Source organism: Pleurodeles waltl, chromosome 1_2 (assembly GCF_031143425.1).
Source record: "Pleurodeles waltl isolate 20211129_DDA chromosome 1_2, aPleWal1.hap1.20221129, whole genome shotgun sequence".
NCBI classification, from domain to species: Eukaryota; Metazoa; Chordata; class Amphibia; order Caudata; family Salamandridae; genus Pleurodeles; species Pleurodeles waltl.
Genome location: NC_090437.1, coordinates 1,111,642,974 through 1,111,787,152, shown reverse-complemented (window position 1 = coordinate 1,111,787,152; position 144,179 = coordinate 1,111,642,974).

Below are 144,179 nucleotides of genomic sequence, written 5' to 3'. Positions count from 1 at the left end.
TAAAAGTGTGTAGCCATGCCCCTGTCCTTATCAGCATGTGTGTTTTACACTTGTGATGTGTTCACAATTACAACATTTTTTTGCTTGGCTTTCTGAAATGTTTGCAACACAGCCATTTGGCCAAATAGTGGATGTGTAAACTTTTGATTTATCTCTTGAATCCATACAGGAAAATACCCATCAGAAGAAGTGAATTTAGAGAGCCATTCCCCGGAAGGTGCGGACTCTGGGGGTCCATAGCCAGCAGAGTGCCCACTGTCGGAAGAGGTGGGAAAATCACAGAGGACCAGCTAGGGCTATCCTGCCAATGTGAACGGGCACATATATCGGAGCCTGACTCCCCTAATTCTGACATTCTGTTGGTGGCCTACCATGAGCTTGATGGGCATTTGAGAGGAGCACAACAGCTACAAGTGGGTGAGTCCTGTGCATATTCCTGCCTGCTACATTGGCAAGCTGATGTGTTAGAGTCTGTTGTGTCCCCTTGAAGATCGGAGATGGGCCATGTGTGACATACAAGATGAGTAATTGTTTGTGCAGGTGTCGTAACTGGTGCATGCTGATGTCCCTTGGCTATTGGCCCAGTGATTCAGGACACAAGAGAGCATGGTCCACAACCAATTAAGTCTCCAGGGCCAACAAATGGCTGAGTACTGTGATCAATCAGGTCATGCTGTTTGTTGTTGGGGGAGTCATTTGTACCCAACAGTCCATTTGTCCTCACTGTGTCACCCCAAATAGCATGAAGCAATTTATCACTGTACTCAGCCATGTGTTTGCTCAATTGAACATATTGTTATCTGTCCCCCACAGGCCACTTGTCTTCAGTGTGTCACAAGTGCTGGTGTCTTACTACTGAATGGCATGTGAAGGTGGACATAATACATGTGACAGAGCATGCATTGCCCTTTTGGTGCAATCATAGATCAATACTTGGTAAGTAGTGAATGTCCAGTGACATGATTTTGGTGACATCACTGTTGCCATGCTTCCTGGTACCTACATGTTAGCATGTGAACCTTTCACTTTTGACATATCTTTTTCACTGCTATTTCATGCATGGCCTATCTTTCTTCATGGGATAATATCTGATTCCCTTACATATGTGTGCATGCCAACATGTGTTTTGAATTGCACATATGTGATCAGACTACAGTTCATGTGGTGACACAGACAGGAGTGTGTCACCATTGATTGGTGGCTCGCATATACCCTTACCCATCCTTCCATATAATTTGGCATGTACAGTTACAGAAGCAACGAAGGACATGACAGGTAGGACTACAGTTATTTCTCTCAATGTGCATTTCCATGCCACTGATGTAAAATCATTTAGCAAAGTGCTTAGCACATGTGAAATGGTGAAGGTTCATTGCTTAACCGTTGACATGCATCAGGGAGTGATTTGCAGTAATGTGGGACTCATTTGTGGTTGTGTACAACCGTTCATCCAAGGGGATCTGTGTTTCAGTGACGAAAAGGGACACTGATGTGTCTTCCCATTGAGCAACATGTTTAGGGCCTTCTACAGGTACTTGGTTATCCCTGGGCTTCTACAGCATTCAAAGGACTATTGTATTTTACTTATGCAATCTGAGTAGAGAATTCTCAGGAGTACCAATCAACAGCTGTGGTTTCACTGGGGATAGCTGATTCATTGTGGTGTGGGAATTTGTAGACAAATCTTTCTGTGCAAGATGTGTAATCTATCTGAGCAACATTATTACAACCTCCACAAATCTATTAAGACAATGTACATATAGTGAAGTGACAATTAGGGATTTTTTCCAATGTGACATAGGTGTTTCCATGTCACCTTCTTCCAATGGCGGGATTATTTGGCCATCATTTCATCCTGATGTGATATTGGGTATATGAAGATTAGCTGGATGCATGAACTTGTGTGAGATCTGTGAGATTGAACTTTGCATTTCCATGCTATTTACAACAGGTTGCTACACAGGGCAAACCATTCAAGGTGATAAGGTCTCGTCCCTACTCCATGGGTATTGTGATTGCACAACTTCATCCATGCAATTGGAGTGGTCTGTGATTCGGAAGTTCCTGTGGGCAACTGTTCATAGTTCATGTAGCAGGCATGCATATGGTGTTGCAAATTTTGGAACCACTTTGCTGGAGCTTGTGGCTGGGGCTACTGTGCATTATGGTACTGTTTGCTAATCACAGCTGTTGTTCAATTGTGATCAGACACATGCAGTGACCCGATTTGTCTTTGTAGTTTAAGCATCAGCACAGGCAAGTGGAGAAGACAGGGCCAAACCAAGTAGGGAAGCAGCTGGCTATGGTACCTCCAGTCATGAGACATCTGACACAGAGAGACCCAGTGGCCCGGAGGGTGAGAGGAATTTCACGGAAGACACAGGATCCACATCATCATCTTCAGATTCTTCCTCCAGTGGCCACTCCTTGGGTGCAAGACCCATCAGGACCTGCTCCGTTTCCATCATTGTCTATCACCCCCAGTTCTATCTCCACTTTCCTTGTCGCTCCCCACCCAGTTGGCCGTGCCTGCTCACCCAAGAGGGAGGACCTCTCCTTCACCCCAGGCACCTTAACCCCTGCCCCTGTTACCCCTGCTGCCTTGAGTAAGCTATTGAGCTCCTGAGGAATATCTCTGTGGGTCAGACTGCCATTCTGAATGCCATCGAGGTGGAGGGCAGCCAGCTCCAGCATATGGTTGCATACCTGGAAGGCATTCATAGTGCCATGTCTGGCCTACAGAGATCTTTTCAGGCTCTGTCCTCCTCACTGATGGCAGTCTTCCACGGGCTACAATCCTCCCTCCCACCACCTACCTCTTCCCCATCCAATTTCTCTATTACCCTGCCTGTCCAAAGCACACAGACATATCCGCACACACCCACCTCAACACACACAAGCAGCATACATAAACACAAGCACCATGAGACACACCAGCATGTAAGCACTCAATAGTCACACCACAACACCCACCATTGCCACAGGTACAACTCCCACCAGACCCATCCTAACCACAGATACCACCCCAATACACTCAGACCCACACACCACAGACACCATATCCCAGACACCACCGCAATACCCACAGACACAGCCACCACACCCACCATATCACCAGGCCACCACCCCAACACCCATAAACATGCATACTACAGACACCATACCCCAGACCCCATTGCAATGCCCGTAGACACAGCAACAACACACACCATACCCCCAAGCACTGCCTAAAAATGCACTACCACAGCCACCACTCCATTACCCAGCACCTCCACCTCACAATCGCCAAGAAACAGAAATGCCCACACTCACACATGCAACAGACACCACCCAAACCCAAACATGCCTCAGACATGCACACACCAGCAGCATCTACATACACAGCCAACACAACCTCTTCTGCAACCTCCCAACCCCTAACCCCTTCTGAAGTCTCTACCCAGTTTACCTAAGAAAGCTTCCTTTTTGAGTTTGCCCTCACCCCTATGTTCCCCACCCCCTCCCAAAACCAAAGGGCCCCACCCACATTCCTTGCACATCCAAGTCCTCCCCTGTCACACCTGCCCTGTTGCACCAGCCATATCTCTCTCACCCTGAAGAAGAAGCCCACCCCTCCAAAAGTTAAGCCCACCCCTCCCAATGTTAAGTCCACCCTTCCTAAAGTAAAGCCCACCATTCCCAAACCCACCCATTCCAAATCCGACCCTACTCCACCCAAGGATGATCCTGCATGCCCACTTGATGCCCTTTTCTGTGGAGGTTATTTGGCAGTGCCAGAAATGGGGTCTCTAGTTGGCAGTCGGTTTACACCCTGTTCAAGTAGGGACCCTCCCTTTAGTCAGGATAAGGGAGCTACCCGTTCAGATAACTCCTGCTCAACCCCTTGGTAGCTTGACACGAACAGTCAGGCTTATCTCAGAAGCAATGTGTAAAGCATTTGCACATAACATTCAGTAATACAAATAGTCAATATTATCTGTGTAAAACAAGACAAAACAAGGGAAATCCAACATACAGTAATAAAGATATGAATTTTGCAAGAATTATTTAAAAATACAGTTCCTTGAAGTCAATAGCTCCATCTGGGGCTATCACGGCGCCATGAAGAACAAATCCAACAGTTCAGGCCGGCTACGATATCGCAGGCCAGCTACGTGTCGGGAAGACCCATAAACAGTACCTTGGAAATGCAGGGTGTTGGGATCCTCATGATGAGTTTGGAGTGTTGCATCACTGGAGTTGTAGACGTCAATCCCGGAGGTCGGTGCGGGGTTCATTGGGCCCTTGAAGTCACACTCATTGCAGAACAAACTCCGGGCTGATGATGAAGTCAGAAGCGCTGGCGTGGATGAGTCGGGCTGCAGTGACTAACAGAGTAAAACACAAGAATAGTCCTACCATACTGTCGCTAAGAGTGATATATATATATATGTATATATATTTATCATACCTTCACTAAGTTTAAGCACAGCGTAAAAAGCCTAATCCTCCCTTCGGGTTCCCCCCTGGGGGTACATCATCCCTCATGCCTGGAGAAAGAAGCCTGTGGTCTAGAGAGACGCCATCCTTATGTGGATCAGGGGTCCGGCCGTCTAGGCAAGTAGCTACAGCAAAGCAATCAGCGATCAGCATACAGTCGTGGTCATCTGGCTGGAATCTCCCTCTACTGTGTCTGGGACAAAGGAGTGCTTTTATAATAAAACAGCTGACATTCTAAGAAATGATCCCCACATTTGAGTGTATGTGTTTCTGTGAATGTTGAAGACAAGGCATACCACGTTTGTCAGCAACCCTATCTGACTGTAGCCTTGGAGAAAGCACAAAGTGGAATAAATATCTTACTAAGAAAGTGATGCTTTACGAAAGTACAATGAGATAAAGAGAATAAAACAGCATCACAAATGTAGCTATTGCTAGAAAAATAAAGCAATGATGAATAAAATGTTACAGGGTTAAAGTGCACAGCAGCAGGCCTTGTTAACTTAAAACAACATGTCCAAAGCATGGCAAAAATAGCTACATAACACTATCAGCAGCAGCAGTAGCAGAACAAGAAGGATTGGCTCCATGACAGCACAACTTACAGGTGAGTTCTTGCCTTTTATGCCACCATTTCTGCCAGCTGGGACGTGGTGGTTGGACCTTCACAGTCATGTCATTGGAAGACAATGTAATCTTCTTGACAGTGGAAGCACTGGCTCCAACTGCCTCACTGGCCTGCCTCAGGATCAAGGCAGTCTGCACTGCCTGGCAGTGCAGGTAGGACTGCAGTGGTCTTTGGTCTATAGAATTGTATGCATCATAATACGGTGGTCCTACCACCAACCTGAGAAGCGGCCGGACTGCAGCCAAGGCAGTCCACGAACTGCAAACACCTAATCAGGCCCTTTGTCTGAAGATAAAAATCTTTACCACAACTTCGTCCAGCAGCTCCCTGATGACAATACCTCTCCCTTGGACACTGTCTGCTACATTGCCCTACTGAGCTCTAGGTTCTCAGAAACCTTTCTGCAAAAACCCTTCTAAGTTCTAAGGTAAGCTAAGACTGGGTCCAATTCACCCCTTGTATCTGGCTCATGCTGCTTTGCGGTTATGTGACCAAATACCTGAGGTTAGTGCTTTGATCTTTTGGGAACTATTTTACATAAAAATCTTTAAAATTCATAACTCAGATTCTACAGGTTGAATTTAGTTAATTTTGGTGTAATTTAGTTTAATAAATGTTACTCTATTTTTCTAAATTGATCTTTTGTTTGTGGTATGTTTTCACTTTATTATTTTTGTGTGCCTCATAAATACTTTACACATGTCCAGAGGGTTAAGCACAGGTTAATTTAACTACTTTTGTGTTTGACCCTGACAAGGACTGTGGCTTTTGCCTGAGCTTAACTTCCATCCCCCAACCAGAAAACTCCAATTTCTTACAGGTGTATATGCTGAAACTGCTGCACATTTATAATGATGTGGTTCCTGGATTCAGAGAATACATTTAACCTTGATGAAATAGCAATATTTATAGGAATTTTCTCATTGCTGATTGTGATACTTATTAAATGTCTATCCCAAGCTATTGCTAGAAGTATAATTATAAAGGATACTCAAATATACCTGCTGCTATCAAGATTTCAGATTTTACTCAATGTAAATGATGTTGTATTTTTCTTACTCCAGAGCATGGAAAGTTGTGCAAAATAAATCAAAATAAGGCTGAAGGAATTTTAGTCCCTGAATGTTTCCAAAGTACAGTAAGAACACATGAGGTTTGATCACTTAGCATCATGGCCAAAGGATAAGACTCAAGAATTTACAAACTAAATTATGAATCTATGTGATGGAAGATATTCTTGTCTCTTTTCACCTCATCACCCAGACCTTACACTTTTGTTTTGACCTGCATGGTTTTATCCGTCATCTTTGTTTTTTAGCCATTGCATGGTTCCACTGGCTCATCTTGTACAATCTTTGGGGTTCAATCTTATCTTGTATGCTGACAACACCCACATACTAGTTGAAATTATCAGTGATGGTCATCTCACTGCATGTCAACTTTTTGTCTGCCTTTCCAAAGTATTTCTTTCCATGAATTACAACCATTCGAAGTTAAACAATATAAAATGTAGATTCTCATCCTTGTGCACCTTCACTGCTTTGGGAAACTCTGTTTTGGCTGTAAAGAACTTAGGCATAAAACCTTTTATTGTTTGGTCTTGTCAATTTGATCATGAAGGACTGTTTTTTCCATCTTCACTCTTTGAGGAGCTTTCTCAAGTCTCAGAGACTGCAGATACTAAATGTTTTTTCTCCTCTCATCTGGACTACTAGAATGGTATCCATCTTTTACTAGTGTTGTTGGAAATGGGGTCTTTGGTTGGCAGTCAGGTCACCCCCTGTCCAAGCAAGGATCATCACTCTACTCAGGGTAAGTCACACATAATCCAAATTATCCTGTGCCCACCCTCTGGTAGCTTGGCACTGAGCAGTCAGGCTTAACTTAGAAGGCAATGTGTAAAGTATTTGTGAAATAAATTATACAATAACACCATATAGTACCACAAAAATAGAACACACATGGCCTCATTACAACATTGGCGGGCGGCAACCACCGCCTGGCAAGTTATAACCGCCATGCGGCCGCCAATGCGGCCGCACTTCTGCGGTGCCCATTTTGACATCCCCGCTGGGGCGGCGGGCGGAAACCGAGTTTCCACCCGCCGGCCCAGCGGGGATGTGGGCCGCAACATGGGAGCCAGCTCAAAATGGAGCCAGCGGTGTTGCGGCCGTGCGTTGGGTGCAGTTGCACCCGTCGCGCTTTTCACTGTCTGCATAGCAGACAGTGAAAAGCTGCATGGGGCCCTGTCAGGCGGCCCCTGCAGTGCCCATGCCAGTGGCATGGGCAGTGCAGGGTCCCCTAGGGGCCCCGCGACTCCCCATACCGCCAGCATTTTCCTGGCAGTTAAAACCGCCAGGAAAAGGCTGGTGGTCGGGGACTCGTAATCCCCTGGGCAGCGCTGCTAGCAGCGCTGCCCATGCGGATTTTCACTACCGGGGCAAATGTGGCGGAAAACCGCCGGCCCCGGCGGTGCGACAGTGGCGCTTCCGCCGCGGTCGTGATGACCCTGGAAGCACCGCCAGCCTGTTGGCGGTGCTTCTGTCATTTCAGTCCTGGTGGTCCTGTACCGCCAGGGTTGAAATGACCCCCACAGTGTTTAGAAAAATATATAATATTAATCTGATAAGATGCAGGTCAAAACGATTAAAATTCAATAAGTAGATGTTGAGATATCACTGTAAAAGTGATATAAAGTGTCTTAAGTCTTTGCAAAACAAGTAAATGTCCCTTAAAAACAATAAAGGTCTCTTGCAAGCACAAAGTACCTGGTTTGCATTCAAAATCTCTGCAAAGAACTGCAGAGGAAGCGATGCATGGAAACAGGGAGGTATGCGTCGGTTTCCCCCATTTGCACACCGACTTGCATCGTATTTTCCATGCAGGGGAAGGCTTTGCGTCAATTTCCGGTGTGCAGACATGGTTCCTCTCCGGGTTGTGGGGTTTTCTGGCTCCCCGGGGACTGTGCGTGGAATCCTGGGCTTGCTGAGTGAAGTCACAAGCGATGCGTCGATCCAGTGGGCATTGCGTGAAAATTTCTCCTGCACGGCAGGAGCTGCGTCAATTCCTCTCTGGAAGTTGGGCTGCGTCGTCCCGGGTCAGCTGTGCGTTGATCCGGTGGGCCGTGCGTCAAAGTTCTGGTCGCAACACAGGCACTGCGTCGATCTTCTCCTTGCGAAGTGACTCTGCGTCATTCCGATTTGGCGTGCAGTGAATTTCTCACCGCGGGGCAGGCTGTGCGTCGTGTTTAGCAGGCTGTGCGTCAAAATTTTACCGCACAAGGAGTCCAGTTGCAGCAGTGAAGTCTTTTTGGTCCTGAGAATTCAGGGAACAGGAGGCAAGCTCTATCCAAGCCCTTGGAGAGCACTTCTTAGCAGCAGTCCTTGTCAGAAAAGCAGTCCCAGTGAGTCCTTTGGGCATCCAGGCAGTTCCTCTTGGCAGGGATTCTTCACCAGCTGGTTTCTTGTCCAGAAGTGCCTGTGAGGTAGAGTGTCTACCCCAAGAAGTGTCTAAGTTTGGTAGGGTCAGACCCTGCTTAAATACTCAAATGTGCCTTTGAAGTGGGGGAGACTTCAAAGAGTGGCTTAGAAGTGCACAAGGTCCCCTTTCAGTTCCATCCTGTCTGCCAGGGTCCCAGTAGGGGATGTGGCAGTTCTTTGTGTGAGGGCAGGCTACTGTCCTTTGACATGCAAGTGTCGAGCCCTCCACCCTCCCAGCCCAGGAACACCCATTCAAAATGCAGATGTCTGCAAGTGAGGCTGAGTATCCTGTGTTTGGGGTGTTTCAACTAAACCCAGTCAGACGTGGATTGTAACGCACAGAAGAATTTAATTGCAAAGAAATGCCCTCTTTCTAAAAGTGGCATTTCTAAAACAGTAATATTAAATCAGTCAACAGGATTTTGTATCACCATTCTGGCCATACTAAATATGACCTTTCTACTCCTTCCAGATCAGCAGCTACCACTCAAAGTATGAGGGCATCCCTAATGTTAGCCTATGAATGGAGCAGGCCTTTCAGCAGTGTAAAAACAAATTTAGGGGTTTTACACTACCAGGACATGTAAACTACACAGGTACATGTCATGCCTTTTGCCTACACAGAACCCTGCCCTATGGGTTACCTAGGGTGTACCTTAGGGGTGACTTATATGTAGAAAAATTTGAGTTTTGGGCTTGGCAAGTACTTTTAAATGCCAAGTGGAATTGGCAGTGAAACTGCACACACAGGCCTTTCAGAGGCAGGCCTGAGACATGGTTAGGGTGCTACTTATGTGGGTGGCACAACCAGTGCTGCATACCACTAGTAAAAGTTAATTTACAGGCCCTGGGCACATGTAGTGCACTTTACAAGAGACGTACAAGTAAATTAAATTAGCCAATTGGGTATGAACCAATGTCACCATGTTTTAAGAAGAGAGCGTATACACTTTAGTACTGATTAGTAGTGGTAAAGTGCGCAGAGCCCTAAAGCCAGCAAAAATGAGGTCAGAAAAAGAGAAGGAGGAAGGTAAAAAGTATGGGGATGACCCTGCAGAAAGGCCATTTCCAACAACCATCCTTTCAGATCCATAGGTTGAGGGTAGTCCAGAACCTTGCAGTCAGGATCTTTAGGACTTTGATCCCAAGATCAAATCTCTTAAGGCTACTGCTTTTTGTACTGGCTCCAGGTTAAACAGCACATCTTCTGTACCATAAAGCTGTTTACTCCCCTATTGACTCTTCTTTGTGCATCAGATTGAATTGGCACTGCCCCACTCAGCTCCTAAGGTCTGCCAATACAATACTGTTCTTGGTTCCTATGTTTTGTTGTACACTACTACGTGCTAGGGTCTTTTCCATTGCTGCAGCTTACAATTGGAAATTCCAACCTACTTAGACCCTCTAATGAAGGGAAGACTCCAGTCTTCATAAGTTTTGGAAGTTCCTAAAATATTGGTTGTTCCGTTCTACTCGGTGTGGCTATCGCATGTTTGTGTTCTCTACGGGCTCTCTGTGTTGTAGTTTGAGAATTTTTGAGGATTTTCCAGTGCCAAGATACCCGGTCTAGGTGAAATTTTTACCTTATATCTCCCAAAATAAATTATTAAATCGGATTGAAAAACACTTTGAAACCTGACAAAAGATCCTACTTTCTCTAGTAGGCAAAGCAAATGTAGTTAAAATGATACCTTTATCTCAGTGGCTATTTCGCTTCCAATGTTGGCCATTCTCTCTGGAACAATCTTTTCTTAGCAGGCTAAACAGATTATTAACCTCATTTGTATGGTCTGATAAAAAGCCCCAACTCATGCATCTTAAAGTATGTTCCTTCCTGTCAGTATTTTTGGAAAATTGTGTTTCCAAGCATCAAATGCCAATTTTATCTAAATATGAAAAAGCTAATATTGAACGAGTTGGCAACTCTAGGATACATGTTGAAGTTTGATTGTCTGAAGTTCTTAAAATATGCACTGTTTAGAAGTACTGCTAAAATTCTATTCACAATCCTGCGTGTGGAGGTCTCCATGTCTGTGTGTGAAGAGGCCCCCACCCAACTGCAGAGATCTCTGCACATATGTTTCTTTTTTTAGTAGTAAATGTTGGAGGTATAGGTTAGAGTGGCTGCAAAATGGAGAATACTTACTACTAAATGGCAGGGGTTAACGGAAGAGTGTTGAGGGGATAAAGGAGAGTTAAGGGGGGCATAGGGAGAACATGCACCCACCCACAAAAGAGTAAACCCAGCAAAACTGCCCTTCTCTAGTTATTTCAGCTAAGAAATCCAGCAACACATATGGCTAACCATTGGTACTGCAACACCCTACAGCAGATAAGAACAAAGTTAGGGACTTAAAATAAAACCCCATAGAAACTAATGCTAACATACATACATGTGATTAAACTATTCAATTTTATTTTAAAATATGTTAATAACATTTTTTTAAAGAAAAAATTATTGTAGTATGAATATTCATTAAAAAATAATCATATTATGTCCATTACTTTTAAACATCAATTTTAATATTTTTAATGCATAACTAAAAAATAATTTAGGTGGGAATATGTCTTACTGTAAAGTTCAGACAAATATTTATAATTTGTATTTAAACTTATGTTATTAATGATGTAACACATTGTATACCATTGTGCATGTAAAAAAATATATAAAACTAATTAACAATAGTATTTAACAAAAAACTATTTTTTCAATTTTTTTAAAACGTTTCACACATTTTGCATTTTCCAGTATACTTTACCATAGTGCGATCTCTGCCTCAATTGCTTAGGTCACCGCTTGGTGTGCTGAGTGTCAAATATGGTTGTAAGTCATTATTGGTAGGAACTTCACTGTCATAATTGATGTTTTTACTGACTCCACCCCCTACTTTAGGGGTGGGAACAGTGTTCACTTTACTCAAAAATACAAGAATAAATTTACTTGCAGTAAATCTAAACATGTAGCTTTACGTTTGTGACTTTGTCCCCTAAGAACTTTAAAACACAAAGGGCCTCATTTTGAGTTTGGCGGACGGAATAGCCCGTCCATCAAACTCCCAACAGGGTAGCTGCCGCAGTACTGGTGACCACCCTGCTGGACCTATTGGGTGTTTTCTGCTAGACAGATGGACGGAAACCGAGGTTTTAGCTCATCAGCCTAGCGGATAAAAGGCAGAAGCATTGTTTCCAGCTCGAAATTGAGCTGGAAGCAATGCTGTCACTTGCAGGGTGCACCAGCACCTTAACAATGTTTACTTTTCTGCACAGCAGACAGTGAACATTGCGAGGGTGCTGGGTGGAACCGCCATGAAAGGCTGGCGGAGAACGAGGTCGCAATACGCTGCGATGCCCTGGCGGATTGTGACCTCCACCCACTGTCAACCCGTCGGGATCAGCGATCATGGCGGAGGCGGCGGAACCCTGACGGTCTGACTGCCAGGGTCTTAATATGGCGGTCGGACCGTCACAGCAGCGGCGGTCATGACCGCCACTACGAGGCTGGCAGTCTTGAGACCGCCAGCCTTGTAATGAGGCCCAAAGTATATCTCCACAGTAAAACCCAAAGCTGGTGGAGGATCTTCTCCTAAGGAAAGCTCATGAAAGGGCTATGTGAGTTTGATCAAATGCTTGATAGAAGTGGTGAAATCCCCAGTTCAGGAATCAAACAGATATGTTGTGACCTATTGACAAAGGTTAATCATTTTGAGGTATATTAAGTAGTACTATTGTAGAAGTGCTAAATATCCTACAAGAATAAGTTTGTGGCTGGGCCTCAGAGTGTGAGAGACAGAGGGGGATTTTTTAAATATATGCCATTACAAAGTTATTTTTCAACAAATTTCCAAGGAGGTTTCAAACAATTTAAACTATATTTTGTTACTCTCTTGGTAGGGACATCATAGGTCAAACTTAGCAATATTTACTAGAAAGTATAAAACCACACTCTACAAAAGTGTGTGATAAGTGGACAGAAGTGGATGAAAGATCTATTCATTTGGGTTTCACATGAAGTATGGAATAAGAGGAATTGGGCAATGCATTACGTTGTGATTAGTTTATAGAGGATATATTTATTTTTCAAAATCTATGATATTATGCCACTGCAGTTTATATGAAATATTCCCAGAAAACAGCACTAGATGCAAAACCACTGTAAGAACTAGAATGTAATGCAGCTGGGAACTAATCTTTAAATAGTCAGAAAACGTATATGGTTTGGACATGAACGACAACCAAGTAGTGGCTTTTGCAAGGAGATAAAGATGCTAGGGCAACAAATGCTCTACAGAGAATTTTATTTTCATTAGCTTTGTAGTGACAAGAGCATTAATGGCTCAAAAATGAAGGGTTACTAAGCCACTCATTTTAATTGAGAATGAAGAAAATCACATACTTTGGAGGAGCTTTGTTATCTCTGAAAAGGACTACCACTGAAATCCCAGACGACGTGGACATTTCAAGCACAAGGATAATTACTTTACATTAACTTGGACCACAGTATTTCTGATGAAGATCAAATAAGTAAGCGTTTAAGCTAAGATCAAAGTTGGATTGGAAAATCGATTCAAATTACATTTATGTCCTTGAACATTCTGTAAAATAGAATTTGTGTTGTAATGAATTCTCCCTACACCTTCCAAAAATATAAAAAAGACATGTGAATACCCACACATTTCCAAGCTTATTGGACGTCCCTGGAATGAACAAACCCACTTATAGACACCCAATTTGCTGAATACAGCCATATGCGATGAATTTTATTATTTGTAAATCCTATGTGCATGGGTAAAGTTCAGTTACTGCTGAATCTGTGAATAAGGATTGAAATTATGCTGGTTTATTTGCTCACCTAAAATGAAAATATCACTGTGAAGACCTTTGTCATTGATGCCCCAAAACACAATCGCTAGCCCTAATTATTACCCTGGTCTATTTTTACACTACTACGAGGGAGGCATAGCAGTGAAGCAACTTTTCAAATTCTGCACGTTTCTAACCTTTAACGTGTTGTCTACTGTACAGCACAGAGAGTGGGAAAATTATTAAAATATGTCTAAGTCTGCCGTTCCAGTACAAAACCTATAATTGACAGAACGCACATTTACTGCCCTGGCATGCCAGCCTAAAATGCCAGGGGAGAGAAAACACATGTGTTAGTAGATATCATATTGTTGTTTCATCTTCCTTTGACCATTCACGGCTCGTGCAATGCTGGAGGGGCGGGGCGATGCGTGGGGGGAGGGAGGATTAACGAGGGGGTGGAGGGGAGATTAAATTAAAAATAAAAACGTACCTTTGCCGTCGCCGCCACCATGCGCTGCTCCTCTCCTCTTTCCTGTCTGCAGGCACAGGCTCCCAGCCTGCCCAGCGACAATCCTGATGCTGTGAGCAGCGTCAGGATTGGCAGGGAGCGCCCTGCCAGGGCACTCCCAGACAGACTGGGAGCCTGTGCAGGCTCTCTCCAGCCCAACTGTGTTGCTGCGCTTGAGAGAACCCTGTGCGCATGTGTTTGGCCTGCCTGAGATGGCCGGCCAAACATACATGCACAGTGACTCAGTGCACGTCACTCCGTGTCCCCGCCCTTTTTTGCCAAAAAAGAAAATAAACAAAGTTTATCATTTTTGTGGAAAAACTCTGCAGCTGCTGGCGGTGGGGGTGACGCTCCTCCACCCTTATGGAGGAGCCGGCTCTGCCTTTGACACAACACAGTACAGCAAGCTTGGTTGCTACTCTGCAATGGACTAAAGGATAGTAAAATTGGCCCTTGGACTGCAAAATAAAGTAATATGAGATTCCCAGGTCTAGAAACATTACCAATCACCTAAAACTGACCAGATTCATAGATAATATGGCGAACTGTATTTACCAGTGAAAGCTAATGGGGGGAAGTCAATGTTTTTTTCATTAATATAGATAACTCAAAACCCCAAACTTCAGCAAATATGATCCAAAAATGGATACAATCTTAAACTGCAAAGCCAGAATTAAAATGATTTCAGATGTACAGCTTTTCATTTTGCGCTGGGCACTGTATTATACCAGCATTCGTTCATAGGCCTCCATGGTGGGCTCAGGCATAACAATTAGTAAAACATTTCAGAGCAAATCTTAAAGCGATACAGCCTAACTGGTTTCGAATATCAGATAATGAAAAAATAGATTACATTTCATGAAAAACAGATTTGGCAGGAATGCATGAGTGCCTAGTTAAACAAGCATGCTGGGACTTAGGGGCACTTCGACTCAAGTTGTTATTTGTCAAGTGTAATTGTTCCTTAATTGGCCTCCAAAAACGATAACTTGCTGGAATCTGAAATCAATATGCCCATATGCTCTTTGAAAAACCATAGCTTAACCACAGCACTGGCATTCTACATTTTATATTTTGCTAAAATTAACACGCGCCGTATTCCAGTGACAGCAAAAAATTAGTTTTATTCTGTAAACAAAGGATGTGCTTCTATTGCAATATCCGTCTGGAAAATTGTACATTACGTTAGGGAAAAGTCTACTTGAATGTAATGGTACTTTTTTTGCCAAATTAAAAGAAACAACTCCATCTCCATTCAAGTTTAGGGTAAGTGCCAAAACTCTGCTACTGCTAACCATGGATTATAAGGTGTTTAATAAATATTTTTGTTGACACAAACGTTGGTGTAATAATTGCGAAAAAAATATATTTTGCCATTATATAATTTAAAATTGTCCAAAGCTCCCAGCAACCCCTTGCTGTCTCTTATTAGTTTAACAGATACTTTTCTTCCTCGATCATTTATTTCTCATGTTTCTTTTCATAGTCATTCCACCGGTACTGTAGACATTACAGCCAGATTTGAAATATAACGTCTAGATTTAAATATTGGATGTAAAAGCTCAATCTCTCATTCGTGTCAATGTATGTATGCTTATGAGCGGCAGCTTGTGAATTTTTTTAGTCGTGTGGTACTAAATCATGCCTTGAATTAAATTAAGTAAATTTGAATTTCAACATTTTGAAAAAATCCAAAACCTAAATTGTGTAATTTACTATTTACTGTAATTTTCACGTCAATTAACTACAATTCCAGAGTTCTATGAGGAACAAAAATGACAATTCCATATAATTTTGTGATGTGCCAAACAATCCTTTTCCTTCCTAAAAGGTGCTGTGGCTCATACTCCCCACGGATATGTTAGATACTACAGCAACTTCAAACAAGCATTTGCAATGCAATCAGTGTCGCATTTGTGAAAGTTAGAGCTATTGGCGTTGAAAACTGAGGCACTCACAGCATTGGAGAAAGAGTGCATTAGCTTGGAGGGGTGGTGCAACTTTTATCTATAAATCCCAGCGAAGCCACATTACAGTATTATGCCTATGACAGCAACATGGCTCTAGTTAATCATCTATTAGAAACACGGCGACAGAAAGAAAGCGTTTATCTAGGCTAGTAATCCCAATGAGCAGAGAAGCCCACGATTTTAATATACAAGCACTAAGGAGAAAAATGTTCAGCTCGTGTAATTTTTTTTGCAGGTCAAACAAAATGCTGGGGCATTAACGCATTTCCTCTTTTCACACTTTATATAGCATAGTGGGTACGAGCAAGGAGTATGTGCAGCTCAGCTCCTCGCACTCTGTCTTAAAATATAAAAATAACTTCGATATAACGAGGACATCTCGACATAGAAGCCGGGCAAGGAAACAATCAATGCTAATGTTTTTTTATTCAGTTACATACTAAGAGGAATTCTATAGTTTGATTAAATTGGGGGTTGCTTTAAATCCATTTCAGTATATCATATTTATTTGTTGTGAGGTTGGAATCAATAACATAACGTGTGTTCACACTTCAAGGGCTCTGGTATTACGATTCGTCATATAAAATAAGGAATCTGTATGCAAACTACTAAATTGCCTGGTGAAAAATGAATGTCTAATCCTTTATCCACAATGTTTGTATGCTATCATGATGCATTACTATGTGAATTTACCCGTAACTACATCAAAGCAGCGGTTACTGCTCAGAAGAGATTCACACAGAGGCCTGTGGAAGCTAGGGGTCCGTGTTTCTGCACAAATACTCAAAACCCCAATCTTTCTGGGCCAGATGTACGAAGCTTTTTGCATGGTGCAAACAGTGAAATACGCTGTTTGCACCATGCAAAAAGCATATTGCGATGCTCATTCCCATTTTGCGAGTCCGTAACCTGGTTACCGACTCGCAAAATGGGAATGCGACTCGCAAATAGGAAGGGGTGTTCCCCTTCCTATTTGCGATTCGCATTGCGATGTAGAATTGCTTTGTGACCGCGAATGCGGTCGCAAAGCAATTCGCAGTTAGACCCATTTCAAATGGGTGCCTACCCATTCGCAAAAGGAAAGGGGTCCCCATGAGACCCCGTCCCCTTTGTGAATGGCCCTGAAAACAGAGCACTGCCTGCTCTGAAAAAAATGAAACACAAACGTTTCATTTTTTCGTTTGTGTTGCAACTCGTTTTCCTTTAAGGAAAACGAGCTGCAATACAAAAAAAACAAACTGCTTTATTGAAAAGCAGTCACAGACATGGTAGTCTGCTGTCTCCAGCAGGCCACCATCCCTGTGAGTGCTGCGAATTGGAAGGGGGTCGCAAATTGCGACCCACCTCATTAATATTAATGAGGTGGGTCTTTGCGACTCCCTTGAGATTCGCAGATGTCCGGGTTTGCGTATTGCAAATTGCGAGTCGCTCAGACTCGCAATTTGCAAGTCGCAAAATCGGGATTTCCTACATCTAGCCCTCTGTTCGGTATATTCATGCAATAATTAGTTTTAGCATCCATGGCCTGTGGTAGGATTTGTTTGTAAACTTGATGAATTCCTGACTAGTAGGTTCTTAATAAAGTGTTAATCAATGCGCATTTTTCTAACCCTAAGAAAACAGTGCTGCTTGTCAAACAGTAATTCCATCTTTTAAGTTCCTGTGAAGACGGTGTATCTGCCTGGAAACAGGATGTGTACCTAGCGTGTAGCGTGAGAGAAATCCACAAACTGGTACGTCGTGGGAGAGGAGGTGTTAGTGCCTAGACCTGGCCCGAGCACCGGGCCGGGTCCAGAAGCACGATTCTGCTAAGCACAATGGAAAACAGGCACTTAAAGAGAAGACTGAGGCCATGTTTACCACCATTTGCAGATTTCATGAGGCGGCCACAGATATCACAAGCTGCGAGAGGAGCGAGTGCCACCACCCTGCTCCGGCCTTGCTGGCTGCTCTCTGTGCAGCCACAACACAGGACTGCTGCTCACTATACTAGTGCCGTCTCCCATGCATGAAATAAAGATAACATTTCAGTTCACACAGCATTAAAAATCCAGGGCTGTCAAGAGGTATGGCAAGGTGGGGGCGGCAGGGGTCTGCAATATGGAGAAATGGTGGTTGGGAGGGGATTTAAAAAATAGTAACAGGGAGGAGAGGATATGGCGTCAAGAGGTGTAAAGGCCAAAGCTGCTGGCTTTGGCTCGAAGGAGCCAGGTTTGAGTCTCCGCGTCGACTACAAGTTGAGTTCGCGCTACAAGTACCTGCAAAAACCAAAGTCTTGCCGGCGACCAGATTTTAAGATAAAACGCATCCTGCCACGCTGCAACAATTAAAAAAATAAGAGTTTGCCCCAAAAACAGATAAAGAATACAAGTGGAAGGAAACTGTGGTTAAGGGGTGCTCCTCTGCAAAAACCAAAAGTGAGGTATTGCTGTGTGAACCACTTAGGAGGCAGCAAACAAGAGTGACACTGGACTAAACCAATAGTAGCAGTAAGTGGGAGCAAAGTCCTTCATTCAATACAACGGGTCTTCCATACAGGGCATGTACCTTGCAAAGCTCGACCTAAAAATGTAGTTTATGAGTTACACACATTATATCAAGTTGACCTTTAATTTTTCAAACTGTTTACATCATTATTCTCAATACGGTACAAAGTATTGCCTCGTTAAAGCAGATTTTTAGTCATATGTTATGACTGGCTATCTACTTGGAAGAGAAAGGTATCTCACAAAACACGGAGCTTACAGCAGATGGGATAGACAAGCCTTTGTTGCTTCAATCCACAGGACTGATATTGTACAAACGTTTTCACTGTAGGAACCAAGGAACCACAATCAGCCACTGGCCTCCCAAACTCAACATGACTTACGTCTGAAAAATCAGCTTTAAGTAGAATCCTGGAGTACAATAATTTTGTCCTAGAAATCAGCTTTCCATTTTCCTGAAAAGGCTGACTCTCACCTTCAAAATGCAATGCAAATAATTTATTTAAGGATAAATAAGCTTAGTTTCACCAAACTAAATCAGTCATTTCATAACAAAATGCCCTATTAATTGTTAATAAATACAGGTCATATTCTCAAACATCAGATTGCCATTTTCACCAAACCCACACACATACTACTATCAGACATGGACAGATACTGCCTGCCAAGCTTGCTCATGAACATCTTCGCACACAAGGGCTTTCTATTATAAGGCAGGGAGTTTCATCAGCATTGTGCGAGTGACAGCCACAGTTATCTTAAGAATGTCACAGTAACTATATGCTATATTTGAAAATATTGGATTTACGATTACTTTTGTTAATACTATATGAAACTTATATTAAAAATCTGGAGCTATTATAATACAGGTACAAATTGGTAAAATACGAGTGTCACGCAGCACTAGGCAGGGGCGCCTAATGTCACCAATTTGACTTGCATTGTGCATTCATTTCCTAACTGAAGCGATTCAAATTGATAAGAAAATAAGGCCACCGATTCAACTCAAATATCAAAGCTTAAACTATGTGCTGATAACATTGTTTTCTCTTAGAAAGGATCAAATAGCAATATTGCTTACACTTTTACTATTAATTAAATTACTGAAAGAACAGGCTATAAAGAAAATCATGTTAAAACAGAATCAGCACAACCAATTCATTACCTCAGAGTATTAGACACAATTATGAAGAAATAAGATAATTCAATATCTAGGTATTAGGATATCACTGGGACATGATGATGTATTCAAATTAAAATAGCTAGCATTATTATATCAAACCAAAAATCCCTTAGAAATATGGAAAAATTACCCTTTCCGATCATTGGTGGAAATGCCTTAATTAAAATGTCTATTTTGCTCTATTTATTGTTTTGGTTCACAACGCTACCTGCAATATAGAAACGAAATATTTCAAACAAACTAAAAAACACTTTCAGATTTTTAAATGGATAAACAGAACGCCACTAATAAAGCTAACCAGGCTACAAATTCACCAAGAGAACGCTGAGCTTTCTATGCTAAATCTAAGGCTGTACTACTTTGCAGTTTTTGCTAATCTAAATAAATAGTTATTTTCTGAAACTCTATCAACAAATTAAATAACACTATCTTAAAACTGACGTCTAAAGAACCTGTTATGAATCTCCCTACTCTTTTCAGAAATCCAAAATGCCCTAAAAAAGAAAAGGTTATTCAAGTTTTAAGTTATGGGAAAGAGGAATTCTTTACTTATTTTTCCTCGCTACCCCATGTTCATACATTACTGAGTAACTGTACATAGGTTGATCTTAATTTAGAAAGTCACAAAATAAAAATAAATGGACAAAATTAGGGACCTGATTTAGAATTTGATGGAAGGGTTACTCCGTCACAAATGTGACCAATATCCCATCCACTGTATCACAAGTGCATTATATTCAATGACATTTGTAATACAGCAGATGGGATATCTGCCACATATGTGATAGAGAAACCCATCCACTGAACTGTAAATAGGTCCCTGCGTTTTAAATAGATCAAAGTTCTTTTTTAAAGGGCACAGATTAGGGTGAGATATTTAAATTACACAACATGGTATTGGTTATCTTTCCAGAAGATTCAGACTTTTTTTAATAATGCATCCATATCTCCTAGAAATCAAACAGCAAGAGATGATGTATATAAATTTGGTCTTGCGTGTTTTGACGATGTGAAAAAAGCACGTTTTACACAGAAGTTTATTTAGGCTATTTTTTGGGGTGACTTGTAAGTGGGTGATTCACTTGCATGTACAGCGTGGTTTGATATTCTGCTGCCTTTTAGTGTTGTTTAGCGTTTTATTAATGTGGATTATTTATCGTGTTGTAGAGCAACAATTATTGTGATTTAATCCACTTTGACACATTGTCCTGAGGACGGTCTCATGAGCGGTTTGAGCCTTGGGAGAACGAAACGTCGACCTTATACTCTCCATGACGCGATTCTTCGCATGAGCTGCTGGAGTCCCTTAGGAGTGATTTCTGGTGACTGCATATAGGACTCAAACCTTTTGTGGTTGGAGAGTCAGGATGGTTGGTGCTCTTCTTCTGTCCCTTGGATGTAAAGGGTGTGTGGTCTAGAGGGGTCACCAGTGCACTTGTGTAAAAACTCAAATAAATCTATTTGTAGCTTTGTTATATTGATGGATATATTATTAGTGAATGTTGGAAAATGGGTTATTGGTAGGGCAGGTAGGTACCTACACCTAGCAACAAGCCACAAACCTCCACATAAGTACAGTTAGGTCTCAGTAAATTAATCCCAGCTCTACCCTTGGTAGCTTGGCATCGAGCGTCAAGGCTTAACTTAGGAGACAAAGTGTAAAGCATTCAAATATTACAAAACAGTAATTAAATAAAACACAGGAAACAGTTTAAAAATCCAAAACCAATTTATAAAAATAGCTTATATTTTTATCTTTAAAATGACACAAAAACGATTAAAATCGGTTCAGGGGAACCGGAGATATGAATTTTTAAAGTATTATTATTTTCTAGCGCTTAGAAACAAAAAGCGCCAATCGGGTCATCTGGTTGCACCAGGACCGGGGCAAAGTCAAACTTTCAGGCCGACCGCGATGGAGCCCTGCTCGGCTACAAGTCGCTGGAGGCCTCGGTTAAAAAGTTACCTTCTGACTTAGTCTCTCTTTTGATGTTTTTCTTCCCCGGGACGAACCTGCCAGTTGGATCCGACCTCCTGGAGCCCTTGTCCGGATACGCGAAGTCGGTTTCCTCGGTGGTGATTTTTACCTTCGGACTTAGTCGTTTTTTCGAGATGAAAATCCTTCGACCGGGGTAAACCTGGATCTTGATCCGACGTCCGTGGAGCCCTTCTCGGATACGATGGCTGGAAGGTCCCGGTCAACTTTTTACGTTCGGACTTAGTCTCTTTTTTGGATGTTTTTCTTTACCGGGACGAACCACGAAGTCGGGTCGGTCACTTTATGGAGCTTTTTTTCAAAAATTCTCCAATCTTTTCCAAACTTCTGGGGCTTCACCCAGATGTTCTTTTAAGGTTCTTTTGGGGTCCACAGCTCACCCCAAGGGTCCAGAAGTTCTGTGATGGTCCTTGGGAAGTGCGGACTTCAACTCCCAGAATACACCTGGCGCAAACTCCTTTTTGGCCACTGGACAGTGGTCAGCTGGTCACTTTTTCAGGAGTTGGTGCAGGGGACTCTGGATAGCAATTTTTCACCTGTAGCAAACAGGGAGTCCCTCCTTGAACCAGTGGAAGCCAGGCAAAGTCCTTCTTGTGGTGAAGCCCAAGTGTGTAGCTGGTGCAGTCTTTCTGAGTGCAGGGTCCAGGTGCAGGCCAGGGGTCCAGCAGGGCAGTCCTTCTTCTCCTTGTAGTTCCTTCTTCTTGAAATTTGGTGGGGATCTGAGGCGTGGGTGCAGGTCTGCCAGTTTTATCCTTGCTCCTGGGTGAAAAGCAGGGGGTCCCTGGTTCTCCAATCAGGGACAGGGTCGTCCCCCTGTGATGACCACTTCCTGGGAAGTGTGGCAAAAATCCATCCCAGAAGGCAACAGTCTCTAAAAATCCAAAATGGATGAATCTGATTTTTGGAGGAGAGATCTGGCTGAGCCCACCCACTGGTGTGGCTAAAAATCATAAACACACCCCTCTCCTGCCCTCTCCTAATCTAATCAAGGGGGCACCTAGCTGTCTGGGGTTGCAGGATGTGGGGGTGTTGCTGGGTGCTCCAGATGTCCTTCTCTGCCTTTGAAGACCAGTTTGGCAGCCCTCCCCCTTCCTGCCTCACCATCTGCTGAGGGGAGATTCTCTCCCCCAAGCACATTCCTTTGTGTGAAGCCAGGCCACTTCACACCTCATTAAAGTAGCCTGGCAGAAGCTGCTGCAGGCTGGCCAATCAGAGCACAGCAGCAAAAACAATGCAGAGCTGAAATTGGCAACTTTTTAGGTAAAGTCTAAACTTTTTACCTGCACTAGTTATATTAAATCCAACAACTGGAAGTTGTGGGATTTATTATAACAATCAATTTGATACCAAATTCTTGGTATGTAACATTTAAGGAGACTTTAAAATTTAAAATAAAGTCTGCCCATTCTAGCCTATGAAGGCCATTTACTTTAATGAGGGAAAAACGAATTTGGCTGTTTTTACCTCACCAGGGCTTATAAATCTATTTTTATAAAGTCCCTGCTTATAGTTACATGGCACCCAGCCCTAGGGGCACATAGGGCACACCTTAGGGGTGACTTATATGTAAAAATAAGGTAGTTTAAGACTTTGGAAGTACCTTTAATTCCAAAGTCGAATTTGCATATAACTTTAATTTAAAAGCAGCCAGCAAGGCAGGCTTGCTTTTAAAATGACACTGGGCACCTCAGCAATGCACCTAGGTGTGCACCACCTATGCTGTGGTCCCTAAACCTACATGCCCTACCTTATACTAGGGACTTATAGGTAGGTTAACTTAGCCAATTATAATTAGCCTAATTTGCATATCCATTTTACACAGAGCACTGGCCCTGGGACTGGTAAGCAGTACCCAGGGCACAGCCAAGAGTCAGTAACCACCAGTACCTATCCAGAAAGAGTGGGGGTGATCAGGCAAAAAAAAAGGACTTTCCTACACTGCCCCCCCCCAGATGAAAGGTGATGGGTACTAACCTACACCCTGGTAGTCCTCATCAGCTAAGTGGAAAAACCTGGAAAGGCCATCTGCATTGGCATGGGCAGTCCCAGGTCTGTGCTCCACTGTGAAGTCCATCCCCTGTAGGGAAATGGACCACCTTAACAGTTTTGGGTTCTCCCCCCTCATCTGCATCAACCATCTGAGAGGTCTGTGGTCAGTTTGTACACGGAAGTGAGTGCCAAACAAGTAAGGCCTCAACTTCTTCAGGGACCAAACCACAGCAAAGGCCTCCCTCTCAATGGCACTCCATTTTTTCTCTCTGGGGAGTAGTCCCCTGCTGATGAAGGCAACTGGGTGATCATGGCCCTCTTCATTAACTTGTGCTAACACTGCCCCAATCCCTTCCTCTGAAGCTTCTGTTTGCACTACAAACTCCTTGCTATAGTCATGGGCCAGTAACACTGGTGCTGAACACATAGCCTGTTTTAGGGTGTCAAAAGCTTTTTGACACTCTGGGGTCCAAATGACCTTCTTGGGTTGTTTCTTGGAGGTAAGCTCAGTCAGAGGGGCCACTATGGTCCCAAAATTTTGAACAAACCTCCTGTAATACCCAGTCAGGCCAAGAAAGGCCCTGACCTGAGTCTGGGTTTTTGGAGCCTCCCAATCCAGGATAGTCTGGATCTTGGGCTGGAGAGGTTGTACATGGCCTCCACCAACAAGGTGGCCCAGGTACACAACAGAACTTTGCCCTATCTGGCACTTGCTTGCCTTGATAGTCAGGCCTGCTTGAAGCAGGGCCTGAAGCACTTCCTTCAGGTGGACCAGGTGGTCCCTCCAGGTGGAACTAAATACAGCTATATCATCCAGATAAGCTGCACTAAAAGATTCCAACCCAGACAGGACTCTATTCACCAACCGTTGGAAGGTGGCAGGAGCATTTTTCATCCCGAAGGGCATCACCTTGAACTGAAAGTGGCCCTCTGGTGTGGAAAATGCTGACCTCTCCTTAGCTCTTGGACTTAAGGCAATCTGCCAATATCCTGAGGTCAGATCAAATGTGCTCAGGAATTTGGCAGCCCCCAACCTGTCAATGAGCTCATCAGCTCTAGGTATGGGGTGAGCATCAGTCCTAGTGACTGCATTTAGACCTCTGTAGTCCACACAGAATCTTAATTCTTTCTTCCCACCTTGGGGATTAGCTTTGGGCACCAGTACCACTGGACTGGACCAAGGACTATCAGAGGGCTCAATTACCTTCAGGTCCAACATCTTAGCCACTTCAGCTTTGATGTTGGCCTTGACCTGGTCAGACAGCCTGTACAGCTTGTTCTTGACAGGCAAGCTGTCACCAGTGTCAACATCATGGATACACCAATTGGTGAGTCCAGGGGTCAGGGAGAACAGACTAGCAAACTGTCCCAAGACTTGCTTACAGTCTTGTTGTTGCTGATCTGTCAATTTGGGAGAGAGTACCACTCCCTCCACTGACCCATCTTTTGCCTTTGAGGACAGGAGGTCTGGCAGAGGTTCACCCTCCTCCTCCTTCCCTTCATCAGTGACCATCAGCATGGTCATGTCTGCCCTGTCCTGGTGGGGTTTCATCCTGTTTACATGTAGGATCCTGTGAGGATTCCTGGGGGTGCCAAGGTCCACCAAGTAGGTGACCTCACCTTTTTTCTCTAGGATTGGATAGGGCCCAGTCCATTTGGCCTGTAGTGCCCTAGGAGCCATGGGCTCCAAAACCCACACCAGCTGTCCTGGGTGATACTCAGGCATGGTAGCCTTTTGATCATGCCAGAGCTTCATGAGCTCCTGACTGGCCTCCAGGTTTCTGCTTGCCTTCTTCATATACTCAGCCATGCGAAACCACAGGCTTAGTACATAATCCAGCACATTCTCCTTGGATTCCTTGAGAGGCTTTTCCCAAGAATCTCTCACCAAGCACAATGGGCCTCTTACAGGGTGCCCAAACAGTAACTCAAAGGGTCTGAATCCAACCCCCTTCTGTGGCACCTCCCTGTAGGCAAACAGCAGGCATGGGAGGAGGACATCCCATCTCCTCCTGAGTTTGTCAGACAAACCCATGATCATGCCCTTCAGGGTCTTATTGAATCTTTCCACCAGACCATTGGTCTGTGGATGGTAGGGTGTGCTGAACTTATAAGTAACACCACACTCCTCCCACATGGCTTTCAGATAGGCTGACATAAAGTTTGTGCCCCTATCTGAGACCACCTCCTTTGGGAATCCCACTCTGGTGAACAAACCAAGTAGGGCCCTAGCCACTGTGGGAGCAGTGACTGTCCGGAGGGGTATTGCCTCAGGGTACCTGGTGGCATGGTCCACTACCACCACAATGTACCTGTTACCTGAAGCAGTTGGTGGGTCTAGGGGACCAACAATGTCAATCCCCACCCTCTCAAAGGGAGTCCCAACCACTGGCAGTGGAATCAAGGGAGCCTTTGGTTTGCCCCCTGTCTTGCCACTGGCTTGACAGGTGACACAGGAGCTGCAAAACTCCCTGACTTTTTCTGACATTTCGGGCCAATAAAAATGGTTGACCAGCCTGCTCCAGGTCTTGGTCTGTCCCAAATGACCAGCTAAGGGGATATCATGGCTTAAGGTAAGGAGGAATTCTCTATACTTTTGGGGGACCACTACTCTCCTAGTAGCCCCTTCTTTAAAGGCCCTTGCCTCAGTGTAGAGAACTCCATCCTCCCAGTAAACCTTGTGAGTACCACTGGTATCCCCTTGTTCTTGCCTGGCAGCAGTCTGCCTCAGGCCCTCAAGAGTGGGACACTCTCTTTGTCCCTGGCACAAATCTTCTCTGGTGGGCCCACCTGCCCCTTGCAGTTCTGCCAAGTCAGGCAGAGTTTGCAGGGAAGGTGTCCCTCCCTCAGAGTTCAGATCCTCCCCCCCAGGGTTGGATTCTTCCTGACCCTCTGTACTTGTTGGGGCTGGCAAGCCAGACCCAGTGCCTTTTCTCTTTTTCTTGGAGGCTTGGCCCATTGTTCCAGGGTCCAAGTGTCCAGCATTCCCCTGTTGTGCCGCCTGTGACCTGGTCACAGCACACACCCATTCAGGGAGGTCCAGCATCTGTGCATGGACCCTTCTTTCCACTTCTGACCATTCAGATGCTTCAAGATCATTCCCCAGTAGACACTCTACTGGGAGGGCAGGAGCTACAGCTACTTTTTTAGGGCCAGTCACACCTCCCCATTCCAGACTCACCATAGCCATGGGATGGAGTTTGGTTCTGGTATCTGCATAAGTCACCTGGTGGAAGACACCAGGTAAGACCTGCTCTGGAGAAACCAGCTTTTCTGCGACCATTGTCACACTGGCTCCTGTATCCCGTCGCTGCTTCCAATTATGTTGGAAAATGGGTTATTGGTAGGGCAGGTAGGTACCTACACCTAGCAACAAGCCACAAACCTCCACATAAGTACAGTTAGGTCTCAGTAAATTAATCCCAGCTCTTACCTTGGTAGCTTGGCATCGAGCGTCAAGGCTTAACTTAGGAGACAAAGTGTAAAGCATTCAAATATCACAAAACAGTAATTAAATAAAACACAGGAAACTGTTTAAAAATCCAAAACCAATTTATGAAAATAGCTTATATTTTTATCTTTAAAATGACACAAAAACGATTAAAATCGGTTCAGGGGAACCGGAGATATGAATTTTTAAAGTATTATTATTTTCTAGCGCTTAGAAACAAAAAGCGCCAATCGGGTCATCTGGTTGCACCAGGACCGGGGCAAAGTCAAACTTTCAGGCCGACCGCGATGGAGCCCTGCTCGGCTACAAGTCGCGGGAGGCCTCGGTTAAAAAGTTACCTTCTGACTTAGTCTCTTTTTTGATGTTTTTCTTCCCCGGGACGAACCTGCCAGTTGGATCCGACCTCCTGGAGCCCTTGTCCGGATACGCGAAGTCGGTTTCCTCGGTGGTGATTTTTACCTTCGGACTTAGTCGTTTTTTCGAGATGAAAATCCTTCGACCGTGGTAAACCTGGATCTTGATCCGACGTCCGTGGAGCCCTTCTCGGATACGATGGCTGGAAGGTCCCGGTCAACTTTTTACGTTCGGACTTAGTCTCTTTTTTGGATGTTTTTCTTTACCGGGACGAACCACGAAGTCAGGCCGGGTCGCGGTTGAGGCAAGCCGGCTAGAATTTCCGCGTCGGGTCGGTCACTTTATGGAGCTTTTTTTCAAAAATTCTCCAATCTTTTCCAAACTTCTGGGGCTTCACCCAGATGTTCTTTTAAGGTTCTTTTGGGGTCCACAGCTCACCCCAAGGGTCCAGAAGTTCTGTGATGGTCCTTGGGAAGTGCGGACTTCAACTCCCAGAATACACCTGGCGCAAACTCCTTTTTGGCCACTGGACAGTGGTCAGCTGGTCACTTTTTCAGGAGTTGGTGCAGGGGACTCTGGATAGCAATTTTTCACCTGTACCAAACAGGGAGTCCCTCCTTGAACCAGTGGAAGCCAGGCAAAGTCCTTCTTGTGGTGAAGCCCAAGTGTGCAGCTGGTGCAGTCTTTCTGAGTGCAGGGTCCAGGTGCAGGCCAGGGGTCCAGCAGGGCAGTCCTTCTTCTCCTTGTAGTTCCTTCTTCTTGAAATTTGGTGGGGATCTGAGGCGTGGGTGCAGGTCTGCCAGTTTTATCCTTGCTCCTGGGTGAAAAGCAGGGGGGCCCTGGTTCTCCAATCAGGGACAGGGTCGTCCCCCTGTGATGACCACTTCCTGGGAAGTGTGGCAAAAATCCATCCCAGAAGGCAACAGTCTCTAAAAATCCAAAATGGATGAATCTGATTTTTGGAGGAGAGATCTGGCTGAGCCCACCCACTGGTGTGGCTAAAAATCATAAACACACCCCTCTCCAGCCCTCTCCTAATCTAATCAAGGGGGCACCTAGCTGTCTGGGGTTGCAGGATGTGGGGGTGTTGCTGGGTGCTCCAGATGTCCTTCTCTGCCTTTGAAGACCAGTTTGGCAGCCCTCCCCCTTCCTGCCTCACCATCTGCTGAGGGGAGATTCTCTCCCCCAAGCACATTCCTTTGTGTGAAGCCAGGCCACTTCACACCTCATTAAAGTAGCCTGGCAGAAGCTGCTGCAGGCTGGCCAATCAGAGCACAGCAGCAAAAACAATGCAGAGCTGAAATTGGCAACTTTTTAGGTAAGGTCTAAACTTTTTACCTGCACTAGTTATATTAAATCCAACAACTGGAAGTTGTGGGATTTATTATAACAATCAATTTGATACCAAATTCTTGGTATGTAACATTTAAGGAGACTTTAAAATTTAAAATAAAGTCTGCCCATTCTAGCCTATGAAGGCCATTTACTTCAATGAGGGAAAAACGAATTTGGCTGTTTTTACCTCACCAGGGCTTATAAATCTATTTTTATAAAGTCCCTGCTTATAGTTACATGGCACCCAGCCCTAGGGGCACATAGGGCACACCTTAGGGGTGACTTATATGTAAAAATAAGGTAGTTTAAGACTTTGGAAGTACCTTTAATTCCAAAGTCGAATTTGCATATAACTTTAATTTAAAAGCAGCCAGCAAGGCAGGCTTGCTTTTAAAATGACACTGGGCACCTCAGCAATGCACCTAGGTGTGCACCACCTATGCTGTGGTCCCTAAACCTACATGCCCTACCTTATACTAGGGACTTATAGGTAGGTTAACTTAGCCAATTATAATTAGCCTAATTTGCATATCCATTTTACACAGAGCACTGGCCCTGGGACTGGTAAGCAGTACCCAGGGCACAGCCAAGAGTCAGTAACCACCAGTACCTATCCAGAAAGAGTGGGGGTGATCAGGCAAAAAAAAAGGACTTTCCTACAGTGAATATATAAAAATTCTTGATTTTCCCAGAAAAGAATTACACTGTGTTTGAATATTTATTAATTTATGGAATTTGATCTATGGTTAATGACAACATTAATAGTATTTAATATTGTTGAAATATGTGTATGCAAATGATTCCTACGTGACTTTTTAGAAAGTTGGCATTTACTTAACTTAGCTATTTGGCGCCTGCAGCTTGTCTCTGGGTCACAGGATTGGGTATGGGTGACAGTGGGCTTTGTGTATTCCTCTTAGACAATCACCCACAACGGGAGCTTAGCTCTGACATGATTGGCGATCAGTGGCAGGATGGGAGGAAGGAGCTAGGCACAGCCACAGCTACACTTGAATAGGCTGTGTCCTGACTCCACACAAAGGGCTGCATAACATCTGGTTAGTCTAGAGTCAGGGCAGGGTAGGCAGGGAATCTGTGCACTTCAAAGGCACAACTTTGCATGAAAGAAGGGCCTCAGACATCAACTCTTCAGTACACTTCTGGACATGAGGATACTCTGACAGTAAGAGGGACTGCTGTGCTTCTTCAAGAACTGCTACTCTGCTGGACTGCTGCTCTAAAGGAACAGTTGTCCTGCTGTACTGAAGTGCCTCCTGCTGCCCTCTAGCCTGTGAAGAAGAACTGGACCTACAACTTCATCTTTAACTCAGGACCCCAGAGTGACTCATAGGGCTAGACTGCTAGCCTTCTGATCTGAACCTCAGGGACATAAAAGACTGCCCAGGATCTCCTTGACCATAATCAATGAGTTCCTGACCCCCTTAGGTTATGCCTGTCAGGTTCTAGATCATTAGAGTGGCTCTCGAGTCCATAAAGTGAAGCTTTTGGGCTCTTCACAACAGTAAACAGGTCTGTTCTCACCAGAACTCTACAGCTCGGTCTGAAAACTAGTGCAAGCCACTGCCACCCCATCTCTTTGTACAACAGCATTGACAGCAAACGGGGAAGCTCCATCGCACCAGTCCACAACGCCTAGCCTGCTTTTCGCACCATGCCAACTGCTGGCCGCAATGCTCCACTGCGGGACTCTTGTCACAAAACTTGAGAAGGTATAACTTCAGCTGGACTAATCTGGGCTGTATCCAACCCATGCTCCATTGCGGTTAGCCTTACTTTGACCTAGTCCAGTGTGACCAGAAAGCCATTGGTTAGCGATTTATGCTTTTAGGCACTATGTTGCAGTTTATTCTTTATATATTCATAACCCTGGATCTACTAATTAGATTTTTGTTGTTTTGGTTTTCCTTTATTTATTAAATGTAGTTCTGTTTTTTCTAACCTGGTGAGGGATCTTTTTGTTTTAATGTATCAAGTGTAATTTTCACATTGCCTCTAAGTTAAGCCTGACTGCTCTGTGCCAACCTCCGAGGGGTTTGAATACAGACTAATTTGAAGTTTATTTGTGTCTTCCCCTGACTAGGATTGTGATCCTGCTTGACTAGGGTTCACACCCCAGTCAACCAGTAACCCATTTTCTTGCATTGGTGATCAGCTGTGAAGATAGGAATTTTGTTTGTACTGTGTCACACAGAGATTTGGTATACAATTCCATCCCACATCTAAGACCAAGTTGAGTTTTAAATCCTCCCTGATTGGCCTTTTTGTTTTTAAGTTCATTCCTACTCTACCTGACTGTTGTGCCTGTGGCCCCTCCTGCAAGGATGGAGTTTGAGCTTGCCAAGCTGGAGATCTACCTGTGGTTGAACTCAAGGAGTTTTGCCAGGAGAAGGTGTTTCTAGCCAAAAGGAGCACCAGGAAGGTGAAGCTCCAGAAGGCCTTAAGAGCAAGGGCAGAGTCCCACCAGTCGCCAACGGAAGATAAGAAGGGATAGGATGATGAGCGAGGATCAGAGCAGGTCACACAGGAGGGACTTGGAAGGCAGCCTGTTGAGGAGGGGGTAATCTACTCAAAGGATCAGAAATCCCTCCTTGTGCAGGGAGCAGTATGTTTTCCAGGGGCCACACCCTAGAGGAGTTGGAGGACAGGGGGGGAGAAAGCACAAGCTAGAGCTGGCTAGATTAGAATTGGAGAAGGAGGCAAAGAAACTGGTCTATGAAGGAGAGAATTTCTTTGGAGCATTTGGCTCATTAGAGGAGCCTCAAAGAGCTTGACATGGAGTCCAGCAGTGATGGAGGAAGCATTTCTTTAGTACCCCTAGGAGACAGGAGAGTCCATATTTCTAAAGGTCTCATGCCTGACTTTGTTGCAGGAGACAATATTGGCAAGTGGTTTAAGGCTTATGAGATTGGCTTACAGATAAACAAGATCCCTGAGGGAAACTGGAGGGCTTATCTCTGGAGGCATATCCCTCATGGGGAAGGAAACCCTACTATCCCTAGAGAAGGGGGGCAGAATGAAATATCCCCCCATGAAGTAAGTCATTGTCAGGAAGTATGGCCTTACCCCAGAGATAGACAGGCAGATGTTCAGGGACAGCCAGTAGCTGCCCTAGCATTCCTGAGTGGATCCTGTGGTTTCCTTTTGCAAAGCAATGGATGGTTGAGTTAAAGGCAATGAGGTAAACAATTACAAAGGGCTGAATGATCTGTTTGCAAGAGGGCACATGTTCAGTAATTTTTTTCCACAGCTGTGTTAACACTTGATTGATAGCACGCTCACTGATCCCAGGGTGCTTGCTAAGGAGGAAGTCAATGGGATTGGCTAGTGTGACACTTGAGGAAGAGATTGTCCTAGTTGGTGGGGAGGGCAGTGCAGAGATCATCCTAGTGTCCTTGGGTGATGAAGAGATGGTACAGAGAACTCACATGCCTAGTAACACTAGGAAATACAGGAAGTAGATCACCATCAATGAGAGGAGGGTGAAGGCTGTGAGGAACACTGGAGCGAATATGACAACTAGTAGATGTCATTTGGTGACCTCAGAGTAAGTAGCCCCTAATGCATTCCACCACGTTTTTGCAGAGGACAAACATGAGAGTCACTATCCAGTGGCTCTGGTTCACTTTGAGAGTGGGGCAGGAGTCTCAGGTTCCTTAAGGTTAGCTGTGAGTCTGTCTATGCCTATGGACTGCCTGCCTGGCAGTGACCTGGAGCACTCCATCTGGAAAGAGTTGGAGCTCAGGTCCCACTTGGAGATGTTAGGGTTGCTTGAATGAGTGTGTCTTAGAAATTGGGATGTTTTTTGACTGGGGTGTGAGCCTTAGTCAAACAGCAACCATGATCCAGGCAAAACCTAAATTAACCTTTGCCTATCCTCTGGTAGCTTAGCACAGAGCAGTCAGGCTTACCTTAAAGGCAGTGTATAAAGTATTTGTGCAACAATTCAAAAAGCAGTGAAAACACAACACAAAATGATTACACATCAGGTTAGAAAAATAAATCTGATTATTTTTAATATATAAAACAAGACCAAAACAACAAAAATCTAATAAGTAGAACTTAATTTTTTGAAGTTTTAAAGATTAAACTGCAAAATAGCACTTCGAAGCAATAATCACAGCTCAGAGATATCTGGTCATGCCGGACTGGAACAAAGTCAAAGGTTCAGGTTGACTGTGAAGAAGCACTGGCCAGCTACAGGGACCCAGTTAGGCCCATCTAACAAATGTACCTTAATCCTGGTGGCAGAGCGCTGCGCCGTTTATTAACCATGCAGTAAAGGTGATGCATCAGAATTCTCCATGTAGTAGAGGTGATGATTTTCTCCATGCAGCAGTAGTGATGTAATGGTTCTGAAATACTGCGGGGTTTGGGTGCAAGTTCCTGCTGCATCAACATTGAGGATGCAGGCGCCAGGACTTGCAATGAGAAGACCAGGGTCAAATGTACGTTGTGCAGTGAAGGCATTGTGTCAGTTCTGATAAGAGCAGAGGCTGCAATGCAGACTGTTGGTATTGAGGCTGCCATTGATGGGGATGTGAGGAATTTGTGCCGGGAAAAGAGTCACAGGGGTGGTTTCAAAAGCAATGCGTGGGTTCTGTCCCACGTAACAGCAGCAATGCATTGATTCAGCTCCCGCAGCAGAGGATGAGTAGATTTCACGGGAGCAGACACCTTTGGCTCACTACCAAGGGTCTATGACTGGGGTGGCACCACTTGGCAGAGCAGACTCACTGTTGGCAGGGTCCAGGTGCAGGAGAATTGTAGTTGGAAGTCTTTTATGTATCTGAGACTTTGGATTAGAAGTCCAGTCAACTAGCACTTGGAGTCAATCTGGGCTCAAGTGATGCCTGTCCAGTCTGTCTCACCCAGGCAGGAGAACAGCAGGAAGCAGAGCAGCACAGCAGGGCATGAGTCCAGCAAAGCAGCAGTCCAGCATATTGGCAGCCCTTCACCAGCACAACAGTCCTTCTTCCTAGCTGAATGTTCACAGGTCCACAGGTGTACTGAGTTGGTGGTGTCAGAGCTCCAGTATGTATTCTCAGGCCTTTGAAGTGTGGAAGGAAGACTTCAAAGACAGGCCTCCGAAGTATACAGAGGTCCTGCTATTCCTGCCCTGGCTCCAGACTCACAACAGGAGGTTACACTTCCCTTTGTGTGAGGACAGCACACAATTCATGTGTAAGTGAGGCTGTATCCTCCTTCCCATCCTGCCAGGATGACCCATCAAAGCCCATCAAGTCACATCTAAGCTCAAACTGTGTGTGGCTGTCGAGGTGGAATACATGATCCCCAGCTGTCACCCACCCTGGACAAGTTATCAGAGACAGACAGCAGGCACCAAATGACTTTCAGAAAAGTCAGAAAATGCCAACTTTCTAAACAATGGAGTAAACCCAGATCTGTGACTGGGGGTAAATGTTTGAAAAGTTTTATCACTCCATCCATCATCCTTTTGTGTTGCTAAAGTAGCCCTAAGTGGCCAAGGTATGCCCAGATGTGGTTCCCTTGCTAACTGTGACACTGTCCATCATCCTTTTGTGTTGCTATCTATTTAAAAGTGTCATTTTAAGAAGAGCAGTATAAAATCCGACTTAACCATAAGTTGTGGTTTTAAAATGTGATTCCAGAGACACCAAACTAAAAACATTTATCAATCAATCAATGTATTAGTCAAGGATTTATAATGTGCAGCAAATCACCCGTGAGTGTCTGAAGGTACTGGAGTTGCTAACTACTTTGTGGTTATCTGTTTATTCAAACAGCCAGGTCTTGAGTGCGTTCCTCAAATGAGGGAGTGATGAGCAGGTCCTGTGTTACAGGGGAAGGTCATTCCAAACTTTGGCTGCCAGGAGTGAGAAGGAGCATCCTCCGCTGTTGCTTTGGCAGATCAGGGGTGTCTGAAAGAAGGAGGGAGGTGGATTGTTGGTGCCTGGTCAGTTGGCGAAACGTCTTGCATTTGTTTATGTATGCTTATCTTTCATTGTGCAGGGCTTTGTGTGTGTTGGTCAACATCTTGTACTGGCAGCTCTTCTGGATTGGGAGCCAGTGTAGCTTCCTGAGGTGGGGTTTGACGTGGGTCCTTCTGGGGAAGTCGAGGGTGAGCCTTGCCACTGAGTTTGTATAGTCTGAAGTCTCTTCAGAAGGCATGCAGTGATTTTTATGTAGAGTATGTGTTTCCGTAGACCAGCCTGCTGGTGATGAGGGCCTGTGTGACAGTCCTTCTGGTGTTGTCAGCGTGTCAACTGAAGATCTCGCAGAGCATGCACAGAGTGTGGAAGCAGGTTAGTGAGACTGTATTTACCTCTTCTTTCATAGATAGCTTGCTGTACAAGATGATGCTGGGTTACTGATGAGACAGATTCTCAGAATTCTTAAGATGAGGTATGAGGCAATCCATTTGAGGGTGTCTCCCTGGAATCCAATGTAGTGGAGTCTATTGATCAAGATGTGATTCGAGACAGTGTCGAAGGCGGCCGTGAATGAGGGAGGCCATTTTGCAGTGGTCGAGGAGGGTAATGATGTCATCGGTGGCTGCGATCGGGCCGTCTTAGTGCAGTGGTTGGCCTAGGATACAGATTGAGAGGGGTCCAAGAGGTTGTCGCATTCTAGGTTTTCAGCAAGTTGCTGGTTGATTACCTCCTCTATACTCTTCGCTGGAAAGGGAAGCATGGAGACGAGCCGGCAGTTCTTTGCGTCTGCTGGCACAGCGGATGGTTTCTTCAGGAGAGGCCTTACTTCCACATGTTTCCAGTCCTCAGGGAAGGAGACCGAGTTGATTGAGGCATTCAGGACTTTCTTGAGCTTGCCACCAATTTTCTTGCTCTGGAAGTTGAAGACATGGTGGGGACAGGGGTCAATCGGTGCTCCCAAGTGCACAGAGTTCATGATGGAGATTGTACCTTGAGTTGTGAGAGGGTCCCAAAGGGTGAGCAGGGGTCTGTCTTCCAGGGTATAAGCAGGTTGATGCTGTCAGGTGTGAGGGTTGTGGTTTAAAGTTTGTTGTAGATGACTGAGATCTTGCCGTGGCTGATCCCAAAGCCACTGTCAACAAATACAAAGGCACAATGCTCATGCTACTGGATCCTTCCTCTGTCTTTGATATGCTACATCTGCTCACAGTACTACAGAGACCAGGCAGCATTGGATTTCAAAGCATCATCCTGGACAAGATTTCTTTCCTCCTTTGTGAACGGCTAACATTAACTCCCTTTTATCTTTCTTTTCTACAGCTTACACTTCTATTATAGCCATTCCTAAAGGCTCCAGCACCTCTGCTCTCCTTTTCAAAGTTTACATCAATCGTATCACAGACTTTAAAAAATCCTTCTCCACCTTGCTACAACTACCCAGATGACAAACCGCATTGTCCTAATGCTTGAAACTGTGTTTACTGTTCCCTAACCTACTGGATGCTTCTCAATCACTTCAAGCTCAGGTCATCAAAAATAGGATCGGTATGTATCAGCCCTGTTAAAAATATCACCCCAACTCCACCTTGCCCCAGCAACATGGACACTAAAAAGCCACATTACCTGAAGCCAAGGACTTTCAAATAATCATCTCCAAAGTGTTCCAGATGCCACACATAAATCAAACATCCAAAGCTGCCTTCTACAACATGGAAACCTAATGCCACATCTTCTAATATCTAGCATTCAGACAGAGAGTATAGGCCACCATCAACTTGGACTTGCCATGCATAGATTAGGCCAACAGTCTGTACATTGGCACTCTTAGGGCCAGATGTACAAAAATGCAATTTAAAATTTCTTAAATAGCGCCTTCACAGAAATCGCTATTTAGGAAATGCAAAATGATATGTACAGAGATGCATAATAGCGATTCCTAAGAACGAGGAATCGCTATCAGGATATGGGTATTAAGAAACTCCATTGCATTTTAGTCAATGGGCCGGTTTTGCATTTCCTAAATAGCGATTTCTTACTAAGAAATCACTATTTAGTAGATGCAAAACCAGGAATGGAAAAGGGCAAAAGGCCCCCCGGGGTGCACCCCAAAAATATGGGTGCACATGCAGAGCACACATATGCCTAGGGGCATGTGTGTGCTCTATTGCAATTTTAAAACAACAACCTTGGGGTGCTTTTGTTTAGGGTCGAGCCTGCGTCGCATGCGCTTGCGCATGCGTATCGCTTGCAAGATGCTTTTAGGAATTAGAAAAGGGCTCAGTGCCCCGTCCACGTCAAGTCAGTGTCTTTCATTGGATCGTGTGCTTGCCAGTTAAAATCGTTGTGGTTTCATTAGTGGAAGGCACGCATACGTCATGCTTTTTCCGGTGGTTAGCCCTCCTCGAGCGCAGTGACCAAGTACAAAAAACATGTAAGGCTGGCTGTTTCCCGTCAGGTTTGTGAACTACTTTTTCTCTATTTTCGCAGCGTGATCTCGCTTGGAAGAAGTCGAGCGCTTTGCATAATATCGACCCTGTTACATAGTTAATTGCACTTTTGCAAGTTACGTACATAATTGCACTTTTGCCGATAGGTTTCATTAAGAGTGAACTGTAGCAGCGCTGTTTTTTCTTTCAACGTGGCAAAAAAAATCAGTTTGGGAGTTTACAACTGGTAATACCTGTAACTCGTTTTAGTTGTTCCATTTTATTTTATTACTAGCATGTTTCATTTAGTACTTGCTACCACACTTTTACCATTTAATGCTATCACCCAACTAATTGACCCTGTCACCAGGCAGGTCGCTCCCCCCATCTGCCACGCAGCCCCCTGTGGGTTGAACCTCCGTTGCCATTTTTGCCGCCTGACTACTCGCTCCCTTTTTTCTGTACCCCTGCGCTTGGCTTTTGTGCCACTTCGTTTTGCTTTCTGTACCCCTGTGATCTGTTGTCTCTCTCCCACCGTCTTTTCCCGCCATTTTTTCCCCAGGTTTCTCCCTTGCTGCTGAGCCCCTGCTGCCCCGCCCCCTTCAATCCCATTGGCCGCCCCGCTCCCACCTCCCAGCTGCTCCTCCCTCCCTCTGCCATCATTTGGAGGCCGCGAAGCGGGCGCACAGCGGGCGCGCCGCTGGCACGCCTAAGGGAAGCCCGTCTGCGCCCGTCCGCGCCTGGACCGCACCCAGCACCAGAACCCCTGGAACCCGCACCCCCTGCAACGCCAGACTGCACTACGACGCAAGTACCCTCCACGCACTCAACACCAGACGAGACCACCCCTGCTACTGGGCCACCCTGAAACGCACCCAGGGGCCTTTCACCTGCCTGAACTGCAGATTCACCAGCATCCAACCCTCCACACCACCAGCCAGAGAACCCAACCACCTCCGCTGCATCCTCAACACCCGCTCCGCTCGCAAGCACGCCATCGAACTTTTGGACCTCCTAGACTCCACCGCCCCCGACGTTGCCTTCCTGACGGAGACCTGGCTGAACGCCACCTCAGCACCAGACATCGCCGTAGCCATCCCACAGGGCCACAAGATCTCCCGCAGAGACCGCACCAACGCACCAACGGAGTGGGAGGAGGAATCGGCATCATCCACAAAGACTCCATCAAAATCTCAACTAACACCGATGACACCCTCACCACTGCCAAGCACATGCACTTCCAGATCCACACCGAACCAAACACCACCCTCAGAGGAACTCTCATCTACAGACCTCCCGGACCCCCCCACCCACAGTTCAGTGACACCATTGCCGACCTCATCAGCACCCACGCCCTCGTTTCCACGGACTACATCCTCCTCGGGGACCTGAACTTCCACCTCGAGAACAACAACAACGCCAACTCCACTGCCCTGATTGACAACCTCGCCAACCTCGGACTCAAACATCTCGTAACGACACCCACTCAAGCCGCTGGACACACGCTCGACCCCATCTTCTCCGCACCCAACAGCTACCACGCCGCTGCTGGGTCAAGGTCACTGAGGACCAACTGACTACTGCCCTCGCCCTGAGACCACCCACCGACCCCACCGACCCAGACACTGCCACGACCAACCTCACACATTGGATCAACGGCTGCGCCAACACCCTCGCCCCTCTCAAGACCTTTACAACCAACCACACCAACAAGAAAGCCGCCTGGTTCACCGAGGACCTCCGGATCTCCAAGCACACATGTCGGAAGCTGGAGAAGAAATGGCTCCACGACCGAACACCAGACAACCACACAGCCCTCAAGAGTGCCACCCGCAGACATCACCAACTCATCAGGACCACCAAGAAGACCGCCTTCAAGGACCGCCTAGACAACAACGCACACAACACCAAAAAGCTCCTCAGCATCGTGAAAGAACTCTCCAACCCCAGCCCCATCACCAACGCCATCCCGCCATCTCAAGACCTATGAGACTCCCTGGCCACCTTCTTCCACCGCAAGATCACCGACATCCACGACAGCTTCAACCCCGACCCCCCCGCACCTACCACCGAGTCCACCACCCCTGCGACTACCACTCGCACCAGTCGCCTGACCGGCTGGTCCAGCATCAGCGATGAAGACACCATCAAAACCATGAACTCCATCCACTCTGGATCCCCATCGGACCCCTGCCCTCACCACGTCTTCAACAAAGCCAGCGCAGCCATCGCGCCCCACCTCCGGAAAACAATCAACTGTTCCTTCGAGACAGCAACCTTCCCAGAAAGCTGGAAGCACGCCAAGATCAACGCCCTTCTGAAGAAGCCCAAGGCGGACCCCAAGGACCTCAAGAACTTCCGGCCCATCTCCCTGCTCCCTTTCCCCGCAAAAGTGACTGAGAAGATTGTCAACAAACAGCTGACCCGCTACCTCGAAGTCAACAACATCCTGGACCCTTCCCAATCCGGTTTTCGCAGCAACCACAGCACCGAGACTGCCCTCATCGCCGCAACTGACGACATCCGGACCCTGATGGACAAATTTGAAACAGCCGTCCTCATCCTCCTGGACCTATCACCAGCCTTTGACACGGTCAGCCACCACACCCTATCAGCACGCCTCCATGACGCCAGTATCCAAGAGAAGGCCCTGGCCTGGACCACATCCTTCCTCTCCGGCAGAACCCAGAGCGTCCGCCTCCCACACTTCCGCTCCAAAACCACCGAGATCATCTGCGGCGTCCCACAGGGATTCTCCCTCAGCCCGACACTGTTCAATATCTACATGGCCCCCCTCGCCCATGTCGCACGACAACACAACCTCAACATAATCTCCTATGCCGGCGACACCCAGCTGATCATATCCCTCACCGAAGATCCCCACACCGCCAAAGCTAACCTCCACCGAGGAATGAAGGCCGTAGCCGACTGGATGAAGGACAGCAGACTGAAGCTGAACTCAGACAAGTCGGAGGTCCTCATTCTCGGACCCACCCCATCAGCCTGGGATGACTCTTGGTGGCGCACGTCACTAGGCACAGCCCCGGAACCCACGGACCATGCACGCAACCTGGGTGTCATCCTCGACTCCACTCTCTCCATGACCAGGCAAGTCAACGCCGTCTCCGCGTCCTGCTTCAACACCCTCCGTATGCTCCACAGGATCTTCAAATGGATCCCCCTTGACACGAGAAAAAACGTTACCCAGGCCCTCATCACCAACAGACTCGACTACGGGAACGCCCTCTACTCAGGAATTACAAACAAGCTCCTGAGACGACTCCAACGCATCCAGAACGCCTCGGCCCGACTCATCCTCGATGTCCCCCGCCGCAGCTACATCACACTCCACCTGAGAGGCCTGCACTGGCTCCCCGTTAACAAAAGGATCACCTTCAAGCTCCTGATCCACGCACACAAAGCACTGCACAACACCGGACCCACCTACCTCAACAACCGACTCAGCTTCCACACCCCCACTCGAAGCCTCCGCTCAGCCAACCTCGCCCTCGCCACAGTCCCCCGCATCTGAAAAACCACTGCCGGCGGCAGATCCTTCTCCTACCTCACCGCCAAGACCTGGAACACTCTCTCCACCATCCTACGACAGACCCAGGACCTGCTGGCCTTCAGAAGACTCCTCAAGACCTGGCTCTTCGACCAGTAGCACCCCCCCTCCCCAGCGCCTTGAGACCCTCGCGGGTATGTGCACTTTACAAATGATTGATTGATTGATACTTAATTGCAGTGGCGGCCCGTCCTTTAGGACGGAGGGGCCATGCCCCTCCACCCCATGAAGAGTGTCTCCCAGGCTGAACAAAGGTCAGCCTGACAGACACTCTTCATGCTCAGGTCAGGCAGCCAGGAGCAGACATGCGCGATTAGCGCAGACTCCTGGCTGCCAGAGCTGAACTTTGCTGGGCTGAGGAGATCACAGCTCCTATGGGCGTGACCTCCTCGGCCCAGCAAAGGTGCCTCAAGGCCCTCCCCTGGGGGGCGAGGAAAGCGTCACCAATTGACACTCTCCCTGGGCGCTTCAGTTTAAGCCCTGAAGCGCCCAGGGCGAGTGTCAATCAGTGACACTTTGTCACAGAGTGGGGTGGGGTCAGCAGTCTCACTGACCCCATCCCACTCTGTGACGAGGCTGGGACTGCATCAATCCCAACCCTCCTGGGACCTGGAGGCTAAGGGTAAGTGTGTGTATGTATGTGTGTTATGTTTTACATTGAATGTTTGGTGCGCGCGTGCATGTTTGAGTGTTATGAGTGTTCTTAATGGATGTGCGTGTGTGTCTGTGTGAAAGAATGAATGTGTGTGATCTTATAAAATGAATGTTTGGTGCATGCGTGCATGTTTGAATGGAATGAGTGTTGTTAATGGATGAGCGTGCATGCGTGCGTGCATGTCTGTGTGTGAAAGAATGAGTGTGTGTGTGTGTTTGTGTGTATGTGTGTGTGTGCCCCGCCCGCCCCCCTCCCAAAGCTGCCGGCCGCCACTGCTTAATTGTCCTCAAAGGGATGTCACACCGAGTCAGCCTCTTCGTTCAAACCTGTATCAAAGTCTTCACAATTCTCGTGCTTTAATGTTGCCATTTGTAGCCCATTTGCTGCAAGGAGGGCCAAGCGGGCCCAGCCACCACCTTCCCGTCAGTCTACTCTAGAGGCACACTCCTAGGAGCTTTCAAACACTTGACGCTGCTCTCTGGTCTAATGCACTCATCGCACATCTGAGAGGGAAGGGTCAGCAACCTGCGCTTAGATTTGATCCATTACTAAGATGTACAGAAATAGTGTTTGCACTTCAGCTTTGCCAAAGCTGATTGTGATTAACACCCCACCACCCCGCTCCCGACACGCACTCCCGGAGCCCGATAACGTGGACACTTTTGTAATTAATATATATTTTGCAGTGTTAATTGCTATTCCATGGTATATACTTAATTACTGCTTAGGCGTGTCCGTGTGAAAGCCAACACCTTTACAATATGCATTCCTTAAAGTAAATGGAAATGTGGTTTATGGCCAAGTTTGGTGAGGGGGGATAGTAAAGCGGAGGCAGGTCTTTGAGATGTAGTGTTATTTGTGGGGAGGTGACATGTTGAGTGGGTGAATTGCTAACCTCTTAATGATTGCACACCTAGTCTAATTCAACAATAGTACTTGGTTCTGGGTTTATCACTTTGTCCGGGGTGTTAGTGTGAAAATAGATGAAATATTAAAACCGTCAGCACAGCATTGTTTAGTTCGACCCAAACCCATCACACTCTAGTTACAGTCATCCGGCCTCAACAGCGCCCTACCACCAAACGGACCACCCCGCACAATGCTACTGTACAGCATCTTATGCTCACACTGCTCCTGTCGTGATATAACCATTCTGTTAAGCACCTGGTGAGGTTGCGCCATCCGGCACTAAGTCTGTGTGCTCTTTCAAACACCTACGTAAGGTTCTATTGTTTCTTGGTGCCCAGAGCATAGTTGTTGTGTTTGCCCACCTCACCTTAGCTAATTTTACCGACCTCGGAAAGGTGAAAAGCAGAGACGTCCATTTTAGGATTCGAAAAACAACGTTTGCTTTTTTGATTATTTTTGCCAGGTGTTTCAAGTCGTGAACTTAATATTTCTTCTAATTACATAATTATTTACAGTAGTACCGAAGCTATAACATTGACAAATGGAAGTAAAACGTATTCACATTTTTTAAACATAGAATGAAACGCATTCTGATGTTGAAATAGTTATCTATTGTGAACTTATAAGATTTAGCTAGCGCTATTAGCGTATTGGCCTTTGTTAGGCGTTTTACATTTTATTCAATTACTATTATGCTATAGCAATTTTGTACCAATAAAGCATGCATAATCCAGTGCTTAATTTGTGCTTATTGTTTCTGATGCTGAGCACCAGCACTTTTTTTTGAGGGCCGACGCTTATTCTTCTGCCTCTAGCATTTTCTGCGAGCAAAAGACACATATGGAGAAGACAAAGAAAGCAAAAAACGAACAAGCGTCACAAAGGTAGAAAGCAGGAAGCTGCAAGAGTGAGCTGAAGGAGCAGGGAGTGGCTGTAAATGGATTGAAGAGGCCCGTGATGGCTTCAGGAAACGCTGCTGCAGTATTCCATGCTCGCACATTTAAATGCAGCAGCCGCATCTTTAAGAGGAGGGCTTTTGGCACCGGCACATTTTTATTTACAAATTAAGCACTGATGCACACATTCCTGCCCCGTCGGTCACATATACAGATGGACGCAAAATTCTCATAACTGAACTCTCCAAGTCATCTGCCACCCATAAAACCATAAAAAATGAGTCATTGATATGATTTATCATAAGCTTAGTTATCATGTTTTAAAACAGACATTTTATTATTGGTGTCTCAGAGCACTTGCCTTCATTGCATGTTTAGGCTCTATCTCTGACACACACACACACCCTCGATCAATGCTGCGATTAATGACCCACAGAACACTTGTTACAGATGAACACGCCATGCACTGTTCAACGCAAAATATGACTTTTTAGGGTCAAGCGAAAAGCGCTCCGTTGTTATCTCTCTACAGGCTTGTAACCACGCCCATGTCTTGCCTATCAGTTTGGTTGTTTCGTCGGCTTGCCTTTTACAATTCACTTTATTTCATTAATGAAAGGCATGCATAGGTCATGCCTATTCAGGTGTTTAGCCTGCCTCGAGCGCACCGGGCAACTACTGAAAACATACGAGGCTCCATGTTTTCCGTATGGTTTCTGGACTACTTCTTCTCTTTAGTTCATCGACAGCACGATCTCATTGGGCGGTAGTAGAGCGCTTTGCATGACGCCGGCTTCGTTACATGGATAATTGTACTTTTGACGATTACATTGATAATTGTACTTTTGCCGATACGTTTCACTGCGAGCAAACTTATGTTTCCTTTTGTGTGTTTTATTTGCACTAATAGCGGCCGTCAGCTCGCTTATGTGAAACTGTTTTACTTTTCAGTTTATGTGACAAGAAAAGTCTGGTTAGGAGTCTACAACGCAAATAGCTTTAACTCGAGTTAACACGAGACCCATTGCATTGCAAATGCTTGTTTAAATTGCACCTGGTAATTGCATCTCATAAATGCCCAAGTCACATTTACAAAATGCTTTGTACATCAGAATAGGAATCGCACTCCCTGCCCTGAAAAAATACCGAAACTAAAGGTTTCGTTTTTTTTTTAAGTGCAGCTCGTTTTCCTGTAAAGAAAACGGGCTACACTTAAAAAAAAAAAACTGCTTTATTGGCAAGCAGTCACGAACATGGAGGTCTGCTGACGACAGCAGGCCTCTATGTTTGCGAGTGCCTATACACGCTATGGGGCCGCAAATTGCGACCCACCTCATGAATATTCATGAGGTGGGTCATTGCGACCCCATAGCGAGTCGCAGTCGGTGTCTGAGACACCGTACTGCATTGCAAATTGCGACTTGCAATTTGCGAGTCGGATGGACTCGCAAATTGCAAGTCGCAATTTGCAAACTTGCTACATCTGGCCCATACTGTTTATGTGTTACATTTATTACTCAGCTGAGTTTGATGAGGCCCTCGGGATTTTTGTATGAATTTCATTGATTCAACAACACTTCGCTCCATTTTTGGCTGATTACACCAGAGAAAGTGCATCCAAGTTAACCCATCGAACAGCTCTGGACTTACGCCCAGAATATGTATAGAGAACAATGCAATTTAAAGGGTGTTTTCTGGACCCCCTCGTGTTATTATCTATAGCTAATCTGCTTAATATTTTGATCTCCCTTATAGGTATGCTCGGAAGGTTGTCCAGAAAAAGATCAGCCACATAGCATGTGTGGTTGATTTGATTATCCTCAGCTTGACTCAAGCAGGACTCCAAAGACAATTAATTAAATATTAACATCAATGGATTAACAATCAATTTATCAGAAATTAAATTATGTTTTTCTTGTCCTGAAAAATGGGGTTGATTGGGTGACTGGAACTTCTTCAATTTATCAACTTTCCAACTACTCATATCTCATGGTAACCATTGACAATAATTAAAAAAGAAAATACATTTCTTGATGTTAGATACCAAATGTATGGGTGTCACTAACACTTAAACATGCTTTTTGAGAGAAAGTAAAGCAGGCAAGCGATAGGCCACACCATCAATGCTGCCAACGTGAAATCAGTCCCTTTTAGGCCATGAGCCAGGACCTCAAATTTAGGCCATTGGTACCACTTGGGGGGATGGGTCCTAACATGATTTTTTTGCAAGGTATGGATGCCTACAGATGAAAAATATGTGATAGGAAGTAATTACTGTTTGCCTTTTGTTTGATTTTATTGGACCATAAAAAATAATTGTTTCATATTTTTGATAAATAGCATAAAAATTCATCATAATATGTGGAAAAACAAATCTAATTCCATAAGAATGGTTAAATTCAATATAAATTAAAAATAATTATGATTATTAATTGTAATAATAATAATATAGACCTTAAAATAATAACAATAAAACTTCATTTTTAATCCTCATAGATTGATATAGATTATATGCATAATTTTCAATTACAATTTTAAATAATAATAGTTATCACATCTTACATAGACAATGCATGTCATGAGTGAACATAAACACAATATTATCATTCACATTCGTCGTCATCATCTTCTTCTGAATAGGTGTCATTGTTCTCTGCATGTGTTTGATTTTCACAGGCGGGAAGTTTGCACTTGAGGTTATTTAGACAGCAGACACATCTTAACAGTTTGCAGTCCCTAATTCATTTGCAAGCTAGTAGATCTAATACAGCCTGAGGTGCTTGCTACCCCTCCATCCAGTCCACTACCAGTTGCTCTGCTCCCTCGTGTTTTTCCAGCTTCCACCCTCTCCCAATTGGTCTAGGTGTCTTTGGATCATTCAGAAGACATCTCTTGCTTGCAGTGGCTTGATAATTTGCATGTTCAGCATGTTTCTTCACACAGTCCCTACAAAGTGGAAGGTGATGACTGTCTATCTCTCCTTTCTTTGTGAAGAATAGGTGATATCTCAAGTCATTCACATGATGAACCGAAGATTTTGGTGCAAACAGCAAACAATAGAATTGCTTCAATTTGTCCATCAGTTTTTCAGAGAGATGCCATTCCTCTAGAAGCTGCGAAAATGTTTCCTGTGTATGTCTGCTGGCAGACAGGATTTTGCATGCACTTACTTTTCCTTCCCGCAAATGCACTAACCATGTCACATCTGGTAAACATATGGAGACCTATCATAGCTCGTCAATCATTTTCCCAATGTCAAGGACTTGCATGCGTATTCCCAATGTCAAGGACTTGCATGCGTACTATGGCTAAATTTCATAAACAATTTAGCATAATTCTGTCATAGAACCCTAAACACATAGGTGTCATCTAAGCTTATCATTACTTCCTCATAACCCTCATTAACAGCGAGTGTAGCATGCAGCAACAAACGACCATAGCTTTTTCATGTGTACTGTTGAGATCCAACACTTCATGGCTCTCTTCAGATGTGATTTTGTAGCATTTATCTTCACAGTTCGCGAACATTATTTTATTTGACAAAATACTCTGGTTTCCTCTATTTGTTAATAAGAAATGCGATGGGAGTTGTTTTGTTTCTTATGTGGCTTAGGAATTTCCTCTACTGTCTGGCAAACAGGTATGGTGAGATGCTCTGTAACTAGTTCTTCCCATGTTGTTGTCCTTTCACTGTTTTTAATAGAATTCTCATTGTACGTATCAAACACAACATTGATTCTTTGACTCCTATTTCCTCCCACCAAAGCCATGTACAAGACAGACATAACAACCTCACCAAAGAGGATTCCTCTTCATTTACTCTCTGAACAAGAACCATACCATCGATTACTATAGCTGAATTTCCAGGTATTTCTTCAGCAGAGGTAGAGTTTTTCTACAAGTGAGTTGTTAAAGCAGCTTTCTTTGTCTTTCACAACAGACCTTCTGGAGTTGCTAAAGCACATAGTAAAAGTCCTAAGGGATGAGAGAGTACATCTGTCATTTGAAGGTTCTGTTTCTGTGCTGTCACAATGATTCGCCAAATAGTGCTTTGTCTGTTTTCATGATGATTGTCCTGCTACTGCTGTTCACTGCCGTCTTCTTGGACATGTTAGTGAAGAATTCAAATGTGTTCATTTTCATTAGGTCATTAAACTTTTTAATAGATGGATTATTCTTAAGTCTGGATAGCACTGCTCACCTATTTCATTTATTATCTCCTATACTATTTCTTGAGATGCCTTTTATGCTGTGGAGAGACTGATTAGATCATGTGGCCCAGAAAATGAGTTTATCCAGTTTTGAATCAGACTAACAGGATCTTTGTTCTTTGAATTTGTGACTTATGTAGGTCTGCGTGAGTAAGATCTGATCTGTTGTTGCAAACCATTTCCCTTATTTGTCCCAAAAAGATGCTTCTGTGTTCAGCCATTGTTTATTATCTTTCCACAGCACCCGCCTTGAGGTTGAACCTTGTTGATCCCCATGAGTCTGTGTGCATTTGTTGACTGTTACCGCTATCACTTGATCAACACAAATTTGTCCAAACATATTAACATCTGACTGTTGAACTGAAAAGCATCCATTGATGAAGTTGTGGTGTACCTCTGGATGTTTCACTGCAAGTATTGTGATTTCGGCATAGTATACATGAAGATATCTAGCGTAAATCATCCTGTCATACACAAAACACCATAGGATCATAGATCATATGGCGGTAAGATATAAATGTCAATTTCCTTCACGATCAACACGCAGCAAAGTCAGCAAGGCAATTTAAACAATCAACACATACAACATCCAAAATACAGAGAGATCTCTATTGTCATGATGAAGATGTTCCCGGAATACACCCCAAAGCTTTTTTACTTGGGCAAAGGCAGCATTCCGCAAAGGGTTGTCTAATCTCTGTTGGCATAGGTCTTTTGCAAAGTCTTTAACATCCTCAATGAAGGTGCAGACCACCTGAATGTTCTCTTCGTAATTCTTCTCCGCCCAGGGGAAAAATTCTAAACAAGCCAGTCTCAACATAACTCATCATACACGCACTTATATACTCGAACTGCACAATTGTATATACAATCTTTTACTACTGATGATATTGATCCTTTTGTTATCATGTCTGTTTCAATATAAAGGTTGTGAAGGTCAGTGTCTTGAAAGCATTTTCCAAGAATGGACATGACATTGCAAATGTTGTGAAAGGTGCCCATTCAAAGAATGATTCTGTTGTAAATTGCTTTACGCTTCCACGCGATCTCAGTTGCTTTTGCATAGAAAGCTTGATCCATGACCTCTAGAATTGTCTCCAAATGCAGTGATTCCCTTATTGCAGGGGCATTAATGGTGGGCAAGTAGCCAATTAAATCCTGTGATACATTAACTAGGTATCATGTCCAACTTGTTATTATTTGTGCGAGGCTTGCTTCTTGTCTTGTTACAACCCCGATTATGTTCTTATTTGTACAAGCTTTAATTGGACAACACATTCCGTCATGACTTTGGCACTTGTCATCAATGGCTGAGGCCCAACTCCTACACCAGAAACATATATGAACAATTATTCAGTATTTGTGGTAATAAATGTTCTTTGCTTTTGTTTCTCTATGCTTGAGAGAGGAGCTTTAACCTCTTAGCTGCTGGGCTCCCCCCCCACCCAGTGCTGAGCCCTTTTTTTGGCTATTTGGGGTAGTTCGTGCTTTTGCCTTCATAACTTTTTGTCCACATAAGCTATCCACACCAAGTTTGCATCCTTTTTTTCCAACATCCTAGGAGACGAAGAACTTAGCCAAAATACAGCGAAAATTTTGTTTTTTCAAAAGAAATGGGGAAAAAGGGCTGCCGAAGAAGGCTTGTGGTTTTTGTCCCTGAAAATAGCATCAACAAGGATTTCAGGAACAGGTAGACTTGAATCAGAAAACCGCATTTTTCAACACAATTTTGGCATTTTACTGGGACATACCCCATTTTTATAATTTTTTTTGGCTTTTAGCCTTATTCCAGTTAGTGAGAAGAATGAGTGGGAAACCAAGGCTGGATCCCGGAAAGCGAAACATTTCTGAAAAGTAGACAACATTCTGTATCCAGCAAGGGGTCATTTGTGTAGATCCTATAAGGTTTCCCTACAGAAAATAACAGCTGAATTAAAAAAATATTGAAATTGAGCTAGAAAAAACAGCCTTTTTTCTCCACTGTTTACTCTGTAACTCTTTCCTGCAAAGTCAGATATTTTAAGGAAATATACCGTTATGTCTGCTGTACTCTTCTGGTTGTGGGGATATATAGGGCTTGTAGATTCATCAAGATCCCTAGGCACCCAGAGCCAATAAATGAGCTGCACCTTGCAATGAGTTTTCATTCTATACCGGGTATACAGCAATTCATTTACTGAAATATAAAGATTGAAAAATAGGTATCAAGAAAACCTTTGTATTTCCAAAATGGGCATAAGATAGGGTGTTGAGAAGCATTGGTTATTTGCCCATCTCTGAGTTCCGGGGTGCCCATACTAGTACGTGAATTACAGGCCATTTCTCAAAGAGATTACTTTTTTACACACTGTCTTACATTTGGAAGGAAAAAATGTAGAGAAAGACAAGGGGCAATAACACTTGTTTTGCTATTCTGTGTTCCCCCAAGTCACCCGATAAAAATGGTACCTCACTTGCATGGTTAGGCCTAATGCTCGCGATAGGAAAGGCAACATGGACACATCACATTTTAACATTGAAATATGACGTGTTTTTTGCAAAGTGCCTAGCTGTAGATGTGGCCTCTAGCTACGGAAACCTACCAAACCTGAGCATTTTTTAAAACTAGACACCTAGGGGAATCCAAGCTAGGGTGACTTGTGGGGCTGTAACCAGGTTCTGTTACCCAGAATCCTTTGCAAACCTCAACATTTGGCAAAAACAATACCTTTTCCTCACATTCCAGTGATAGAAAGTTCTGGAATCTGAGAGGAGCCACAAATTTCCTTCCACCCAGCATTCCCCCAAGACTCCCTATAAAAATGGTACCTCACTTGTGTGGGGAGGCCTAATGCCTGCAACAGGAATAGATCACACAACGGTCAATGTTGGTCCTTACATGAGGCAACTGTTGACCCTGGGATGATACATTCCTGACACAAGCACTAGGTACAGGCACTCAAGTGGGGTAGTGTTTTTCTCAGAACAGGTGAGGAATCACTGGGTGGTAGCAATTTTGTGGATCCCAGCATATTCCTGTAGTTCGTGTGACAGAAATGCAAGAAAAAATAGAGTTTTAATTAAACATTTCAGCTTTACAAGGTATTCTGGGTAAGAAAACTTTAGGGAATCCACACAAGTCACACCTCTGTGGACTCTCCTTGATATCTAGTTTCCAGAAATGTCTGGGTTTAGTATGTTTCCCTATATGGCCGCCGAGCCCAGGACCAAAAACACAGGTGTCTGCCTTATAAAACCAGTTTGTTTTGTGATATATAATTTTGATGTCCCCACAGTACGATTTGGGCGGTGGAATTTGGGGCTGAACTAAATTGGGGAGCTCAAAATAGAGCATTCTCTCTCTGTGCTTGCCGCCGCATTCACCTGCTCTCTTAGTTGGGCTAACCCGCTATTGTCCCGTTGCACAGACTTTGCTCATGAAGGGACAGCAGGACTGTCCTCATCACCTCCCTCATAATTACTGGAAGAGGAGTTATCGAATGGGACTCTTCCAACTGAAAAATCACTCCCAGAGTCTGCGCCATTTTCCTATCCATCAGATGCTGTCTCAGTATCTGTTGTCTCAGTCTCTGATCCTATGTCAGAGCTGTCGTCTATAACCCAAGTGAGGGTGTGAGCAGCAGTCATCCCACGAAATGCCATTTCTGCTATTGGCTAAACTGTTGCTCTAAAACACTAGCCTACGTTGACAGTCACAAAATTGCTGGTGTGTGTGTGATACGTGCAACAGAAGAGGTCACCTTACCTTCACTTCTTCCCTCAATCAGCATGTTCTTTCAAGACCCTCAAAAAACACCTTGTCACATAACAATGGTCAGAGTCTTTAGCAACTCTAGTGCCAGTCCAACAATCATTATTGGTGCTCCCACTCCCATGTCCTCGTCCTCGGATTCCCTCACTACCAACCAGCAAAAGTGCCCTTCATCTCTCCATAGCCGCCCGCACATACATTTCATTGGTATTATAGCGCAGGTAATGGCTGACTTTACTAATGTACTCAGCTATTTACATAAAATACAGATTTACTCTTTGCAGTATGCATATAAACCTTCTGTGCTTCTTTATGGCACCAAACCTGCCACTAGACAAAAGTCTGATCCTTTTGTAGCAGAAACAAAATCACAAGACTTACTTGACTTTTAAGTACGTGCATTGCTTTGAAGACGCAAGCTGCAACAGCAAGACAACTGGTGGCAAATATATAGATAGATAGATAGATAGATAGATAGATAGATAGATAGATAGATAGATAGATAGATAGATAGATAGATAGAAATATATTTCAAAATGGTGAGACCCGCTCCTCAAGCAGCTGCATGGTATAAAAAAATTCTTCCATGGAGTTCGTCTCCTTTATTGTAAATATATTGTTTGAAAGAAAACACTGTCACCCATATATACAAACTCACATATCCGCGGCTCAAATTAACTCATAATATTACAAAAACTGTACTCATATTTCACCATACTAATTCCTTTTGGGTTCTGGAGTAGCGTGCAACTCGGCGAAAAGTGCTTCAACGCCTCGTCAGGGATAGTAAGCGCTATATCAATACATATTACAATTCAATGCAATACAATATATATATATATAGAGAGAGAGATATGTATAGATATATACATATATATATATTTCTAGATATATGTATATATAGATCACTTATATATGTGAGTCAGGTTTTCCTGGGGTCCGATCGCAGCCCCCAGGGAAACCACACATGCATTGACAAAAGTGATATATATATATATATAGATCTATCTCTATCTAAATAGATGTATCTATCTATGTAGATCGATATCTCCATCTACATAGATAGATATACCTACATAGATAGCTATAGCTATGTATAGATCTATATACACTTATATAGATTTATATATTTTTTTAGTAGTTGTATGGTTTCCTTGGGTGCCATAATGGCGACCCCCTGTCAATTTCTTTATTTTAAAAAAAATAATGTAGTCCCTGGGGGGACACTCACCTTTATTTAAAATTTGCAGAGGGGGGCAACCCTCCAAAGTGAAATCCCTGGTGTCTAGTGGGAGCTGCGATTGAGGTCCAAGAAACCAGTTAAGGAAGGCTCGTGTGAAAGGGGAGAGTCTCCCCTTTCAAACAAGGCCTTCCCGAACGTCGGAATGGCCGTTTGGGGTGGAGGAAACAAAACTGTGACATCAGCACGCCTTGTGGCGGGCTGACGTCACAAAGGAGCGAGTGGGGGCAGGGAGGGACACAGAAGATCTTCCGTGTTTACCAGGATTATTTTGAAGAAAAAAAAATTGCACCCGAGGATTTTTTACCCCTCTCCCTGGTGTCAACCACTGGTCTTGACCCGCACCAGGGAGGTAGTGTGGGCGTCCGACGCCCGCACCAAACAGGTTAAATGGTTGTGGTCTAAACAACTTGGGCTGTACAGCTATACCGTTGACTCAATGAGTTGTTCTCTTACCAATAACAGCCTCTTCCAGCCTATCAATGTTATTCCATGCTAAGTTAGTGAAGACATGAGACTGAATGTTGGCTGGAAGAATAATTTGCTCATTTCAGGTAACAGCAAGTTTCTGAAGACACAAGGCAGTATCATTTTCTTCCAGTTGTGAATATGAAATCCCATGACCAAGTCTGTTTAGAGTGCAAATGTTTTCAGCATTGCCCATCAACATTTTACGGTATATGTGAGTAACAATTGCTTGGGGGTTTCTACTTGCCATTTGTGACTGCATATATAATGTCCTGACTGTATGATTGCATAAGTAAGACAACCCTTTTGGACGGCTTTGTGTTTTCTGGATCGCCAGTGAAAACTCCTAATAGAAGAGGTTTAAGGTAAACAGGCACTGTTAATGAATCTTTGTCAATGTCTGATGGATGATATGGCCATGGTGTTGATGTCAAGTTTGTTTTAATTATTGCTCTTATGTGTGATGATATTTGATCAATGATCTTGTTCATGTCTGTTCCATTAACCTTTAAAACTGATAATCCTCTTTTCAAACTTTAGTTTTTCTTAGTTGTCTGGGAATATGTGGAGACTGTCACCAAACTCGGAGTCCAATTTTCTTGTAATATGATTCTTGGTTTATTCATCTATTCCCTGTAGTTCTCTGCATGTCAGAAGGGTTTCAAGCATTTTAATGAGAGTCATCACATGTATTATCTCTTTGTTAGGAATAATCACAGTTCTAATGTTTTGAAATAGTTCATCATATGCTTCATCTCCCACGTTTTTGTAGTGATCATCGGTCTGAATGGTAGATGCATGGTCTTCCTCCTTTTCTTTAACCCTTGCATAGTTACTATAACAAGATGCATGATAATGGGCTTCTGCAGCTACTAGATCCCTTCTACAAACTGCTAAGATCTTTGAATCACAACTAATGGCTGCACACTCTTGAAGCTTTTTGTCAACTCTAACCTCCGTGACCTTGATTAATTTCTCACACATTGATGTTCCCTTGTTGCATTTTACCTTTCCACAAATTATACATTCTTCGCCATATACGTTCAACTTTAATGATGTTCCTCAGTTTAAGCATTTACTTGTGCACTTAATCATTTCATCATCATCACTGACACTTGCTTCAGCTTTTCGCTTAATAGTCTGTAAATCTCTCTCCATAGTAAACACACTCCTGCACATCCTGTGGTCAATTACTTGGAGAACTGTGTTGCTTACCACATTTCTCGTAAATGTCTTACAGTGGAATGTGATTCCTTACTTAAGATGCCTCTACCAAAGGTTTCCATGATGGGTAGTCCTGTGGGCCTGTCAGTGTAACATTGACCATGGGACATTTGACCATAAATTAACTATACACTGTGAATCAGAGGCACAGGATGTGCGTGTTTAAGTCTTTTCCACCACAAGCTCTGGAAAAAGAAATTAATTAAAACATTTATAAATTTTACTTGGTGTACTTAATATAATGTTAATTACTATTATAATTATTATCAATTTATATGACCACATTTACTGTAATTGTAACTTTTAATAATACAAACCACAATATTGAAAATTTTGAAAACATTTCATTTAAGGTATCTTGAGGCTGGAGTGGTAACTCACAAAAGGAAGAGAGTTATGACTTGCTATCACATATTTTCCATCTCTAGGTGTACATACATTGCCAATTATTATTATTAGAACCCATGCCCCCCAATTGGTACCAATAACATGGATGGCTCAAGGCCTATTTATTGCTTTTGTTTAATTTGGTTTCCTAAAAGACAATCTACAGTCTAGGAGAAAAAAATATTCTCATAATTATTTGTTGCCTGTTAAATCTTAGATGTTCTTCTACTCATTGTACACTGCCGCTTTAATTAGGACTTGACAGTATTCAATTTGTTAACTTTTTTGTGTTATGTAAGTGCTGAGAACAATACTTAAAAAATATACTCATAAGGAAATCTGTCATACCAATAATGGTATGCCATCTAAAATTGCTAAACTCATAGAGTAAATTATTCTAGACTATCAATTACCTTGTCTGGAGCCACTGTTATCTACTAGTAAAGCACACATATGAACTTGAAAGAAACTAAGAAAAAGGGTGTCTTCCATACTAGCGACAACTCATTTTTAACCTAGAAACTTTCGTTCTTTGTTCATAACACATATATCAGGAAGAGACAGCCTCCGTTGGAGCCTAACCCTCAAGAGAAAGTAATAATAGTGTGGCAATAATATGCATTTTGTTATTACAAATAAAAGGCAGTTTAGTCAAAGGTCAAAGAACACGTTTACATTCGGCAACTGAAGAAACAATAGAACATTTAATATGTCTATGCACATATTTTCTAGAATTATGTAAATTATACCTACGTCCTTTGTTCTGATCAAATCCTATTAGAACAGCTAGGGAGGCAACACCTGATTGCTGTAGAGGTACATCTAATGAACCTGTAAAATGTTGTACACATTTCCAATGTGGTTAGCAGCTTAGTAAAACATGTACAAATGTGATCACCTATTGATTTTGACATTTTAACAACTTTAAAGCTGCACACAATTTAAGTTCAGTATTTGTTTATAATTTTAAATCTGTTTGTGATGATTTTTTCCTATTAACTGTTTTGCAATCAGGATCATCTTTGTTTATACTATTGCATGGTCTTGAACTGTTTTTTTTAAAAATTATTATTGTAAGTGATGTTTTAAATATATACAATAAATATTAGTATACCAGCTATGCAAAACAAAAATAATAGCCTCTTATCCAGATGAGCTTCCGGCTCTTGCCAAGGGGATAAAGAGTTCAACGATTCAACAATCAAATACAATATTCAGATTCATGTATTGGTCTTATCCTAATATTAACACTAGTGGAATGGTTAGGGATGTGTAGCCTGATTTAGCCATACAAAATGCATACTATAATTTCTTAGCATAGATATAACAACTAATGTATGCAAAGATTAAAGAGGCTATTAAGCTACTCCTTACATAATGCTTGTTGTGAGACAGAGTGTTCAGCATAAAATGCATGCACACTGTTAGACCTGGCCTCCTTGGAGTGGTTTCCCCTGTCGTTTTGCCTCTGCTTCCTGTGTTCTGACTGTGTACTGGACCTTGTTTTTGCTGATTTTTGGTACTCCGGGAACTTTATTACTGCTGACCACTGCTACAGTGCAAGAGCTCTCTAGTTGATTTATTAGTAAGTCCCAAGTAAAGTGCACTAGAGGTGCCCGGGACCTGTAAATCAAATGCTACTAGTGGGCCTGCAGCACTGATTGTGCCACCCACATGAGTAGCCCTGTAAACATGGTCCAGACCTGCCACTGCAGTGTATGTGGAGTTTTAAACTGTCAATTCGACCTGGCAAGTGTGCCCACTTGCCACGCACCAACCTTCCCTTTCTACATGTCTGTTAAAGGTAGGACATGTACTGATGTGTTTTACATGTACTGGCAAATGTGTTTTTCACTGTTGCATGGCCTCTTTCTCTTATAGGTGAACATGAGTACTGCCTTTAATTATTTTTTAAGTGAAAATACATCTTTTGATAAAGTTGGTTTTCAGATTGTCAGTTTGAAAATGCCACTTTTAGAAAGTGGGCATTTTTCTTGCTTAACCATTCTGTGACTCTGCCTGCTTGTGGAATCCATGTCTGGGTCATACTGACAGTTGGGCTGTTTCTGAATTCCCTCAAGTAAGTGGTACAAAGGGAGCTGGAGTGTAGCCTGTATGCCCTGACGCATCTCCTGGGCTAGAGTGGGGAGGGAGGAGCTGAGACTTACACCTAAAAAGGGTGTTCTCAAACAATGCAGTTTCCAAACCCCTGGTGTGTGTCTGGGCCAGGCCTGGGCAAGGCAGGATCTTTTGAACAACAGGGACTTTCCTTCGAAGTTTGCCTACTTCAAATGCAGAACTGGGTATAAGCAGTGGACCCAAAACCCCAGATGTTCAGATTAGTTCTGGATCAAGAGGAACATCTACCAAGGAGGAGCCGTACTGCCCCCTTTCCTGTGAGTGCCCTCTGCTGGGTTGGCCTACAGTTGCTGCTTCTGCCTAACAGAGGACAAAGCCTGGACTTTGCTGAGATTTCCTACTTGTGAAGTGACTCCAAGGGCTTAGACTAGGCTTGCCCCCTGTTTTGATGTCTCAGTGCCATCAAAGACTTCCTCTTCCAGCAACTCGACTCTCTTGCTGAGACTCCTACTGTGCCAAGTGGTACCTAATCCAGTCCCTGGGCCCTTGAAAGGAGAAGCTGGTGGAATCAAGACTAAAATCCACGCACAGGAGAGGTGCGGAGAAAAATTCATACAGCACCTGCTTCACAACTGAAAAATCAATACACCACCTGCATCGGGAGCTGGAAAATCAACTCATGTGCGACTGCCAAAATCAAAGCAGTACCATGTAGCGCAGCTCTTCGCCACCATGCACAGGAATTCCACACGCATTATCGTTGTGCTTCAAAATCATCGTGAACCTGCACAGAACCAAGGTTGCCAATCCGGAAATCGATGCATCGCTCTACTGCGGGACAGGAAAACAATGCATTGCCTACCCAACCGGATAAGAAACAGCCTCACTTGCGAATTCCGATGTATGCTCGCCTATGCAGCTTTATTCTTTTACGCAAACCAGGTACTTTGTGTAAAAACAACCAAACCATTGATTTCAATGGATTAAGACCATTTTTTAATTTAAAAATTCATAACTTCGCTCATGCATGTTGGATTTTTTCATTTTGGTCTTGTATGATTTAGATAATTTTGGGCTATTTTTCACAACTGGTGTTGTCCGCTATTTGAAGTGTTTTCACTGTATTACTGTGTGTGTTGGTACAAATACTTTACACATTGCCTTTGAGATAAGCCTGACTGCTTGTGCCTAGCTATCAAGGGCGTGAGCAATGATTGTCTGAGGAGTGTAACTCCCTTACCCTGACTAGTGTGAGGGTCTCAGCTTGGACAGAGTGCAAACTGACTGCCAACTAGAGACCACATTTCTAACACACACTGTATGAAGCCTATTTAGTTTTAAAAGCATGGATACTCGGACTGAAGCTTGATAAGTGCGGTAGAGTTATCACAGCTTTAATTTAATTGTGTGTTAATATTTCATAAGATAGTAGCTGTTTGATAAATTAGGTGATGTCTTATCTTTTGTTGGACTTAAATAAAGAAACACATGCTCCACTCCTGGTTTATCATATAACAATCAAATCCATTATGATAGTGGTTCTGTTAGCTAATTTTAATTGAATAATGTGACTAATGAGTAGAAAGCATAATGTGGTTTATGAGTAGAAACGTCAGCACTAGAACATGTGGTGCAAGGAATGGCTGGCGAAATGAAAGGAAATCTTATTTTGCAGTTTCTGTGGGAATAATGGGCATTACACTGTGTGCAGTGGTGAGTAGGAGGTCCTCATATGAAAAGAGCCATCTTACCACACTGTACACATAGGGTCTTTTTTCTTCTGAGAAAAATAAAGAGGTTCCTCAAGGTACGGAGTTCATCTCTATTAGTTTTTCAAATATGATGTTACCATTAAATCAACTGCATAGGTATCATATAGGTTAGTCCAATAGAGCTTAGAGCATAATAAAAAAAATGCTAGCAATAAAAATGTAAATTCCTGTTAGGTCTGGATATCATAGTTAGAGGCAAGGCTTCAAACATGTTTTTTTTTTCCAGGAGAGCCAATAGTTAACAGAAGTTAAATGCAATGATGAACATACCCCAGGTCCTCATTCTAAGCAACCACATCAAAAACATTTCCTAGATTTTACTATATACACACTCTCACACACACACAACACACACACACGCACACTCACACACACACACACACTCAAACAAGAAAACTGAAACACACAAATAACACACACTTATAAAATGTAAAACTAGAGATCCTGCCACTATTAAATGAGTGATATTACAGTTGGTGTTTGCAACTAGAGTCAGGTTGAGCCTTACAGCCTCTTTCTAGCATGGTTACCCCCACTTTTGGCCTGTTTGTGAGTGTATGTCAGTGTGTTTTAACTGTGTCACTGGGATCCTGCTAGCCATGACCCCAGTGCTCATAGATAAAAACCTATATGTCAGTGTGTTTTGCCTGTCTCACTGGAATCCTGATAGCCAGGACCCCAGTGCTCATAGTTTGTGGCCTAATGTGTATGCCTTTGTAATGCCTAACTGTGTCACTGAGGCTCTGCTAATTAGATCCTCAGTGTTTATGCTCTCCCTGCTTTTAAATTTGTCACTGTAGGCCAGTGACTACATTTACCAATTTAAATTGGCATACTGGACCCCCCTTATAAGTTCCTACTATATGGTACCTAGGTACCCAGGGAATTGGGGTTCCAGGAGATCCATATGGGATGCAGAACGTCTTTTGCCACCCATAGGGAGCTCCGTCAAACCGTTTCACAGGCCTGCCATTGCAGCCTGTGTGAAACAAGGCACACATTATTTCCCAGCCATTTTCACTGCACTTAAGTGACTTATAAGTCACCTATATGTCTAACCTTCACTTGCTGAAGGTTAGGTGCAAATTTACTAAGTGTGAGGGCATCCTTGTACTAGCAAAGGTGCCCCCACATAGTTCAGGGCCATTTCCCCGGACTTTGTGAGTTCGGGGACACCATTACTCGTGTGCAGTACATATAGGTCAATAACTATATGTAGCTTCACAATGGTAACTCTGAATATGGCCATGTAACATGTCCAAGATCATGGAATTGTCCCCCCATTCCAAATCTAGTATTGGGGAGCCAATTCAATGCATCCTGGGGGCTCCAGCTTGGACCCCAAGTACTGCCAAACCAGCTCTCTGAGGCTTGCACTGCAGCTACAGCTGCTGCCACCTCACAGGCAAGGCTCTGCCCTCCTGGGGTCTGGGCAGCCCAGTCCCAGGAAGGCAGAACAAAGCATTTCCTCTGGGGGCAGGGTGTTACACCCTCTCCCTGTGGAAATAGGTGTTACAGGCTGGGGAGGGTAGCCTCCCCCAGCCTCTGGAAATGCTTTGAAGGGCACATATGGTGCCCTCCTTGCATAAACCAGTCTACACTGGTTCAGGGACCTCTTCTCCCCTGCTCTGGCGGGAAACTGGACAAATGAAAGGGGAGTGACCACTCCCCTGTCCATCACCACCCCAGGGGTTGTGCCCAGAGCTCCTTCGGTGTGTCCCAGACTTCAGCCATCCTGCTTTGCAAGGTGTGGGGGGCCCTCTGGAGGGCTCTGAGTGGCCAGTGCCACCAGGTGACATCAGAGACCCCTCCTGATAGGTACATACCTGATAAGGTAGCCAATCCCCCTCTCTGTGTAATTTAGGGTCTCTCCTGTGGGTTCTCTACAGATTCTGCTTGCACGTTTCCTTCAGGAATCCTCTTCAACAACTTCAGACTCTTCTGACCTTGGATCAATCGCAGCCTGCTCTAAGAAACGCTGTAGCTGCAACAAAGTGTCTACAAGAGACACTTTTCTTCAGCAACCTCAGCTCCAAGTCAGCAACTGCAACAGTTTCCACGGTGTGCATACTCTGGGGACTCCCTGTCTTTATCCTGCATCAGAAGAACCAAAGAAATCTCCAGTGGAGAGAGGGAGTCACTCCCCTGCTCCAAACAGGCACTTTCCAAGATGACGACCTGTACCCTGGGACTCCTCTCATTACAACAAGCTTGCTCCTAAGGACACAGAGGGTAGACATCATCAACATAGACTGTCCTGAGGTCTTACTGACGCAATTTGGAGGAGGTAAGACCTTGCCTTCCCCGAGAACAACAGTACCCCTGTTTACTGTGCCTTCTTCGCCTCCTGAAACCTCTGTGCACTCTTTGCAAAATTCCTTCATGTACAGCCTGGCCCAGATCCCCAGCACTTTTGTCATAGCCAAGGCTTGTTGGTGACTTCTGACACAAAATTTCATCTGCAACAGTCTTCACACTGTGGGACATCTTTTGCATCATTCAGGAACCTGCTGGCATCCTCCTAGGGTGCATTCCTGCAGTCTTCAAATAACTGGGGACTCTTCTTTTTCACTCTCTTCTGGGTTGGCAGGGGCTCCTGTCCTTCCTGGAACTTCTTTCGACTTCTGGACTTGGATTCCTTCATTTGCAGGTCTTCAGGTCCAATAATCCAGCAGTTGTTCTTTGCAGACTTGGTTGGCTGCTGCAAAATCCTAAAAACAAGATGTACTGAGTCCTAAGGAAACTTGCAGTACTTTACTCCTGCTTTTCTGGGTTCTGGGTTGGGGTAATTTACTTATCTTTACTATATTCTTACTCTCCCAGCGATTCTGCACACACTACACTTGTCTGGGGGGAATTTGTGATTCACATTCCACTTTCTTAGTATATGGTATGTGTTGCCCCTAGACCTATTCTCTCCCATTGCATTCTATAGGATTTCCTACTGTTTGCATTGTTCTATGACTATTTACTTGTCTAATTTTGGTGTCTAGTGTATATGTTGTGTATAATACTTACCTCTAGAAGGAGTATTGTCTCTAAGATATTTTTGGTACTATGTCACCCAAATAAATACCTTTGTGTTTGGTAACACTGAGTATTGTCTTTACTTGTGTATAAGTACTGTGTAACTATAAGTGGTATTGCATGAGTTTTGCATGTCTCCTAGTTCAGCCTAAGCTGCTCTGCTATAGCTACCTCTATCAGCCTAAGCTGCTAACACTACTACTTCGCTAAGAAGGGATAACTGGACCTGATAAAAGATGTAAGTACCCAAGGTACCCACTACAATCCAGGACAGCCTCCTACATCTGCACTATAAGAAATGGTGTTCCTAATTTGGGAGACAAGTACTCCTATCAATTTAATAAATATCACGCCTTATTCAGATATTGGCGGAAAAGTTAGTCCTGCACAACGGTGCAGGATATAATGGGATTTAGATGTTGATGGATGGGATATCCATCACCTGTGTGATGGAATAACTAGTCCACCAAAATTTAAATCAGGCCCATAATCTGGTTAGGTCACAGTTGAGTTCGAAGAGAATCTCTGCTCAACCGATGGTAGCAACAGAACAAGTAGTAGGCATATCCCAAGAGAACAGTATCTTTAGTTTGAGCAGTACTATGAAACAATATTAAAGTCAGGAGCAAAACACAATTTCCAAACCACTTTATGAAAGTTAGGAACACTCTCATGAGCAGAAAGACATCAAAACAATTAAAATTGAATAAGAGGAACTAGAGAGCTTTTAAAATGCTAAGGGAAAAATCACACATTGAAAGTCACAGTTTGTGTTTAACTAGACATACATACAAGCCATGACATGCCAATCGCAATGGAAGGGAGGTTGGGTAAGACAAAAGGGAAACACAGGGACTTAAAGCTCCATGCCCATCATGTTTGTGATGAAGTAAACTGGCCACCAAAATAGAAAATCAGGTCAGTAACCACCTCTTTTGTTCGTGAAACCCTCCAGGGTAACATCGCTGGAAACTAAGGCTAGGCAAGGACCTGCAAGGCCAAATACCTTCCGTAAAAGATCCAGCTTGAACCTTTCTTTAAGCACCAGAAATCACAGAGCAGGACAAACTGGTGCATCCTCATGGTGGAAGCCTCAGAACCTTGCCCCTGGCTGACTTTTCTTTTTGTTCAGTGTTTAAAATGAGATTTCTTTCATGTTTTATCGCTCCAGGATTAAGAATACCTGGAGGTTAAGTGCCAGTTGTACCCTGTGTACTTAGTAGTGGTGGGATGGCTTCCTACAGCCAATCCTAGCAACTTTCACGCCCATTGTTATCCTCTTTCTTCAGCACTTCTTTTCTCATTATACTGCAAACCTTCTTCTGCTCTTGTGCATAGTTTCTGAGTTCCTCATCAAATCTGGTGATACAGCTGCAGCAGACTTGTCCCTCCTTTTACCCACTCCCTGCTTGAAATGTTTTTTCCATTTGCAGGAGACACAGACAGAACATCAAGGGAGGATTTGTGTATGAATGGTATCAGTTCCTGACAGCCCTGTTTGGAATCTCCAACTCAAAGGAATGGGCTGTGACAGATACCATTGTTCTATATTCCTGCCCCATCCTAGAAGAATAAATTCTGACTAAGGGGGTCCTTACCACTTTGGTCGTCTCACCGTGGGATTGCCAAAGCCACAGGGAGGATGCTGCCATCATTCCAGTGCCCCCCTGTTGTATTACAATGTTCTAGCCAGGCTGACCGGCAGGAACATTGTATTATGACATTCCCACTGGGCTCACCGGCCGGAACAGTGCTACGATATTGGTCTCAGCTCCCTTATGAAAGCAGAAACCAATACTATAGCATACCAGCACCCTCGGAGTGCACGCTGTCTGCACAGCAGACAGTGATCATTCCAAGGGTGCTGGGCAGGGGTCCCCTGAACTGCCCATGCCATGGTCATGGGCAGTGCAGTCCCCCCCTCTCAGTGTCCCCCAGCACTGTGTTTCCACCAGCCTTTCTGTGACAGGGTCCCCACCATGGAAAAGCTGGACCACGGAAAGGCTGCCCTGAGACAGAAGTCGTGATCAGCATGGCGGTGCTGATTTCAGCATCGCTTTGGCTGAGAACGAGTCCGACTGCTGTCAGTCCATCAGGAACCTTGTTCCCGGTGGTGATGTTGGTCCCCTAGCAGTCTGACCACCAGGATTGTGGTGTGGCGGTCGGACTGCCTGGAGTACAGCGGTCCCACTGCCACCACGAGTATGGTGCTCCTTGGACTGTCAGACTAGTAATGAGGCCATAAATGTCCACAGTCAATACATCTTCTACCTTCCTGATACCTGAGGCCAGTCCATTGCCTTGCAATTGGATGTCAGTTAACAGGCAGCCAGAGATGTGTTTGAGTCTTCAGAGCAGGACTTTGAGACAATTCCAATCCAGTGTACTCCTTGGCAAAGCATTTTAATAGATTTAATTTTATACTAAAGATAATACAAACCTGCTTTAACCAGTGTATAGGATTTCAGTGTATTGTATTAGAATGCAGGATTTCATATACTATTCTGTTTGTATTAACAACTACAATCTCATGTGTATACCTGCTTAAAGCGCACTAAATTTTTAGCATTATCAATCATTAACATGTATCTTAAATGCGCTTCCAACTTCTTATTCCCTATTATACATTGCACATTACAGCCTCACTGTTCTAGTTAGTGTAACCTCGCTCTGACGTAGGCATAATGAAGCAGTACCTGCAGAAATTAGTGAAGTCAGACATTTTACCAGAATTTACTGTATCAAGTTTTCAAGGCTTTTTCACATTCTACCCAGGAGAAGCACCTGCTCATTAGTGTCTATCTGTAGCTTTCAGTTTTCCATGTTCTTCCCTCTATCCGTTTACACTCAGAAAAAATGTAGAAATGCACTGTTGAAATGTATTGATTTTCACCTTATATGCTCCAACTGATCAGAAGAGGAAGTCTTGGTCCATTAATATGACATTTTGCCATTAACATATTTTTGCTGCTTGTTGGCTATTTTGCATTAAGCATGTGTTCACCTTCTATGAGCCATCCTGAGTGTCTGTTTCACACTCTCTCCCATTTTTCCAGATCAAGATACCATAATGTGGCTTTCATTAATAGCTAGGCAAATTCAAAGAAATTACACCTTTACCTACATAGCAACTGTTAGAAATGGGGTATTTGGTTGGCAGTCAGGTTACCCCCTGTCCAAGCAAGGACCCTCACTCTAGTCAGGGTAAAGGATAATCACACTCAGCTAACACCCGCTCACCCCTTGGTAGCTTCCATGAGCAGGCAGGCTTAACTTCATAAACAATGTGTAAAGTATTTGTACCAACACACACAGTAATACAGTGAAAACACTACAAAATGACGCAACACAGTTTTAGAAAAATAGGTAATATTTGTCTAAACACAATAAGAACAAAATGACACAAATCCAGCACACACGTGAAGATATGAATTTTCAAAGAATAAGAGTCTTATTCCTAGGAAAGCAGTATCAAAAACAGTAAAAACAGAGTCCACAACACAACAACCTGGGAAACAGAGGAAAAAAGTTAGGGGAGACCACGCCAAGGATGCCAAGTCTAAAAGCAACAAACAGCTTTTTGCAATTGTTCACTATAATGGCATACTTTTCTTTAGTGTCAAGCATTATCCATGTTTATATATCAAGCACCAAGCCCTGAGGGCTTACGATCCACAATTTCATGAAGACTTAGCTAACATATAAAGTATGTTTTTCTACATGGCACAGGCCACTTTTCCTTTCCTTGTTACGCCAGTGCTTTTAAACGGCAGTCAAGGTATAGCATAATGGTGCTCTCTAGAGTCATACGTGTTTGTTGCTTATGTGAGTGCTGCAGAGAGACACTGCAGCCCAAATATGATGTTTACCATTCCCACCACTAATTCATTTTCTGCACCACTAAGTAGGCAGATAGGGTGAAATCAATGCATGACACATAATCCAAAGGAAAGCTCACACATGGTGATATTTTTAATGGCACATGGAATCTTAAGCACAGCAAAATCAAACAGGAAAAAGTGGAAGAACACTACAAAGTTGGTCTTCTTTCTACACACATACACATAAAGTTCCCAAATAACATTGTCTCATCTGTCTTGTAATATGGTTCCCTGGCTTCAACACTCATGCTAATAAATGGAGGCAGACAATATGACATCAGGACAAAATATATATTAACACAACATTTATATAAAGGAAGCTACTGGAATGTTAAAGGGCAGTTATGCTTGTATACATTTGATATTTGAAGAGTACAGACCTAGCCAAAAAAGCAGTGGATCACTTTTCAGGGGCAACTGCATGCATACAGTTAATGAGAGATAAGCAAAGTATTGGATTGTTACTGCATTGTTATGTAGTGTACTTTACTGAGGTGTATATACAAAGCAAATCCAAATTGGAGCAGTGCTGTTGTTTTTCCAGGTGCCTGGTGCATAGATTTGAAAGGGTTGCTTCCTTGTTTATTTTTTTTAATTTTTAATTTCTTAGTCTCCAGTCCGATGGTAGATGACAGTGCTGAAAGCCACCAGAGTTGGAGTGCCTGGCTGCAAGATAACAATGGTTCTGGTCGTGATTGCTTTCTAAATGATGCAGCTAGTTTTGAAGTTAGTTTGGGCCTGCAAGGAGAAACAATGGAGATCCATCAGGATGATGGTGATGCAGGACCCAGGCTCAGCTTTCCCCATGCTGCTGCATCACCCTTGCTCCTGTGTTCTTGCGTTTTCCATAGTTTTGTGAGTGTCCTCTCCTTGCTTTTCCCTCATTCTCACTGCTTTCTCTGGGCATTTTTTCCCCATGTTTTTTGTGTGCCCTATGCTTGCTTTCCCTCGTTTTCACAGCTTTCTCATTGCTTTTTCCACTGTTTTTTGTGTGCCTTTTCCTTGCTTTCCCCTTGTTTTTCACTGCTTTCTTCTTGCTTACCCCCATTTTTTACCAGCCCTCACCTCCCTTTTACCTCATTTTTGAATGCTTTCTCCTTGCTTTCCCGTATTTTTTGTGTGCTTTTCCTTCTTTCTCACTGCTTTCTCGTTGCTTTTTCCCCTATTTTTTCTGTGCCTTTTGCACGCTTTTCTCTCTTTTTCACTGCATTTCCCTTGCTTTTCCCCTAATTTTTTGTGTTCCTTCTACTTGTTTTTTCCTCATTCTCACTGCTTTCTCCTTCCTGTTCCTGTCTGATTTTTGTACCTTCTCCTTGCTTTTCCCTAGTTTTCACTGCTTTTCTTTGCTTTTCACCCATTCCTTGTGTGCCTTCTCCTTGCTTTTACCTTATTGTCACTGCTTTCTCCTTGCTTCCCCCCATTTTTGTGTGCCTTCTCCTCGGATTTCCCTCATTTGCACTGATTTTTCATTGCTTTTACTATGTTTTTGTGTACCTCCTCCATGCTTTTCTTTCATTTTCATTGCTTTCTCCTTGCTTTTTTCTCCATTTTGTGTGTGCCTTCTCCTTGCTTTTCCCTCGTTTTCACTGCTTTCTTCAGGACCTGCAAGTGCCGGGATCTCCTGTCAGGGGATCAGCCACACTTTTCAAATACTGATTGATTGATGCAATCCTATTTTTCTTACCCTGGATGAAAATTTCTGCAGCTTATATAATGTCTTTAACAAATTCCAATGAGGAGTCTGAAAGGCCATGTAGGAGAGCGTTACCACCATTCAGATGTGAGACAATGACGACTTGACCATCAGTTTTGAAATTAATTTCCAGAAGTGATTTTGCTTTCTTCAAAAGTGAAATCTAGCACTGCCCATCTTTGTTTTTTAGCAATGTGTTTCTTAAGGGGGAGATTGGTGTCCAAGGTAAATTGGTAATCAGTGACAGTTGGGGTTTGAAGCTGTCAATGTTCATGTGATTGCTCTAAATCTGCACTATTTTGTGTGTATTGTTCCTGGCAAATAACAGGGATTCTATCCTGGTTGGGTTGACTTCTGGTAGGCACTGGGCATCCAGGTCTGGATAAGGTGCAAGCAATGTTTGAAGCATTAGATGTGTGGTGCAGAGGAGACATTCAGGAGAATCTTGATGCTGCAACTCTGAGTACAGCACCAAGGGGTTCCATGTGGTGGATGAAGATGACAGAAGACAGAATGGAACCCTGGGGGCTCTGCAGGTGTGAGGGATATTTTGGGACCTTGAGGTGCCCATGTGAGCAAACCATCATCCATAGGAGAGCTAGAAAGTGAACCAGTGAAGAAGATAAACAATGATTCCTATTCAAAATGCCATGGTGTGGATTAGGGTAGGATGGTTAACTGTGCTGAAAGAAGCTGAGGGGTCTAACAATATTAGAAGGCAGAGGTTCACATTTAAAAACATTGATGAAATGAAATGGATAAACATAAGCGTGTGTACTACAACACATCTGTGTTTCTGCACAGTATACCATTCCATAAAATCAGCATCTATCACATTTATACCAAGTGAGGTGAAGAAGTTCTGATCCTCGACTCATAGGCCTATTGTGGCTGAGCCGCTTATTTATCTTTCGCAAAGAACCACTGAATGAATTGCAAATACTATGTCTTTTATAGTGAGGGACTTCTAAGGTCCAATGCAAAGAACTGAGTAAAGAAATCTTAGTGAATTAATCTCTGATAAAGATCAAAGGTCATGTAGCACTTGCCTTGCACAGAGCACAATTCCAGCTTTTTTGTTTTCTTGGTATTTTAGCTCTGCACACCTAGAAAACACATTTGTCACCAGTGAGAGTCCCAGATGATGTCAACTGAAAGGGTATGAGAAGCTTGTATAGCAACAGGTGGTTGGTAATTGTTATCAATGCGAGCATTTGCTTAATAAAAACATTAAGGAGGCATATTTGGAAAATAAAAGGCACACAAATATTCACAAATTCACGTTTTTAGCTTCCTGTATTGCATCACCAACAGTCCTCATCTCAAGCAACAAACCTCGCAAAGAGTAGGTTGCCATCAGCAAATGTCCCTTGCACACTTAATCAAGCACCAAAATGACTATGTTAATTAATAATTATTGCACCACTTTGTATAGAACATTACTTTGGAATTCGGCCAAGAGATACATTATGCATGCAGTATAGATTCAGCCAGCATACTTCTAGGCATAGTACCTTGTGTTTTGTGTTTGCCACAGCTGCTAACCTCTCCATCTCCATAGACTTCTGGTACTTGTAGAGTGGTTTAATAACCTGAGTCCAATACTTTTAAATCAAAGAACGTATCGGTGTGTGGTTTGCACCATCCACTCATTGTGGAAGAATCCTTTTATATGATTTTCAACCTAGAACTTCTCAGTAAATATTATCAATCTTATAATGTGCATTTCAAGGTTTTTGGCAGTCATCGTGTTAGAAAATGGGTTACTGTTTTCCTGATGTGTGAGCCCTGATGAAGCAGCAACTACAGTCCTTGTCAGGATAGGGCACAAGTAAATCCCATATTAACCTGTGCTCAACCCCCTGATCACTTGGCACAGAACAGTCAAGCATAACTTAAAGGCAATATTCAAGCAATACAACAGTGAAACACCACACAAAAAGATCCCACATCAAGTTAGAAAAATAGAGCTAAACTTAATAAATGAAAAAGACCAAAATGACAAAAATCCAATCAGTAGAACTGGACTTATGAACTTGTAAAGAATATTCTGTAATTTAACACCTAGACACATAAAGCACCAACTGCAGCACCTGGTCACGTTGGACCAGGTCACAGTCAAAAGTTCATACCAACTGCTATGGAGCTCAGGTCGGATACAGTCCCAGATCATAACCACTGAAGGTTTACCTTCTCATGTTTTGTGCCAAGAGTCCTGTTCGCATTGATAAGGACCCCGTGGAGCAAAGAAAGCATCACGGGCGATGGTTGGTATGGTGCAAGGAGCAGGCCAGGCATTGAGAATGGATGGGCTGGCGCCTTGCATTAGCAGTCCTCCGTGGGTGATCAAAAAGAGGGGATGGTGGTGGCTTGCTCTGAATTTCGATGGGAGCAGCACAGTCTTGGTGCAAGATGAGCTTGTTTGCAGTTGTAACATGCCCAAAAGCTTGATTTCAAGAGCTCTGGAGCAGCACCAAGGGTCCAGGATCTGAGAGGCAACACATGGGAGTCAGGCACTCACTGAATATGGGTCAAGGAGCTGTTGGTAAGCCTTTTATGCCCTCAGGCTCTGATCAGGAGGACAACAGACTAGACCTTTGAGTCACTCTGGTGTCCTTGGTCCAAGATGAAGTAGTAGGTCCAGTTCTTCTTCCCGGCAGTTCCTTTAGAGCAGCAGAGTGGCAGTCCTTGTCCCACACATCAGTGTTTCTTCCTGGCAGAGTTGGTGTCTGATGGCCATCATGTATACCCATTTGTGCCTTTCAAGGGGGGAGAAGCTTCAATAGATTTCCATTTCAAGTCCCCAGACACTCAGTCTTCCCTATCATGGCTTCAGACAAACCACAGCCCTTTGTCGGGAGGCAGGACTAAGGGGGTTATTCTAACTTTGGAGGAGTGTTAATCCGTCCCAAAAGTGACGGTAAAGTGACGGATATACCACCAGCCGTATTACGAGTTCCATAGGATATAATGGACTCGTAATATGGCTGGTGGTAAATCCGTCACTTTTCCGTCACTTTTGGGACGGATTAACACCTCCTCCAAAGTTAGAATAACCCCCTAAGTCTATTCAGGTGCAAGTGAGGCTGTGCCCAACTCCTCCCTCCCATCCTGCCAGTGATGGTCCATCTAGGCACACTTAGACTACCTATTTTGTGTAGCTACTTAGGAGAAATGCACAAGGCTCAACTGTCAGCTACACCCAGCCATGTGACTAGGGGCAGGATACAGGTACTAAATGTCTAAGGTAAGAAAATCCAACTTTCTAATAGCGTCATTTTCAGAATTGCAATTTAAGATCAACTTCACCACAAGTCATTATTTTAAACTGTCACTCCAGAGACACCAAACATGAAATGTTATCCCTTACCATTTAGGAATGTAATAAGACAACTCCAGTGTTATCCAATGGGAGAGATAGGCCTTAAAAAACAAATGTAGGAGTTTTTCACTATCAGGACATGTAAAATGTAAAATTGCATGCCTTACATTTTAAATACATCACACCCTGCCCTCTAGTCTGTCCAGTGACTGACTACCCTAGGGGCTACTTATTTGTATTAAAGGAAGGCTTGGAAGGCTGGAAAAAGGTTTACTTTGCAAGGCCAAAATGGCAGTTTAAAACTGCAAACACACACTGAATTGGCAGGCCTGAGACATGTTTAGAAGGATGCTTAAGTGGCTTGAACAATCAGTACTGCAGGCCCATTAGTAGCATTTAATTTACAGGCCCTGATACATGTAATACAACTTCACTGGGGATTTGTAAGTAAATTAAATATGTCACCTGGGGATAAGCTAATATTAATATATATTTCAGGAGTGAGTGCATGCACTTTAGCATTGGTTAGCAGCTGTAAAGTGCACAGAGTCCTAATGCCAGTAAAAATGAGCATTGAAATGTTGTTGCCAATATTTTGTTTCTTTAGAAAATGTTGGTTCACTATCAGACAGTTTTCAGAGTGCTGAGACAACCATATTATATTTCAGCATTGCTCATACTAGTAGCACAATTGTTAGCATATTAGACATGTTTTTGTTTCCTTGTTTGACACATCTGCTAGTCACCCTGTGCACTTTTGTACCTATAATGTTACATATTCTCATTCCAATATTGTTAAAGTGATTTGAAGTATCATGGTGCCGGACAATCATTATGCAATCTTCAAGTTCAAAAATTGTGATAGTCAATACTGCTCAGTAAGCACATTTCAAGTATCCTGGCAATTGCTTGAGATGAGTATTCATACCTTGTCAGGGTGAAGGTGCAACTATATTGAGATGTGATGTGATAACCTGCCATGCGGTATAGCTTGGGTCCTGGAATAGAATGAGGTGTAGTAAGATCAATACTGCCACAAAGGAATAAGCAGTGTTGTTATGAAAATTAGAGCCTAAATGTTAGGAGAGCTTTTTAGCATGTTTGATAATGCTGAATTAAGGGTCCTTAAATGTATCATCCACACTTATTTATATTTCTTTCCTACAAATTCATATGTTTTAGAACTACGTTGCATGAACACTCAAGGACCAGTCTATTCATATATTGTACAATGTTCAATAACATTTCATTGCTTTTATAATTGTTTTATGTGACCTTAACACGTTTTTTCCATAAATGGCTTCCTTAATTGTTTCCTGCTTTTTGTTTAACTGTAATTACGCTCTGAATGTTTCAGTTTCAGCCTGTGATAATTTTAACTTTCTGCCCACTAGAAGTAAACTCTATTCAGCTATCTGTATATATGTATATATAATATATATATCTGAGTATTTATATGTGTGTGTATATATATAAGTATATATATATATATATATATATATATATATATATATACACACATACACACACATATATATATATATATATATATATATATATATATATTCACTGAAAAAACAAAGGTTAAAGGTATCTTCTAGTTAGGTTCAGATTTTACACACACAAGGCCATGTAAATTTAGCAGTTATACTTATCTCAAGGAAATATAATTAGTGCCATAAGGTAACTATAACTTGTGCCCTCATGTAACACCCCCCCTCCCCCATTGCATGCAGCCAACGATACATGGTGTTAGGGGTGGATGTTTCCCTGCCCGATTCAGTGCAGGAAGGGAAACAGATGAAAGTCTACTTAGGGCCTCATTAGGAGGCTGGCGGTCTTCAGACTGCCAGCCCCGTGGTGGGGGTCCGAACGCCACATAAAGACCGCCAGCAATGCTCCTGATGGCCTGATGGAAATCATAATTCACCAGGGCAGCGCTGCATGCAGTGATGCCTTGCAGATTATGACCTCGTTCTCCACCAGCCTTTTCATGGCGGTTTCACTGCCATGAGAAGACTGGTGGAGAACAAGTGCAGGGGGCCACAGGGGGGCCCCTGCAGTGCCCATGCACTTGGCATTGACAGTGCAGGGGTCACCCTTACCAGTCACTGTTTGCTGTGCAGACAGTGAACACGGCAAGGGTGCTGGTGTACCCTGGTGCACCCTGAGGGCTATAGCAAGCCACTGGCTCGATTACGAGCTGGAGACAATGCTGTAGGCCGGTGGGGCGAAACCGAGGCCTCTATCCGTCGGTCTAGCCGGAAACTCCTAATAGGCCCGGCAGAGTGGTCGCCTTGAAGGCGGCAGCCACCCTGTTGGGAGTTTGGTGGACAGGCTTTCCCGTCCTCCAGACTCATAATGAGGGCCTTATTGTTTGTTCTCGCTTGGCAGGAGCTTTGAAATTGTTCCAACCAAACAAGAACAAACACAGGTTTCCCTGCCCACACCAGTGCAGGCAGGGAAACCGCTATGTCCCTGGGGTGGACACCCTGTTTCATTGCATTGGGGTGCCCAGGGCAATTAACAGTTCCAGGAGGGGGGCCGCATGACCAGGTCCTGGGGGATGTGGTTCCTGGGGCCAAAATTAGCCTGGGAGGTAGGGGCCATGCAGCCTTCCTACCCATTTTCAGAATCGGCAAGGCCCCAGTGGATGGGGTCCCCAAGGCCGTAATTGGCCTTGGGAGGGGGGAGGCACATGTGCCCCATCCCCATAATACAATAAAATATATTTCCACCATCATCTGGCACATCTGGGGGCTAAAAAAGCAGGTGTAGGTAACTGCGCATGCCTTTTTGTTTTTACTTTCCCCACTGATCCGTGGGTTCTCCACAGATTAGTGGGACCCCACCACCAGGCCTAGATGGTCATGGTATTCCTACTCTGCCCCTTATGGCTTTTTTGGCATTTTCTGTGGGACTCAGCAGAGTCTGAGTACCAAGACAGCTGTCACCACTTCCAGGTTAAAGTTGTGGCAGCCAATCTGATCTCATTTCGAGATATTTTGGATTTGCAGATCCTCCATCTCTCTTGATATACATATTTTTTCCATACATAAATATGTTTTCTTTTATAACTCCAAAACTACTGATTTACACCAAATGGCACAAAGAAATCTTTATGAACGAAGCTCTAGCTGTCTGCCTAATTTGGTGTAATTCTCTTCAGTGATGTAGGCTGTAGACATGTCCAAAATCCCTACAGGAAATTGCATGGGGAAACACTTTTTGGCAAACCCCTTTTTCTAGGCCCCCACTTGATGAGTCACCCTGAAACGTTGAAGGCATTAGCTGAAGCAAGTGGCAAATTATGTTTGAAAACTTAGTGATGATTCACCAAATGGCGGCAAAGCTATTTGTGAAACAAAAAATGCTTTCCCAATGGAAACTAGGTCCTAACTATATCTAACTACTTGTGACATTATAGTTAGGTTCTGCATTTACTTGCACAAAGTCAGAGAGATTCAGCAGTTTTAGTTACAGTAATTTCAAGTAGCTATAATTCGGGGCCTGAGGTAACTGTAACTTGCGTCCCCACCATGCAGAGTTTTTCTTCAATAATTTGACTTCTCATGTTTCATTGATATTTATATTGACATTATAAAAGTTGTTATGAGTGCTCTAATATCTGGGGTAATGAGCAGTGCATGGCAAGGGCGCAAGTTATAGTCATATCAGCACAGGGGTTGTAGTTACTTGAAATAAGTGTAACGATAACTGTTGAACTTCTCTGGTTTTGTGCTAGTAAATGTTTACATTTTTAAGGTTTTTTTAAATTCTATTTCCTAGCTGTAAGTCTCTGTAACCTTTAGTTTTTTTTAAGTGAATTTCAATGGTTTTATTAACGTTACTTAATTTTCAATACCATATGGTAATCCAACCACTGCCATGCACGGCCTGCGGCCAGGCCCTGGCCAACCCCCTATAACAACCCAAACAAACCCTATTGTGAATTTATGGCAACATTTTTAAAAATATGTTTTTTTGCCCTGGGGTTCCCTCTGGGACCCCAACAACAATGCTAAGGGGTCATGGTGTCCCTACACTGGCCCTTTTTCTCATTTTTTATCTTTTTTTCTTGGACTTGGTTTCAGCCGATTCCCAAGACGGTTGCCAACACGTCCTTGTTGAAGTCTTGGCAGCCGATCTGATCTCAGCACGAGACTACTGAACAGATTTACACCAAATCATATAAAGGGCAATTTCTGGCTTATGCCCTTGCTTTCGACCAAATTTGGTGTAATCCATCCAGTGTTTCGGCTGCTATTTCTGTTCAAAATCCATATGGAAATTAACATGGAGAAAACAGGTTTTTGGACCCCCCCCCCCTTTTCCTCGTTTCGGCCACCGCTTGATGGATCACCCCAGCTGACGTGAACTGCGTATTTTTTTAGAACATTTTGTGAAGATTCATCAACCAGCATAAAGATATTGTTAAGTAAAAAACACTTTTTTTATATTGAAGCTATGCCCTAAAAATAACTACCTAGTGGCCAGGAGGTTATAGATATATATATATATACTTGTGTGAGTTATCGTTACCTTAGGGCACGAGTTACGGTTAGTACAGATAACTGGTGAATTTTAATGGTTTTATGTGTTCAAGACTGCAATTTTTAACTGACATCTTCACCTAACTATAACGTCACTTTACCCTTTGTTTTTTCAGTGAATTTGTAGGCTTTTTTTAACATAAAGTATTATTTTATTCCCATACGCAAAGTCAACCTCCCCAAGCCAGGTCCTGGATTCAACCCTAAGGACAGCCAAGCCCCCACCACGGTAGGCTATTGGCCATCTGTGCACAGGTTTAGCCACAAGGCCTAGCCTGTGGCCAGGTTCTGCAGATTAATCCCCCTCCCCCCAACCTCTCTGTCAACCTCCCCGTCCCATCCACTATGAATAAAGATCTATCATCTTTCTCCAAAATTCACCAATAGTTTTAATCAAATGTGTATTTCAATAAAACACACAATACAATGTTTATTTTATAAAGCTTTATTAAAATATATGTTTGTGACTCTTTTTACATAGTTTTCTTTATTACATTTTGTGAATTAAAAACATGAAACTAAATAGTCAAAGACATATATATATATATATATATATATATATATATATATATATATATGTATTTATATATATATTTGAATACATGTCTCTAAGTCATGTTTTAACATCTTGCAGGCCAAAAAATGCAATCATAAAAATGACAAGAGTGCCTTATACCTTTTTATACATCTTCTGGCCCCATAAAACACAGACAAATCTAGCCTTAGGTTATGACGTGGTGGAAGCTAACCCGATGTTGAATACCTGGATACAGCACACTTGACACCACCACTCCCATCTCCACTCTAGGAAAACAAAGGAAAGAAAAGTCTGCTCCCTGGTTTAATGAACATTTAAGGTCTCTAAAAAAGGGTTGTAAAAAGCTGGAGAGAACATGGAGACGTCATTATGATAAGGATGTTAAGAAAGCCTACCAAGCGGCCACTCATATCTACCATTTAGAGATCAGGAAGGCACAAGCCACCTATTATGAAGATCTTTTGATCAAGGCAACAAATATCCTCAGTGAATTGTTCCAGATAGTTCAGTCGCTGAATACCCTGTAAGCTGGTAACCCATCCACTGCTCCTACTAAACAATGCTGCAATGATCTTGCCACCTATTTTAAGAATAACGTATAGAGAATTTACAAGAAATTATTAAAGGGAAGAGAGTTATCATCCACAGTAACAGGAGAAACACCCCTAGGAGGGGATGCCCCCTCATTAGGCGATCCATGTACTCTTGATAGTTTCCCTAGTATCACAGAAGAGGGCCTTGCTAAAGCGAGCAAAATCGGGATTCCCCTTGGATGTCGCTCCTCCGCACATAATCTTGGAAGGTAGTCTGTAAATGTTACCTGTCATCTTGGATCTTTTAAACCTCTCCATTAGATCAGGCTCAGTCCCACGGGAATGGAAGCATGCCGTAGTTAAACCACTGTTGAAGAAAGCGGATCTGGATCCCGCTTTACCTGCAAACTACAGGCCCATTTCCATGCTGCCGTTTTTGGGCAAAGTTTTGGAGAAGCATATTCACAGGTATCTTTTGAATTGTTTAGAGACCAGCAACTTAACCCGGCTCAAAATGGAATCCGGCCTAAACATAGCACATAATCAGCACTGCTATCAGTCACAGAGGAGGTCAAATGACTTCTTGATAAAGCGAGGGCAGCTGCAATTATTTTACTAGATATTAGTACAACATGTAATGCCATTGGCCATAGCATTCTAAGACTGAGTTTGAGTGAAATAGGGGTAAAGGAAGAATCTTTAAAATGGATGTGCTGTTTTCATAAAACAGATCCTTTCAAATCTGGGACCCTCATGCTTTTTCAAAGTTTTCCCCCTCAGTTATGGAGTGCTGCATCTATCCACCTTAAGCAAGATGCTTTTTAACATCTACTTGCAGCCTTTGGCAGCTTTGCTGAAGGAATTTGGGGTAGCCATTATTTCTTATGGTGATGAAATGCAGTTGGTGGTCTTTCCTCTAATAATGATATTCAACATCGGCTTGGACCCTGTTTGGAAAAGGTTGCCCTATGGATGGCAAACTGCTCCTTGAAATTAAATGGAGAAAAAATAGAGCTGCTTATGGTCGAGAACAATGCCTTTCTTGGCAGTCTGGGGGATGTACTGAACTGGCCTAGATGCCTCAGGACCCCACCCAGTCCTCAAATCCTATAAAAAGCTTAGGAATTTGGTTAGACAGCTCTCTGTCACTGGAAGTACAGGTGAAAAATGTGACTGGTACATGTTTTGCCCTACTAAGAATGTTGTGTGTAATCTTGGATCTATTACCTTTCACATCCAGAAGAATCGAGGGGAATTCCTTGTATCTTGGCTCACTTAAATCAGTCCTCAAGAGACTACAGGTTGTTCAGAATGCTGTGGTCAGGCTCATTTTTAAGTTACCTAAGTAGGCCTCATGGAAAGGAGCCTTGGCCTCTCTACACTGGCGCACAGTGAATGAAAAAGTTAAATTTAAGGTGCTGTGTATCACTCCTGGAGTGGTCAATCAGAAAAGGCTGAAGTTGGTTAGGGATCTTTCTACTTTATACACTCCCAGCAGAACTCTTAGATCCTCCAGTTCTGGTTTGTTGATGGTCCCTCAGATGCAGAGGGCTAGATGGGGAGGAAGTTATTTTTTTCTATGTCTCCCCAAAACTGTGGATTTCCTTGCTATGCGGATTGAGAATGGAGCCTTTTTAAATTATTTTTATAAATTGTCTTTAAACTTGGCTCCGGCCCACCTCTTGATTCACTTGTCAGCTGGAGCAGTAGTACTCTTTTTCATAGCCCGGGGAAGCCTTTGCATAGCTATGCGCTCTACAAATCCCTATAAGATAAGACAAAAAAAACAGCCCATATAGGGCACTGCACACCCAGCTGTAGGTGCAAAAGCTCCTGCCGAGGAAGTGCTTTTAAAAACATGGTAAGTTCTCAGGGGGTCAAGGTTTTGATGACCAAGAAGACCTACTGTTTTATCTAATGCTACTGGGGGGATGTAGAACTTCCTATAGCCCCCTACAACATTTTTTTTTAAATGGCAGTACCTCTTTTAGTAACATCTCCAGGGAATTATGAGGCACTCCTTGAAGAATCAGTGAATAATAAATGAGCGGCTCTGGCAGCTAATTTATTATTTATTTTTTGTGGGAGGCTTTTAAACATTTTTCTGAATGTTCCAGCTGACTTGCTAGATGGCATTGGAACTGTACCTAGTACATTTTGCTTTAAATGCCAACACTAATGAATTCAAAGGGGCTCTTAGAATGATCGATTTCTAAAAGGACCTCAGTGACATAGAGATCATAAAGGGAATTGTGCCAGTGACTGCCACATTATCGAGGTCCTACAGGAAACAGAGGTCCAATTACAAGAATTCACATACTTAGTAATAATTAGGTTCACCAGCAAACAGCTTACATGCCACTTAATGAGGCCAAATAGGCTTTGGCTGCATTAGCCTGGCTGTATAATGCTATCTAAGGGATCATAATATGTAAATGTATGATGCCTGTATCAAGGGAATTTATAGGATATTCTGGACCACTTAAAATTACACCTGAGTTATAAGACAGAGTACAATTTTCCTTGGACTTTTGGTTAACATTATCCTGGGGTTTCTATTCACTCATTACAGCATATAAAACAATTACTGAGAGTTAAATGAGTGTAAAAAAAAACATCCAATTGGATCTTTCCAGATACATAATAAGCATAATATTCAGGGGGTCCTGAGTGCATAAGACCTTTAGTTAAGACTTTTCATACTTAGAAGGATATCAAAGGCTATTCCAAAGAAGAGGATGACTGAGGGGCAAGCAGATGTGACTGTACTTAGAAACCGCAGCACAGCCTACAGCACTGCAAAACAGTCAGGCCGGACTGTCATCTATGCCCAAAGGCGGAGGAAGGGTTGAGGAAGTTAGAAAAGGCTGATATTATAGAGTTGGTGCAAGGGCCTACCCAATGGGTTTCCTCAACAGTGGTCACTTCTAAAACTAAGCAGCTTGTAGAAGTCCAACTGTGCTTAAACATGCTCTTCTCAAACATGACCATCAAGACGGAACAGCACATAACACCACCAGTTGAAGACAGTGAAGGGAACTAAGTGCAGCAGAAATGTTCTAGAATGTGGAATGAGAGCTTTTGTCTGGACTCTGTGGTGTTTTAAATGAAAGTGATGACATCTTGATGTATGCTTCATCCCTGGATGAGCACCATAGGCATTTGAGAATGGTGTTGCACTAGTTGCAGGACAGTGAGCTAACGCTACATGGGACCAAGTGTGAATTCCTAAAATAATCTATTAGTTTTTTGGGGGACAGGTTTTTTGACTGGGGCAATTGTCCCTCACCCCTAGAAAATGAGAGAGGTCAACACAGCCTGTCCCCCTTTCTTGGTCACCAAGATGCATAGTTTGTAGGGTATGGTAAATTACAATGGGTGACGCCACTCACTTGGAGTACTTGTCTGCAGAGACTATGCTCGACCCTGACTCACTCCTGGTGCAGCATTCAATCGGGGGAATAATAAGTGAATGGGGGTTGTGATTAAATAAAAGATAAATAAAAGATATAGATCTTTAGGTCTGCTACATGCCCACTAGGAAGCCCTGTGTCTGCCTAACAAGCTCTCCCCGGCTCCTGATTGGGTCTCCTGAGGTGCGGTGATGTGAATGATTTGTCCTAAAACAGCAATCAAGAATGCATCACTACCAGATTTGGTTCAATCAACATGTTGACAAATATAACATAAATTACAATGCTCATTTACACCAGTGAGATTCTTTTACTGCATAGACTTCAACTTAACTGTACAGTGCCCTGCAAGGTATCTTGCTCCATTTTGGTCCCGATTCACAATCATATTCACCCTTGTAAAATAGTATTGTAGTATCATCATCATATTACTAAGAAGAATCTTGGCACGCAATAACATTTAGATAATTACAATTATTAAGTGCAAAGTGCAAAGCGCAAAGCATGTGCAATTATAGTCCAAGCACGTTGTTCAAGCACTTCTCAATGAGGTGTTGGCATGTGCCAGACTTCACAATTTCTAGAAACGTGCCCGTTACTTTCAAGCACATGTCCGTGAGTTAGAATGCATGTCTTTCTCAATCCTATAGTTAGTGCACTAAGGGCCAGATGTAGGTAGAAAGCAATTTGCGAGTTGCAATGCAGAAAGGTGTCTCAGACACCTTCTGCGACTCGCTATGGGTCGCAAAGGCCCACCTCATAAATATTTATGAGGTGGGTCGCAGTTTGCGACCCCATAGCGAGTCTAGGCCCTCGCGGGGATGGTGGCCTGCTGGAGACAGCAGACCACCATGTCCGTGACTGCTTTTAAATAAAGCTGTTTTTTTTTCTTTTTGCAGCCCGTTTTCCTTAAAGGAAAACGAGCTGCAAATAGAAAAAAATACCGAAACCTTTTGTTTCGGGTTTTTTTCAGAGTAGGCAGTGGTCCATAGGACAACTGCCTGCCCTGAAAAAATAATTTTGTGATCATTCACAAAGGTGTAGGGGTCCCATGGGGACCCCTTCCCGTTTGCGAATGAGTTACCATCCACTTCAAGTGGATTGTAACTGCGAGTTGATTTACGACTGCTTTTGCGGTCGCAAATCAACTTACATCGCGGTGCGAGTCGCAAATAGGAAGGGAACACCCCTTCCTATTTGCAAGTCGGAAGCACATTTTGCGAGTCGGTTCCGACTTGCAAAATTTGTTTCTGCATCGCGTGAGGGCATTAGCGCCTCGCAAACAGCGTTTTTCGCCGTTTGCGAGGCGCTAATGCCTTGCTACATCTGGCCCTAAGCTCTTGCGTGATGTCTTCTTTCTTAACCTTCTTCTCTCTTTTCTGACAGGATTGTCAAAAGTCTCTGTCATCAGGTCTGAAATTGCTGTGGTCCAAGGAGCAGGATCTCGAAGGTGGAACACCGAGGACCCTTCCTGAGCTGACAGGTAAGCAGGATCTGCTGGGCAGAGTCCAATGCAATGCTGTGTGTAGGCATCCAGGGGAACGGGAAGTCAGAGAGACCAGTTCTTGCTAAGCAGGTGAAAAGCCAAGCACCACCTGGTGGTTTGGGTGCGGTTTTATACCGCTCCTGAAAACAAGATGGTTGCGTCATGTGCACCTCTGTATACTCGCAAGATTTTGGGAAGGGCAAGGCGGGAACAGTGATCTGAACATCTGTGCCCTGGGGAGGCACAACCTATTCAGTAACCAGAAAAAGCCCTGGCGAATTCTGCACACAATAGGAGCAGGCCCAGGGGAATTCTATAGTAAACATTAATACTGATGGCAGCTAAAGAGCACCAACTGGCTTATAGGTCCTGGAGGATACCCAATAGACCATATGAACATATTAGGGCATTAAAAAAAAACAGGCCGAAAGGGATAGCAAAATGCTTCCTTGTACCATAGTCCAATGTACCGATGAATCAGAAAGATAAACAGGAACCCAATATCGTGACATTGGGCTTTTCATTTGGAACCTGATGCCCTTCACTTCCCCACTGTGAGAGCTGACCAAGTCGTCAACACTGTGGTCGTGGGAAGCAGCCCAAGAAAAAGCATTCACAAATACCAAAAAAGTACTGTATACCAGACACCACCCTGGTGTAATTTGACCCATGAAAAGAAAAAGAGATCTCTGTTGATGGAAGCCCCACTGGGATGAGACCAGCGCTGTCACAACATCAATGGAGAGTGTGCTCCTGTAACCTATGTCAGTTGAGCCCTTACTCAGACTGAGCAGCATTTTCTATAGATCAAAAAAGAAGCCATTGTGGTTCACTGGTAGTATGAGCAGTTTTACTTGTATGTATATGGCCACCACTGCACCGTTTACACTGTCCCTAAGGCACTCATTCTGTTGTTTAAGGGATTAGCCTCTAAACCCCTGCCCTTAGTTGAAAAGTGGCTCCTGCACTTGCAGGAGTAATTTTTCTTGCTGGAATTCATGCATGGGGCTCATAAACCTTCTCACTATGTGCCCCATCATCACAGACTGGCAATTCTCAAAGATGAAGCCCGGGCCCTGGAGATGGAAGAGTATGTAAGGTTGGTCTGTGAAAGATCCCAGACTCTTATGGTAGCACTCGCAGGCATTGTGAGTGCAAGCATTCAAGAGGAATGCCTTCAGCTGCCCCTGAAAGTGCTTTCAGGAAACTGCTGGGTTTTGAAAAGGAACGTGCCTCTCTACACCCTGGAGGCTCAGTAAACTCTGACAAATCTTCACCATATTGGGACAAGTTTATCTCATTTGCGGAAAGGTGTCTCTTGAAAGGACATAGTTTAGTAATTCTCCAGAATCTTGTGTTCTAAGTGATTTAGATGGGCCATGGGGCCATAGGTGTTGGTAAAGACAAAGAGACAATTGTGGCACTTACCTGTCCACTAGAGTATCCTAGGGCAAGGTCTGTCAGCATGCTTAGTATCAGCTAAGGGTACAATTTTTTTTGAGAGAATCATGTACGGGTGGGAGTTGGTGTGCATGCTGAAGGGACAGTCTTAAGTGATCTGTGTCTAATAATTGCCATTAAATGATCAAAAATGGATGAGTTGTGTTAATGCGGAGAGTATGGATGAATATTCATGGATTTTGAGTGTTGGATTTGCATAAAAAAATGTATTAACTTAGAGAAAATAATGCATGCATTTAAATGTGCAAAGTGTACTTATTAATGACTTATTAATATGAAATATTGAGCTTATGTTTGATAATGTAGTAATATGTCATATTAAAGGTTACGCCTTATGTATTAGCTTTAAGTAATTGTAGGCCTTAGCCTAGCAAGGTCTTGGTCTAGTTGCATGGCCTCATGTCAAGCTGCATTTCCTAGGTGTTTTATAAAATGGTTGCTTAAAGAATTAAAATTGTGATTTTCCACTGTACTTACCATGTGCTGGTAGCTGAAGTTCGTTCTCATGAGAAACTGCTTGCTAGAAGATGCTGTACTTGCTGGTGAAACAATGTTTAATGTACTATGTGTAAGACTGACCTTACCAGGAAAATACAATGGATGTACTGACTGGAGTATAAGCTTCAACAATATTGATACCTGCCAAGCTGAATGACAAGAGCGGGAAAAGAGGAGCCAATCATCGACATGTGAACCATGTAGTAGCAGAATTAGTAGATTTGGGGTTTTAGTTTCATTAGACTAAGAGTAAACATGCGATTCTTCGACAAATGAGGATGTGCGAAGTAGGATTAGGAAATCTAACTTAGCCGGATAGCACCAAGAGGAGAGAGGCCATTAGCTATTTTCTTCTTCACTGTCTTGAATACTTAGCTATTCTTTTTCATAACTGCCTAAAGAGACTTAGCTTTTCCTGATTTTTTATGCAGAATCCTGATACCTTGTTGACCGAACTGATGTCCTGTTGCCGAAGACTGTCACAGCTTGCTGTGCCATATTGAAGACAAGTATACTGACAGTGTTACTGATTGTTAGGTCTATTTGCTTTTGTTTCTAGGTACCAATCGCTAATTTTGATGGAGCCATAGTTAGATGTTTTTCCGAATTTGTGTGAATAAATAGTTTTGCATGAAGTCCAAACATGCTATTCTAATCTGATGTTAGTTAGGGTTCTCACTGATGAAGCTCGCTACACGTAATAGCAGTTGATGTCTTTTCTTTTCTGAATCTAAATGCATGTTATATTCTTTGCGTAGTTATTCTTGTTTTTAATTTGTACTGTAACATTATAATGTGTAGTGGATCAAGCTTAGCGGATTAGATTGTGATTCGCCGTTTTGGTCAGCCAGAATTGTTTTTGTATGTTTATCATTTGATTTTGAGATTAAGTTACATGACAATAGCAATGTTAGTATAGGGAAATAATTATAATAATGAAAATATAGGGAAATAAACATTCTAACTTTTATATAAAGGTGTGGTTGTTCATGACTGCAATGACTCACCATTGGTGAGTGGAAATTACTGACTCTCATTGATTATTGATATCATGGATTGTTGATGTTATTGATCTGTACTGATACTGGATATTTGGTGGGAAAAGCAGTCAAAAGGTCCACCGGCCTCTTCACATCTCCCTTGTAAGGTTACTTAATAAGGTCTGACACGCTAACAGAAATGGTAGCAGAGATTGATGGTTTGTTTCCTTAAGAGCCCATCATTGAGGCCCAGTAAAGGTTTGTCTCCTTAAGAGCCTATCATCTTTTGTCTCCTTAAGAGCCCATCATAGATGCCCGGTAAAGGTTTGTCTCCTTAAGAGCCCATCAAACAGTCCGGAGATAGGTAGTAGAGTATTTGGTATCAGAGATAGTAAGCGAGAAATAACAGTTGTCCCCAGAGAAGGTGGTAGAGTAAGGGTTAACGTCCTACAAAGAGCAAGATAATTTGCAGATTTGGCTAAATTGGTGAAATTTTGGATTTTCTAGATTTGATGGCACAAAGTGAAAAGAAAATGTACCCCTGAGTACCTAAAATTACTTTCCCAGAATCTTGGAGCTTGTCAATGTTAGTTTGAGGACGTTCTCAGCCCTCTAGTAAAGGTGTGAATGAAGTAGGTTTTACGCATGCACATCTTATGCAAATCACAGATTAATTGTGATGTTTGTGAGGGTTTAGGGAGTTTTCATACTCCAAATGAAGTTGTTGAAGGTGTGAGAGTAGGTAAGGCGTTGAACTTCACATTTGTGCGGCCATTTGTGCCAAAAATTGTCCACGTGGTTGTTGGTATACGGGCCCTGCGTGGTCTAAGAATCCAGAGTATATTGAAAAGTGTATGAGACACATGGTTTTTGTTGTAATTTGTCTGGTTTAGTAGGTCGATTGGGCGTGGTCGACGAGTCAGAGTGTAAATCAAAGTGAGTGAGATAAGTTGCGGCTTAGATCCGGTGAGTCCTATGTGCACCAGTAATGACTCAATTGTCAGTTGAGAGTGAAATTTGCAAGTCAAATTTTGATTGCGAATCAGGGAAACTGAGAAAAAAGAAGTAGCTGCTAGAGCGAAACTCTATCAGTGAAAAATCTGTAAAGTTTCTGAAGCAAATGTGTTACCCTACATGTAGTAAACAGACAAACTGGGTTTCGATTTTGTTTAGTGCTCGCAATAATGTTGCATTAGTTTTGTGTGAATCTGAGTTTGGGAGGACAAGCGGCAAGACTTTGTCAGCCGCAGTATGTGTGAGTGTGACGTCATTGGAGCTGTGCTGCAATAGATTGGTTAGTGAGAAGGGTCGTGCATGGATTGGCAGCAGTCAGTGAAGCACAATTGGTTGAGAAGGTGGGTGAAGAGAATTCTAGGATTAAAAGTCACTTCCTGATTTGATTTTGAATAACATAAAGGTTGCAAAATGAAATTGTTCAAAGCTTTAAAGAGTGTTTTAAGGGGAGATATGTACATTACAACAAGTATAGGGGATATTGCAATGCGAGAAGGTGCGCCAAATCCAAGAGCAGGGTGTCGTGCTATGTCTTTGGTTGAACCAATGGTGCAAAGTGACAGAGAAAGATGGGGACTTAGCATTTCTTGCCCATTGAACATTTAATTTGAGGAGCTTAGAGAATCTGAGGTGGGTGCTGTATGATCCGAAACCCCCTCAGAGACCAGAACAGTTTGAGGCATTAGCAACCTGGGAGTTAATAGACAGACAGCAACAGCAATAGAAATTTGAGAGGAGAATGAAAAAGGCAGGAAATACACTAGGGAAAGCTGGATGGGACAGTGCACAATTGTGAATAGCCAAAACTTTACAAGGAATTACATTATTTCCAGTGATTACACAACACATCAAGGGAGAAGGAAGGAAAGCTACCAGAAAAACTAACAGGAGCCATTTCGAGAGTAGGGAACAGAGACCTAGAGGATCATTGACATTTGAGGAAGAGTCAAACGATGATGAGTTTATTTTGCAGTTATTGAGAAATCGTCCCCCACCATATGCAGGACAAAAGAATGGTCCAAGCGCTATTGTATATCCTTCAGGACCAACATAGGTAACATCACAATGAGTCCAGTGCAGGTTAATCCAAGCATGACACAGAGCCCAATGTGGGGCAGTCTCAATGTACCTAATACTCCGGTAGCACACAATCAGGTACCACAGTCAAATGTTTTGAGAATGTACCCATAGTGAAAACTGCCATAAACCTAATAGTGTCAACAGGACAGGTTTTCCCCAAAACCGATGTTGGTTCTGACAGATCCAACTCCACTTCTGCTTCCTCAAGAGCAGACACAAGCAATACCAACATACGAGCCGGTAACAGGGACACAGTCAGACAAGTCCGTACTAATAATCCAGAATATAGGAACTATACACCCACAGAACTTGAGTGTTAGGCCAATCCCAGATGCCGTATCTGTACCTTTTACCATTGGTCCAGTTGTATCTTTGTTTACACAAGAGAAAACCAGTGCAGATGAACAGGAAGTCATGAGTCAGAATTCAATGAGTGGAGGACTTAATGAGAATATCCGAGTAGTCTCTCCTATGGGACAGATCTCTGAGGGATCAAGATCATTACTAGACCTTAGTCCATTCGGAGTTCCTCCAGATACTGTCATAGGTTTGAACGTTAGCCAGAGCCTGAAATTACTGCCACCATAGTTCCTGAATATAGTGGTACAACAAGTGCCACATGCCAGCAATATTTTGTTGCCTGCCCAGCAATTGACTCAGTGATTAGACAAGCTGAATACCCCACAGAGTGCTTCCAGGGGAGAGGAGTACTTGAACTATACAAGACTAGGAATGGAAGCGGGTGAGCTCATTGATGCAACTATGGGTGTGAACAGATTGAAGTCTTACACAGAAGCAGAACCGAAATATTTGTGCCTGAAAATTACGAGGAAAGTGAACAATGTGCATCAGAGATTGGCAGACTTGGCAGAAAAGTACGGCATAGAAATGGAGAAAACAAAACCTTTGAAAAGGAGTTACCGGTTAGATTTTGCCACAAAAGACTTCGAACCCATGAGATCTGCAGGGATGAAAGCACACCTTAGGGAATTACTCCAAAGTGTCCAAACATGGGGAGCCTTAGACAAGTGGGAAGGCAGTTGGGCAAAGATAATAGATAAAAGAAATAGGGATTCTTCTGAGCTGACTGCAACTGTACAGAAGGCAAAGAATCCAGTGAAAATTTTACCAATGAGAGAGCTTCCAGGAGGGAATTTTGTTAATGTCCTCTAGAGCAGAAGTGACATTCTGTCATTTACAAATGACTATCCCAGGGTGAGAGAGAAGCCAGTAGAATGGTATCAGCAGACAGACAGGTTCATGAAACTTGCAAAGTGCCTGTGGGAAGACCTGAACACTCTCTTAGAGATAGTAGTCCCAACTGATCTGTGGATGGAGTTTAAGAGGAGTTTAGATTGGCCAGCAGAAGAACCAGTGAGAGATCCTACTACGGGTGTGCCATCTCGTGAAGTAATGACATATTACTATAAAGTGATTGAATTTTTGAAGATGAGAATTTCACGCAAAAGAGATGATACATACATATTATGAGAGATTGCTAAAGGCTTTTAAGCATTACAGTGGTACAGGAATGACTGAGCCGAAAGACATGATTCACTTTGTGTTCAGATTTGTGGAAGGATTGAGTCCTGAAATTAGCCAGATGATTAAGAGTCATCTGATTTGCTGGCAAGCAAAACCAATTGATGAGGTGTTGCAGTATGCGAAGTATCGTAGTGATGAGATTGAGTTGAAGCAGAGAAAATTGAAGGAAAAGGCGATGGTGATGCAGATTAAAGCGACTCAAACAGGGATGCAGGGAAATTTCCCACAGCAGCAGCAGGGAAATGTGTTGTTTCAAAATCAGATGAGAAGTAGAGGTCGTGGAGGAGTTGGTAATGGAAATCATAGTCCTGATTTGCATACTGTAGTGGTTCAGAATTATGTGCAGGGAATGAAGAGATTACTGCCTTTTCACGCTTGCGGAGCGGTCGCACAACGGAAGCAGGAGTGGCCAATGATAGAGCAGGAAGGTGTTGTTCAGCAAACAAGTGACATCAATTCATTCCAAAGCTTGAGAGGATCGAGGATGAGAGGTCCTAATCCAAATTTTCATAGGAGTTTGAATCAAATGTAAAGGTTTCAACCCAGGCAGCAGGTGCAAATGCCACGTGTACAAAGAACATAGTTGCAGCCAATGCAACAATAGGTTCAAATGGTACCTAGACAGCAAGTTCAAATACCTCAAGCCCCAATGGAACTGCAGCAGGTGATGCTTCCTCAACAGGTCACGGGTCAGAAGTTTAACCAGAGTAATAACACAGTTCACCAATACCCATTAAACAGTGAGAATGGAATAAACGATGATTGGGTGAGCGAGAGTTCGGATGAACAGGAATGTGTGCTTGCAGGTTCTTTAGAAGTAGATCAGAAAGGTCAGATGTGAAGGGAAAGGTAATGGGTCACCAGGTTTCATTCTTGGTTGACAGAGGAGATACACGCTCTACAGTGAGAACTGCAGAAGTTCCGAATTTGACCCTTTCAGGAAAGACAGTCTAGTTGTAGGAGTAGAAAATCAGTATTTGACCAACCCAATTACAGAACCAGTTCAGGTTAAAATTGTCAACTTTAAAGAGTTGCACAAATTCATAGTTTGTGATTCGAGTCCGGTATCCCTATTAGGAAGAGACTTGCTGTGCAAAACATCGTGCTCGATTACTTGCACAAATGATGGAATCGAGATACAGATGAATAATGATGATGAGGATGACCCAGCTCCAGAGTCCGAGTGCGAAAAGTACCCCCTGATTAATTTATTTCCAGCATTCACAGTAGAGGAGCTTCCTCCTTATTTACAGGGAATGGTTAAAGAGAAAGTGTGGGATTTGACAGGGAAAGAGATTGGCCTGGTAAAGGAGTTGAGCCAGTTAAAGTTCCTGTAAAGCCCCAGATTCCCCTGCACCACATTCCACAGGATATCCTTATGAAGGTCGTTCACATGATTTCAGAATTTGTAAAAAAAGGGGTCTTGAAGGAAGTCCATGTAATTCACCAATAATGATATTGAAAAGGCCCTGTGGGAAAGTTTGAATTGTCCAGGATTTCAGAAAAATAAATGACATTGTGATCTAATGTTGCCCCATGGTGCCAAATCCACCCGTGGTTTTGTTCCAGATTGCATGTGACACTGAATGGTTCACCGTCATAGACTTGTCACAAGCCTTCCTTTCCGTGCCTCTTCACTAGGATATCAATTTCTCTTTTGTTTTAAATTTTTGAACCAAGTTTACTGTTGGTGTCAAATTCCTCCAGGGTTTTCAGAGCCACTTTCCATATTCACTCAGATCTTGAAAAAGAATTTGGAATTGTTGCAATTGCTTTTCCAATCGAGATTGGTACAGTACATTGATGACTTGTGCAAGTATGACACGATTACTTTGTTGAACCATTTGGGAAAGAATGGTCATTAAGGCCCGTATTTATACTTTTTTTGCGCCGCATTTGCGTAGTTTTTTGACGCAAAAACGGCGCAAACTTGCAAAATGCCATTGTATTTTGTAGGTTTGCGCCATTTTGCGTCAAAAAGCGGCGCAAATGCGGCGCTAAAAAAAGTATAAATACGGGCCTAAGTGTCTCCACTTAAGTTACAATCCTGTCAGAAAAAAGTGAAATATTTGGGTCACTAGATTGAAAAAGGAATAAGGAAAATATCCAAAGAAAAGGTCACAGCCATACTGCATATGAATCCCCCAACCACACAGAGAGATGTCAGGATGGTTTTAGGGATGGTAGGTTATTGTCGCCAATGGATTCCCAATTTTTCAGTAATTTATAAACCATTTCAGAAGCTGACCCACACGGAGTTTACCGATCCCCTAGTGTTACACCAGGTTTGCATGAAAGAGTTTTCCAAATTGGGAGAGAGTCTGTGCAAAGCTCCGGCTTTGGGTACGCCTGACTACACCAAGTACTTCACGTTGTTTTGTCATGAGCGCAATGCATGTTCTTTGTCTGTTCTTTGTCTGTCTTGACGCAGGTCTATGGAGGTGTAAAGCGCCCAGTAGCATATTTTTCAGCTACTTTGGAGCCAGTTGCAGCAGCTTTACCAGGCTGTTTGCGTTCAGTTGCAGCAGTTGGACAGAGCCTCACACAGTGTGAAGGCATAGTGACAATAGTGGTCCCTCACTCTGTTGAAATTTTATTTACCCGAACCAAGACCCAATACCTGACAGGTGCAAGATTGACTCGATATAAGAGGAGTATTCTTGGGTTACCAAATGTGTCATTGAAAAGATGTACAGTGCTTAACCCAGCAACCTTACTTCCAAATGAAGATGTTGAAATTGAAAAGTTGGAAGACTTTGAGCATGATTGTCATAAGGTAACTGAAATGTGCACAAAACTAAGACCCGATATTAAAGACACCTGATTGGAAGAGAATGACCATATTATCTTTGTTGACGGTTCCTGTCTAAGGGACAATACAGGAGTACTGAGAGCAGGACATGCTGTGTGCACAGTTACTGGTATACTGGAAGCATCCTGGCTTTAAGGAGTATAATCTGCACAAGTGGCGGAACTGGTAGCCCTTACTACGGCGAGCCATGTTTCTGCTCAGCTTAAAGTTACCATCTATACAGATAGCCAGTATGTCATTGGAATAGTCCATGACTTTGGCCAGTTGTGGTCACAGAGGGGATTCAGGACCTCTTCTGGTTCACCAGTGAGAAATGGTGAGAGAATTTGAGATTTGTAGCAAGCTATTCAGATGACTGAAAAGACTGTTGTGGCGAATTGCAGTGTACATCTGAAATCGCAAGATTTTGTGTCAATGGGAAATGGATATGCAGAACAAGACACAAGGTTTTGTGCATTTAACTTTATATTTTTCAAGGATAAGTGGGATTGTTACCTGAAGAAGATGAAACCTGTCCAAGTTTTGCAATGTATGTAATAGATGCGTTGGAAGAATTTGGAACACTGCAGAATAATGTTGACAGGGAAGAAAAACGATCATGGAGCAAAATGAAAAAGGTACAGCGACAGGATGATTTGTGGGTTTCAGAAGATGGTTAATTGGTTTTACCAAAACAGTTTGTCGTCCTAACTGGCTAGATATTATCAAGGACAAGCACATGTTTGGAGGGATGCAATGATTTGCACTTTTAAGCAGAATTGGTTCAACCCAAGGTTTAGAAAAGTTTCTGAAGCAGTTTGCCATTGTTGCATCATTTATCAGCAAATGAACGTGGAAAAAGTGACAGTAGTTAATTTGAGCCACATTGGAAGAGCAGGAGGTCCATTCAGCAGAATACAAATGGATTTTATTGAGATGCCTTCATGTGGGGGTTTGAGATATATGCTGGTGATTGTTTGCATCTTCAGTCATTGGATTGAATCGTACCCCCACACGAAGAAATGGAAGCCTCGCAGTAGCGAAACTGATACAACGCTTTGGGTTTCTGATCTCTTTAGAATTAGATAGGGGAAGTCACTTCAACAATGAAGTATTTAAATTACTGTGTGCAGCATTGAACATTGAGCAGAAGTTGCATTGTAGTTACCACCCTGAAGCAGCAGGACTAGTGGAACAGATGAATGGTACCTTGAAATAAAGAATGGCGAAAATGTGTGCAGCCACAAATCTGAAATGGCCTGATGCACTGCTGTTAGTTCTGATGACAATGAGAAACACACCCGACAGGAAGACAGGATTGTCACTGCACGAGATCCTCCTGGGCAGAGCAATGAGGTTGCCAGAGGTTCCTGCAAATGCTCTTGTGAACATTACAGATGATATGGTGTTGCACTGCTGCAAAGGTCTGGCTGATGTGGTTCGCTCTTCAGCAAGTGGAAGCCACCACACTGCAACCGTCCCAAGATCAAGGACACAATCTGAGGATGGGTGACTCAGTTGTGGTCTGAAAACATGTGAGGAAGGCATGTTTGGAACCTCGGTGGAAAGGCCCTTTCCAGGTAGTTTTGATCACTACCACAGCTGTGAAGTGTGCTGGAGTTCCGAACTGTATGCACGCAAGCATATGAGAAAAGTGGTATGTCCTTTGGACAATGAAGTGGAGTTGTTGAGGGTACCAACATCGACTAGACAAGCCTCAGAGCCAGAAGAAGAAGAAAGAGGAATTGAGACCAGATCTGAGCAAGTAGAGAACGGTTCAGTCACTCCTGTGAGAGACGAAAGAGAAGACTTCCAGGAGAGTGACAGTGAGCCAATATTGTTTGAGGCAGCAGGAGAGTCTAGTCAGAGGAGGGCTCTCCCAGAAGTAGACAAAGGCGAGAGACAAACAGAGCAAACACCAGAACCCGAGGGGGAAGGAGTTGAGGCGGATCAAAGTCAATGTGGTCTTACACCTCCTGACTCAGTTGCAGGTCCATCAAGAGAAAATCCTGCAGAGCAAGAATAAGTTTCAAGTTCAACACTGAAAAGAGCATTGACCAAGGGTCCACTCAAAGGAGGTAAGTGGCCAGAGTCACAAGCAAAGAGAAAGGAAGAAGTTGTTGTGACTTCAATTGAGGAAGAAGTAGATACGACAAGAAGAGAAGACTTAAATGAAGGAGAATTGAATGGAGATCAAAAGTTGAAAAGAAAGAGAATAGCAAGTCGAAGGTACGCAGGTCCCCAATGGGTGTATGCAACGACAAGTGAATGGCAAAGAGAATTTTTGTCTTTTTGTTTTAATCAAGACATTCCAGGTCAATATTTTGGCACTTAAAAGAAGGTAATGAACTGAATTGTTGAGGGAAATTTGGGAAAGCATAAAGGAAAAAAGACTGCTGAAATAACAGGAAAATACTTTTGAAACCTGATTTGACAAGCTGCTGAACCGAATTTTGACAAAGGATCCTGGAAGTGTAACTGAATGCTGTAAATAACTTCTGAAAAAAGATTTTTGTTTTTGATTTTTGCTGCATAGTTTCAAAATTTTCTCTTCTACTTTCTGATTCTTTATAGATCATGAGTAACATTAGCCAGCAGGGTAGGAAGAACAGGTGCTGGAAATACATGAGTATTGGTTTGGCAATTGTATGTATGATATTGTATGTGATATTGATTGTGGGTATGACTGTTCTTGACAAGAGTAAAGCCAACCATACTTCAGCTTTAGAGACAGCTACTGCATTAACAGCGTTAGAGAAGTTTAGGTTAGATCAGAAATATCTGCACATAGATTGTTGATGTTATTGATATGTATTGATGCGAGATATATAGTGGGAAAAACAAGAAGTGCAGAAAAAAAGTCCATTGCCCTATTTGTGTCTCCCTTGTAAGTTAACTTAATAGGGTCTGACTTGCTAACAGTTGTAAATAACTGAATCTTAACAGGGACAAAACTGAAATTATGGCTTCCTTTGTATTTTAGTGTTTTCCATGTTGTGTGGGGAAGGATGTTGATTAGGATCTCTGTATTTGTTTTCTTTTAATGTGGTTTTCCAACCCTGTGTTTAGATTGGAGAGTGGTTTAACCCGTGACTTGGAGTATGGTTTAAATGCTGCTGGGGGCATGTCGTTCGGAGAATTAATACAGTACTTTCATATTGCCCATGCCAATCAGCCCTTAGAATGTGCACTGTAATCTTTTGTTAGGGAATAGCGCCATTTGCCACATACCACTACTCTCTAGTCCCGAGCCAGCTATGCTATGCAGAGGTTTTGCCATCATAATAAAGAACACCACAAATCATACACCTTATGCCTCCAGTGGTTCTTGTCCCTATCAGCCTTTGGCAAGCCATAAACATAACAGAGTCTTCTAATTTAATATGTGATTTTTTCAATATACAGACTCATTCTTTGTCTCTCAAAAGGTAAAAATAGTATTATATATGAACCGTGGCTTGCACGAACTAGACTTTTGTGCAGAAAGTCTACATAATTGCAATACAATGCTCAAAATTGGATGAGAAGTAAATAACTGAATCGTAACAGGGACAACACTTGAAATTCTGGTTTCTTTAGTCCCAACCGCATTTCAGAAGTCGTCATTTGTCCAACAGACATAGACATTATTCCTAAATCAAACCTGTGTGTGTAAAGTCAAGGTAGATGCCGATTTATCAGTCACTTAAGACGCGAACTGTGAAATATATCGAATTCTTGAGTTAATCTCAGCCACCGGCAATCTTTCCTGCGGCATCCCAATCCATCGTTTTCGCCCACCAGGCCACCTCAGTTTGGTGGCATAGTGGACGGGACTGGCTTGCATGTGTTTTTTGTGTTTAAGTTGAGGGAGGATCTTGCCTGGAAGTTCGGGCTGCCCTGTTCCTATAAGGAGTACGGTCAAGACTGATTTTCAAATAGGGGCGTCCAAAGTTAGGTGGCACAGTGGGTAAAAAAACGATGGATTGGTTTGCAGATTGCCAGTGGCTGAGATTAATTCAGACCATCACCTTGTTGTTTTTGTTATACTGATATGGAAAACAGTCAACTTCACACTACACCAAGCACATATAGATGCAAACAGCGGGCCATAATATTAGTACATTAACTATATGACACTGCTTTTGCAATTTTGCAAGTATTATTAATATATACAGTACAAACCATTCACAGTTCTTTGATTAAAGTGTTGCATTATGTGGACAATACAACACCACCTGAATGGTCTAGGGCAGGTATTTTAACATGACAATGCTCCTATTACTAGACACATTCAAAATGCAACTTATGTTCCAGAGCCAGAGAGGCCATATAACAAGTTAAGGTACAGATGGGTCTGGTGGAAATATGGAGGGTACACAGGGTAGATGACATAATTACCTGCATATGCCCCTCACTCACATTCCTACATATGCTACTGGCTTATGACCAGAAACTTTATTCACTAGGCGAAATATCTTAACTACCTATTTTATACCCTGTCTGGACACTACCTAGTTTTGTAAACAATGGCAGTCCAGGTGCACCTCACCCAGACTGGGAGACAGAGCTTTCTGTCTGAACCATTAAATGAAGCTGTAGTCCTGGTGAACACAGACTTCTTCTATCGAGGAATTCGTTAACTTAAGAAAATGGATTGATACCTAACCATCACACAATACTAGCAGCATTAAAGGCTTATATCAGAAGAATACCAATGTCCAAACACGAAGCATTCAAGGCATGTGTCAGAGGAATAACACTGGCCAAACAAGTAGGTTTAAGTAGTGAGAATAAGAATTGAACAACATAAAACAAATTAATGCACCTTTGAAAGAATTCATGCTGATTTGAGACACTTGATAAACATAAACAAATTGATATTTGAATTTAAAGATGTACATGAACGAGAAATTAAATACTTAGATTAAAATGCACAAGCTAGGATATATGGTGAAGGTGAAGGCCAAGCAGAATATTAGACTGGTTCAGTGCTTAATTTGTGCTTGTTGTTTCCGGTGCAGAGCACCCGCACTTATATATCTGCCTGAAGAATTTACTGCGAGCAAAATACACATATGGGAATTACGAGGAAGAGAAAAACGAAAAAGCGTCACAATGGGAGAAAGCAGAAGAAAGCTGGAAGATTGAGCTGAAGGGGCAGAGAGTGGCTGTAAATTGATTGAAGAGGCCCGAGATGTCTTCAGGATTACCAGCCTCAGTATTCTGTGTTCGCACATTTAATTGCAGCAGCCGCTGTTTAAAAGGAGGGCTTTGGACACCGGCACGTTTTTATTTACAAATTAAGAACTGGGCTGGTTGTTACGCCCCACCAGCAGAAACAACACACAGGCGACAGAACTAAAGGCTTGGAGTGGAGACAGAATACTTTATAATGCGAGGATAATGCAGGCATTCATAGATTTTTATATCACTCCATACTTCTCTAGGAGCACTGACACCTAAGTAGCAAATAGTTACATACACACTAGAATGCAATGACGATGAAAACTTATATCTCCCATTTAAAAAAATCAGTTTTGAAGAAATTAAGGGAACCATTGAAGGGCTTACAAAATGTGAAGACCCAGGTGCACCCCCCTTACAGACAACGTTTATAAAGAATATAGGGAAATCCTAACCCTATATCTACTAGAAATAAGCAACGAGATGAGAAAGGTGGCCTATCTACTAGACACCACAAGGAAGGCCATAATTACTGTAATTCTGCGAGTAGGAAAGGATGCCGAGAAGAGCCAATCTTACAACCTCCTATCACTATTGAATGTAGGCAATGGATGATTATTGTTGATGAACAGAATTCTCCATTCAGACCATCTGGGCATTGTTCTAATCAGAAAGTATATTACTGGCTCCACCTCAGACTCCATCCACATCATGAGGGGCATCCATCAGTGATGCCTCCTCTCCCCATTACATTTTCCTCTGTGACATGTAAGCTGCTCACCCACTGGACTATAGTATTTTATTTGTTAAAAAATACAACAATTGACCTGCCCCCAATGGCTATATGCAATACAAAATTCAGTATGATGTACCTCTGATGGCCCAGCAGAGTAAGGACCATCGGAGGATTGGACATTTGACAGCTCACCCGATTTACAGTGGGTGGTCAAACGGCAGCAAAAGGCAATGAAAACTCACACCTTGGTGAGTGGGTTATTGATTTTTATTTATTTTAAAAAAGAAAATCCTACTTTGGGATTTTGTTTTTGAAAATAAAACAAGTTAATGTTTACCATATAGCTCTGTCATGTTGATAGAGCCGCCTATCAAACTTTCAATATGTTGACAGGAAACGCAGTGACATTGGTTACTGCCAATTCAAGAGATGTTGGCTGGGCCGGCAGACATCTCTAAGTTCAGCATGCGGGTACTCTCTCAGGGTGACAGAGTACTTTCCTTCATCATCCTGGTGGAATAAATCTCAACTGCTGAACTCAAAATGAGGTCCTTTGGGATCGATATCAATAAAGGGAAAAAGTGCTTCTGTAAAATTACTTTCCAGTATTTTCAGACGTTTTTGGATGGGGTGGCAAGATGGGTCTGGCTCCAATCTCACTGTTGGAAAGAGCCACAGTTATAAAAATAGTAGTGTTCCCAAGTTTTTATTCTTTTTAACAAACATATATTCCACTACACAAGTCCTCTTCTAATGATCTACTGCCAAAATTAATCTGGTCATGCAAACAACCATGATTAGGTTGGAAAATTCTGACATAACCATTTGGGAAACGTGCGTTGGCCATCCATAATTTCGAGAGTGTAAATAGATACCCTTTTTTGTATAATCACCCCTAAAGCTTTGGACTGATGCTGCTAGTCTTGCGACTCTGTATCTAAATAAAGCAAAACACCACAGATAAAATTAATGATTAAGCAACTTAAATGCACCTCACTAATGCATACAGTCAAGACTACACATTAGTCCCGTTGGGTAAGCAGCAGAATAGCAGGTCTGAAGTTTACTCACCTGAGCTGCAACTTTGTAACAATACAGCTATACCTCCAACACAGGAACGTGTGGTAGATATGACCCTAGTAAACACCAAAATCACAAACTGTCACCTACTTCTGGAGAGTATGTTCCTAAACTTAAAACAGTTTAGAGCACCTTTACTCAATTAACACAAGGGATTCATTAATATATTACAGAATAAAAAGAGCTACCCATGGAGGCTTTCCCTGATGAATACCGTTACTTCATCAAGTTGACTTTGGCAATAAATTCAAGAGGCTGGATCACTCAACTCTGTAAGTCACAACATCTAACCCATGGAGCTCGAAGACCCACTGTGACAAGATGATTGATTAAAAAAATTGGGACGATTCAGCTACACAGACTAGAACGAGTTCCCTGAAAAAAAACATAAGCTTATACACTTCGAATTCCTGAATGAAATATATTATATTCCAATGAAACTGCGTAAACCGCTTCCCGTCAATCCTCACTTCCCCTTACAGGGGACTTCTAGGACACTGAGGGGGTTATTCTAACTTTGGAGGAGTGTTAATCCGTCCCAAAAGTGACGGTAAAGTGACGGATATACCACCAGCCGTATTACGAGTTCCATAGGATATAATGGACTCGTAATACAGCTGGTGGTAAATCCGTCACTTTTTTGTCACTTTTGGGACGGATTAACACCTCCTCCAAAGTTAGAATAACCCCCTGAGTCCTTTGCTCTTTACGTCCAATTTTATTTTCATGATAACTACTTTTCCGGAGGTGCTTGGATCATTATTATGGGCTTTCATCTGGCAAAAACTCAGTAGGAAGCTGCATTTAGTCATTAGGTCGAATGGGTTGGGAGCTGCCGGGCTCCAAGTTAATGTTTTTTTATTCCCTACCTTTGCCCGTTTCTTACAACTGACTGGTCCCCTTCATGAACTAAAACTTAAATTGTGTGGCTGCACATCCACAAAGCAGATGCTTAAAGAGGCTGCACTGGTGGCATGACAAAGGTTCATTAAAGACAAACCTATTTTCAAACCTTTGCGCCCCAACTTTGCTAAGTGTCATGAATCCTGGTTCTTGCGCCAAACTCCCCTTAAGGTACTCTTTTGACCACTTCCTCTTTCTGAGACATTCAGCTAGGGCATGGTCCAAATGCCCTCTTCTTTACCACAGCATCAAAGGCTTCCTGATCTGCAAGTCATGTCATTTCACCTCTACATCTATCTTTGCTTCACCATCTGCTTCACCACTCCTCTTTAAGGAGTCATCTATCTTCAGATACTCCCACTGCTATCACATTAACGCTAGAACCTAACCCAGAGTTCAGGATGAAATACAGGATTCCATTTTAACCCACCAACTTGATGCAATCCTTTTTTAGAAAAACTTTGCTGCACAACTCCTTCATGCCAGACGTTGCAGCTACTTTAACCCCCGAATTATGCTGTCAGTCATATTGACTGGGCTGGAAAATGCAGTGAGGAACACCCCAAATTTCCCTTGATGTGAGATTTCGATCTTCTCTCACATAATTATTAACACTACCTGCTATTCAGGTGCTTTAATCTACTGCCCTCCTGGACCTAGAGGAAATGTATCCATTTCTTTCACAGAACTTCAGGGTCTGCTAGCCATAAAGACACCCAACTTCATTATTCATGGAAGAGGCTACACACTTTGACATCCTCTCATTGGTAGATGCGTTTGATACCTTTGAGCGCTCTCTGCTCTCTAAGCACTCTATCCAAAAATTTGATCACATACATGATCAGTACTATTTTACCTACATCAATATCCCACTAATCTGGTCAGGTCATCAAGCAGTGCCATTCTCTTTGCCTCTCAGACAAAATGAGCTCTTCTTACCCACTAACCTTCAACCTCGCCTCTTATTCTTGCTTTAATGGAGAGCTCTTAGTCAATTTCCTCCTACATCTCTTTTTTCTCAAAAACCGGTAATGCCTTGATGACAGATGCCCTTAAAGTGAATGCTCCTATCAAATTTGTCATCCTTCAGCACTCAGTCCCCTTTCCCCTCTTTTCATTATTTTTTCATGTGCATAAAATTGTATATCATCTTTGCAAACCCTTAGAGTAATGATGAAACTTATCCTATAAATGCATGCATAAATCAGGCCATTATTCTGAAATGAAAAAATACCAACACATGATCTGGATTGCCTGACCTTCTTGCTATTCCAAAGGTAGCTAGTCCGCAGCAAATTCATCCCATGAAATGTTCTCCATACTGAAATATCTCCTCTCCTCTTAGATCTGCAGTTAGTCTATTTGCCCACTGAAGTACCCAAGCACACACTCACAGACCCACTGAGAGACGTATGCATGTGAGGCTGGGTGTTTCATCCTGTGAAATGTTCTCCATACTGAAATATCTCCTCTCCTCTTAGGTCTGCAGTTAATCTAGCCCTCCCACCAAAGAGCTCTCTATGGATCTCACACCTCTCTTTTCCAGCAAAATTATCTCCATCCAACTTAGCTTCATCCTCAACCCTCTTTGAGTAGAGTGTTGACCACTCTTAATGACATCGCCTTATGCAAGTGTTAGACATTACATCCTTGTAGTGGTTTTCCCTAGCGTTTTGCCCTCTGACCTCCTGTTTTGCTGACCTCATTTTTACTGTATTTAGGACTCTAGGCACTTTACCATTGCTAACCAGTGCTAAACTGCAGGTGCTCATATAAAATATGGTAACGTTTGCTGCAACTGCAAACTCCACGCATCACCGTTGATGCACCCGTTAGAACAGATGCATCTTCCCATGACACTGATGCATTGCCGCTGCCACTTAGGACAAAGACATCGTATGGCTGGCTGCCCAGCTCAACGATGACACATCATCTACATTGCAAAGGAACCACCGACACATCTTGGATTGCACAGCTTGGAACCAACACATTGCCTACATCCAGCGAGATCTACGCCAACGCATCACCTCCTCTGCTCCATACATCGCGTCTGTCGATGGCACAACAAGGTACTTTTTTAGTGGGGCAAGGTTGGTCCCTGTATCCACCCCATGATCCGTTGATGTTGGCTTGCCTTTTCAGATTTCACCCGGTCTAGCGTGACCAGGTAGCCTTGGTTGACACTTTATGCTTCTAAGAACTATGTTACATTTTACACTTCATAATTAATATCTTGACTACTACTTATTGGACTTTTGTCATTTTGGTCTTGTTTTGCCTATTAAATTAAGCTCTATTTTTCTAACCAGGTGTGGTATCTTTTTGTGTGATGTTTTCACCATTTTATTGTTTCAAGTGTTTCACAAATACTTTATACATTGCCTGCTAAGTTAAGCCTGTCTGCTCTGTGTCAAGCTACCAGAGGATGAGCACAGGTTAATATATGGCATTTATCCGACTTACCCTGACTAGGATTGTGGTTTCTGCTTGCGCAAGGTGCATACCTTTGCAAACCAGAAACCCAATTTCTAACAGCAAGACTTATGTTTCTAAGTTCAACAGCTTATCCAACCAGAAAGTCATTCTCTTACTCAGGGCTATGAATTCTGGTTCAACTTTGGACTCCTGCACCCCAACATTGGAGCCCTGGTCCCCAGTGTGATGGGCTAAGCTGTCGCTGACCTCTGCAATCTGTCTTTTCAGCTTTGATTCTAAACTGCTGGAAGCTCACTCGGGTGATCCCTCCCCTTAACAAAATATAATAAGACCCCAAAACTTGTACTAATTATCACCCCTTATTGCTTCTTCCTTTTTCCTTGAAGATTCTTGGAAAAGGTATTAACACCCAACTTCTTCAATATTTTGAAGCCAGCTGCCGAGATGATCACTCACAGATCAACTTCCGGCCCTTACACAGAAAAAAGACTGCCCTAGTAACTGTTACTGATGACCTCAGAATGCTTCTGGATCAATACTGTGTTGCTACATTTTTTTTTAACCAATCAGCGGAATTCAGTACTGTCTGTCATTCGACCCTTTTAAACAACCTTTTTAAGAAGGGTATCTGTAAACATGCCCTCAAATGCCTAGATTTTTTATTTCTTTACAAAGAACCAAATCTCCCTTCTTCCAAGTTTTCTCCTGGTTCCTTATGTGTGCTGTTCCTGAAGGTCTTCCTTGAACCCCACTATGTTTATCACCTACATTTCACCTCTTGTTCATTACATGCACTCTTTTGGGTTAGATACAATTGCACTTATCAATAAAATCCTATCATGTCTTATGTATTCCTATTGAAATATCTTCCTATTAAAGGTTGATATGCAATATATTGACTATTTCCTCCTTTCCCACCACAACAAACATTACAAATTATATTCTAATTACTACATTCTACCCCGTTTGACAATGGTTATAGGTGCTCTAATTGACAATCAGCTTATTTTATGTACTGGTAATACACCACGTATCCATATAATTGTTTTTACTCCCTTGTACATTAATATTTCATTGTGACCAGAACTATTCCATTACTCCAATATGATTACCTTGCATGACTTCCATCTTTTGCAATCAGTTCATTTTTATCGACAAACCTTTCCCGTTTTACAGAATGCTTGAAGTCTTGCAAAGTAAAATAGAATTTTATTCCAATGTGTGAAAAACTAATATCGAATGCTGTGAGAATTTTATAGCAGAGTCTCCCCAACCCGTTTGAGAAATATCCTTCACAGATTTTCAAAGTTTAATCAGTCACACTCACATCTCAAGCTCCTGTCACCTATTGCATACGTCTATGTGGGATTTTGATGTTTAATTGAGGGGTATTTTCTCAATCGGTGTTTTAAAAGCTCAATATCTAACTCCTCCTCCTAATTTGTTTTGCCATCAGATGTAGGGTATCTAGTTGTCCATAAACATATAGGTCCTCATTATGACCCTGGTGGATGGCGTTATTTTGGAGAAAGGTACTGCCAACAGTTTGGCTGTACCTTTCCCCAAAATATGACATTGGCGGTTTGGCTCAAGCCAAACCGCCAATGTACCACTCCGTCCGCCAGGACAGTAACAGCAACTGAACTGGGGATTTCGGTCGCCAGCCAGGCAGCCGTCACTGTCCCACCCTCTGGATTATGACCCCAACTACCGCCATGGTATTTGTGGTATTTGTGGCAATCTACTGCCACGAAAACCATGGAAGTAGGCACTATCAGTGCCAGGGACTGATTGCAGTCTCCCCAACCCTGTCTCCCCCTCCCCAGAGACTTCTGTCAACCTCCCACTCCCCCTCCCGACCCACTGACATACACACAGCACCTACACGTGCAGACATACACACTCATACACACATGCATACCCACATCCACCCACGCATGCGTACATTCATACACACACAGCACCACACACTAACATACATAAAAGCACACACTCATTCACACAACACAACATACACATACACTCACACCCATTCTTGCACACATGCATTCTACATGCCTCACACACGCATACAAAAACAATCACACACACACCACCACAAACACACAACACCGCCTCCCCTGTTGGAGAACCCGACTTACCTGCTTGCAGGGGGTCCTCCAGCAGGAGACAGGACGCAGCGCTGCTGCCAGCAGCAGCGTCCTCCAGCGGAACACCGTCAGGCCGTATCATGTCTCATGATACAGTCAGCGGCATTCTACTGGTGTGGCCACCTTACCGCCATCCGCCGCCATGACGGTGATATTATGGTGGGTGGTCTTTTGGAGGGCGTCGCCATGGCGGTAGGCGGGATTTACCGCTAATGTTATAATGAGGGCCATAATGTCCTTCTGGCTCAAATTGTATTCAGTGGCAAGATATAACCCGTGTTCTGTCACGGCTCGGGCAGTACTGTCAGGACTAGGGGTGGAGCACCCCTTGAGGCTATGGAATATCTCCCCGTGGATCTAGTGTACCAAAGCAGAGGAGCAGATAAAGGCATACACCTGGAATTAACAGCTATAGTGCAGGACAAAAACAGGATAGTAAGGCAGAGCAACCTTAGTATGAACAAACAGGGAACTGATCAGTAATGGACAACCACACTGGGGTTACCACTGAGGTTGTACACAGGTAAGGCTCAGAACTTCCCACAGCAACAGGGAACATCAGTGCCTCTGTGCAGATTACTCTTACAGGTAATTACCCCCTAAGCCTAATAGAAAGGAGGTAGCAAAAATGATTCTGTCTCTGGACCCTTAGGGCACAAACAAGGATTATTCTTACATACACAAGACAAGCCCTTGTGGGTCCAGCTGGAGACACAGTGGCACTTCCTAGAAAACAGCAATGGCACACTATCACAGTTAGACACTTAAAGACTACATAAAACACTAGACAAAGGATGGGGCAGGAATTGCCTTTGTACAAAGGAAAACACTTGTACACAGGTGAGGACTAATAATACGCTTACCAAACACAATAACCCAATAGAAAATTACAGACTAAGAGCTAGAAAAGAGCCTAAGAACTGAGGCTCAAATATCTACACAGGGGTTCTAGTAAACTGTAACAAGCAAGAGACTAACTACAAGAGAACTAGAGAATGCAGGAATCACAGAGAAAGAGAACAGAAACTAGGGGCCATGTCTGAGACACAGAAGAGAGGTTACAGGCGCTAAGGCAAAATCAAAGGAATAAGTAAACAGAAAATAGTATCACAAACAGAAGGAACAAACTAAGAAGCAAAGCAGGAACAGGACTGGAAAACAGGGAGCAGGATCTGGTTGAAGCAAGCAGGAACAGGACTGTGAAACAGGGACCAGGCTCTGGCGGAAGCAAACCTAAACAGGACTGGGAAACAGGGAGCAGGATCTGCCTGAAGCAAGCAGGAACAGAACTGGGAAGCATGGAGCAGGCTCTAGCTGAAGCAAGCAGGAACCGGACTGGAAAAAAAGCCAACAAGAGGTCCGGTACACAAAGGAAACAAACTCCAATGTACGACATGGAGCTTACGGAAATGGCAGCTCATAAGCTGTTCCAGGCAGCAGAAAGCCCAGGCAGAGTCACATGGCTGGGCTGTGCAAGAGTGGACACAGGTTTGTGCAGCTCCAGTCTCTCACAATTCCTGGAGGAGAGAATTCCGGTACAAAGGGACAGCAGGACTATTCCCATAGGAAGCAATTGACAGCAGATTCCAGGTTTATCTGACTAATAAGCAATGCATTATGGGATCTGTGGAAGCAAATGTAGATCTTCAGTAGCAAACCATATCGAAATGGGATGCAAGCAGAAGTCAGAAAGGGACTCTGGATGAGTGTTACTTGTGATTCCCTGGCTGCATATACTCTCTGTACAGCGCCCCCAGAGATGGGACGACAGAGTCGTAACATGCTCTGTACTCAATCAGTATCGGGGAATCTTGAAAGGATATTCAACTCTCGAGCTAGTTCTAAAATTCAAAATCAACAGAGCTGTGCCAATTCTTTGAACTTCTGAAAGTCACACAATGACCATTCTGATTATCTGTTCTTGATATTCCTCTTTACACTGGAACTCTCCGCCTTACTTCACTGCCTTTTTCTTGCAGATACTTATTTCAGCCCCCAGATGACAATATAATTGGTGGATTAAGTAACGTGCGCAGACTGAATCACATCCTTTCAAATGACTTGGCTTTCACTACCAATTATTAATTCCAAAATTAGAGGAGTGCAGCTCAAAATAACTCGTGTGTGTTTTCACTATAGAAATACCCCAAAATACGACTTTTCTAATATTCCTAATACCAAAAGTAGATGAATGCAACTCATAAATTACTCAAGCGTGTTTTTCCCCAGAAATATGACTTTTCGGATGATCTTCAGTAGAGAGAAACTCAAAACCCACTGCAGAGTCTTTCCATTGAAAGAAATGGTTTTCTGTCACCACAAATTAAATCACTCAACATCCTGTCAATTGTGGCAAACCTTCACTTTGTTTACACTGGCGTTGCTGCAAATACCGTTTGATCACTACTGCTAATTTCTGCATAGCTTACTGCATTGCTACCTGGGTATCTGACTTACTGGGAGATCCAGATTTATCTAAAACAACCTGCCCGGTTTTATCCGAATCTGAAGACCTAGGTTTAGTAAACAAGCCAGTCTAACATCAATCCACAGCCACAGAAATTACGTTTTTTTTTCATTGCTACTTTCTCTTTCATGGATTATTGGTTTCAAACGTTGTTTTCTGTCTTCACTGAACTGTGAGCACACCCTTGCAATGCAAGAGATATCGCCTCTATTGAACCAATGATGAGTATCACCAAGGTCTCGATTACACGTTGGAAGATTGGTATTCTAGGTTGGGAGACTGCATCACCCAATAATAATAATGTATATGCACCCAGATTTTGTGAGTGCTGGAACACCCAACCATTTTTAACTGGCTAGGAAAATAATCTAAGGCTTGTACTGCAGCTGGCCTAAGATTTTGGGCCTTATTGACCACTCCCCATAGCATTAAACGCTTTATGTCCCTTCCAGCGCACAGCCACTCCCACTTCCTGTCCCTCCATCTCAACAGACCCCCACCCCACTGCCATTTACCGCCTGCTTGGTGCAAGAAGTATATATGGAAACAAATGTGTTCCTGGAAGGGGTGGCCGGCATTCAGATTTGCACCTGGTAATTTTGTGTCCTTGTTTAATTCCCCCTTCCTTCTATAAATACTCATAATAGCTGGATTTATATGTGGGATACCAGCTAAAGACATTGGGGGGTCATTACAACATTGGCGGTAAAAGCCGCTTACCGCCGTGCAGAAGACCGCCAACACACCGCCACAGCCGCAGAATTCCGCCACAGCTATTATGACCCACATCCAGAAATCCGACAAAATTCAGACACCCACACAAGTCCGCCACACCAAAGGTCAGTGATAAACTGGCGAAAACAAAACCTCCACTGTCACGCCAACAGAAATACGCCCATGCTATCACGACCCACGAATCCACGCGGCAGTCTTTCAACCGCGGTATTCCATTGGCGGTGCACACCGCCGCGCTCAAAATACACACACATCTCCAAAACACCACCACATTGGACAATTCGAAATACACACACCTGATACACATACACACACCACTCCCACACACTCAATACTATATAAAACACACACCCACATCACCCACAAACCCCTACGACCAAAAAATCTGAAAGAAGGCCAGAGAGAGACACCACCATCCACAAACTAGCAGCCACAGGCACTCAACACCATCACCCACACTACTTCCACGCACAAAACACCACACACCACTACATATCACCACACTTATCACCACATACATCACCCCACACATCACCTACACCACCCCATGGCACGGCAAAGACACCCCAGGTTCTCGGAGGAGGAGCTCAGGGTCATGGTGGAGGAAATCGTCCAGGTAGAGCCACAGCTATTTGGATCACAGGTGCAGCACACCTCCATAGCTAGGAAGATGGAGCTATGGCGGAGAATAGTCGACAGGGTCAACGCAGTGGGACAGCACCCAAGAAATTGGGACGACATCAGGAAGAGGTGGAACGAACTACGGGGGAAGGTGCATTCTGTGGTCTCCAGACACAACATCGTGGTACAGCGGACTGGCGGTGGACCCCCACCTACTCCCCCACAACTAACAACATGGGAGGAGCAGGTCTTGACTATTCTGCATCCTGAGGGCCTCGCAGGAGTCAGTGGAGGAATGGACTCTGGTAAGTCAAATCTTAACTATCATATCCTCCACCCTACCTGCATGCTATCACAGACCCCCACCCTCGCCCCCTCCCCTATCACTCCAACTCTTCACAAATGTACTAATAACACAAACCACCCATCCCAACACCAAGCCCTGCATGACACAACAAAGCATGGACACCCATCACTAAAGCATGCCCACTGCACATACCCATACACACCCCCCTCATCCATCATCACACAAGCCCCCACACAGGAGTGCTAGCACTGGGGTACACGGTCACCCACCCATTGCCCACCATGACACACACAGATGCAATAATCATGCTTTTACACCCCTGCAGGACCACTACCCAACGTCGCCAGACAGGAGGGTCCAGACATCTCCACTCCACCCACAGAAGAGGCCCACAGTGATGACAGCAGCTCTGTCCAACTGGATCCAGATGACCAGCCCAGATCATCGTGGGCTTTGGGACAGTCGGTTCCCCACACCCAGTCACAGGCCACCACAGACCTTCCACCCTCTGGTAACACCAGCACAGCACCCACCCAGCGGGCCCATGCCTCCGTCCCCAGGACACGTCAATCAGCTGTGTGTCCACCACTACAGGGAACCCAGGATAACCCACCACCCCAACAACAACAGGGACCTGGGGGCAGTGGTAGTGGGCACACAGTCCAGGGGACGGAGGCCCAGGAACACAGGGGAACTGGGAAGGCTGCTGTGCGACAGAGGGTGAACATGCCTAGGGAACCCACTCTCCACGAGGCCCTCTCCTCCATCATGGGAGCATACCACCACTCCCAGGAGACGATGTCAACGGTCCTGGCCAAGTTTCAGGAGACCCAGCGCATGCAGGAGGAACAGTATTTGGGGTTCAGGGAGGAACTCAGAACCATCAGCACCGCCCTGGGCACCATCGTAGGGGTGCTGAAGGAGATACTTAACACCATGAGGGACACTGTGGCACTCCAAGGGACCCCTGACACTAGCGTGGACAAAGAACTGCCCACCACCTCCGCCGGCGCTAGTGGACAGGAGGCACCGCCACAGGACCACCAAACCAGCACCCCACTCCCTGCAGACAGAGAACCACCCCGCAAACGGTCCCTGAGATCTAGGACAGAGCACGATGCCAAGACCCCCGCCAAGAAATGAGACCACCCTGATTGTCATCCTACTGTCCCTCTTTGTAACCCTGTCCATATTGGAACTGCCCCAGCTCCACTTCCTATGCCCATATGGGCAATGCACCTGTGAGACTAATAGACTGGATTCTGCCATGGACATTCCTCCACCATCACCCCTCACCATTTTACAACCCCCCTCCAATATTGAGCACTGCAATAAACACCCTTGAAGAACAAAACAATCTGGAGTCAGTCTGTGATTTTGAAAATGTGTATTAGTAATGACAGTGACAAAATGCGTTCTCAAATGTAATGTCAACATACCTATGTCACACATCTCCAGTCCATGAGGAATCTAACCACACCTGTGAAACCGTAATGGAAATGTACAACTCAGTTACCATATACTGGTTGAATTTGACAGACAGGATAGAGGTAGAAGTGTGAAAGTACTTGTAGTAGGCAGGAATGTGTTCTCACCTGTGTGTCACTGGAAATATTGCTGGATAACTGAGTCCCTGTTGTCAATGTCTTCTTCCTCTGCTTCCTCATCATCACTGTCCACAGGCTCCACAGCTGCCACAACACCGTCATCTGGACCATCCTCCTGCAGAAAAGGCACCTGTTGTCCCAAAGCCAAGTTGTGAAGCATACAGTAGGCCACGAAGATCTGGCACACCTTCCTTGGTGAGTAGGATAGGGAACCACCTGTCATATGGAGGCACCTGAACCTGGCCTTCAGGAGGCCGAAGGTGCGTTCGATCACCCTCCTAGTCCGCCCAGGGGCCTCATTGTAGCGTTCCTCTGCCCTGGTCCTGGGATTCCTCACTGGGGTCAGTAGCCATGACAGGTTGGGGTAACCGGAGTCCCCTAATAGCCATACCCGGTGCCTCTGGAGTTGACCCATCACATAAGGGATGCTGCTATTCCGCAGGATGTAGGCGTCATGCACAGAGCCAGGGAACATAGCATTTACCTGGGAGATGTACTTGTCTGCCAAACATACCATCTGTACATTCATCGAATGATAACTCTTCCGGTTCCTGTACACCTGTTCACTCCTGTGGGGGGGAAACCAGAGCTACATGGGTCCCATCAATGGCACCTATGATGTTGGGGGTATGTCCAAGGGCATAGAAGTCACCTTTAACTGTAGGTAAATCCTCCACCTAAGGGAAAACGATGTAGCTCTGCATGTGTTTCAGCAGGGCAGACAACACTCTGGCCAACACGTTGGAAAACATGGGCTGGGACATCTCTGATGCCATGGCCACTGTTGTTTGAAATGACCCACTTGCAAGGAAATGGAGCACTGATAGCACCTGCACTTGAGGGGGGATCCCTTTGGGATGGCGGATTGCTGACATCAGGTCTGGCTCCAACTGGGCACACAGTTCCTGGATTGTGGCACGGTCAAACCTGTAGGTGATGATCAAATGTCGCTCCTCCATTGTCAACAGGTCCACCAGCGGTCGGTACACCGGAGGATTCCGCCATCTCCTCACATGTCCCAGCGGACGGTGCCTAGGATGGACAACAGCGACCACAGAGTCAAACAACCCAGAGGTATTTACCCACAGTCTACACAGAACACCATTCATACACAGAATCTGGCCTGTATTTGTGTTGTGCGACAAGGCCTAGGTCTGTGTGACGCAGTTGTGAATCAGGCCATGTGTGCCCCTGAAATGGCGGCTGCCACACCTCTAAAGTGGGACAATGGGATGTGATGTAACTGCGCTGGCGTTTTACACCGTCACGGTAGGCGGTCGAAGACCGCAGCGCAATGCTGCATTGGTTAACATTGAACCCTATGGGTCCCAGGAGCCAATGACGATGTACGCCGGAGGTGATGGTACGCACCGCCGCGGATGTGACCGCCGCAGACGTGACCGCCATTTTCTAGCTGTTCAATCACTCGATACCTGATTTTCAACAGGCGAGGACCTACACTGCAAGTGCTGATGTGACCTCGGTCTGGAAGAGACAATGGCTTGTGCGTCTGGGGAAAGGGCCCCTGCCTTCACATCGGAGGAGTTGGAGAAGCTCGTGGACGTGGTCCTCCCCCAGTACATGCTATTCTACGGTCCTCCAGACCAACAGGTAAGTACACAGGGAGCACGTTGTATGGGCTATGCCTGTGTGGAGAGGGGTGGTTGTAAGAAGGAAGGGGGCACAGTTCTGCATGCATGAAGGACTGTGAATGCATGTGCCACATGGCAAGGCTAGGGATGTGGGCCACTCACTTCGACGGTGCAGTTGGTAATGACTTCTCTTCTTCCCCTGTACATTTCATGTAGGTCAGCGCCCACCAGAAGAAGGATATTTGGAGTGCCATGGCCAAGGACGTCCGGACCCTGGGGGTCCACCAGAGACGGAGCACCCACTGCCGGAAAAGATGGGAGGACATTCGCCGCTGGAGCAAGAAGACGGCGGAGGCTCAGCTGGGGATGGCCTCCCAGCGTGGGAGGGGTGCCCGTCGAACCATGACCCCCCTGATGTTCTGGATCCTGGTGGTGGCGTACCCTGAGTTGGACGGGCGCTTAAGGGCATCACAGCAGACACAAGGGGGTGAGTACAACATCATTCAGCGGACTTTGCGCGCAGTGAAGGTGTCTGGATAGGGGAGGAGTGCTGTGGGTTTCCCTAGGCCAGGCCGAGTTCCATAGACTAGGCCCCTCCGTAATGCAGGCCATGTGGCCCCCCACCCCACCTCTGTAGAGTGCCAAGTCCTGGTATACATGCCCCTGTGTCATCTATGTGTGCAGATGTCGACCATAGCCTCCAGCTCATGCACCTTCACCCAAAGTCACGAAACGTACACCTCCTACAACCACTACCTCTTTCTCCACTCCCAAACCCCCTCCAGCTACCCGTCCCAGTGTTCCTAAGAAACTTTTCCTGGCCAAGCTTGACCTCTTTCCCCCCCCCCCAACTCATAGATCCTGTACTAGCAGCTCAGCCAAAAAATCTCCGGGACCAGTGGTGCCTGTTACAGGTATGTGGAGTGCACTGGGCACCAGGCCAGCCAGTGTGGTACGGAGCCACAGCACAGCCAGTCCCCCCCCTGTGAAGCACCAGAAGATGGACAGTGCCCGGCGGGAGAGGGGGAAGACTCTAGACAGCAAAGGTGCTCACAAGGGTCCCGGGGGGAGTGTCGAATCAGCGGTGGGGCATGGGCATAAGAAATCGCCAAAGTCTGGGAGGAGCAGCACGGCGGAGAAGACCGCCATCATCCCCGCTGCCCAGGAGGCCACCGCCAGCCCAATCATCACTGCCCAGGAGGCCAGCCCGATTGTCACTGGCCAGGAGGCCAACCCCAGAGTCACTGCCCAGGAGGCCAGCCCGATCGTCACTGGCCAAGAGGCCACCGCCAGAGTCACTGCCCAGGAGGCCAGCCCGATCATCACTGCCCAGGAGGCCAACCCAAGAGTCACTGTCCAGGAGGCCAGCCGGTTCATCACTGGCCAGGAGGCCACCGCCAGAGTCACTGCCCAGAAAGCCAGCCCAATCGTCACTGGCCAGGAGGCCACCGCCAGCCACAGCCCAGCTGCCCAGGAGGGCCCCGGCAGCCACAGCCCAGCTGCCCAGGAGGGCCTGGCAGCCACAGCCCAGCTGCCCAGGAGGGCCCCGCCAGCCACAGCCCAGCTGCCCAGGAGGGCCCCAGCAGCCACAGCCCAGCTGCCCAGGAGGGCCCCGGCAGCCACAGCCCAGCTGCCCAATATAGGACCGCCAGCCCCAGCCCAGCTGGGCAATGAAGGACCGCCTTGGCAAGCACCGCTGCACAGGTCAGAAACTGCAAACTCAAGCACTGCTGAACAGGGCAAAGACCGCCATGGCAAGCACCGCTGAACAGGGCAAGCACCGATGAACAGGTCAGAAACTGCCAACTCAAGCACCGCTGAACAGGGCACAGACCGCCAACTCAAGCACCGCTAGCCCATGAGCGTCAGGGGCAGTGACGCAACTGGGACCGTCACGGGGTGAGTGATGCACTCTGGGCACCAGTCCCCCTCCAGAACCAGTGGAGAAAGGCATCCACTCCGTCTGTCCTCAACAGGATGAAGCACTCTGGGCACCAGTCCCCCTCCAGAACCAGTGGAGACATGCATCCACTCTGTCTGTCCTTAACAGGATGAAGCACTCTGGGCACCAGTCCCCCTTCAGAACCAGTGGAGACATGAATCCACTTGAGAGACTGTGGCTTTGCACTCCCCAGGATGGTACAGTTGGCAAGCCACCCACTGTAGAGACTTGAGAGACTGTGGCTTTGCACTCCCCAGGATGGTACAGTGGGCAAACCACCCACTGTAGAGACTTGAGAGACTGTGGCTTTGCACTCTCTAGGATGGTACAGTGGGCAAGCCACCCACTGTAGAGACTTGAGAGACTGTGGCTTTGCACTCCCCAGGATGGTACAGTGGGCAAACCACCCACTGTAGAGACTTGAGAGACTGTGGCTTTGCACTACCCAGGATGGTACAGTGGGCAACCCACCCACTGTAGAGACTTGAGAGACTGTGGCTTTGCACTCCCCAGGATACATCAATGGGCATGGAGCCCCCTCGTGGATCTGGCGTGGTGCTCCCATCCGGCTGAGGTGCCCCCCTTCCCTTCCCCCTGAGGTGCCTGTTGTATTTCTATCTGATGCCCCTGCAGTTTTATCTCCTTTTTGATCAGATATCTAGTGTGGGCCTTGCCCATGCATTTTGGGCCCAGTGGTCCACGGACAATGAATGGTGCATTACCTGCACTACTAATCATGGTGTATATTTTGTTTAATGTGTATATATATATATGTATTTATTTGGTTACTGTATTTTGATGTATTACAATGGTTCCATTCATTTCCTTTTGTCTTTGCATTCTTCCGGGAGGGTTGGGGGCTGTTACTGTAATGTTTGGATAAGCATTGGTGTGTGTGTTGTAGTGGGTGAGGGTCGGGTGGGGGTGTTGCGTGTGTGTGTCCCTGTATTTTGCCTCCCCCTCCACTATATCATAGGTGCAGTACTCACCGTTGTCTTCGCAGCCGGCGTTGATGATCCTCGTATAGGAGCAGGAAGACTAGTGCAGGAAGAATATGGAGTTCCGGCTCCATGGTGTCGTCGTTCCTCATGGAGTGTGTAGAGGTGAGCGTTTTCCCTTTGAAATGGCTGTTTCCGCCTTGTTTTTATCCGCGGTGAATCCGCACCAGAAAAGGTGGCAAATTGTTTGGTTGTGATACTGTGGGCGGTACATTGTCTTCCGCCTGTCTGTTGGCGATGACCGCCACACTGTTTGTCTGTACCGCCGTGGCGGTCGGATTGTTAAAGTGGCTGTCTTTGTTGGCGGTTTCCGCCACGGTCATAATTCCAATTTATTTACCGACGGCCTGGTGGCAGTCTTACCGCCGCTTTAACACCGTCCGCCAGGGTTGTAATGACTACCATTGTTTCCAGCCCCTACGTAAGTATAATTATACATATATTATGGAGGGGTGGTAGCAACCCTGTAGTTATAGTTAGGGTTAACAGACAGAGGAATTCCTCACATTTTTCACCATTAATAATTTTGCACCCATTTCATGATTGTCCGTGAAACTTTCCAGACCTACAGCTTTTTGTACATTGGTGAAGATGGAAAGCTTTGCTATGATTGGTCAAGTGGGTCAAAAGATAAAAGGGGGTTCCCAAAACATATTTTCTCACCAATGCTTTTTCCATAGACTGTTGTATCGCAAGTAGTGTAAAAACAGCTGGATGCATTTCCATGAAATTTGGCAAGGTTACACATTATGACGCACAAATGATTCTTTTGGGTACCACAGGTAAGTAGGGCAAGTATTTTTTAAGTTCTAAGGCATTTTAACTTAGTGATATCTGTTGCGGTCCATTCACAACATTTTGCAGTATTTCGTAGTATTTCATGGAAGTACAGTGGTATATAGTGATGAGAAGTCATTATGCAAATGACTGACTTTGCAAACGTTAAAGGCAGCTTTGTTGATTTTAGATTCACTTTGCTGTATTCTGTGTTACACCTTCAGAGATAGGTAAGTATTAGGTTAAATATTTTTTCTCTACCTATTACCACTTTAGTAAAGTGGTAATAAGTAAGGAACAATGGCCCTCATTCTGATTCTGGCGGGCGGCGGAGGCCGTTGGCATGGGCACTGCAGGGGCCCCCAGGGGCCCCGCGACTCCCCCTCCCGCCATCCGGTTCCCGGCGGGAGAACCGCCAGGAACTGGATGGCGGGAGGGGGAGTCGGAATCCCCAAGCCGGCGCAGCAAGCTGCGCCGGCTTGGAGGATTTCTTGGGGGCAGCGGGAAACCGGCAGGAGACCGCTGGTTTCCCTTCTCTGACCGCGGCTAAGCCGCCGCGGTCAGAATGCCCCGCGGGGCACCGCCGGCCTGTCGGCGGTGCTCCCGCGTGCCGCGGCCCTGGCGGTTACAAACCGCCAGGGTCGTAATGAGGGCCAATATCTTTAAGTTTCTCTATATATTTAAAAAAAAGGTATGGAGTACTGCGGTACGCATACATTTTAAAAAAAAGTAAAAAAATGCTCTGTACTTTACTATATTTTACAGATTTAGTGTACTACAGTATATTTTCTATTTTTAACATATTTGACTTTGCATTCTCCATTCAATAACACTCCAGTCTACGCCACTCCATTATGCGCCTCTCCACTCTATGCTACTCCACTCTACGTTATTCCACTGTATGCAACTCTACCCTATGACAATTCACTGTACGCTATTACACTGTGCACCACTCCATTTTACACCACTCCACTCAACACCATTACATTCTACGCTACTACACTCTATGCTGTTCCACTTTATGACAATCCATTCTACAGCACTCTACTCTATGATATGCCACTCCATTCTACATCACTACACTCTAAACCTCTCTCCTGTAGGCTACTCCACTGTATGCTATGCCACTGTACGCCGCTACCATCTATGCTATTCCACTGTATGCCACTCCACTCTACAACACTGCACTCTATGCAACTCCACAGTACACTATTGCACTGTATGCCACTACAGTCTAACCCACTGCACTCTACTCTGGCCCACTCCACAACATGCCACTCTATCGTATTCCACTCTATAACACTGCACTCTTTGTCACTCCACTGTACGCCACTCCACAGTATGCCACTCCAGTCTGTGCTATTCCACTGTACTCCAGTGCACAGTACCTCATTCCACTGTATGCCACCCCACTGCACGCTACTCCACTGTATGCCATTCCATTCTATGCTATTCCACTATATATCACTCCACTCAATGCCACTCCACTGTACCCCAACCCAGTATACACTATTCCAATGTATGTCACTCCACTCGATGCCACTCCACTCTACCTCAATCCAGGGCATGCTATTCCAGTGTATGCCACTCCACTGTGCATCACTCCAATCTAACCCACTCCCCTCTTCACTACTCTACTCTATGTCACACTATTCCATGCCACTCCACTCCACGCCACTCCACTCTATGCTATTCCACTGTATACCAGTCCACTCTACTACTCTACACTCTGCGCTACTACACTGTACACCACTTATCTATTCTCTTCCACTGTAGGCCTCTCCACTGTACTACACTCCAGTCCACACCACTCCACTTTCTGCTATTCAACTGTATGCCACTGCACTGTACCTCACTCCACTCTATGCCAGTTCACTCTCCACCTCTCCACTCTATGCCACTCCATTCTATGCCCCTCAAATCTATGCCACTCTATGCTATTTCACTGTACGCCACTCCACTCTACTGCACTACACTACACTACATGCCACTGCACTGTACACCACTCAACACTTCAATATTCCACTGTAGGTCTCTCCATTGTACACTACTCCACTGTAGGGCGCTCGACTGTAGGACACTCCAGTCTATGCCTCTCCACTGTACGCCACTACACTGTATGTCAATCCACTCTACACAAATCCACTGTACGACACTCCACTCTATGCTAGTACACTAAACACCACTCCACTCTATGACACGCCACTGTATGCCACTCTACTGTATGCTATTCCGTTGTATGTCACTCAACTGTATGTCTCTCCACAGTATGCCACTTTACTCTACTCCACTCCACTGTATGCCATTGCACTCTAAGACATTCTACTCTACACCACTCCACTGTATGTCATTGCAATGGACGCCACTTCACTGTACGTTACTTCACTTAGCGCTACTCCACTGTACAAACCTCCACTCTTGTCACGTCACTCTACACTATTCCACAGTTTTCCACTCCACGTCACTCCAGTGTAAGCCACTCCTCTATACGACACTCCACTCTTTGCTATTCGACTGTTCACCACTACACTGTACCTCACTCCTCGCTACCCCAGTCCACTCTATACCACTCAGTGGAGTGGTAAAGAGTGGACTGGGGTAGCGTGGAGTGCGGTACTGTGGACCTCCAGCCACTGTACTTAAAACTACTCCTCTTTACGCTATTCAACTGTGCTCAGCTCCACTCCATGCACTCCATGCACTCCATTCTATGCCACTTCACTCTACATAATCACACGGTATGTTAATCCACTCTACTGCACTCCACTTTCTGCTGCTGCACTGTACACCACCCCACTGTACAGTATATCAGTGTATGCCACTCCACAGTATGATAATCCAGTCTATTCCACTCCACTGAACATCATTACACTCTTCACCAATTTACCCAACACTGTTCCACTGTACACAACTCCACTATATGGCATGCTATTCCATTCAATGCCACTGTAATCTATGCTACTCCACTATATGCCACTCGACTATATGCTATTCTTTTGTATGACACTCCACTTTATGCCACTCTACTTTACCCAACTTCACTGTGTGCCACTCTACTCTATGCCCCTCCACTGCATGCCACTCCACCCTATTGCACTCCATTGTAAGCCACCCTACTGTTCTCTACTCAACTCTACACTATTCCACTCTATGCTATTCCACTGTACACAACTCCACTTTTGCCACTCCACTCCACTCTATGCTATTCCACTCTATGCCACGTTACAGTAATCCAATCCACTATGCACTATTTAACCCTGTGCCACTCCACTAGAAGCCACACCACTGTATGTGACTCTCCTCTAGGCCACTCCACTATACGCCACTTTACTATATGGTATTTCACTCTACTCCACTCTACTCTATGGCACTCAATTCTACTGTATGCCACTAAACTGTACCTCACTTCAGTATACATGTCTCTATTCTATGCCCCTACAATCTACACTACTCCGCTATAGGCTCTTACACTGTACCACACTCCACTCTTCACCACTGCACTATGCCCACGCCCACTGTACACTATTCCACTTTACGCCACTCCACTCTATGCCACACTGTATGTCAATCTAGGGAATGTTTCTTATCATTGCAGTCTGTAAATCAACCTTGAACGTATAGCAGACCCAGAAAGTGTGTTTTCAGAAAAACAGAAGGCAGTTGCCTTTGTCAGAGAATGGAATGAGAGTATGCTAAAACTGACTAACAATAATTTCATTAAAAAAAATTGTGTTGCAATTTAAGCAATGTCAAAATTCCATCAATATCTAACTGAGTAAGAGGCTTAGAAATGTTTTGGGGTATATAATTTTTATGGCAACTGTAATTCCATACACAGATAAGGTATTAAAATATTAATCCACTAAGATTCAGCAGACGACAGCACCAGCAGAATAGACATGTATCAAGAAGAGTGACAAGCCAGGGTAAGGATATCTGCTATCTCGGCTTCTCTCTCTTATCCCATTCCCTTTTCCCAGGATTTACTGCTATCCAAAATATTACTAATGTGTATGGTTGGCGGCACAGAGACATGCAGAAAAGTACATCGCTCCCCTCCCTTGAATCCTGAATTGGGGTTAGTGCAGTCTGGAAAGTCTTTGTTATAGAACTTTGAGCAGATATCACTAGATAATAGCTTGCTTCACATTGTTACAAAGTGAAATTACTTTTGATGAATTTACTTTGAGAATGTTAGGAAGTGGTGAGTATCTGATTCTAAGCAGGCAGCAGTTACAATAACATGAAGCACATTGTCAATACAGTTGTCTCTGCTGAGGAGCAAAGGCATTTTATCTAAGTGAATTATGACATAGTTATTTTTCCATTTATTCTGAGGTTTTTGAATAGTCTATTCATCTTTTTTCCTAAATGGCCCAGGCAACATATGTCTTTCCATGTGGAAACAGCCTTTACCACGATAGCCAAATCACGTGCTGCAGTTACGAAGCAGCTATTACAAAGAATATGTCTTTACTATGCAGTCCTTTACCACCCATGTTGTTACAACATTCCTTAGGGAAAGCAGCTTTGGACTTTCAAGTCCAACGCTTTCCCCATTGTTTTGTAGACTACAGTTGTAATAGTGAATTATACCTCTCTAAAGCCCAGCGCTTTCCCTAAGTTATGTCGTTGTAATGATATGATTGGTAAAGGAATGTGTGGTAAAGAGGCATTCATTGTAAAGACTGCAGAATAACGGCATGCGTCGTAAAGGCGTTTGTTGTTCCCACGTACAACCCTAATAGGTAGTGAATAAACAACCACAGATTTATGGACTGACTACTGGAAGAAAGGCGTGAATATCAAACATTGTGAGATGTAATTTGCGTAATTGATGCTTTGTTGGGGTAAAATCCTGATGTGAGCACATGGGAAGAACATGAACAAACTGAGAGTGAGCAGACATTTGGCATCCTTGTGCCAAGAATGGACACAGAGAAACCTTTTGTGCTAAAAACAAATAGTGCAAACTGCTGGAGCTGGCATTTTGCATAAAATTCTCAATTTCACATGATATTTTGTACATTTTCCGCATTTTCTGGAAAGGAAATTACTCACATTTTGTCCAGCCTGATGAGAGCTCATACATCAGACTAGTAAATTCATGCATACCAGAGGTTGGTCAGAGATGTTAAACATGAGCTTCTTAATATGTTACAGAAACATCTTTTCACTATACTGTTATTTATGCAAAGGGAGAGATTCATAGACTTATATCAATTGATATGTACTCACCAGTCCACACTGCTGCACAGGCAAGGTGGTTGAGGGGTCAACAGCACAGGAACAGCAAAGTAGGAAATGTAAAGATACGGATGAGCAAACTTGAACCCAAATCAATTGCAACTCAACTATGTTATGAGAACATCATATTGGTATATGGCTGTGCCGAGGTAAGACAATCAAGGATGTATGCTTCTCAAGAGTGTGTTTGTGGCTGTTGTGCAGGTAGGCATATTTGGCTGGATGATAGGAATGCATAAAAATCCCTGTCCTAGTTGAGGTCTTTCCACAGAAGAGGATGTTGATGATCCATCAGTTGCATGCAATGCACAAGACATGGAGATCTTAGAAAGAATGTAGTATAATCACCTTTCAGTCTAAACAAGAGAATGGTGCTCTATGGAGTGACGTGTGGGATATGTGCCTTTATATAAGTGCAGGAGATATGTTCTGCTTGAGGACAGTGTGATATGTGTTGGGAATAACAATGTAGTTGAAAGATGGGGTGTTTTTTTATTTGGCCTCACCTTGGGATTCCCCAGGATAGGTAAGACAAATAGAGGTCAAGGTGCATGGTAGAGAGGATATTCTAATGGGCAGGGGAAACGATGAGACGTAGGCAGCTTTCAAGCCCAGACAGGGACTTGGCTATCTGAATAGTGCAAAACATCTTCTTCACCTCATCCAGCCACTTTTTAAACTCACATAGAGCATACCGCAGTCTCCTAATCATTCACCATGTCAGTGTAGTCCAGCCATGTGGTGGCTTTCACTTCTCCAATGAGGGTGTATAGAGACAGACCATTTAGCTTCCTGTAGTGATCAACCAAAATATGTGACTAAAAGTTCTAAGTAAAGTTCTTCTTGTAGGCTTTGTTTGCAGGCTTCCAATGATAATGTTTGTCAGACGTGTGTGATTTTCCTGTTTCAATAATCTAGTTCTACATATTCTAGGCAGAGATATATGTCTTCATTGCACAGAAATACGCTCATAGGCATACACCTAAAATACGACCATAAAATTACTAGTAAGAGGTTTATAGGTGTAATTTCAGTCCTACCTGTCTTTATTCCCTCATGTAAGGGGGTTGAGAAATGTACTTCTGCTACTAGGCAGAAAACTCCACCCTGATAGCATTCCACCCAGGTGGAGATTTCGAGCCGCTGTAGCATAGGCCGAAATTTACATATGCAGAGATCTCCTCATGTAGGTTTCTATATGTGTGGAGACCACATTAAGACCAGGTTCAATATTTATGCCCTCATTACAACCCTGGCAGTCGGTGATAAAGCGGCGGTAAAACCGCCAACAGGCCGGCGATAAAAAAAATGGGATCACGACTGATGCGGAAACACAGACAGCCACTTTAACACTCCAACCGCCACGGCGGTAGCAACAAACACCGCGGCGGTAACCACCAACAGACAGGCAGAAGACAATGTACCACCCACTGTATTATGAGAGGCCAATACGCCACCTTTTCCGGGGCGGTACCAACGCCATCAAAAGCACAGCGGAAACAGTACACAGAAGGGGAAACACTCACCTTTTGGCACTCAACAAAGATGCCAGAATGCCATGGAGCCCGAACTACAGGTCCTGCTGATGCTGGTGTATCTGCTAATACACCAGGAATAGCAAAGAAGGCGGCGGAAACGACCACGGTGAGTACTGCACCTAGCACACGGGGAGGAAAAAGAGAGTGGCACACACACACACACGCAACACCCCCACCCCCACCCTCACCCACAACACCATACACACAAAAACATGCATCAACATTACATTTAAACCCCGTAACCCCCCTGAAAGAACGCAAGGACAAAAGGAATCGAGTGCAAATCAGTGATATTTAGAAATATGCAGATAAAGGTAACTATTGTAAACAACAGTATATACAAATATTTACAATATGTACAGAAGGCCGTACACTGTCCTTTGTCCGTGGCGCAGTGGGCAAAAAAACATGGGCGAAGCCCACACTTGACTCCTGCCTCAAAACGGAGAGAACGCTGCAGGGGCATCAGGTCGAAAACACACAGGCACCTCAAGAAGAAGGGGCACCTCACCTCACAGGCACCTCAGCCGGAAGATGGAATAACGGCACTGCTCCTGGAGGAGACAACATGCCCACTGCTTGGTCCTGGGAGGTGCAAAGCCACAGTCTCTCAAGTCTCTCAAGTGGGTGCTCTGCCCACTGATTGGTCCTGGGGAGTGCAAAGCCACAGTCTCTCAAGTGGGTGACATGTTCCACTGGTTCTGGAGAGGGCTTAGTGCCCAGTGTGCTTCACCCTGCCAAGGAAAGCGATAGTGGATGCATACCTCCACTGGTTCTGGAGGGGGCCTTGTGCCCAGTCTGCTTCATCCTGCCAAGGAAAGTGATAATGGATGCATATCTCCACTGGTTCTAAAGGGGGCCTTGTGCCCAGTCTGCTTCATCCTGCCAAAGAAAGTGATAGTAGATGCATATCTCCACTGGTTCTAAAGGGGGCTTTGTGCCCAGTGATGCTGCAACTGGGGTGTGGCAGTTCTCATTCCCTCACCTGTATGTCTGAGGCACGAGATGTGCAGGGAACAGGTAGCATACTCCATGAAGGCAGAGCCAGACTCCATCCTACGGCGACTTAGGCTGCAAACTGGTGATAGTGCCGGTGCTGGTGCTTCAAGTGGTGGGTCAAGGCCGCCTCCTGCATCCTCGGTTGGCTGCCCACTGGGGGTGCTGCTGATGACAGATGTAGTGGCACCGCTGGGCATTTGGCGGGGCAGATGGAGGTGCAGGTGGCGGGCTTGCATCAGTGTCTGTGGCGGAGATGCTGCCGGTGCTGGCCATGATGCAGGTGCTGGTAGTAGTGGAGGGAGACACCAGGCCATCTCCTGGAGTCTCAGACGGCTGCCCACTGGGGATGATGCTGCTGACTGTTGTTGTGGCAGCGGCTGTGCACGTGGCGGTGCAGGGGGCGGTGTAGGATGTGGGGCAGATGGCGGTGCAGGTGGCGGTGCAGGTGACGGTGCCTGCGGCAGTACTTTCCACAGTACAGGTTGCTGGGCTGTCAATACTGATGGTGTGCACCAGTTCCTCACCTGGAGGCTCTGAGGCCTGAAGTGCCTTGCCTTGGGTTTTCGTGCTTTTCCCCACCTTCGCAGACACTGCTGGGACCTTAGCACTGGCAGATGCAGTTTTAGAGGAGGCCTTGCTGGGTGGGTCTTGCTTCTTGGCCGTGCTGCATACTGACACCTTTTTCACTTTGGCAGGTGGCAGAATGTGTTGGTCCTTTGCAGGGGTCGTTGGCACACTGGCAGCCCTGACGGGTGCCCCCTTTGTTCCCCTGGGACTTGCAGGTACCACAGCAGACGCCGACTTGGTGGCTGAGGTGCTGGCCTGGGATCTTGACACCCTGGCCCGAGGGGAAGGACGGGGGGGCATAGGGAAGAGCTCAAAGTTTGCAAGGAAAAGTTTTTTAGACACACTGGGATGGGAAGATGGAGAGGGTTTGGGAGTGAAGGAAGTGGGAGTGGTTGTAGGAGGTGTCTTTCTGCTGAGTTTGGGTGAAGGTGCATGGGCTGGATGCTGTTGTGAGGTGGATGGCTAATGGGTGCTTGCATTTGTGTACTTTGGGAGGATGGGTCACAGACACACTGGGAGAGGACACAGGGGAAGAGTGCATGGTTGTGGGGATGGTGACTGCTCGTGAGGGGTGTGTTGTGATGGCCGTGCTGGTGATGGACGTAGTGGATGAGGATGTAGTGCATGCAGGTGTGAGTGGAGATGATAATGGGAGGGGGGTGGAAGAGGAGGAGGAGGGGGGCACAGTGGAGGCAGTGGATGTTGGTGTGTCTGCATGGGGATGGTGATCGTGTGAGTGCCTGTGTGATGAAGTGTGGTGCTTCTGTTTGCTGAGCCACTTCTGTGTGTTGATTTGGGTGATTGTTGGTCTGAAGGTGTGCTTGGGATAGGCTGGGGTTGAAGGGATTAGAACTGGGTAGAGGAAGTTGGAGGAGGGAAGGCTAGACACAGGGACAATGGCTGCCATCAGTGCTGAGGCCAGAGCCTGAAATGCTCTCTGTTGGGCCACAACACCAGAATGAATGCCCTCCAGGTATGCATTTGTTTGTTGCAAATTCCTCTCGACACCCTGGATGGCATTCAGATTGGTTGACTGCCCAACAGTGAGGAATCTCAGGAGGTCAATAGCCTCCTACTGAGGGCAGCAAGTCTGACTGGGGCAGGGCCTAATGTGCCTGTGGCGAAGGAGATACCCACCCTCCTGGGTGAGCGGGCACCGGAAACATGCTGAGGGGCTGCTGGGAGGGTGCTGGTTGGGGGATGGCGGCTGTACCTGTTGTTGGGGTGGGTACCGAGAGCTTCCATCGGAGGAGGAGTTGCTGTCACTGGTCTCCCGTCCTGTCTCCGTCGTGGTGCTCCCCTCGCCCTCCGTCCCACTGGTGCCTTCACCCTCGGTGGATTCGGCCTCATGGGCCATGTGGGATGCAGCTCCCTCCGTCGTCAGTGCCTCTGCTCCTCCGCCAGATGATGCTAATGCACACAAGGATAGGGTGACAAAACAAAAGGGGGGGGAGAGACAGAGGATACACTTGGTCAATGCCAGCAACAACACTACTGTTGGCGTACACAACACACAGGGAGATATAGGCCATGCCCAACCAGTCAACAAGGTAGTCACAAGCCCACGGGGTACAATGCCTAACACCAGTATCAGCACACCTAACACCCACAGGACCCTGCCCAGTAGTATATGCCCACTTACACCATTGGGTTTGGAGTGCTTCAGAGCCTGCACACAAGGGACCTACCCTGCCATGATCGCCCTGGCCTAGGGGCACCCACAGCCCACATCCCTCACCCAGCTAGCTCCTAAAGCTCGCAAAGTCAGGATTCAGAATCTGTACTCACCCCTTGTGGCTGCTGTGATGCCATCAAGCGCCCATCCAACTCCGGATAGGCCACCGTCAGGATGCGGAACATCAGGGGGGTCATGGTGCAACGGGCACCCCTTCCACGTTGGGAGGCCAGCCCCAGCTGGGCCTCTGCCATTTTCGTGGTCCAGCAGTGCAGGTCCTCCCATCTCTTGCGGCAGTGGGTGCTCCGCCTGTGATAGACCCCCAGGGTCCGCACCTCCTTGGCGATGGCACGCCAAATACCCTTTTTCTGGTGGGCGCTGACCTAGAGGGAAAAGACCACAGAAAAGGAAATTACTCACCCGTCTGGACCGGCAAACTCATTGCCCCCAGTTCCCACCCATGCCCTGACGCACATACACTGACCACCTCTCATGCAGCAATTAGGTCAGGACGCATCTGCACTCCCCAACATGTGGCTTACAACCACACCACTCCAACCATGCATTGCCCACACATCATGCTCACAGTGTACTCACCTGTTTGTCCGGAGGACCGTAGAGTAACGTGCACTGGTGTAGGACCCCATCCACCAGTTTCTCCAACTCCTTCGCAGTCAAGGCAGGGGCCCTTTACCCAGACACTGTAGCAATTGTCGCTTCCGGACTCGGGTCACAGCAGCACTTGCAGTCTAGGTCCTCTCTTGTTGACGGTCAGGTAGCAAGTGAGTGAATAGTTAGAAAATGGCTGTGACGTCCGCGGCGGTGTGTACCTTCAGCACCGGTGTACAACACCATTGGCTACTGGAACCCATGGGGCCCAATGATAACCAATGCGAAGTTGTGCGGCGGTCATCGACCGCCTACCATGACGGCGCACAACACCAGCACACTTACCTCATTTCCACTTGTCCCTCCTCACAGGTCAGGCAGCTGCCATTCCATGGGGGCACATGGCATGGCACCTAACTGTGTCACAGCAGACATTGGCCCATCAACTGACTCTCGACTTCACATACTGCTTGCGTGACCTCAATTCTGCAACAGTTGTGCATTCTGTGTGGAAATATGACCTTCTGCTCACCGTTCTCCTCCATAGGCTACAACCGCTGAGGCTGGTGATGAGATGGCAGCATCCTCAGGTGTACAGACCCCTGGTGGACCTGTCGACAATGGAGGACAGACACACTATCATCACATACAGACTTGATTGTGCCATAATTCAAGAACTGTGTGCCCAATTGGAGCCACACCTGATATCAGCTATCCGCCAGCCCACAGGAATAACCCCTCTAGTATGGGTTCAGTCAGTGCTTCATTTCCTGGCAAGTGGTTCATTTTAAACTACAGTGGCTATGGCATCAGGAGTGTCTCAGCCAATGTTCTCCAACGTGTTGACCAGAGTGTTGTCTGCCCTGCTGAAACACATGCGAGCTACATCGTATTCCCCCAGTTGGAGGATTTACCTACAGTGAAAGCTGACTTCTATGCCCTGGGACATATCCCCAACATGATTGGTGCCATTGATGGTACACATGTGGCATTTGTTCCCCCCCCGGAGAAATGAACAGGTTTACAGGAATAGGAAAAGCTATCACTTGATGAATATGTAGAGGGTGTGTTTGGCGGACAAGTACATCTCCCATATGAATGCCAAATATCCTGGCTCTGTGCATGAGGCCTTTATCTTGAGGAATAGCAGCATCCCTTATGTGATGGGCCAACTCCAGAGGCAACGGGTGTGGCTAATAGGTGAGCCCAAGGTCCTCACCCACTATAAGTAGGTGTCTGGGTATGGGATTGTCCCTAAGGGTTAGTGTGTGTCTAACAGTTGTCCTTCGATATTTACAGATGACTCTGGTTACCCCAACCTCTCATGGCTACTGACCCCAGTGAGGAATCCCAGGACAAGGGCAGAGGAATGTTACAATGAGGCACATGGTTGTACCAGGAGGATTATTGAGAGAAGCTTCAGCCTCCTTAAGGCCAGGTTGCGGTGCCTCCATCTGACAGGCGGATCCCTGTACTACTCACCAAAGAAGGTGTGCCAACCTGGCCTCGAGACGTCAGGTGCCTTTTCTGCAGGAGGATGAGCCTGGAGATGGTCTTGTGGCAGCGGCGGAGCCTGTGGACAGTGAGGAAGAGGAGGCAGATGAAGAAGATGTGGACAACAGAACAAACATTATACAGCAGTACTTCCAGTGACTCACAGGTATGAGACTGTAACTCAACTTTACTTTTCAATAATCTTTTGGACATTGTACATGGTAGCCTCTTACCCTCTGTCTATGTTCACTGACTGTACCTTTTGGATTCTCTATACTCAGATCTGTGTGCCCCATTCTGGCTCCTTCTATATGTACTGCTGCCCACCAAAGGTCATCCTGTAGTATATTTCACTGAACATATAGTTTGCAATGCTTTGATAATGTTGTACTAATGCATTTTTTGATTCATGACACTGACTCCAGTATGGTATTTGTTTCAAGAGTGTTTATTTTTGTGCCATTATGGGGGTATGTGCAAGGGGCTGGGGTGATGGTGGAGGAATGTCCAGTTAGAGTCCAGTCCATTGGTATCATAGGTGCATTGCCCAAGGGGACATAGGAAGTGTAGCAATGGCAGTTCAAGGTGGACAAGGTGACATAGTGGGACAGAAGGGTGACAATCAGAAGGGTCTTATTTCCTGGTGGGGGTCTTGGCAATGTTCTCTGTCTTCTGCCTAGATCGCAGGAACCATTTGCGGGGTGGTTCTCCTTCTGCAGTGCTGGTGACCTGTTGATCGTGTGGCGGGGCCTCCTGTCCACTAGTGCCGGTGGAAGGCTGTTCCTCGGTTTGGCTAGTGTCAGGCATCCGTTGTTGTGCCACTGCCTCCCTCATGGTCTTGCCCATGTCAGCCAGCACCCCTGCAATGGTGACCAGGATGGTGTATATTTTTGTTTATTTTTGTTAGGTCCTCCCTGATCCCCAGGTATTGTCTCTCCTGCAGCTGCTGGGTCTCCTGTAACTTGGCCAGTACCTGGCCCATGGTCTCCTGGGAATGGTGGTACGCTCCCATGATGTTTGAGAGTGGCTTGTGGAGGGTCGGTTCCCTGGGCCTGTCCTCCCCCATCGCACAGCAGTCCTCCCAACTTCCCTGTTGTCCTGTGCCTCTGTCCCCTGAACCATGTGCCCACTGCCACTGACCCCAGGTCCCTGATCGTCCTGTGTTTGTGGGATTGCGTGTGGTCCCTGTAGTGGTGGACACACTGCTGATTGATGTGTCCTGGAGACAGTGGCATGGGCCCGCTGGGTGGGTGCTGTGGTGGTGTTTCCTGGGGGGGGAGGCTCAGTGGTGGTTTGGGACTGTGACAGGGTAACCAACTGTCCTGAGGTCCCTGATGGGCCAGATTGGTCATCGTGATCCAGGCGTGCAGAGCTGCTGTCATCACTGTGGGCCTCTTCTGGGGGGGTGGATGTTGCTGGCACCTCCTCTCTGGTGACGTTGGGTATGGGTCCTGTTGGGAGGAAAATGCATTGTCAATGTATCTGTGTGTGCCAACTTGTGCAATGGCTGTGTTTCCCTTTATGAATGTGATTTCCCTGTCAGCTTGGCCTTGTGTGAGTGGTGACTTTGTGGGCTGGCTGAGTCTCTCTATTGGGCATGCTGGGGTGATGGGTGCCCATGCAGGTTTGTGATGGGTGTCCATGCATTGGGGGTGCATGCAGGGCTTGATATTGGGATGGGTGGGTTGTGTTAGTGGGGTATATGTGAGTTGGTGGAGTGATTGGGGTGGGGGTATGAGTTTGTGATGGCATGCAGGTAGGGGGGGATATAGTAGTAAAGCTTTGACTTACCAGAGTCCAGTCCTCCTGCTACTCCTGCGAGGCCCTCAGGATGCATGACCACCAAGACTTGCTCCTCCCATGTTGTTAATTGTGGGGGAGGAGGTGGGGGTCAAGTACCAGTCCTCTGCACAGCAATCTGGTGCCTTGCAACCACGGAACGCACCTTCCCTCGTAGGTCGTGCCACCTCTTCCTGATGTCATCCCTTGTTCTTGGATGATGTCCCATGGCGTTGACCCTGTCCACTATTCTCTACCATAGGTCCATCTTCCTTGCAATAGATGTCTGCTGCACCTGTGATCCGAATCGCTGTGGTTCTACCCAGATGATTTCCTCCACCATGAACCTTAGTTTCTCCTCAGAAAACCTGGGGTGTCTTTGGGGTGCCATGGATGTGGTGTGAGTGATATGTGTGAGGGGGTGTGGGGTGAGGTGTGGGTTGCTGTGTTGTGGTGTGTACTGTGAGGTGCGTGGATGGTGTATGGGTGATGGTGTTCTGTGGCTCAGATTGAGTGGGTGCTCCTGGCTTGTGTCTCTCTCTGTTCGCAATTCTTTTTTTGTTGGAAGGGTTGTGGGTAATGTGGGTATGTGTTTTATAGTGGTGTCATTGTGTGGGTGTGGTGTGTGTATGTGTTTCAGGTGTATGTAGTTTGAATTGTCCAATGTGGTGTAGTTTTGTAAGTGTGTATGTATTTTGAGCGCATCGGTGTGTACCACCAAAGGTTTACCGCGGTTCAAAGACCGCTGCGTTAATTACTGTGTGTTGTGATACTGTGGGCATATTCCTGTTTATCAATGACCTTTGGTCTGACGGACTTGTGTCGGTGTCTGTATAGTGGCGGATTTCTATGTGTTGGTCATAATACCCACAGCAGATTACTACCGCAGTCACGGTATGTGGGCGGCCATCAGCATTGCGGTAAGCGGCGTTTATCGCCAGGGTTGTAATGAGTGCCTTAGTGTGTAGAAAAAGTTCAGGTAAATCTTATGCTGCAACCTGAGAACATACATGTTACAAGCAGGACTGACACTTCAAGAATGACACTTTGAAAATGTTTATCTTTAGTTAGTTTGCTTGAGCAGAATCATTAAAAGATTGGGCCCGGTGTGAGTCAAAAAGCAAAAGCTTCCATAGCATTTCTCCATCAGAAAGAAAACAATCTAGGTGTACAAGAGGGTGGCCTTCCCATCCAACTGCACATCAAGCCTAGCCTCCACCTCCAATATGACCCCAAAAGTCTTTCTGCCTCCTGGGGACTAAATCATCTCCATCTTTTTGTCAAGAAGGGAAATTTTGAGTTCAAATGGTTTTTTAAATTCAAACAGGTCACAGTTACAGAGTTTGACTGAGTGTCAATATTGCACTATGCCGCAAGGCTGCACTTTTCGGGCTTTCCAGGCTCGGGTCAGATGCCATCTGGGGGAATCTACCAAACCTACAAATTTCTGAAAACTGGGCTGGGGAATTCCAGTATGGTATACCTTGGGTGAAGTCAATAAAGTTTTCTTTCACACAATGCCCTGCAAACCTCAAACTTAACCTTGCATTTCTGTCACGAAAACTTCCAGTGATTGCATTGCCACAGGACAAATGCACACATAAACTTCAGTAACTACTACTTAAAGGTATTTTTCAGAGCTTAGCTTTAGATGGCGTGGGAAGACCAGGGCATAAGATATGATGTTCTGGCATTTGCAAGTGTTTCTCAAGGCTGTATCAGCAGTGGGAAGAATGTACTGTTTAGCAAATGTTATGAAATGTACCTGCAACGAGTTGTTAAATTTGAAAGGAATACATGACTATTTGCCTTTCCTGAGAGCGGACCTGTTGGGTAAATTATCATAACTGAGGAGGGTGTATCTCTCTGTGCTTAGAGTTTCTGTCAGACATTATGGGGTTGATAATGACTTCGGGGGACAGAGAAGCCCATCCTCTGAAGTTCCAACGAGCAGATTGCCACCAGTGCAGCCGCTTCCCCGCGGGGCCCCCTGCACCCTCTCTCTGCCAGCCGTTTCATGGCAGTGCTAATGCTATGATACCGCTGGTGGAGAGGGGAATTGTAATCTCCAGGGCAGCGCCCCTTGGACCATGAACTTAGCCTCTCAGAGTTAAACATTAGAGCCCTACAAATAGGGTCCAACAGCAGAAATGGTGGCAGTGCCCCCACAGTATCTAACAGGGAGTGTAGAGGAAGAGTTCCTAGTAAGTGGCAGTACTGGTGATCTGATCGCACGCTACTGCTGCGGTCGTAATGTGGCTCTCAGACTAACACATTGACAACAGCCCGACCACCACCGCGACACCAGGGTCATAATACAGGCCTATGTGTCTCTGGAAGCTCCACATCTTTCAGCTGAATAAACCTTGCTCTCAAAAAACAATTCTGGGATGTTAATTTCACTTAATATTCAGGTAACCCCAGATAGCCACAGGAGAGGCAGTTTTCTCCTCAATTCAACTGAGCAGTCTCTACTCCACAGCATCTCAGATGTCATAATTCAACATGCAGGCTCAGATGGCTCTCTGAAACAGCCATACATGTGGGAGAGAGGATTGGCTTGGGCAAATGCTTTCTACTGGGACTATCATTTTTTCAAAAGCAATCCTCAGTGTGATTTGTGTAATGGTGGCAACCATTTGCGACATCTCCAGTCACCTGAAAGACCTCCCTTGGTCGATGGAGCGACAGAACAGGCTCTTGGAGGACATTAAAAAAATATCTAGGACATCAATTGAGAACATCTCTGGGTGTTGAGAGAGGAGGATTCAAGACCAGGCCACTCTCAGGGAACTCATACAGGTCTTCTCACACAATGGGCTGGTCTCAAGCTGTACGGCCAATTTAGGCAACTCAGACAAGTGGGTTTCCATAACCACCTGGAGGGTCCAACCCCATTAAATTCTTAATAATAATAATAATAATAATAATAATAATAATAATAATAATAATAATAATAATAATAATAATAAATAAATGTTTGAATAAACTTATTTTGTAAAAGGTTTTGAATAAACACCAGTGCCAGATCGACGTGGGCCTAACTTGGTAGCCTTTGACGTGGCCCCACAGAGGTGATATGGATCAACTGCTCAAGCCCTACTGCCTTACTCATGATTTGTGGTAACTGCAAGGAAGATAGATGGGACTTAGGGGGGAGATTCTTTCTATGGGATTTGCTGCGTCAATGGTGATTTTCTCTTGACCCTCACTGACGTGCCTGAAACATCCAAGCACAGCCTGAGATGAATTCCTTTCTGTCAACTCTGGTTTTGTCCATATAGTCTTTGCCTCTTCTTTGGTATTAGCCTTTAGCTGGGTACCTCTTAAAGGCTAATACAGATGTTCTTCAAAAGATGAGTTGCGTTACTGCCAAGGTATGTGGGTGATAAGGTCTTACCGGGATTCGAGGATCTCCTTTATTAACCTTTCCTACTGATTATTGTTATCTACAGAGGAGGAATACAGGTTGCATTAGTTATGCTTCAACACACTTATTCTATGCCTGCTTTTAACACTTCACTCATGCATACTTCAATCATTTTTACAAGCAGGATGGGCTACCTAATGTCCTTTGCTTTTAGCTTCTTGCCAACATGGCTTCTCAGTTGGACAAGTGAAAAGGAGGTTCTCCTCATGGATTCAGAAAGTGGCTGCTTTTGAGCAAACGTGTTGGTCCGAAATCTATGATCTATTATTCTTGTCCTTTGCTTGAAGTTTGTAATCATTCATAATGAATCTGTCTTTCATGTTGTTTTGTATCTGTGTGTGCAAGCTCAATAACCTAGTCTTACTTGTTTGTTTTCTTCTTCTTAGTCAATTTTCTGATGTCTGCTCTCCAATCTGGACAATGCAGGATGATGCTGAACCAAGTCATAGTTGGCCTATGTGTGTGCATGTACACCTATGGTGTCCCTAAACATGTGTCCAGCCTGCCAATGCAGCTTGTGTGTGCGCAAGGGCACTTTTGCACAGGGTGTGAAGAATATCCATGTGTGTTTTCACTACATATGAGAGCTGCTCTGCCCATAGGTAACATGGATGAAGTTTACAATTACTCCTAGCTGCAATAGTGATTTGCAAGGGAGCAGCCTCATAATATTTTCTATCATTGGATTCCTGACAAACCCCTTCCGGTGGTATAGGTGGTTTTGTCAATAATAACTTGGTGAGCCCTCAAAGTACTGCCGGCATTCAAGGAGTGTGGCCCTTCATCTTGGAACCTCAACATGTATGAGTGTCCTGTTGGTGGTGCACAGATTCACTGGTTGTGGGACCTACTGTGACCTTCTTCGTCAATCGTTCCGCATTTCTCTTGTGTGACATGCTGACTGCATGCTCATTACATGTGGTGTACGATTACAGGTTGCGACCCTCGGAGGTGGGGGCTTACCCGTAGCAGTACTGCATTCTACCTCGTTTGATACCACTGAACTTGTGTCTCTGTGTGTGACCAGAATGGTTTGGTGCGACTCAAGTGATTGTGCACCAGACATTGTGCCTCATTCCAGGGAGGGACAGAATTCGCAACTCTACGTGTGTGATCAGAATTGTCTGGTGCAACTCAAGTCATTGCGCACCATATGTAGTGCCCCACTCCAGGGAGGTACGGAACTCTTTGTATGTGTTCAGAATTTTCTTGTGCGATTCAAGTCATCACACACCAGACATTATGCCACCATTTCCAGGGGGATGTGGAGCAGCGGATTCGTGTACTGGAGTGCCCGGTTTGGCTGGGAGCTATTGTGAACAGTATTTGTCCTACGGCTTGGCAGAACAGGGCCTGTGTGGAAGGCACTGTGAGGAGTCCGTTGAGTGGACTTCCCAAGTGGGGGCCAAACCCTCATTATTCGACTGCTGCCTGATCAGTCTGGTACCTATTTGCTCCCCCTCCTTTCCCCACGACATGAATAAGTGTGACTCAGGCTGCGATAGGCCTAGTGCCTGGGGAAAGGTTTCTTTCATCTCCAGCCCATGGGGGCAGGGTAGTAGGGAATGGTTGAAATATGGAGGAGGGTTTTTGGCCCATGGGCTCTGCAAGTATAGTAACAACTGACCTGCCGAATATCAGTACATTGCATTAGGGTGTTGGGAGTGAGTGTCTGTGAGTGTGTGCTATACAAGCCTGCCTGATATCTGTGGCACTGCGTAGCAGTGTGGACGGAGTGTGTGGGAGTGACTGCCTGTGATCAACTGCACAACACAGCGGTGTTGCCATACATGTTGATTCCTTGCCAAATAATTATCATAGTTGACATTGGTTTTCAGCCTTGTGGCCTAGCACTCAATGCTAGATAAACGTGCTATAATTATTAATGTGTAGACATTGCTGCTATCATTGTGAACTGGGGTGCACCCTATTACTGTGTGGTGTTGAATTGGAATAATTGCTAGGGTGGGTCTTGTGCTGACAACGGTTTGCACCACATGAGAGTGTTGGGAGGAAAAGTTGGATTTCTCCTAAGGATACATATTGATGATGTTGCTTAAACAAGGTTGGGCTTAGTACTGCTAGTGATATTTCTGAATATTATATATGTGCAGATGTACAAGACTTACTTATCATGTTAGTTAATGTGTATATTGAAATCACATCTTCTTTACCAACACAACCTGTGAAGTCTTTTTTGTGACACTCAGTATATTTATTATGTAAGAGTTCTGTGCCCATTCATTACATATTGCCCCTGTGATAAGCCTGAGTGCTCAGTGCTAAGCTACTCAAGGGTGAGCGCAGGTTCTACACTGAGTGTAACCACCCACCCCTGAAGGGAGTGGTTGGTGCTGCCTGGCTAGCCCTTGCCTCAGCCAACCAGGTCGTGCCGCCTCCAACACATACCATGAGAATAATTTTGAAAGACCTTCTAGATGGCTTCGTCTTATTCTGAGGTGAATTTGGGAACCTTATCATCTTTTTCTAGTTATCTAGGATCAAAGCAACAACAAAATAGATAAGGATACTGCTTTTGTCCAAGGATGGTTTAGGGAATGGACTTACTTTCTTTTCTATGTCGGCACGTCCTATGTGTCATTGTCGGCAGAAAAATCCATCTCTGCTACATAGTTTACAACTAAGTTTTGCAGGAAACATAATCCACCACTGCTACATAGTTCTACATCTGCAAGATATAGGAACTCTGGAAAAATGAAACAGTAAAGGGGGCAACATATGTGTCTTGGATGTTCACTAAGTAGTAGTAAATATAAATACAAGATGTAAACTAAGCTTTGTGGATGTAGTCCTACATGTGTTAGGTATCATTCTCTTTACGCTACATGTGAGGTCCCATAATGTGAGGGGAAATTATAAGTATGGCTGTATAGATAAATGTAGATGTAAGATACAACATTTGCTGAATAAGTGAGTAATATGATTGCAGATGCATTTTATATTTTTAAGGGCAAGTTTGGATGTAGCATCATAGTGGGGCAACAGTCCTGTTTCAGGTTGGTTTGGGTGGACAGTGTTATAGTCCAACTGTCATCATTGACTGAACATTGTCCAACTCCTGGGCTGCATCAATGGGACTAGTAGCTCCAATCAAAATGTGAAAGCATTCGTCAGTCACTCATGTTAAGATTGTGACCTGGGTACATTGGCACCCTTAGGAAGTTGGATAGGGACGTAACTCTGTGATAAAGGCTGCATGCATTCCCATCACATAGCAATGTTGCACGACACATATTATGGTCAATGATCTTGCAGACTACTTCTGGTGAGTTCCAGATTACCTCCATATGATCAAGATATTAGAAATGTGGTTTTAAGATGCCAATATTGTGCTACAAGTTATGTACGCTTACTTGGTAGTCCTATGGAACTAAAATCAAACAAACTTACTGACATCCCCTAGACGATTGTCAGAAAATGCAGCCCTTTTGTGTGCACCCAGGAAAGGCACACTGAATGATGTCAAATACAAGGACTAACATATTCTTCTTCTTGTACCTTAACTTAATTCTATAAGGCATTATAAATCATATGGCATCCATGTAAACAATTGTATATTAGTAAAGCAAATGTTACACAGTATTCATTTACAAACAATAAAACCAGAAAACATGAATATTAGGTCAATGTATCCTAGTACTTGGTACCTTGCATATTTCACTATGCAAGGAATTTTGTGTGACCCACGTATGTACAATAATATTGTAGGATGGGTCATAAGTGTCTGATGAGGTAAGGACGTTTTTGTGAAGAAGACACTTGTTAGAAATTGGGTCTCTAATTGGCAGAGGTATGCACCCTGTCAAAGTAGGGACCACAATCCTAGTCAGATATACATTTTAAATTAACCTGTGCTCATACTCCGGTAGCTTGGCACAGAGCAGGCAGGCTTAAATTAAGAGCCAATGTCTAAAGTATTTGTGCAAGATACACACAGTAACACATTGAAAACATCTCCAAAGACTCCACACTGGTTTAACACAATAGATATTTATCTGAGGAATAGAAGATCAAAATAACAAAATTACAATTGGTAGAAGTCAAGATATGAAGATTTAATAAGAACTAGTGTTTAGTAGTCTTTAGGGATCAAAAGATTACTTGAGGTCGCGAGGCACCAGTGCAAATTCAAAGTTCAGGTCAACAGTGATGAAGCATAGTCTGGCTACAGAACGCATGCAGGGTCCACTGAAAAGTATCTTAGATGGCACAAAGTGTTGATGTCAAGGGCATGATGCATCGTCATTGAGGCCCATAATCAATTCCTGTCTCAGCACTAAAATCCACTGAAGTGAATGCAGTATATCATCGTTGAGCCACACAGAGCATCATCATTGGGCCGTGCAGGCTTTTAAACCACCGTTGTTGAACAGCCTCTGCTTCTGCGTCAAAGGGGCGATGCACCGGTTCCGACCGGCACTGTGGTGACAATGCCTCGTTTTTTGCCACAACACATCACCACCCACAACGGATCCCCCACCGCAGTTCAAACAAGGTCACCGAAGACCAACTTATCGCAACACTCTCCCAGAGCCCACCCATCGACACCACCGACACTGATGCAGCTGCCCGCAACTTCAGGCTGTGGGTCAACACCTGTGCCAATACTCTCGCCCAAATCAAGAATCCCTCCAATAGACGCACCGACGGAAAGTCCTTCTGGTTTACCGCCGATCTCCACAAATGTAAGCAAAGCTGCCGAAGACTCGAAAAAAAGTGGCACCAAGATCAGACTCTGGGCAACCACACAGCTTTAAAAAATGCCATCTGCAGACACCACCAACTCATCCGAGCTGCCAAAAGAACCGCCTTCAAATCCACAACAACGCACACAGCCACAAGGAGCTCTTCAACATCGTAAGGAACTCTCGAAACACCAGCTCCAACGTCAACGACATTCAGCCATCCCAAGACCTCTGAGAACCCCTAGCCTCCTACTTCCACTGCAAGATTGCAGACATCCACAACAGCTTCAGTACCCAGACCCTTCCGGCAACCACCAACGCCACAGATTCACCTCTGACCAACCTCCTGCTCTCCGTCAATGGCAACGACACCATTGAAATCATGAACACCATCCACTTTGACTCTGCATCTGACCCCTGCCCTCACCACATACTCAACAAAGAAAGCTCTGTCATCGCACCCCAACTATGGAAGATCATCACCTTCCCGGATAGCTGGAAAAATGGCGAGATCAACGCCCTCCTCAAAAAACCCAAGGCAGACCCACAGGAACTCAAGAGCTTCCAGCCTGTCTCCCTGATCCCCTTGACCGACAAAAGTCATTGAGAAGGCCGTCAACAGACAACTAATCCACTTCCTAGAGGAGAACTGCACCTTGGACCCTTCCCAATTCGGATTCCGCAGCAACCACAGCACAGAAACCGCCCACATTGCTGCAACCGACAAGATCAGAACCGTACTGGACAGTGGCGAAAAAACAGCCCTCATCCTCCTGGACCTCTCGGCCGTGTTAAACACTGTCTACCACCACACACTACGCTCATGCCTCAGCAATGCTGGAATCCACGACAGAGCCCTGGACTGGGCCACCTCCTTTCTCACCGGCAGAACCCAGAGAGTCTGCCTCCCCCCGTTCCACTCGGAGGCCACCAAAATCATCTGCGGCGTACCCCAGGGTTTGTCCCTCTGCCCGACCCTCTTCAAGGTCTACATGGCCCCATTCGCTAACATTGCCCGATCCCACAACCTCAACATCATCTCATACACTGACGACACCCAGCTGATCCTCTCCCTCACCAAGGACTCCGCCAAGACCTACCTCCACGAAGGAATGAAGGCCATCGCCGAAAGTCCTTATCTTCGGCTCCACCCCCTCCGCAAGCATAGTCTGTCTTCGTCCTCAGGGCATCAGTGGATCATCAAGGCATCAGGATTCAGCATCACAGTTCAGAAAACGCAAAGGCACTCATTATGACATTGGCGGAAAATCCTGCTTACCGCCATGCTGACTGCCACCAACCTACCGCCATATTATGACACACATACACCAATCTGTTGCTATTCTGCCACACCAAAGATCAGTGATAATCAGGCAGTACCCAAACCCACACCGTTACGCCAACAGAACTGCACCCACCACATTATGAACCACGATTCACCATGGCGGACATTCAACGGCAGTAAACCATTGGCGGCACACACCAATGCGCTCAAAATACACACACACATACAAAACAACACCACATTGTACAATTCAAACAACACACACCTGACACCCATACACACACACACCCACACCACTAAAAAACACACACCCACAGTACCCACAACCCCTTACGAATACAAATCATTGCCAACAGACTGACATCACGACTACAGATAAGACCAGACCCACACACCACCATCACCTATACAGTACCCACGCACCTTACATCACACACTCCAACACATCACCCTACACACCTTCACCCACACTACTCACACAACTCCCATGGCACCACAAAGACACCCCCTAATCTCACAGGAGGAGATAAGGGTCATGGTGGAGGAAATCATCTGAGTAGAGCCTCAGCTATTTGGAGCACAGGTGCAGCAGATATACATTGCTAGGAAGATGGAGCTATGGCGGAGGATAGTGGACAGGGTCAACGCCATGGGACAGCACCCAAGAACCAGGGATGACATCAGGAAGAGGTGGAACGACCTGCGTGGGAAGGTACGTTCCATTGCAGCAAGACACCAACTTGCTGTACAGAGGACTGGAAGTGGACCCCCACCTCCTCCCCACAACTAACAACATGGGAGGAGCAAGTCTTAGCACGCATGCATACTGAGGTCCTGGCCGGAGTAGCAGGAGGACTGGACTCTGGTAAGTCAACTCTATAGTACTATCACCTCCCTACCTGCATGCCATCACATATCCCCCAACTCACCCTCACTCCCATCACCCCACCACCTCCCACACCCCCTACCATCACATCTCACTCATCCCAATGCCAAGCCCTGCATGCCATACCAATGCATGGACACCACTCACAGACCTGCATGGACACCTACACTAAAGCATGCACACTAGAGAGAACTAATCATCCCACCATACACCAACGTACACAAGTGAAAGCTGCCAAGGCGAGTACAACCAAAGACGGCAACCCACTGATGCACAATATGTCACACACAGAAACAATAACAATGCATTCACATCCCCACAGGTACCCCAGCCAATGTCACCGGAGAAGAGGTGCCAGCAATATCCAGTCCTCCCACAGAAGAAGTCCACAGTGATGACAGCGACTTTGGACGCCTGGATCAGGATGACCAACCTGGCTCATCAGGGACTACTGGACAGTCGGTAACCCAGCCACAGTCACACACCACCACAGAGACTCCCCACTCAGGAAACACCACCACAGCACCCACCCAGCATACCCATACCTCTGTCCTCAGGACACGTCAATCAGCAGTGTGTCCACTACTACAGGGACCCCAGGGCACACCTCGCCCACAAGACAATCAGGGACCTGGAGTCAGTGGCAGTGGGCACACGGTTCAGGGGACAGAGGCGCTAGACAACAGGGAAACTGGGAGGACTGCTGTGCGCCAGGGGGAGGACAGGCCCAGGGAACTGATTCTCCAGGAGGCACTCACTGAGATCCTGGGAGCATACCAACATTAACAGGATACGCTGAGCCAGATTCTGGCCAGCGTGTAGGAGAACAGGCAGCTGCAGGAGGGACAGTACCAGGTTATCAGGGAGGACTTGCAGGCCATTAACACCACCCTGGTCTCCATTGCAGGGGTGCTGCAGCCATGGCCAACATTATGAGAGAGGCAGCCTCACAACAGCGGGCCCCTACCACTAGCCAGACATCTGAACTGCCTTCCACCTCCGCTGTCTCTAGTGGACAGGAGGCCACAGGACCAACAGGTCACCAGCACCCCTCCCCCTGCAGAGGGAGAACCACCCTGCAAATATTCCCTGCGATCCAGGCTGAAGCCAGAGACTATTGCCAAGACCCCCGCCAGGAAATGAGACTCTCCTGATTGTCACCCTTGTGTCCCACTGTGTCACCCTGTCCACCTTGAACTGCCATTGTTCCCCTTCCTATGTCCCCTTGGACAATACATCTGTGCTACAAATAGACTGGAACTATACCCTGGACTTTCTTCCATCATCACCCCAGCCCAATGCACTTGCCCCTCTACTGCTTGGCACTTAAATAAACACACTTTGAAAAAATACAAGTATGGAGTATGTCAAATGATTTAAGTATGTATTTGTTTAACGAGGTTCAAACATTGCATTTCAAATGTACAGTAATGTTCACATTGGAAAGACTTGTAGTTGTCTTCAGTAATCACACTAGGAGCAATAGTGGGGCACCACCATCTGAAAAATGAGTTACCAAAGTGTACAGTGAGTGGGCATAGAAGTGGGAAACACAGCATGCCAGTGACAAAGATAAACAAGAAAATCTCAGTTAAAGATGAAGTAACACTGTCCTACCTGGGTGACATTGGAAGTATTGTCTGATCACTGCAGTTCTGTTGTCCTCATCTTCATCTTCTGCCTCCCCATCCTCACTGTCCACAGGGACCACTGCTGTCACACAGCCATCCCCAGCCTCCTTCTCCTGCAGAAAAGGCACATGGCGTCTCAAGGCAAGGTTGTGAAACATACAGCATGCCACAATGATCTGGCAGACCTTCTTGGGTGAGTAGCACAGGGATCCACCTGTTAGATGGAGGCACCGAAACCTGGCCTTCAGGAGGCCAAAGATACATTCTATTATCCTTCTTGTACACCCATGTGCCTCAATGTAATGTTCTTTTGCCCTTGTCCTGGGATTCCTCACAGGGGTCAGTAGCCATGATAGGTTTGGGTAACCTGAGTCAACTGCAAATATGGAGGGACAACATTTAGCCACTCACTATCCCAAATGGCCTACACCATACCCATACACCAACATCCACTGGGTTGGAACCAGGGCTCACCTATTAGCCACACCCTGTGCCTCTGTAGTTGGGCCATCACATTTGGGATTCTGCTATTCCTCAGGATAAAGGCATCATGCACAGACCCAGGATACTTAGCATTGACATAGGAGATATACTGGTCCGCCAGGCACACCATCTGGACATTCATGGAATGATAACTCTTTTGATTTCGGAATACCTGTTCATTTTGCTGGGGGGTACAAATGAAATATGTGTTCCACAGATTGCCCCAATTATGGTGGGGATATGTCCCATTGCATAGAAGTCAGCCTTCACTGTGGCCAAATCCTCCACTTGGGGTAAAACAATGTAGCTGCACATGTGTTTAATCGGGGCAGACAACACTCTGGTCAGCACTATTGAGAACATTGGCTGTGACATTCCTGCAGCCAAGCCCACTGTCACTTGGAAAGAACCAGTTGCCAGGAAATGGAGCACTGATAGAACATTCACAAGAGGGGGGATCCCAGTGGGGTGACGGATAGCAGATATCAGGTCAGGCTCCAGTTGAGCACACAGCTCTGTGATTGTGGCCCTGTCAAGTCTGAAGGTGAGGATAATGTGCCTGTCCTCCATTGTTGCCAAGTCCACCAGTGGTCTGTACACAGGAGAATGTCTCCACCTCCTATTCATCAGCAGCGGTTGCAGTCTAAGGGACAAAAGAGTGAGGAGCCGGTCACAAACTGAACATTGTAGCCACAACAGTACAATGCATGATGTTAATTTGAAATGTTCAAGTGGCATTTGTCCTGTATGTCCAATTGTGAACAGTGACGCAGTTATAATCCAGGGCCTACCCCCCTGAAATGGCATCCGTCTATCCTGTGCGGAGGGACAGGTGGAAGTGAGGTAATTCCGCTGACGTTGCGTGCCATTGCAGGAAGTGGGCGGGAACCACTGTGCAACTCCCCATTGGAAAATATTGGCCCCTATGGGGTACAGTGGCCAATGGTGATGTACGCAGGCAGTGACGGTATGCACCGCTGTTGACGTCACCGCCATTTTCTATCTGTTCTCTCACTTTTTACCTGACCTTCAACAGGGGAAGACCTACACTGCACGTGCTGCTGTGACCTGTGTCTGAGACCTACCATGGTGCGTTTGACAGGGGAAAGGGCCCCTGCCTTCACCTCAGAGGAGTTTGGAGAGACTGGTGGATGGGGTCCTACCTCAGTACGAACTGCTGTATGGGCCTTCAGACCAACAGGTGAGTACACTGTGAGCACGATGTATGGGACATGAATGCACTGGAGTGGTGTGTTTGAAGGCCTCCAATAGGGGGGGTTGGTGGATGTCCTCTAGGCGGTCGTACAGCTTGTGTGTAGGGCCCTGTGTGTGCAAATGGCATTGTGAAGGGGTATGGTGGGCCATAAGTGTAACAGGCAGGATGGTCTGACTAACAGCATTCCCTTTGTGTATTTTTCTGCAGGTCAGCGCCCATCAAAAGAAGGGTATATGGCATGCCATTGCCAAGGATGTGCGGACCCTGGGGGTCTACGGCAGGCGGAGCACCCACTGTCGGAAACGGTGGGAGGACCTGAGATGCTGGACATGGAAGACGGCGCAGGCCCAGCTAGGGATGGCCTCCCAACAAGGAAGGGGTGCCCGTTGAACTCTGACTCCCCTGATGGCCCGCATACTGACGGTGGCCTATTCTGAGCTGGATGGACGCTTGACGGCATCACAGCAGGCACAAGGTGGTGAGTACAGTGGCCATCATTACAACGTACGCATGGTAGGATGGTATCCGGGTGGTGTATGTGTGTCTGTGGGTGCCCCTAAGCCAGGCCTGACATTACAGAGCAGGTCACATGTTGGGCAGGGTTCTGATGTGATATTCCTCCTACCTAGCTTGTAGGCATCCTCTACTGGGCAGGGCTGTGTGGGTCCCAGGTATGCTGCAATCGGAGGTATGTGTCCCTCCCCATGCTCTGGCAGCTAACATTGGTACTGGTAGTGAATTGCATAGTGCGTAGGCCTGTTCCCTGTGTGTGAGGGTGGTTTGTACGCCAATGGTGGTGTTGGTGCAGCCATTGACCAGGTGTATCCTTTGTCTCTTTCCTTCCCATTTTGTTTTGTCATCCTGTCCTTATGTGCATTAGCATCATCTGGCGGAGGAGCAGAGGCACCAGCAACAGAGGGAGCTGCATCCCACAGGACCCAGGAGGCAGAGTCCACCGATGCTGAGGGCACCAGTGGGACGGAGGGCGAGGGGAGCAATACAGTGGAGACAGGAGGGGACAGTTCGGACACAGATACCTCCTCCGATGGATGTGGCACTGGCAAACACAGGCACCACACATCATCCCACAGGCACTCACACAAACACCATCCAGATGCGGACATACCAACATCCACTGCCTCCACTGTGTCCCCTTGTCCTCCCCCTCCACCTCCCTCACCAGTTGAATCTACACTCACACCTGCATGCACTACATCCTCATCCACTACCAGCATCACCACCACACCTAGCAGAACACACATCTCACTGGCAGACACCTCCACAACCGCCATGCACACGTACCATGTGTCCTCCCCCACTGTGTCTATCCACCCCTTCCAATGTACACAAATGCAAGCACTGAGACACCCAGCAGTCATCCACCTCACAACAGCATCCAGCCCATGCACATGCACCCAAACACAGCAGACACCACCTACAACCACTCCCTCTTCGTCCACTCCCAAACCGTCTCCCTAAGAAGCTTTTCCTCTCCGCCATTGACCTATTCCCTACCCCTCTGTCCTTCACGTCTGGCCAGGGTGGCAAAAACCCAGGCAAGCACCTCAGCCACCCTATCCACGGGCACAGCAGTGTCCACACCCACTTGTGGTGGGAAATGATCCAGGGTACCAGGCAGCTTCAAGGAAGGGGTGCCATCCCCAGGTACTGCCCGGCAGGGCAATGAGCCTACCCCAAGTGCTGCAAAGAAGGGCAAGGTGTCATCCCCAGCTGCTGCCAGGAAGGGCAAGGAGCCTGCCCTACTTTCTGCATAGAAGAGCAAGGTGCCATCCCCAGCTGCTGCCAGGAAGGGCAATGAGCCTGCCCAAGTGCTGCAATGAAGACCAAGGAGCAATCCCCAGCTGCTGCCAGGAAGGGCAAGGGGCCTGCACCAGCAGGCAGGAAAGACAAGGGGCCTGGTGCTGGGACTCCGTCGGAGCCCCCACCACCAATTATGGTTGTGCAGCTGTCCTAGGCTGCAGGGGATAGGCAGGAGCTTCCCCCCCACAACTGCCACCAGCAGCAGCAGCACCACCACCACCAGCAGTAGGCAGCTGTCCGAGGCTGCAGGGGATGGGCAGGAACGTCCCCCCACAACCACCACCAGCAGTTGCAGCAACACCACTACGACCACCACCAGCAGTGGGCAGCCATCCGAGGCTGCAGGGAATGGGCAGGAGCTTCCCCCCACAACTGCCACAGCATCAGCACCACTACCACCACTGAGCAGCCGTCACCTCCGGCGGATGGTCTGTAGATCTACCTCCATGGGCTGTTGTTCAACCTGACCCCTGAAAATCCAGGATCAGAAGCACAGGGCTTGTTGCCCCCTTTAGAACCAGTGGGTATGACAACCACTCACCCCATCCTCCCCAGGATTTGAAGCACAGGGCACGATGCCCCCTCCAGAACCAGTGGGTATGACACCCACTCACCCCGTCCTCCCCAGGATCTGAAGTACAGTGGCACAATGCCTCCTCCAGAACCAATAGGTAAGACACCCACCAAACCCAGTCTCCCCAGATCAAGAGCACAGGGCACGATGCACCCTCCAGAACCAGTGGGCAAGTAACCCACTCGAGGGACTGTAGCCTTGCACTCCCCAGGACCAAGCACAGGGAATGTTGCCCCCTCCAGAACCAGTAGTGTTGTTCCATCTGCCGGCTGAGGTGCCCCCTGTTCCCCGTCCCCCTGATGTGCCTGCCTTTTTTCCAACTGATGCCCCCGCAGTGTTCTCTCCATGCTGGTGCAGGAGACAGGTGGGGCATTGGACTTTGTCATGTGGCCCTGTGGCCCACGCATATTAAGGACTGGGCAGTGTCCCTTGAACTGTACATATGTATATACTTTTGGATTGAATGTTCGTATTTTTACTGTATTTATATTATTATACTCACTATCATCTATTCATGTTGTTCTTCCATTATTCCTGAGGGGTACAGGGTAAATATGTTTTCTTACTGCATCTGATTGTGTGTATGGTGTTGGGGGTGGGGGTATGTGTTGTGCGTGTGTGTGTCACTCTCTTTTTCCTCCCCCCACCCCGGTGTGGTAGGCGGCTGTACTCACCGTGGTCGTCTTTGCCATTGTTGGGTTCATGGTGGAGCAGGACGTAAAATATC